The sequence below is a fragment of the Cotesia typhae genome, unplaced genomic scaffold, assembly GCF_013202065.1.
Source record: "Cotesia typhae breed Kobodo isofemale line unplaced genomic scaffold, CoteBio_Ctyphae contig_4, whole genome shotgun sequence".
NCBI lineage: Eukaryota > Metazoa > Arthropoda > Insecta > Hymenoptera > Braconidae > Cotesia > Cotesia typhae.
This window is the reverse complement of record NW_027423748.1, coordinates 9,126,277-9,252,256: the sequence shown is the minus strand read 5'-3', so window position 1 is coordinate 9,252,256 and position 125,980 is coordinate 9,126,277. Positions and strand designations below refer to the sequence as shown.

Here is a 125,980-nt window from a genome sequence, read left to right as displayed (position 1 = left end):
ATACGATTAAGAATTATGGTAAATTTATTCGGGTATGAATTTAGTAGTAGTAAGGGGTTATTATTTGATTGAGACATTTGCTAGGGTAAAAAAATTAAAAGGTGGATTTAAATGAAGAAGAAGACAAGGCAAAAAACGAAGAAGAAGAAGAAGAAGAAGAAGAAGAAGAAGAAAAAGCACAAGGCAGCTTGTACGAGAGATTTAGTTGAGTTTAAAGGTGTGTATATTATTGGTTAGGATGAATAATAATAAAAGCCAAGAGCTGGATGAGAAGTAAAGAGGAGTTTGGCTCAGTTGGCCCCCCGGTGGGCTGAATCCCGCGTACTTGGTGTGGTTACTCACCCCATTCGCGTGACAACAGTTGTGGTTAAATGGCTAGTAGTGTTTTAACCGCTTGGACCCTCGGTTACATTATATTACATTGTATTACTGTTATATCTATGTATTTTCTGTTGTGCGTTGCTCTGTTAAGTTAGAAACGCCAATACCGACAAATTTAACTATCTAAACAGTATATATTCTATATCTAGTCGGTCTTTGTCTTGCACAGAAGTTGACACGCGTAATTTAGGACGTGGTTTGATAGTATTAATATTAGTATTATATGCATGAAGAAAGAGAAAGAGCACTAAGTTGAGGGGAGAACCCGTTGCACTTGGTTATTTAATTAAAACCGGATTAAGTTTCAAGTTCCTTCATACCGTGCAGTGCGTTTACATTTTTTTTTTTTTTTTTTTGTTATTTATTTCCTGTCTCTTTTATACTTATACTTATCTCCGGGTCTAACTTTATCGCCGTCGATATCGGATACTAATTGCTCTATCGAGATTAAAACGGACGTAAACACTCATTAGCGGGGTTATTTTTTAACATTTTTATAGGTAGGTTATTGATTGTTATTTACTGTTGTATTGACTAATTCATGTTTTGGTTTTTTTTTGTTTAAGTGATAAAGACATTTTTTTTTTAATTGAAATGAAGAAATTGCCAATTTTTTAATTTTGGTAAAAAAAAAAAAAATTAATTTGAAATTTTTTTTTTTCATTTTTACTTGCAATATTTATAAGAAAATTTTATTTATTGATTTGTCAAATTTTTTAATAATTAAAAAAAATTAAAAGTTAGTTTTTTTCGGAAAATAATAATTTTTAAATTATTAATTAAATTTACTAATTATTAAATACTTTTTATCAATTTTAGCTATAAAATTGATTAAAAAATTTTTTTAAAGAAATAAGCAAGCTTTAAAAAATTTTTTAGTCCTTCAAATAAATAAATCAATAATTAAAAAAAGAATATTTTTTTTTGTAATAATTTATCCATTGAAAAAATTCTAAAAATGATTTTTTTAATATAAAAATAAAATTTCAAAAATAAGTAAGACTTAAATTATAATTATTAATTAAAAATATAATCCTCCAGGAGTAACCACAATAAAATAGAGAAAAATATGAGTCAACTGGTTTTATTTACAATTTCACTGGACTGTCTCAGTTTCTAAGATGGTGTCGCGATACTAAGAGATTTAACACCGTGGATGCATCTCATACGTCGGAGGATCTTCCTATCCTACAAGATAATAAGTAGAGTGTATATATGGCGTACTGCGTGGAGCGTGTACCAGTAAAGTAACAAGAACAAGTAAGAGAGTATAAGTAGCAAGGCACTCGGTATGCATGAAAGGACTCGCGTTTAAAGGGATTGCAAACCACCCGGTGTCTCGGGCTCCTCTTCTCATCTTCAGATCCTCTTGCCCCTTCTTACATCTTATATCTATAGATAAATATCCTTAACTGCCGAACTTATGCCTTTCACCCCAGTCCAGACCAGCCGAGCCCTTCTCAAGTAATTTACTCTCAAGATCTTCCAAATGAAAGAGAGCTACTACTCTCCGATATATATATATATATATATATAATCTTAAAAAACTCCAAACGGACCGTTATCATTTAATTACTCAATCTAATTTTTATACGCCTTTAAGAAAATTACAATAAAGATTATAAAAAAAATTTTTATTTGAGATAAAAAGTATTTTATTAATTATTAATATATTAATAAAATAGTTTATTTAGAAAAAATTAATTTATTTATATCTAGACACATAATTAAGAAATTACCTTGTATCTTGTGAACTGTTGACATTTTTAAAGATATAAGCTCACCCTGATATTACACTCATCAAGAGCTTTCATTTGAGTACCCACATCAATTTTTTATATATTTTATATATTTATATATATTATATATATTTATATATGAAAAATATATAAAAAATGCCATGTGGGTACTCAAATGAAAGGTCTCGATGTATGTAACATAGGGATGAGCTTATATTTAAAAAAAAAAAAACCATTAGCTGACAAGATAGCAATGTGAGTTCTTAATTATTGATATTTTCATAAATTTTTTTTTATAATAATTCATTTATTAAAAAAATTTTTTAAATTAGAATTAATTAAACTTTGATTCAAAGATTCACCTCGAGCATGTAGTAATTTCAAATAAATCCTTAAGGGCTTTGGCTTGACATATAAATACGTCGGCAGAGTGTCAGACTAGAATTTTTTCTCAGCGGGGTCTAAAGTAGTATAGTATAGATCTATACTACTTGCCGACTGATAAGTGATACCGCTGGCATGGGGGTTGACGGGTAGAGGGTGTGGTAGTAAAGAAGCGAATTGAGGATGGAATGGAATGTCTATATGAGAGCTTACAGCCATGCATCCGCGAAACGAACAGAAGTGAACGCGGTGACGCGTAAGTCGCCTGCACATCGGCAAAGGAAAATAACGTCGACTATCTTTTGGTCTTGCTTTCCCTCAAAAATAAAGAATTAAATCAGGTCCTCTGATACACATCTGATATCCTGAGAAGAAGAAATAAATTTAACTACTTTCATGTAAGCTTTTTATCTTTTGATACTATCCAGCTTTTTTGGCATACTTTGAATTAATAAAATCCTTCGAATTATTTAAAGTTTCAATTAAAAAATTTTTTTTAATATTAATTTCAATAAAAAAAATTTTTCAAATGATTTTTAATTCGAGTTTAAATAGCAAGAAGAAATTTTCTTGGATTAAAAAAATGTTCAATATAGATTATTATTATTAAATAAAAAATGAATAATAATAAATACTTGAAGTCCTATGAAGAATTATATTTTATTTGTTATTATTATTATTATTATTATTATTATTATTATGATAATAATAATAATAATAATAATGCAATTAAATATTAAATTAAAAATGAGTTAATTCTTTGAGCGTGGTATCTTGGAATAATTTTGTATCAAGAATTTATTATCGTCGAGCGTTAATACGCAGTAGCAACGTATTTATTAGCAGAGATAGGACCGGGACGTCCCTTTCTTTTTACTCGGTTCCAATTACCCGATCGCGGGGAGGTTTTAGTTTAGTATCGTTCCCACTGGCCTGTTACATCTACACATTACACATTTGCAGATTAAAAAATTTATTAAACAACAACACATGCGTCCCACGGAGTTTGGAGTTTGGAGTTGTCGGATCGCGAAGGGAGCTCCATGAGTTTACGGGAGAGGTGAGAGACGAGATGAGATAGTCCCAGGACCCGGAGTAAAAGTCCGAGTCGAAGGCGGTGCGTGTTCCCTGATAATGTAATAACGTATCCCCATCTGTGTCCACTTCATAAACCAGCCAACCTCGTTCATTATATGTTATATTATTCATATCGTTATTTTGTCTCTCTCGTACCTTCTGCTCGTGTTTTAAGTATTACATCAGTTAATAAGAACTATACTTATGCTTTAACTTAAATCTTAACTTATTTTCATCTCTACTTACACTTTATTCTTTATTTTAATATTTTCTCTCACTGGGACTTTTATTTACGGAACAACAATTTTAATTAAAATTATTTTTATTTTATTTTTCAGAATTTAATCAGCTCAGAATTATTTTTTATTCAAATTTACTTTGAAATTAAATAATTACAAACTTAAAAAAAATTATTAGCAATCTTGCAGTCACTATTTGACAGCTGTGAATTGTGAACTATAGAAAATAAAAATTTTGCTTTATTAAATAATAGCTTTAGTTAAATTGCACTGTAATTTCTTAAATATTGACGTTTTTGAAGGTATAAGCTCATCCTGATGTTACACTCATCAAGAGCTTTCATTTGAATACCCACATGCATTTTTGATATATTTTTCATATATACATATATATATATATATATATATATATATAAATATATAAAATATATGAAAAATTGATGTGGGTACTTAAATGAAAGGTCTCAATGAGCGTAACATCAGGGTGAGCTTATATCTTTAAAAATATCAATAATTCACAAGATATCTGTTAAATTGTACTGTACTTTCTTATTTACAATAAAATTTTTTTACTAGTTTAAAAAAATTTTTCTTAGCAAACACAAAAAAGCTCGTCGATGAAGGGACTCGGTAAAAGCTCGCGTAAACTATAAAGCATAAAGTACGGGTGATATATAAGGGATTTGTCTCCGCGGCAACGTCGTGCGTCATGTCGCAAATATTAACTCTGATACAAGCCATCCATTCTCTTAATTACAAACAGGGTTGATTTAAGGCAGGTAAGACGGTAGGGGGTCACCGGAGAACCAGAGTCCGACCAAGACAGCAACAGCCGAGGTGTCCGACAGCCAACACGAGGAGGAGAGACGGATCCTCTTCCCCTCCTGCAATGTACTTTCCAGTGTAGTGTCTATGTCAAGAAGCTAACTTCATAACTTCGGTTGTATTGGTGTAGTTGTACCTTTCTTTACGGCCCCTCATTTACACAACGGGAGTCCGGACAGCGAAACCCCAAAACACTTCTCCATTTTTATTTATTTAATTACATATATTACTCTGACAGCGCAGTACTTACTGGAATACCCACTTGTTTCAGGTTAAAGTTCATTATAATCAATATTATTGAGAATTTTTTGTCTTGATTCAAGTTAATTTTTTTTTCAGTGCAGATACTAGTTCTTTAATAAATAAAAATTTTTGTTACAACAAAAGAGACTTTTTTGATTTTAAACTTTCATCATAATTCATAACCCATCACACCGCCGATAATAATTTTTATTGGCCAATAATCTAATAAAATAAACGTCTTTATAATTAAAAAGCCCTTCAATAAAATGTGTTTTATTGTCGTGAGTAATGTATAATAATAATAATAATAATAATAATAATAAACGCCATAAAATTTAAAAGTATCTTAATCTCTAATCGAGTTTAATTAAATTAACACGTATAAAACGATAACATGACAATAATAATAATAATAATAATAATAATAATAATAAGCCGTGTATCGAGATGCAGCATTAATTCAGAATAGATGTTATTTTAGTTGGACTCTTAGGTTACTTTACGTGTCTACAATCGTCGTCCCCTTGTACATTTGTTCGGCATTCACCCATAACGGTGAGTTTAATTAATATTCGCACAGCGGGTTGGCCCGTTTGATTAGCTCGCTCACAGAGAGAGTACAGAGTAGAGTAGTGTAGTACGGACTTTGAGAGTGTGAGTAGTGAATTCCCGATGCATCCGCTAGGCGCATAACAGATATGTATATATATATATATATGTTTTGATGTTTGTGGCATAACGCTACGTAGATTGTATGGCAGTAATGGTAAATGGTAAATGGTAGATGGTAGATGGTGCAGGTTACGGAGGTTCATGCATACGTACGTGCGAATAGTAGTCTAAACACAGAAGGAGATAGCGCGGATGAGAATGGTAACAGTGGACGGCGAAACGTCAGAGAAACGCGGGGAAACCAGATAAAGCCACATTCCGTGAGCCTACTGTAAACTATATACTGTATGGCTATACACAGTAGGTATGGTACGAAGGAGCAACATTGTAACATCACAATCATAACTAGACCCACGGTTGTCCATCCGTAAGCTCGTCCGTCTGCCAAAACGTCCTCACGCTTCAGCGATATCAAAGAACTGCCCGTCGGTTGTTGACGTTATGTTTCTCCAAAGTACACATCTCCATTCACTGTGTATATAAACTAATAATATATTATATGAATTAATATATGTTGTTGTTATTGTTGGTATTATGCTTCGCATAACTATGCTCGTTTGTACAAGCCCTCATTTATTCATTTTAATTCATATTGAATTTTTTTATTAAAAAAAAAAAAAAAAAAAAAAAAAAAATGTATTCATGATCATTTTTGGAATCCGATAAGAAATATAAATATTTTTTTTTAATTTGCATTTGTACATCTTTTAAATTTTTAAGAAAAGAATTTTTTTGATGATAAAAAAAAATCATCTTCCAAAATTTGACCCTTCATGGAAAAAACAAGATGACACTGGTTATATCATCCCAGATTATACTGAGTGAAAAATTTTTTCAGAAAGTAGCTAGTATAATCCAGATTACACTGAGCATAATCCAGATATTACTTAGTATAATCTGGATTATACTAGCTACTATCTGAAAATTTTTTTCACCACAGATATCACTGAGAAAATATTAAGGAAAATTGAAAATTTCTAGAGCCAAAAAAATTTTTTCTTGCTCCAAAATAATTTTTGTCTTCCTTAAAAATTTCCTAGTTAATCAATGACCTAAAAATATTTTTAAAAAACCTCATAAATATCTAAACATTCTCAGTTTTTTCAAAATTTATTAAAATAAAAAAAATTTAATTGATTAAAAATTGAAGAACATAAATTGAATGAATTATTGAAGAAAAAAATTATAAAATTTTTCATTAATTTGCTGATAAGCATATTAAAAAATAAATGATCAATTTTATAAAATTTTTCCGGTAATATATGTTACTTATAAATCAAAATCACACATTATTGTTAAAAGTGTGAAAATAAAATTTATCTAAATTATTTTTCGATAAAAAAAAAACGTCAATAGATAATAAATATAATAAAATACCCCTCATTGAAATAAAAATTAAAGTAAATTAGTAACGAGTGGGCATGAACGTCTTTATTATACAAAATTTATACTTAGCACAAGTACAAGATATTGTTGGGGGTAATAAAAGTATCAATACGATAATATAGCGGGTATATTTATCTTTTGTTAGGAGAAAATACAGATTTTAGCACTCGGGGAAATGTTAATAAATGCTATTGGGCTAGAAACTATTACCAATATTAGCAGTAACAATCTATAAGGTGTGATATCCCGCTCCTTCTCCGGATAATTGTTATTATCGAGATAATAAGTACAAAGAAAATAACGCGTGCTTAAAAGACTCTTGACTGCGGGTGAAACCGATACACTTGGCTATAACTATATGGCTATATACGCCGGTAAGAGGTAACAACAACTAAGGAGTCAAGCTAAAGTATGAAATAAAAAAGGATTTCAATAAATATCAAGGACGTACTTGCGTATAACAGGAGCAGTATATACGTATATATTAGCATACCGCAAACGCAAAAGTACTCGATGATACTATCTCTTTTATTCTAGTACACTTAAACTTGCAAACGTCCATCCATGCAGATAAGGGATTTCTTTATTTTTGTTATAACATTACTAACCTTCTTGCGAATGGATATCACCGCTATTGAGAAAATTTATAAAATTTATCTGAAATTTTTTTTATGGAAAGAACAAGCGGATCCAATAATTTAAGATCGAATCAAAGAGAATAAAATTAAACAAATAATAAAATTCTTTCTACAATATACTACGCAAATAATAATTCTATGTGAGGAGGTAAGTTATTATATTGTTTTATATGGAGCTTACACGCTTTGGATTTTATATTGAATTGAACCGAGTGAGTTCAATGCATGCTGGAACTATTTCCATAGTCTGCTTCCATGCTACTACTGAAAAAATCAATATCGTAAATTTATTTTCTTCAAAGAAATTTTCTAAATAAATTATTAATTAATATTTGAAATATTTTAGATAATGTTTTATTTTTTTAATGAGTTTTGATGAAAAAAAAATTTTTAAAATCAAATTTCAATTATTTAAAATTTTAAATTTAATTTTTTGGCGGCTTATTACAAAAATGAATTCAAAAAATTAAAAATTTTAATTAATTAATATTTAGTAATTAATTGTTATTAAAGTAAAAAAATTTTGATGAAAAAAAAAATTGAAATTATCTTTAAAAAAAATTTTTTTTCTTCTTGGCCCAAAAGTCCTTCCTTCATCCAAGACACTTTTGATCATATTATTTATGAATAAAATGAAGATTCTATCACTATAAAGTACACAATAGACCTGCGATGTTCTAAACTCTTCTACAAATCACCTCTAATTTTGAAAGAACATCACGGAAGCGGTAAAAATCGGTAGTTCAACCCCCTAAACTTTATATTCGGTCACTCATTAAAATTCTAACATCTAACAGTTTTTAACTAACAGAAAAAAAAATCTATTCTCCGAGTGATGTCTCATTTTTTACCGGAGTATTATAATAGCCAGTCAGCATCTCAATTCACCCGTTCCCTCGTGATATCTTATACATATATACTATATTATAAACTATAAATATCAGTATTATACATAAAGTTTATAATGTTAAAATAATAAAAAAGTAAAAAAAGTTGCACTTATATCTTATTCTTATATAGATGTAAGATTTGAAATGCCGTAAAGAGTATATGGTGGGGCTGTAAACCTGCGGTCCCTTTGATAGATCCGGTACATCGTAACAGACTCTTACGCATAACTAAGGTCCGTTGTAAATACCTAAGAGACGAATGAAATGGAAGAAGGATAACCGTTCAGTTATTATTATCTTTTTATAAATTAGGTGCTGGATCTCCGTTGGCGTAGTGAGCTTTCTCAAGTTCACGTTCACCTTCTGTCTCTTGTCTCATCCTATCGTATCACCTTTTTTTTTTTTTTTTTTTTTTCATTTTTATTATTTTCATTCTTATTTTACTTGTTGCCAATAATACAATGACCACTATAATTTTTTCTCTCAATTTATTTAGCCCGTTATACCTACTCTTTAGCAAGTTTAATTGAGCCACTATAAAACTGGGAGGAAGTTACTTTTGTATTTTTACTGTATAATATCTAACCGGTCTTTCGACACTTAAAATGTCTTTGTTATCGTTTCTCACTAGCTTTTTTCTCCTTTTTTTTTTTTTTTTTTTTTTTTTTAATATACATTTTTTAAACTCTTATTTTTATAATAGATTGCACGCATGTTTATCTATAGCTTGTAAAAACATTTATAAATTTAACGATTCAGGGATAATTTAAATTGAATTCAATCCGGTTATTAATAAAATTATTCATATGTATTAAATTATTTATCAAGTTTTTTTTTTTGGCTTTGAAAGTAAAAACTTATGAATATTTTGATATTAAATTCAAGTCAAAATAAAGAACTTTTATTTTTATTTTTTTTTTGAAAGTTAATTTTAGACAATTTTTTTATTTATTATAAAAATATTTAATTAATAAAAAATAATCTATATTATTTATAGAGAATAAGAAAAATTTTGTGTCCAGAATAGTTATATGATAAAATTTATTTTTTTTAGTGAAATTTAGTGTCATTGCAAAGGTCTTGATTTGAACTTGTGACCTTGTATCTTGTGAACTATTGACATTTTTAAAGATATAAGCTCATCCCGATGTTACACTCATCGAGACCTTTCATTTGAGTACCCACATCAATTTTTCATATATTTTATATATTTATATATCAAAAATATATGAAAAATGCATGTGGGTACTCAAACGAAAGCTCTTGATGGGTGTAACGTCAGGATGAGCTTATATTTTTAAAAAACGTCAATATTTAAAAATATTTTTTAAAATTTCCATCAATAAAAAAAAAAATATTTTGAATACTAAATGTAAACAAATATCCCTCATTACATGACAACTTATTTTTCATCCGTAATAATATATTTTTCTTCTTATAAAAAGTGAACAGGTTTAACTAGTCTATCAACATAAACATTACAGCTCTTTTTTATTTACCAAACTAATTACTTACAGTGCAAATTCCAAAAGAGCGAAAGATTAACATTGTGATACATATCCATTGCAAGTGAAATTAGAAGACAAACATAACACTGAGAATTACAAGACTTAAAAATAAATAAATAAATTAATAACTATCACTTATCACGTAAACTTATAAAAGGAGTAAACAAATAAACGCATGCGTTAGACATTTATAATATATCAACATTAACAGAACGTAATGTAATGGTCCTTAGCATCCGCACTCGACTACTGATGTCAGAGCATTCGGGGTGACTCTTTGGACGCGAGAGTGTTATGTTGGGGGGATGGGACTCGCCCTAAGGAGCCAAACTGTCTAGTTATACCGACTAGGATATAGGATACAGGGTATAATAGCTACTATGAGCATTCAGCATTCACCATTCACCGTATATCTATAATACAGTAGCTAAGAGAGAGACCGAGAGATGTTTAGAGGAGTCGGGAGTATGCAGCTCAGTCCCTTAATCCACATAACACTGTACTAACTATAGTAAACTAACACGGCCTATTCAACTATTAATACTATATTGTGTCTTTAAGATTATTCTGACCTGTTCATATCCGCTTTGGTTTGATGCAAGGTGGGGGTGTAAAAAATTTTTTTAATTATTTTTGTAAAAAATTAATTTTTTGAGCTTGAAAATTTGACTAAAATTGAAAAAAGTTAATTTAATTCTAATTAATTTTTTAAATAAATTTTATTTAATTTTAAATATTTTCTTTTGAAATAAATAAATTATTAAAAAATAAAAAACAATTGTTAAATTAGGATAGTGAGATTATTATTGCAAATAAAGCCAAGTAATCAAAGTTTCTTTGGTAAGTAGAGTTGAAAAATAAAATTGGACTCTACTGGCTTAATGTACGTGAAAAAAAGAAGCAATTTTAGTTTAAAAATTATTTTTTTAACTTGAAATTAAAAAAAAAAAAAAACAATAACGAAACATACAATAGTTAAGTTTTTGTGAAATTGACTAAAAATTGAATTTTTTTTTTTTTTTTCTATTTATTCACGATCAAACATCGAATTGTCACCATCTAAATTCAATATTGATGTAAAAAATTTTTTTACCAAGTCGAAAAAATAATTTCCGCCAAAAATGAATTTAAACACCCGAAATATTTTTCCACAATAAATGATGTATATTTATACTAAAAATTTGTTTTTTGTCGAATGTGTCAGTGACTATGAAGTTAATGTGGTGTGACACGATGGCCTTTTGCACGGTAGGACGCATTGCGGGGTACCAAAGACGCTGTACCACGAGGTCGGGTAGATTTACATTGTATCGGGCATGAAAGTACCGAAAATACATGACTAAAGTAAGTAAGTTATGTATTGTGAGGACGATGGGTGGAAGTATGGATGTATGGATGTATTTCTGAGCATAATATCAAAGGGTGAGTCTGGCATTCTTGTTTCTTGTGTGTATAAGGGCTGGGTGTCGGAGCAGTGACATCTGTATTAGCGAGATTATGGGGTCGTTTTTAAGGGGTGCGAGATTATCCGAGTGCACACAATATACATACTTAAATATGTATGTGCGAGCAAGGAGAGAAAGGTAGACGGATATAGATACGTGACGTGCAGCCGGTTTTCGTGGATGGAGGACACGGAATAGGTGTGGACGTGAATGACGGGTAACTGAGGGTGTGATCTCGATTTCTGCTACTACAACTACTACTACTATTACTATATCCTCACGCATATTCACGACATACGAGTCCAAATCGTTGGACAACATCAGCCATACTCGACGGTACTTTGTAAGCTGAGCCCAGCAGTTCACTAATCTGCTCATCAGGACAATATGCCCTATTGTTGGTCAAACATCTATGAGTCGATTTGTCAATTCAATTTACGAACACGATTCCATGGCATTTAGCTTTTTACTAAATCTACAGATCTCTATTATTATTATTATTATTATTATTATTATTATTATTATTGTTATTGATGGGTGTGTGAAAGCACATGGAAGAAATCAATCGGAAAGTCAACATTCTCTTCTTTTGTATTATATTTTTTTAATAAAAAGGTGTTTAGGTGAAAAAAGACTTACAATACTAAATTTTAAGCTAGTATAATTTTTACCCAAATATTCGATTTTTTTTTTTTTTTTTTTTTTTTTTTGACAAAGAAAGTTTGTAAAATTACTGTATATTTTCTTCATTTTTCTAAATTATTATATTTAAAGACGGAAAAGGGATTTTAATCATAAAAATTTGTAAAATTAAATTTTTTTAAATTAATTTTGTAGAATTTAATATTGATAAAATTTTATGACGATTGAAGATTGTTAATAAAATTTGTCAAGATCAATTTTTTTCCCTGTTTTTAAGTATAAAAACAAAAAATTTAGAAAAAACTTCTAAGAAATGTCAATTTTTGAACTTTTATACCATTTTTCCACAAATTTACTTTAAAAATACTTTTGGAATTTTTAAAAAAATTATTTTGTTTTTAAGAAAATTTTTAAAATCATTTTTATCGTTTGAAAAAGTTTAAATGATCAAAAATTATACTTTAGGAAAAATTTTGACAAATTAAGAAAAATTAAAACCTTTCAAAAATAATTAAAAATTCCCCATTTTTCTTCATAAAATATTATTATTCGATTCACCAGCGTCCAAACCTCAAAAAAAAAAAAAAAAAAAAAAAAATAAAAAAAATAAAAAAAATAAAATGACCATTATTTTTTCCGTCAAACGGACAATAAACGATTAATCCAGCGATGAGATGAGAATCCTCCCCAGCTCATTGTAGGATTATTATTCATCCGCGATTCGCGTATGTGGAATGGCCGTAGGAAGGCAACCCATAGACCATAGACCATGTGCAGGGTGTGTGTGTGTGTGTGTGAGTGTTATAAGGGGATATCTTTTGCAAAAGCTTACTCTCGCAAATCCGCAAAATGACGTCTCATAAATCGCTCGGGCATTCCCGTTTACCCGGTACGGTACGGCGATATACACGTCCACCACCGGTATGGTTTGCACCGATTTTACATAAATAAATATGTACATCTACATGAACATGGTGTGCTCGAGCGCGAGAGTTGAGACGCGAATGGCGAATGGTATCTGCGTATGGTACTATTATGTACGCGACGGACCGTACAGCGCTCCGAGCAACTCACGCGAATCCTTTTAAACCGACCTAACCTAAAACGTTTGCGAGTCTTCTCTTATCCCTCACCCTCCTATCAGGCATCTACTTCCCTCTACTCTTGCCAGCCTCTATTCACTTCATCTCACATACATTATACTTCCTAATAATAATGATAACAATAACAATAACATACACTATTTACCGAGCACGCATAAAATACCGAGTTCACAACAATAACAGCATGGTGTTATATTATGTGTATTTTTAAAATCGCCAACCAACCATGTGCCTTTAATTCGCTACGTTTATTCCAAATAATGCTTGTTTGCTCGGATATTATAGCCCTACATCCAGAAAAAAAGGATTTTTTGAGCTGAATGAGATTTATTTGTGTTAAAGATGTTGTAAAATTGATATATTGGATCAACTGATTTTGATTTAACCATCAAAATTACTTTGTAAAAAAGTCTCTTCAGTTTTGTTAAACTCTCTTCAAAATTGTTAGTTTATGATCAAATATATTTTTAATATACTGTCAAATAATGATAATAAGTTGGAAATTGATCTAAAAGTATAAGTAAAAGCCAATTTTTTAAGCTCAAAAGATATAAAATAGAAATTTTTTCGTTCTTTCAAAAATGATTAATAGTGGCCATTTTGAAATTACTGAAGCGATTAATTTTAAATTCTGCCTCAATCATTGAAACAACCCAAAAAAAAAAGTCCCTTCAGTTTCATTGAGCCCTCTCCAAAACTGTGGGTATTACGACCATATCCAAATACATTCGTAATGAAGGCTCTACTAAGAATGAATAACAAAGGCGATATGAACAAAAGGAAATTTGCTCATCGCACTAATACTAACCAATAAATCGTAGAGTAATATAAGTAGTAGAGTAGAGTAGAGTAATTCGGAAGTGTAGCCTCGGAAAATTCGACGGCGTAACAGAGAAGGGCGGTAGCATCAAACAATTAGCCAAAATCCTCGTTACCCTTGCTAGCGGGTTAACTTCTGATTGGGGTAGGTTGTTACAACTAATATCTTTGGTCTTATCCTCGTTATTATCCATCCCGAGAAGCTGGGAAAACCGAAGAGCGAGTAGTCCTAGCCTCCTTGGATTTAACAGCAGTCCTCGAGACTCTTACTGCTCACTACTATCAAGTACCTTCATACTTAGAGAAGGAAGAGGAAGAATATTAAAGCGTCTTCCTCTACCCACCTTATTTTCACCAGACCAAGCATATTTCCATTCCACTCCCAGATTTTTTTACAAAGAGCCAAAATCGTACTTTTCAACACCATTTATGCTCCATCATCGCAGATTAATTGTAAGACGTAATATAATGTTAGTGTGATGTACAATATATGTATCACACAAAGTATAGGCTATAGGCTAGTAGTGAGTTTGGCTCCCGTGTTCAGTTTAGCTCTTTCGAATAGTATAATACAACATACCGGGGTGAAATCCAACCAGCGACAATCATCATATAAATAGGCAGGTGTTAGAAAACCGGAAGCCTTTTGAACGGACCGCATATTCAGCTCAATGGAGCATCTAATTCGAACTGTGACTTTTGACTGTATAATCTCAAAGCCTGATCCTTTTGGTCACTGGGAAACTGCCGTCTTTGTACGGCTCCCCACTTTGTACAACTCTCTTTTCATCAGCACTACAGTATGTTTTCTTTCTCCTTTTTCTCATTCAAATGATGGATACGTGGATGAGGGATATATTAACTAAACTGTGCCCGAGTGCTTCCTGCAGACACCATTAATGTAAAATCTAAGGCGTAAGCTATAAGATCCGATTGTTGTTCTTGGTGATCTGAAGGAAGAGATTAATTTGAAGGTATGTGAATGAGTTTTGATAAACTCGAGAATTTAGCGAATGTGGAATTCAATTGGTAAGCTGTTTGGTGGGAAATTTTGTGAGAGTTAAGGGGCAGAAGTCATGCTGAGCATGTAATAGTGGTCAAAGTTAAAAGAAATAAATAAATAGACAATTTCACGGTACCTGTCGTGGAAAAAGAAATTTTAAATTTATCTAATATTTTCCTTCGAGCTATTTAAAGTATTGTATTCGATTTTTTTTTTTTTTTTTGTACCACCTTAACTCCCACATAAACCCATCTAAAAAATTTTTATAAATCAATTATCCAGCAGTAACTCTTTAAAAGCTTGAAAAACAATAACTCCAACAACCCGTAAAACAAAAGGAACAAATCTTCCCACCGTAAAACCGTGAATTCGCTGGTTTTAATAATTACAATAAAATATTTAATATGCTCCTAATAAAAATGAATGCACCCACATTGAAAGTTGGACAAGGGCTTTACCCTTTTGCGCTCTCAGTACCGCCGTCAAACACTCGAGGGCGGCAGAGTACTTGGCATCAACCTATTAATTAGCGTTTTATTATCGACTAACCTTTTAGCGAAAGGGCTTTCAAAGAGATACTTGAGAGAGTACGCAAGTACAGTGTAAGACATCTCGGCGTCTTTAAACTCAAATCGTTCTCTCAATTTCACTTATGAGGAACGCCCCGGGCATGCAATATAGTGATGCTTTACTTATTTTTTATTCTCCATGGTTTGTATTTTTCAGACTAAGAATAAGAATACTGTCCAAGAAATCCGACTAAGAGCCTGCTAATCGACGCACTTTGCTTGGTTTGTTTCCATTCACGCCGACAACCACCATGTTATGTACTTTACTTACATCTACGTACTTGTAATGTATATTGCCGAGCATAACAGGCGTGAAACAGCCATTTGGCTTTTAAAACTACTGCTCGAGACAATTGTTCGACATAAAAATAAAATCATGGAGTTTGCCTTTAAAATTGTTTATTTTTATGTTCATTTATTTCAATATAATATTTTTTATTGCCCTGGGCTGTAAAATTTTTTCTATATTGTTGTTTTGTACAGCAATATTTATTTAAAGTTTAAAGTTTACTGTTTGATTCTTCAAAATTTTCAGATAAAAGTTTGTCGGTCGTCGGGGTCGTAAAATCGGGATTCAATATCCGAGGAGGGGGGGGGGGTGTCATGCGTGTCACATAATGTCAAGGGGCGCTGATGCTCCGTCTTACTCTGTCATGTATTTTTATATGTTTTTTCCACATATATATTCACCGGGTAGGCACTAAAACATCACTTACTTCATTGGTGACTCATGTGAATATACGAAATATTTTAGCGAACGTGTGTATGTATGTAACACGACATCTCCCGTCTTAAACACTCCGGACTTGGTTTATACATAGTAGTCAGACACGCTCGTAAAAGAAGGATAAAACAATTTACAGGAATAAAAAAATTTATATATGTATATGGATAAATATAAAAGGCACGGATACCATTTAATACCATATACATCCGATAAGATATGGGTATCTAAAAACTAATTTATTTATTTTTTGCACTGAGTAAATAATTCTTTACTCCACAGGCTCTGTTTTACTTTATTGGGACGACTTCTGCTCGGTAACAGGGTCATCGGGAGTATTAAATTCTCAAAACAGTATTTTAATGTCTTACTTTTATTCGATTTTATAATAAAATCCAATAAAAATAAAATTGAAAGAAAAATTGTGTTTTGACTTGATAATTTTAACTTAAGGTTAAATTTTTAATTGCTATGAACAATTATAACGATAAGCTATCATTGCTGTTTGAATATTAATTTTACATACGTTGTAGACGAAATTCTTAACAAAGTACGATTAGTTAACATTAACAATTTAGCGACTGAACACTAGAGTCTTTAAATTTTAAAATATAAAATGATTGTCATATTTAACTTTATCTTTGTATCATCATGTGTCTCACTGATATCAGCTGGTAAAAATAAGTTGTACTACTGAGCCCATAATAATTAATTAAAATAATTCATAATTTTTCTCCAGACTACAGTTACAAAAATGCTAAAGAATGGGCGAATGAAAAGCCACAATGTGGTGGTTCACTTCAATCGCCTATCGATGTTTCCGATGATCTCCTTGATGGATTTGATTTCAATTCCGATCGTGAACCATTAATGTTTGAAAATATTTATGAAACCGTGCCTAAGAGAATGATATTGAAGAACGATGGACACACGTGTAAAATTAAAATTTCTTTTTTATTAATTTTTCTATTTTTATTTTTGATTTTTATAATCATTTAAAATTTTATCTAGTAAAACTATTGTTCCAATGGCCTGACAACCCAACAAAGTTACCCTACATTCATGGCGGGCCTCTTAAAGGTGAATTTGTAAGACATTCCCACGAATTCCGTTGGGGATCTGACGTTACGAATGGAAGCGAACATCAGCTTAACGGGAAGAGGTATTGTTAAAAAAATTAATATCAGAATATAAAAATTACTTTTGATTAAAAATCTAACATAGTTATGCAATGGAGATGCAAGCAATTAATTATAATCGAGAATATGGTAGCTATGAAGAAGCTGAAGGCTCCGAAAATGGACTAATGATTTATTCTGTATTTTATGTAATGTATCTTCCGGAAATTTTTGAAGTATAATCTCAATTTGTATGGCACAGTTCAACTTTTACAAATTTTTAATCAATAGAGATTGAGAGAAAAGTCCGATTTCTTAGCAAACATCGTCGAAAAACTCCCCGAAGTTGCTCAACCCGGACTTTCAACAGATATCGAACCATTCGCAATGGGTGAATATTTTGATAAGGATACAGCCCTCACTCATATAATTTACTCTGGATCTTTGACACATCCACCATGCACTGAGGAAGTTACTTGGATCATATCTGAGAAAATACGTCCAGTTTCAGAAGAACAAGTAAGTTTTACAATTTAATTAACTTCTATGTTACAATTCTAACATTCTCATGATTTTATTCTTGCAGGTAGAAGCGTTCCAAAAGTTGCATCTTTTCAATGATGACGACCACAATAATCGACCTCTGCAACCTACCAATGGTCGCAAAGGTCAATATGCTGAAAATTAATAGTGTTGATGAATTAACCAATCCATGAGGACATAACGATAATATTTTAAATATTTTGTTTTTAAATCTCTAATAAATAAATCATCAAGCCTAGTTAGCTTGATATACTACATTTAAATCAGATGGAATTTTACTATATTTTTATATTTAATGAACTGATAAAAAATTTTTAAGAGAAAAAATCTTCAAAAAAAAAAAAAACTTTGAATAAACTAAAAAAATTTTTTGAACTAAAACTTTTTATTTTAAGTAAATTTTAATTCAATTAATAATTTTAATTTTTAAATCAAAATTATTTTATGTTTTAAATTGGTTCAAAATTAATTTAATTTTATTAAACGAAAAAATTCAAAATTTTTTGTTTAAATTTAAAATAAAATATCTTTGAAAAATAATTAACAACAAAATTTATTTATTTTATCAGAAATATTGATCAGTTAGACCTTTTATTACTCGCCAGTACCTAATTCAAAAATGGTAAAATAAATTTTTTTCCACTATCGAGTGATCGGATAATACAAAGATTGAAGATGATAATTGTTTGTTGCTTGACAGGGTGTTTTATTGGCGACAGGTGGTTACAAGTTATTTTTTATTGCAAGTAATCGGTGAAAAGTTGAGCCGGGTTGATATAAAAGGCACTGTCTATAGTACAGTGGAAAGAATAACCGGGGGAACATCACACGGTGCTCAGTGCTCTGCAGACTGGCAGCCAGTAATATTTCACCTTGTTTACGAGCCTCAGTCACCTCGAGACACCACTACACCGTTTTAGTGCTTATAAGACTACACCGAATGCGATTACAAATACAAAGCTGAGGCTGAAGCACAAGGAGAAGGAGAACAAGTTGAAGCAGATACCGGGAGGTAGTCAGCCATACTTTTGGCTAATTGTCGCTTATTAAAAACCGAGTGTCTCGTCGCGAACCCGCGACTCCTCAGATCTTCTTCTCTTCTGCAAGGACCCGGAGTCGCGATGCCTTTTACGAGCCTCCGACAGAAACTTACGAGAGTCTCGAGGACGTGTCACGGAGTCTAATAATTTTCGAGGATGACAACGCCAAAGTTTAAGATTAAGTAGCTAAGATTCGTCATTTATTTTTATTTCTTTACAATATTTTCAGCTCAGGCTCGAGAATAATTGCCATGGAAAATTTATTTTTTGTTTCATGATAAAAATTAATGGGAAAATAAAGAAGAGAATAAATATCTTGATAAGAAAATTTTTTTAAAGACTTCAAACATCAATTTGTCTCGAAAATAATTTTTTAGCCTGAAAAATTGATCAAAATAATTTTTTTTTAATTAAAATAATTATTTTTTCATTAAAATAAAGATATAAATATTGAAATTTTTAAAAAAAATTAACGAATTATTTTTTTTTGTTTCTCTAAAGCTCCAAAAGAATTCATTAAAGTAAAAAAACTCAAATTTTTTGATAATTTCCTAATTTTACAACCATTTGATTTTTTTTTGGTACAAAAATTTTTTAATTACCAAAAATAATAATTTGACATCTAAAAAAAAATATCAATTTTTTAATTTAAAAAAATTTTCTATTAATCTCAAAACATCTTTTTTAATCACTAAATTTTTTAACAAACCTAAAAAAAAAATCCAATCACTTCAAAAACTTCAAATTTAATTTTTACCGACTAAAATATTCCACCGTAAACCTAAATAATTACAACTCCCTCCTCATTGAAAGCTTGAGATCTCAGCAAAATAATTATTCCCCTCAATTAGTCCCCCCGGAAAAAAAAAACCTAACAATTATTCTTGTTGTCGTTTATTGAGATATCGCGGCTACTGTTTAAGCTTACACGATCGATAATGATAACTATCAACTCTTTTATCGGTGCCTTTGGAGGTTGCTGTTTTATTTTCCCTCTGGCAAAGCTATACCTATACCTATACCTATACACACTGAAGGCAGCAGCAGCAGTATGTGAGGCGGCGGAGCAGCGGCATGAGGTATGAGAGAATATCCCAGGGGCAACTGGCCAATAAATAAATCCTGCGTGTCCACCGGTCGTCGAGCAGCCACTACAGACTAAAGACTCCAGACTACAAACCACGAGCCTCAGTTGAGATCAGCAGCAGCAGCAGCAGCAGCCGCCAGCCACTAGCCGAGAAGAGAAACTTGATCTCCAGCGTGTTGCTCCTTTTGCTTTAATCTCCAGCTCCAGTTATGGGACATCCACAACGTCATAAGCCCAATAGAACAAAAAGTGACGATCCGGAGGAACAATTAATAATTCGTCGTACCTTGTCGCTTTGTTACGAGCAATTTGTCCCTTTAAGAACTCAAGATTCCAGATGTGGATTTTCAATATCCCATTTTATTTTATTTTATTTTATTTTATTTTATTTTATTAGGGGCCACTTACTTAGAGGAGGTATTGATTTTTTTTTTAACCCTGCCAGCGGAGAAAAGAGGAAAGATAATTGAGGAGTTTATTCGATTAATGACAAGACAAGAAATTTAACCTTTTTTGCGACGAAATAAATATATATGTTGCAGCAAATTTCAAAGGCTGGTTTATGAAGACGCACGTGCTGAGCCGAGCTAAAATTAATCAGCCGAGTGTAATAGTAAGTGGTTGCTAATCTGAAGCACGCGGTAGAATTATTGTATGAGTGTGAGGTTTATTGTGGAGAAGGACAGACAAGGAACCTACCCTTAATAGGGACAGAAGGTAGAGTCTGGTGAAATACTCGCGTTCCGCGTTCGCGGTAACGCATGTCGGGCTACAATATGTGTGTGCATTATGCCCGGATTGCTCGATAGTAAGAGAATACGGGAAAGGATGCTGCTGCAGCTGGTGGTGGTTGCTAGTGTTCTATGTGGGATGTGGGGTTGGTAAATCCCAGTCCGACGCTAGAACCTCGCCGTTCAATGGAATAGAAACAGTAGCCAGGAGTTTACCGCGCCCGATAATGGTGTCGTTGACATTAATTGCACCGGTATGCCGGATATCGAAACTCTCTGACAAGTAGTTTCCGTGGATGTATTGTTGGGAGTTAGGAGTGAACTACTCCTGACAAGGAGAGCTATTGTTTCACAGTGATTACTGATTGCTCGTGATGCTAATGTTTTTTATGGGATTTTAGGAGTCTAGATACGGAAAAGATGCTGGGTAATAATGTCTAATTAATTAGGAGGATTTGGATTATGTATTGGGATCAAAGCTAGATTGATGAAAAATTAAGTTAATGCAAAAGGAAAATTGTTTAAAAATTTTTTGATCAGCTGGAATTAAGAAAAATTTGAGAATTTTTTTTACTCAATTTAAAATAATGGATTTAATAAATTTAGTATATTTATCAATTTTGGCGTTAATAATTATATTTAAACACACTTTTGATTAAATTTGATCAAAAAATGGTTATTTTTGTTCATATTTTGAAGAAAATGTGATTAAATAATGATTAAAATGCCTTTTTTTTTAATAAAAATCAATATTTATCAATTTAAAAATAATTTCCTCGACTAAAAATGTATTTTCTTTCATCAAATTAATTTTCTATAAAAGTGTATAGTAAAAAATCTCGTCCAATAAATCATTAGCACTTAAAAAAAAAAAAATTCCCAACGTTTAAAAACTTTTCTCAAACCTTCAAAAATGTTTATACCTCGTACAAGACTTGATACTCCGGCGATAAATGAATAATCGTTTATCCGTAGGTGTTTAATGATAAATCTAAAGACACCACAGCCTTTGTACGTGATAGGTTGTAAACAATAATTTCCATGTATGTTTATACATGATTTAGCTTGTAGTATTTTTATCAGATAAAATTAACCTGAAAAAATAATTTATTACGACTAATAAAATAAAGCGGATTTTAATTTTAAAATCTTCGTCATACGTGAATAAAATAAAGACAATTAATTCCCGCTAGAAATTTTGAAGTTACTTAACCGGTAGCTCTTTTAGGAGCTTGACTAATCGAGGAATGAAAATGAAACACTAATGAAAGAACTGAGACGAGTTCTGGTGAAGTAAAGTTTAACTTGATTTCGATTAGTGCTCGGCATTAAGAAGGTAGGAGGAGGAATGGGGGAGGTACACCAACAGTCAAGTATGACTGGTGCTGTCGTATATAATAACCGCATAAAACAGATACGCGCGAAGCAAACACAGCTCACGAATATATTATGTTGCCGTGGCTAATTTACGATTATAACGTACGTGTATAACTATCATTGTTGATATACTGCCAAGGCCCAACTACGAGCCCAGAGAGGTAAGGCCCAGAGTCCAGAAAATAACATATATATAATGTATACACTGACATCGGCTAGTATATAATATAATACTTATTTCGCTAAAGAACCGATTTCTTCCACGCTTCCTCTTGTTGCTCGAGCATGTTTTGCATTTTTAATTCTCCGAGTGCATAAGCTACACCTCTATCACTTGTATCGCTGCAAAAGCTTCTCTGAGGTTAAATATTAAGTACATAAAACGCTGAAAAGGAAAAAAAGGCCAGTCAGCAGTCAAAATTACAAGATTGAAACTAAATTCAGACTTTTTTGTTCCAAAGTCTGTCAAAAATTCAATTTTCAAAATTTTTTTTCGATCGTAGGACACTCGGTGTATTTAAGTATACAGATTAAAACCCATTAATATCATGGAAGAAGTGAACGTCAATTTTTCTCGAGACGGGTGTCTTCAAACCACTGTAACTTTAATTCTACTGAATGTTTTTAGCTAAAAATTTAACTGTAGACTCTTGAAATATGTATAAAAATATGGTAAAACGTTAAGAGTTCTATCTCTTTATTGGTCTTTACAAAAAAATCCCAAAAGAATGGTCAAAAATCAGGACGTCAAACCAGAAGACCCCTTTTCATTAAAAATTGTCTAAATTGTTTTTACAGACCATTCCTAAAACTTTCCACTGTTTTTTAGATTAAAAAACTTGAAAATTTACCAATTAGGCTCAAAAATTTGAGAATTGTTTTACAACAATTTTTTTTTATATTTTTTAAACAAATGGTTCGATTTTGATTTTATTGACAGAATTTGGTACATTGCCAACATAATTAATTAAAAAAAAACAAATGCACTACATCAGACTTTTTGAGACGTGCAATAAGCTTTGAGACAGTAAAGCACAGAGAAGTTTAATTAAATTCATCCGACTGATCGATCGAGATGATCGAGATTCGGTTCAGAGAAATCCAGGCGTTGGATTTCGATGGTTTTAAATAAAATGAACGGAGCTGAATCAATGATCGTTTCACTGGCTCATATGTGTGGACTTGGCTACCAGACTTAGGCATCAAACAGCAGACGTTTGTGCAGCTTCTTATTGAATTAAATTGCAGTGGAAAAAAATAGGCAAGAAAGGAGTTAATAAAACGAAAAAATAAAGGTAAAATAATTTAATGAAATTGCCGTGGCGAGGCTCGCGTGTGTTGAGAAAGAAGAACCAAGAGATAAAGTGATCGGCGATCGGAAGGGCCAAGGGAGAAAGAAGTTAAGACGGCGGCACACCTTTTTTGCAGCAATGAACGCAATTGAAAAGGTCCGTCAGTCGATTCGACGATCCATCCCACTGTCTTGTGTCTTTTATCTTCTGTTGTTGTCTCAGGCTTGCTTGAGTATGAGACCGGTCCTATGACGACAAGAAGTCACACAGGACTACTCGATGTAGTAGTTCTTGTGTGATACTTCTTGGATACCTACCACCGATGACAGTGACATGTCAATACGTACCAATCAAAAGTCGTTATTCCCAGCCGACCATACTTATTCACTTTTCACCATTTTTATATGGTTATAATGATAATACCAATAACTTATTGCCATCAGAGGCATTACGATATATATAAGAATTTTTTAGGCCGGAAGTGTGTCTTTTTTGTCATCCATTCTATCGAAAAATATATTTATCAGACCATAGTATCGACAAAACAACAGTTTTAAACTTGTCGGAAATTTCTCTTGTCAATACGTATCAACAAATTTTTCTTTTATATATATTAGGATTTTTTTTGTCACTTTGAGAAAGTATGAACGTAAAAAAAAAAAAATGATTCTTGATCCTCTGACAAAATATTTTTAATTTTTTAATAAAACAATTACAAGCTTGTTACCGTGTTGTGCCCTTTTATCATGGATTTTGTGTGATATTTTTTTTTTTTAATATTTTGTCGGAGGATCAAAACGCCTGATACCTTCTTGAAAATTTTTACCAATCAAAAATTAAATACTGCCTAAAAATTACAAAAAATTTTCTCAATTTACATTTTTTCCCTATCTAAAAAAAAAAAAAAAAAAAAAAAAAAAAAAACGCTTTTTTCAATTTTTCAAAGTTTGTATAAATTTCAGCCTCGTTATCTCAAGCTAAAAAACACAGCAAACTTAGCTAGGAGACGGGGAAATTTAAACAAAAATCTGTTGGAAGAAAAGTTTTAAAAATAAATAACAAGGTGTTAAGCGCCGGTAAGCGAGATGAGGATGAGAATGGGGACGGGGAGCCCGACCCCAGTTTAAGCCGGAATGAGAAAGAGTTTGACAAGGAAAAAACAGTGAATAGAATAGAAAGGAAAGATGTATGGGGTATATAGTAAGCAGGGGGAGCAACTGCGGTTTGCTCGTTGGCTGTTTAACAGATTTTAAAAATCACCAATAATTTCAGCGGGCTGTTTGCTTTTTCGAGATAGGGCTGCCGTGTAACAACAGGGAACAAGCACTGCTTTTGCAGGGATGTCAGTAGGATTGTAATTTTTCATTTTAATGGTGCAAGCTACTCGTTCAGCTGAACGCGCTTTACATTTATCGTTCTTCATCTTTCTTTATCCACTCGCTGATTATCTTTTACCCTTACACACTTCGTTTATTTGTTCAGCGGAGCTTCTTCTGCTTCCTCGTCTTCCACGTTAATTCTTCTGGTTCTCTCGACAAAGATATAAAGATATAACAGACACCAACACAAGTCGTCTTAAAAACTCAACTATACATACTCTTGCTTCCTTTTATCTGAAACGCAAATGTCTTAATAGCCCGGGGCCGAGTTCACACCCAACTTACGGGATAATTAATGTTATTATGGATAATACAGAGGTACGCTCTGTATGTGGGTGGGTGTAATGAAATTAGCGTTTGCGTGGACGGAGATCAAGATGTTATGTATAGTAGATCGTCGTCTGGTTGTTTCAAGCCGAGAGTCAGCGTCAGAAGTGCTGATAGAGATATAGAGAATACGGAGGTGCATATTGAGAATTCAATGGCAGATCATGTGATACTCTACTCATCTGGCGAGGAGCTACAGTTAAGACTAAATACTAATATGCTAGTGTGAATATCCAGGGTAATGACCTCCGGGTATCAGTTGAAGGGGCCGTTGATGTCAGTAGCTGTCAACGCGTCCACACGTCACAGATGTATCTCATGATGTGTATGTCCCTCTACTCTCTTGTCTTACGCTCCGCTACCTTCACTTTATATTACTGTTATATGGATGAATGATGTCTAAGGAGCTGGGACAGGTTACACTTAAGACGTGTCACAAATCAACTAAATGAGATAAAAGCCACTTTTGTATTGTATTAATCTTGCCTTCTTTGTTGTGTTATATATTTATTATATTATATTACTTTACTACTTTTATTCAAGTAATTATCTCCATCTATTATCTTTTTATTAATTTCATTCGCCTTTAAGACTTTTTTCACTCCAATGGATTTATGTTTTGATTTTTTTAATTTTTTGTCACAGTTATATCTTTATGAATTTTTTTTTTTTCTAGGATTTGAATAATTTTTCAATTATCGTGTTAGATTTAAAATTAATTAATTAATTCAGAAAATTTTTATAATTTTTTGGATGATAAATTGCAATTAAAAGAGTCAAAAAATTCCAAGTTAAAAAAAAAAAAATTATAAATGACTAGAAGTAATAAATGATTCATATAATCCCAAAAAAAAATTTTTGACACATAAAACATCAGTAAAAAATCAAATAATAATTGACTGAAGGAATAAATCAGTCCCAAAATGTGTAATCCAGTCAATAAAACACACAGTAGCATATTGGTACAAAAATAGTGACCAATAAAATATAACATAACTAGCAAAGCTTTGAGAAAAAAAGACATCAATAATAAATCGAATTCTCAGTCAGACTTGTCCCTCTCGGATGTTCGGTGGTCTTGTTACCTATTAAAATTTCTACAATAGACCCCTGCGATCTATTGCAGCCTATTATGTCACATTTCGTTCCGAACTGCAGTACAAATATCCCTCTCTAGATTTATACACACCCGGGTTCCCAAAATGATAAATCAAACTCGGCGAACATACCTATGATACGCCATACGCTTTTGTTCGTGCCCCATCGTCAATCCTGTTACATTGATTTTATACTTTTTTACGTTAAGCACACTCATCCTCTCCTCGCCTTTTAATATTTTTTATTGCATATTTCATTACTCAGCAGTAACTACATATCAGACTTTTTTTTTTTAAGAAAATATTCTGCCCCTTATCGATTTATTTTTCCTAAAAAATTTTTATTAAATTTAAAAACTCCAAAATTAATAAAATTTTTTTCATTAAATTTAGTAATTTTAATAATTTATTTTCGACTTTTTAAGAATTTTATATACTCCGAGTACTGGAAGTAAATATTCACTCCCGATTTTTGACAATGTAACGGAGCATATAAGCTAGTATTTCATCCCATACAATATGAACATATATTGATGCTTCCCTTGTACTTCTCCATGATGGCGGTTATTAATTCTCGTAATCCACAAATTGATAGATAGAAAGTTAGAATTATAATACCCAATACAATTGAAACCGAAAACCCTGCTGATCAAACTAAAATTCAGCTTAATAACGATATCTCGATGTTCAATATAAATGAGTAGAGGGAAAATACACCTCGTAGCCAAGTTTAATCCAGTTATCAAAATATCGACAGATATTATGTACACGAAAAAGTTAATGAAACATTTTTCGAGCTAAATGTGTATCAACAGATAAATAGACATGAAACTTTATCTGGCATATTCCGTCAATCTATCCACCTATCTCCGTGTTTACTTTTTCAATTTAATTCAAATTCAATATGATACTGACTATATAATATATTTATATATATGTATACTCGACCTGGAGTTTCCAAACAATACGCAACACACAATACACAATGCGATTATTCAATAAAATGAAATAAAATAAATCGCGATTACTTTCTGCGACAATTCCCGAAAAGAGTTATCGCTCAATAAATCCCGTTAGTTATTGTGTTATTCTATTATTTAATTGATTTTTCTAATGCCCACGAGGGTCACGTTAACGATCCATTAACGCGTAATTGCATTAGGATTTATTTAACATCTCTCTTTCTTTTTATTTATTGCATTAGGGTGTTAGGAATTATTTTTTTCTTTAATTACTGAGAAATTATTGTCGAGAAAAGTGTAATTTTTTCATATAGCTTATAAGTCTTGAGCGCCGTCTTGAGCGCCGATTGAAGCGCCGCTTCAAATTAGGTGGATAATACCAATAGATTGATTTTTACTGTCAAGTTCCGTTGATTTTTTATTAAAAAAAATTTAATAAATTCTCAATAAATCTACCTCATTGGAAGTAAATAGTGTTTTAAGAAAATATGAGAAAACGTTACCGAGCCAGGAATCGAATCTGGATCTTTCGATTGCATGTCAGGTGCTCTATAAAATTTTTTCCCATAACTAAATAAGAAAAAAGACGATAAAAAAATTTTTAAGACAATAAAAGTATCAAATAAATAAACTTTTATCAAAAAAAAAAAAAAAAAAAACCATAATTATTGAAATTACCAATCTTGAGGCAGTATTCTAACCATTAATAAAGAAGTTAATATTAATATTAATACATGTTGATATTGATTAATAACCAGGAGAAATTGATATTGTCTAGATAAAGAGGAATAATAAATTTGGCGATGAAAGCCGACGATTTAAAGACGCGGTAAATCTCGGAGATTCAGTTTGGTGTATCGGAGCTGACAATAGGAGATGGGAGATATTACGGTGCAGAAGAGAAGGAACATAGTCAGTGGTTTGAACCCGTGGCCGGCACGCCGGACTGAGACACCATCAAGGCATCAGTCAAGGGATTAGCGGGATTAGTGTGCAGGGGGACTTGTTAATTGCTCGGTAGGCACCGGTATTCTGAGGTATGAGATCCTCCTAATTGGCTACTGTGCTGCACTAGTTGTGTTCTCTTGTGTGTGTGTGTGTGTGTGTGTGTGTGTGTGTGTGTGTGTGTGTGTGTGTGTGTGTGTGTGTGTGTGTGTGTGTGTGTGTGTGTGTGTGTGTGTGTGTGTGTGTGTGTGTGTGTGTGTGTGTGTGTGTGTGTGTGTGTGTGTGTGTGTGTGTGTGTGTGTGTGTGTGTGTGTGTGTGTGTGTGTGTGTGAGGGACGTTCAATTCGCTGGACTAGTTGTTTGTATATATTCCATACACTGTACTATACTGTATGGTACATACGGGACAGTATAGTAAGTGAGACTGAATCAAGACCGGAGCTCGAGTAGTCTATAGTCTGAGAGGACACAAATCACCAAAGAGTTACGGACTTAAGGAGGCTTACTACCGATATATCCGATTCCATCTGTGTTGTGCTTTTGTTGTTAATTGCCGTCAACTTTCTCCATTTTTTACTCCGATAATTTTGCGATTTAATTATTCCATTGCTTAGTGATTTATTCAGAGATTATTTTTTTATCTTTACTCTCTACTTTTTTGATAATAAGCGGGAAAGAATTTTTTTTTCCGTTTATTTTTTATTTAAATCACGATAAATGGTATGGATTGTGGAGAATGCAATGCAAAAAATATAAAAATTAGTTTTAGTGGCCTTTTGACAAAAATAAACCGCTTTTGGCGATGTAGAGGCTAATTAAAAAGAAGTATTCATTTTTTAATTTGCCGTCGAACTAATTGAGTGACTTGGTCATGATCCGCTTTCAACTTGATCAGGATTTCCGCGATATTGTTGAGAAAAAAAATAAATTCTGAAAAATTTGAGAATTGCTTCAGAATGTCCAATTTTTGTTAACTTCAAAACAAAAAGTGTATACACGGTTTGGAGTCGATTGGTCGACGATTTTGAAAGTTATCTCAAAAAAACTTCAATAAAATCCTATTTTAGAGAATAGTTAATTTTCATAGCGGAGAATTAAAGAGAAAAAAGTAATCTAAAAATCAAAATCAATAACTTGTTTGAACAAAAATTGTGAGCATAAATCCACTAATCAAAATCCTATAACCCGTTTTTCAAGCTGTAAAGTTAACTGTTAAAATATTTTATGCCCAAAAGAAATGGGTAATTATTTCCATAGAAGTAATTGAATAGCTGGGTATAGAACATATATAATAGTGCCCGTAATAATAGTCAGTCTCCTTGATCTCAGTAGGTTTAGAGCTGTCGTTCTCTAATTGCACTATTGATCAATCTATTCGAATCAGTATGGTATACAATAATATACCATACCGATCGTAGATCTTACACGGGAGATTTACTCAATTCGATTATATCCTGAATCCTCGATCTTCGACCTATCGATTAACTTGAGAAATCATCCTTTTTGCTAATTCACTACTGCACCCATAACTCTTCTTTTTATCTTTCCCGTCTTAAGCGTAACATTAACTAACTCCATAGCATGCCATAGAATATAATATAATCCAATTGAATCGAATGGACATTAGTTATGTGTAACTATAATACATCAAAGATCAAGGATCGCCCTTTTGAATCGCGGTTTAAGCGGCATATCTCTTAACCACACATCCATTTGGCAAAGACTAAGGTCTTTATTTTCTTACACTCTCACAATGTGTCCACTTGACGGTGATACTTCTGGCTGGTTAGCTTCGTACATCAACTATTACAAACAATACTCCAGTAGGTGCATCAACAGTTAACCTGTGTTCAGTATTCTCTGTTCAGTGTTACGTCCACATCTGAAGCGGTACCAGAACTACAAGAAAACCGGAGGCACGCAGTCAAGTTGTAAATTACGAGATCAGCCACTGATCTCGTGATTCCTTAAAGGAATCTTGCCATCCTCTTTTTATCTCCTTCTCTCTTAAAGTTCTGCTGTAAACTCGAGCAGCCACCAAAGAATGCCCAGGATAATTTATGCTCTCAATCGAGTACGACTTTACCAAGACTAAAGTCGCGGCTACACTCCAAACCGGCAGATCCTAAGCCACTTTCCTGGACAACTTTAACTCCGATAAGTTAACTCAGATCGTAAAAGAAACTATTGCATTCAATTCGTAATATTCTATTGAATAACTTAACAGCCTTAACTATTTCCTTTCCTGAGAACCCAACGTACTTTTGTCGACTCAACTTTAGCCTCTTCACTATTGATATATTTTGACTGTAAAATAATAAAATTATATGGTATTATATAGTTTACGTGACACCTGGTCCTGATGGAGAATCTTGCAGATTAAGTTCCGCAGGAGAAAAGCAAGAGCTGTCTCATTTCTGATGCAGTTTTAGTTTCTTGCGTTGCATTACACTATGCTGAGTTTGAGTTGGGACTCGTTGATTTACGCTTTGACCACAAGTCTATAACCGAGACCAGACACTCTTTTTTAGTGTTCACGGTTACACACTTGCGTACTACGAAATACCGCTACTAAATTATCGTAGGAAACATTTATATACGTCACTCGAAACGATATGAGGCATAAATAAATCAGCGGCAGACCTCAAAAACCATTTGTGTCTTCATCTTTAATATCTTTATCTTATACTCTTCTTTTTGAGTATCATCATCATCATCATCATTATTAGCTAAAAGGATACCAGCACCGGTACCAGTGATTTCATCACTTTCGCTCAAACTTTAAGCACATTTATAATTCACAAATCCAATTTGTTCAGCGCGGTACCTTATTACAAATTATGAATTACTAATTTCTGTGAGTTATTGATTTATTTAACACTCTTAACTGGTGGTCTATTAGTTTTCTGTTAATTTATCTTGGTTCAAAAATTTATGAAGATCATTTGCAAGCTAAGATGTAAGTAAAATTTTTCAAATTTAGTTTTTTTTTTTTTTTTGAATCAAATAAAAATTTACTAAATTTTTCTCATCATCAAAATCCAGTTCATTCTCGATGAATTTTCTCGAAAATTGACAATCCGGCTTCTAATGCTAATGATGAGGTCTATTAACCCGAGTATTGAATTTCTAACTAAACCAAACAGCAAATATCAGATGAGATCAACATCACCCTGAAAGTACTTTAATACTGTGCAGCCGGTATCATAATACACATAGCAGATAATGAAATCTTCAGCATGTGGCATATGCTGTGAGTCATCGCGCTATCACACGGTTTCTCGCGGAAGATTGTAAATTAATGTCACATGTCACGGGAGTTATCTCTCATATATTCTGGCCGTGTCTATACTAGCCTATCATACATACAGTGACATACACAGTGTAAGTGGACTAAACTACAGCAAAAACAAGTGTCCAAGTTTACCAATATGCGACTGGACGTGATTCTCCTCACAATAGCCGTAATCATATCCACGAAATGTTTGTGTCATTTAGTTGAGGTTTATACTTCCCAAAAGTTTTATTCAAACTTATTACACAACTAACACGTTTTCTCATCCCCAGACACTGGATCAGATTCTTGTTCACTTTTTCCGGTTTATCGATCACTTAACTTCTTGGTAACTACATTTCAAGATTATAAATATCCTAACATGACATTCGAGTCAAATTTGGCTTAACCCGTCCAAAAATGAATTCTCAATTAATTATTCAACTTATAGTTTAAGTTTTATCGGTAGAAATAGTCCGATAACTTTATTATTCATATTAATCCCAAAATATTTGGACATTTAATCACTTTTTGCTGTGGATAACTGGTCTAGGGGATGAATAAAAGATTTGCTTTAAAATAAATGGAAATATTAATACGATAGTTTAAATTGCATTTATATTTTATAATGCAGATGAATATGAATATGAAATAATTAATGAATGTGAAATGGGTTTGATATAAATAAGAAAAATTACAAGATTACTGTATGTTTTAATAGTTAATTTGATCATTTTAAAGGTACTTGTAAAAATAAAAATAATCGATCTGAATTCTGGACAGGTATCTCAGTACACCGGTTTCAGGCAATTTAATTAAAGTATTAATATCAGCTTAATTTTATAGAAGAATTATATTAGAAATTCAATAATAGATTGATATCGTCAATAAAGATAATTGTTACATAAATTGCAATTATCATTTGCTTTAAATAGGTCTTAATATTTATATTTGTTTGATGGAGTTTCTGGGGAAATTTGGGTTAAAATAAGAATTTGAGAGGGTGATTTGATTGATGGTATGTGGTTTGAGATATCTATTTTGAGTGACAAATGAGTGAAAATAGAAATTGGAATTGTTATATTTTTTACTTGAAATTATAATTAAAACAAGTTTGTTCTTTCAACCCAGAAGTTTTTGGATTTATTTAGAAAGAATCTTAAATCTGTCCGAGATTTTTGATGTTGGGATTTTATTTTACAAAAATCTTTTGTAATTTTTCAATTGCTTTTTATCCGTGAAAATTAATGTAGTGTTTTTGATAAAAAATTAAATTGAATCCCACAAAAATAATGAGAAAAAAAATTCTTCATCAAAAATTTGAATTTCTTAAGCTAAGAAAAGTTTCATGACAAAAATTCTTGAATGAAGAATATTTCTCCACACATTCAAACAAAAATTAGATAAACTCCTATTAATTAAACGGAACAAAATAAACTAAAAGTATCCTATAATAATTCAACAAAAGCTTGAATTATGGCGGTTGAGAAGAACAATTAAGCAATACATCGATAAGAGTGATGAGTGATTATGAATAGTAAATCTGACATTATAAAAATTTAGATGAAAATGAAACGATGCTGGATAAAAAGACACATATTGGAGAAATAATTTACCGCAGTAGGTGGACGGTGTGCTGTCCGGTATCTAGACAAGTCTATGGAGGATGAGGATGAGGAAGTTTGGTCCTATCTGGCAAATGGGAAATATATTAAGCGTGTAAGTGAAATAGAGATAGTGTTGTAATAATATATCGATTATGACAGCGTGAGCAGTGAACGAGTTCGACTGGTGAGGATAAAGAGTGTGGGGGTGATATGAGTGTGAGTGAGTTGCGGGTGTGAGTGAGTTGAGAGTAAAGAGATTAGTATAGAGGACGGACAAATAAATAGATCGAGAGGTTCCAGTCATATCGAGAAGCATGTCCAGTGAGAGAGTGTTCAACATACTGGCAGCATATGGTCTACGTTTGACCCACCCCTCATCTCTCATCTCTGTACTCCGACTATATACATACTCATCCTCATTCTACATATTGTCTATATCTATATCTAGTTTGCTTTACGCCTCCTCTTCGTCACTTCCCTACGCTACTACTACGGCTTGTCCGATACTGATAACCCCCGATAATGCTCACCGGCGGCATCGCCACGTACCGTGATTCCTCCAAACATGCTACATATTTACATTAAAGCATTGCTTTTTGCTTACTTCTGTTTCGGATATCTAATTCATAATTCGTAATTAGTGATCGTTCAATTAATTCTTCGTTTTTTATTTTTTTTATCCGACTATTACTTTTTGATGAAGTTGATTGACAAATCGGCAATAAAATTTAGAGATGAGATTTTATGGAATAATTGTTGATATTAAATTATTTAATAATATTTTCATCCATGATAAAAATTAATATTGTTAATATTTAAAAGAAAATATTGAACAATGATTATCATCAAAACTTGTTAATTAAAAATTTTAATAGTTCATAATTTTTCTCCCTCCAATCCTGACTTTAAAAATAGAAAAATATGTTAGCAATTAATCCCAATAAAAAAATATTTCACATACTACTTTAACCGGATTTTAAAAACTCCCAACATAAAATCCAATATTTACACTATTACGCAAGCGAGTACTTATAAAACATATGTAGTACATAAGCGATAAAATAGTGATTGATAATTTGACCGTAAGGACATTAATCATCCCAAGAAAAACATAAAAAAGGTTATTTAACCGAGGGTGCTAAAAACGTAACCACATTGATGACATGTATATTGTATTTTGTATAATACTGTACCAAGCCATATGTTCGCCAGTATTTCATCTACTGGTTCAAAATAGACACCCGTACTTTTTCACTCCCAAAAAATAAAAGTACTAGACCATTTGAATTTCGGGATCGAATCCTTGCACACGTAATTTAACCCTAAAAATTTTCTTTTTCTTCCTTTAAATTCAAAAGGTCTCGCGTCATCGCGAGCTCGGGCAATTGAGGACAAAGTAGAGGACACTTTACTGCAGCATATGTACAGTATAAGTATGTATTATCCTATAGGTGTATTTATTTAGTAGCTTTTGCCTCGGTTAGGCAGACTCAGGATAAAAAGATGAAACAAAAAGCCGATTACGCAACCGAGGGATGAAATACGAGGGTTGCCGTCGGAAAAGAGAACGGGGCTACAATAGGGTAATTTTCACGCGAGATTTGGGAGGCGATTTCGCGCGAGCTCTTCTGGCTATTCTTTTAGTATAGTCTAGTCTTTCTCTATTCGTTTTCTGTTTACGACTTTGGTCCTCTGGCCCCATGAAGAATAGTATAGTATAGTAGTCTTCTCGTTCTCGAGCTTATTTTATATTAGCCCCTTCTCACTCTGCCATATGTGTATGTGTATGTATATGTATATGTATATGTATATGTGCGGAAGGTGGAGGCAGAGTATGAGATACGGCTGGCGGGCCATTTCAATGTAGCCACGCGTTTGTTATTCTCTGGCACTTTGTTATTCGGAACCGGCTCTCGGGCTTCCGTTTCGGGACAAATGGTCCCGCTCTTTCACTCTCTTTTTAACTTTTAAAACTTACCATCCTCTACAGATATATGTATTTGTATACGCTTCTTTATTCTTGGGTGCTTTAGTTATATGACGCACAACACCCTTGCTACATACGGTTTAGATACACAAGCCCAAGTGCCTCTTGTTCCATCTCAAGCTAAATGATCCGATGTGATAAAAGAAATGAAATGTCTGGGTAACTTACCTGAAACAAAAATAGAAAATTTATGTTAGTTTTTATTTTTTAACATTTTTAGTTTTAGAGACAAATTTTTGATCTCTATTTTAAAACAAGAGTTACATAGTAAATTTTTTTAATTTATTACTAATTAATAATTAATTTAATTTTGTTCTAAATTATTAAGTTTTACTTATAAATTCAAATTCTGGCTCAAAAATGCGATTTAAGGAAAAATTAAAGTTTTCTTTTGTAAAGAATTAAATTTCCAATCAAAAAGGTCTCTTATCATTTTTTTATATCTCCAATATTTAGCCTAAAATTTGAAGATTAAACACACGAAATATTGAAAGAAAAAATTTTATTCGTAAATAAATAGCCAAGCTAAACGTCGTTAATTAGCTAACCGATTTGAAGGATCTAAACAGCGGAGGGCTGAAGATCGACATCATCGATATCCCAGATCCCAGGTCCGGTATAGCAAATAGCCGCGGGGGTTTGCTACTCTGCTCTGTACTTTGTTACATCACCTCGCGTTCTGTCGTCGGTTTGACAGAAGAGAAGAGAAGAGAAGTGATAGCGTTGGGTGCTGAGTTGTAGGAGATTTAGGCATGTAATTGGCTCAGCTGGTGTTGACGCGATCCTATCATCAATACCTCATCAGCCGCCCCCGGGAAACCTGTATCCTCTGAATCCGAACCCCTATACTACTACAGATACATACAGACGTATAGTTTAGAATATAGAGTATATGTGTACGTAGTCCTTACCCCTCAACCCTCTGACCCTACATATTCACTACAAACTACGTACTACATTCTACCGACTATATCCCTTGATCGTCGCCTCGGGTTCACCCAAGAATACTAACCAGATAGTCATATTTTTTTAACACTATACTTTTCTCTAGATTTTTTTTTTTTTTTCAATTTATTTTTACATGGAAACAATATTTGTTAAATTTACAGTTTTACTCTTGTGAAAATCCTTTACCATTTAATTTTGACACTAAAAATTAACAACAAGAGATGAAGATGTTTTGGAAGAAAGCTAAGATTAGTAAATTTAGTTTCTGGAAAAAAAGTCAAATTTTCGTGGAAAAAATTTAAACAGCATGTGAAAAAAATTTGTAATTTACTTGGAAAAAAAATGTAAATAGTCAATGAAAAATTTTCCATTGGAAAAATGGATTGTATAAAACTATACAAAAATATATTTTGGATCGAGTTATTCCTACAAATCCGACATGAATTAACAATATAATTTTCTTCCATCTATATTAACATACAACGTAATCTCGGAGACAAAATTTCGATTAGTCATTTCCCGCGAGGTTTTATCTCATAAGCGGATAAATCGAGCAGATTAGGGAGTAAGCAGGCGGCGATTCAGATGCCTAGAAGTGAGTCTACTTATTGCTGGAAATTAACATCTTTTAATTTTAAATGAAATGACACGTCGGCACTTTATTTCCAGTAGGATACTTCTTAATATATATGTATACATTTATTTGTGAAGAAAGAGACGTGGTAGGATGAATGAGGTTGGTTTGCCGAGTGGTGAGAGATCCTTCGAGAGAGCGTGTTAATCCTAAGACTTATGCCGCTGTAAGATGCCCAGATTTATACGGCTTAGTACAAACGTCTTGACGACGCGAGCTCTCTGCTCGGTATCCTGTATCCCGTGGGATCCTGAGGATATTTATATACATATATACATAGAGTGGCCCGGATGAATAGAAGACATGCTTTTCAACCGGGTCCTTGGCCTTCTTCCTCCATCTTCTTGTTCCTTGGCGTGTCCTTTTTTTAGGCAGGATAATGGCACGCTCTAATACTGATACACCTTGTCTCTTATCTACATAAATGAGATACGATAGATAAGTTCACTGAACTAGTGCGAGGTAAAGAGTGTAAGTGCTGGTGATGAGGGACACACCAAACTCAACGACCTTTAGTTGTCGATTCGGGTGGCCATGCGGGCGTGATAATATCCAATATCCTCGTTTGGTGTTCACTTATGTTAGTGCCCCAAGCGGCAACCCTCTGATAACCCTCTGATAATTTTCAGCCATTAATCGCTGATAAAGACGCACTTGTAGATTGGACGGTCAATCGACTTGTGCTAGTGATAAAAATGGGTTTGTATTTTTTTATAGAATCATTTTTTTCTCCAAAAAATTAATAAATTATTTTGTAAAAAATTTTTTTTATTTGTTGGGGCACAAAATTTTGTTTTAAAAAATTTCAAATTAAAATTTTGTACTTTTTTAAATTAATTTGAACAAAATATCTCAAACCAAAAATAAATTTTGGATAGATGACAATTAAGCCAATAGTAAAATAAAAAAAGTCGATAAATTTCATTTTTGTCATAATATCCATGCACTGTAAAACAAAATAAGATTTCCGAAGCCGAAGAAATATCAAAAAGGCAAGTAAAGATATAATATTGGTATTCATGAATAAAATTGTTGATCGGCATGTATCCCGAAGGGTTCAAAAAGATTGGAGCGATTTGAGTGGGTGTATGTGGTGACCAGTGCATGTGTTATTTATCCATTTACATATATACATCTATACAATCCATATTTTGGACAGAAGAAAGTCATGATGTAGTCTAGTCATGTAGGAGGTAGGATTTAGAGACTGACCATCTACCGGTGTTGAAGGGGATGAAAAAGTACCAAAGAAACAAATCCTACATCAGTGTATTTTCATCCTCTATTACTGCTATAGAACTATAACTGTTTCCTTCCCAAGAAACACCGAGGAATATTTCGGTTTCTCCTTTTTTCTCCTTTAACATCGCCGATGTCGACTGTCCTGACATCCACGAACAATAAACTAAAGTCTCATCATCCGCGGGGATTTACTATGATAACGCGAGTATCATTCCCCCGGGAAACGCCACTAGTCGCGTAAAGTCCGTTGTGTTTGTGCTGTTCTTCTGTTGTTCGCTTAACTGTATGACCACACCCGCCTTTTTTGTTGTTTCTTTTATTTGTTCCAGATACCATCCCCTAAATAAATATATGTTTTAATGTGTGTGTGTGTGTGTGTGTGTGTGTGTGTGTGTGTGTGTGTGTGTGTGTGTGTGTGTGTGTGTGTGTGTGTGTGTGTGTGTGTGTGTGTGTGTGTGTGTGTGTGTGTGTGTGTGTGTGTGTGTGTGTGTGTGTGTGTGTGTGTGTGTGTGTGTGTGTGTGTGTGTGAATACATGTGTGTAGAAGGTCAGGATGACAACGATAAGAGAAAAAGAGAAAAGCATTAAATAAATGGAGGTGGCGAAAGAGACACTCGGTAGGACAAGCGAAAATGGGAACCTGACCGCGGATCAACGACGAGCGCCTTTTAATTTAGACAAATCGTCTCGATTAGCATAACGGGATAAATTATACCCGGGCATCCGGGACGCGTGCAATGGGGTGACAAGTCCTCAGGATACTGGTATACACTAGAGTGGGATACACAAAACCGAACCACGACTTTTCTGACCGTCATCAACCGCAGATAGGGCTTCCTATGACGAAGATAGACCACCGTTTTCTGATGCTAGTCGGACTTTTTTTTTTTTTCTTTTTACAAAGATTTAATAACTTTAGATTGCCTTTGTCAACATGCAGACAAGACTTTTTTTTTCTGTTTTTTGTATTAGAGAATATTTTTGAAAAAAAATTTTTTTTTCGCTCAATCATATCGACTTAGGATAATTTTAAACAGTTTTTTAACAAATTGATAAATTTTATCAAATATTTTAATAAAATATCTTCAGTAGAAAAAAAATGTCCCATTAAAATAAAAATCTCATCACATCAACTTCGAAAACTTTTCCATTAAGAGCCGACTCTTATCTCAATTAATTAACAAAAAGATTAACATCAAAGCATTTAAATCCTAAACGTTAATTAACAAAATATTTATCTGGATTTATTAATATAATAACGAGTAAAAAAGAAGCTCCAAGCAGGCGTACATACAAATGAGATAAATCGAACCAGAAAGAGACATCAAGAAGTCGCAGAGTAGAAACTATAATAACAGCTTGTTGCACGCAATTCGCAAGTTATTAACCGTTCCTCGATATCTGCCTTCAATATAATAAGTATTATAGTTCCTCCTGCGTCCCAGGGATATTCCCATAAAAAATCCTTCCTTACACCGGTACACTCATTGAAATAAACACATCCTCTCTATTAAGAGCCCGGCAAAAGCGAGGACCCGAGAAAACAAGACGAGAAATAAAGGAGAAGTGGATCGATAAACGAAAACTCTGTCGATTGCATTCTCGCGAGGATAATGCTTCCTTCCATCCTCAATGCTCTTGTTTTTTATTTTTTATTTTTTATCGCTACACTCCACTCCACTCAATCGTTTTCGATCGCAATCCACACCCGTTGCAAGTATATACACACTGGCTTGTGTGAACATCTTCTGGCACAGATATGAAAGGCAAGGATACTATCCTCGAATCCTTAATTGAACGATGCACTCGAGTTATGAGGATGAGACCGCAATCGGGAGCGATTCGCGAACTCCGAGTTTATTATGTATTTCGGTCAGATCCGCCCGAAACCTTTATCTTTATCTTTATTATTGTAATCATTATCATCGTTGCCATTATCACTTTTTTGCGGTATTTTTTTCGGGCTAATCACTCGAAGCTGGGCAAATAAAATGGAAGTGGATAACGGCCAAAATGAAGCACAAGGCAGCGTGTAATGTAATGAAGATTCTTCTTCATTGTGTTGTAAAAAATCTTATCCTCGGATAAAATAAAAATAAAACAGAAGTGAGTTGGTATAAGTCCAACGACGTGGCCTTGCAAGATTTTATAGCTTTTTGACGGACCACATCTCACGCTGGTGCAGGACAAGTATGCTCGTATGTTGGCAACAAAGTTGCAAATTTGCATCCACGTCAATGTCGCCGGATGTGGATACAATACAACGGTTGACTTAACTAATAATATATAGCTAATAAGCCGGTATTTACGATACTATTAAATCGAGTTCATTTTAAATTTCATTACCACTTTTGCAAGAATGTTAAGATCATCACCAATTACACGATTTTAAACTATCTTCTTTCAATATTTTTTTTTTTTTTTTTTTTTTTTTACAATTTTAATACCTATTTAGATTGCTATTTAATCTTGAGGATTTTTATTATCTTCATTATAAATTTTTTTCCTATTGATAATTCAATTCATATTTCAACAATTAATATTTTAATGAAGTTCTCTTCATTGCTATAGAAAAAAATTTATGATTTTTTATTTTTTTAGAATCGAGGTTGCAAATAAAGGTTACTAAAAAAATAATCGAATGAATATAAGGATAAGAAATCACAATAATTTGAAACTAGCTTGTAAATGTATTGACTTGGTAAGATCTGAGGAGTCCATTAACCAGTTTAGTTCCTATCGATGGTCATAGTGATACACTCTGGGTAGCAGAATTTATATATGTGCTCATGTGCTCATAGGATGACTGCTGCAGGAGGCAAGGAAGAATACAAAGATATAATACCGAGAGTTGTGTGTTTGTTGGTTACTTTGAAGAGTTTAGCGGAGATAAATAAAATAAAATGATGAATAAAGAACTAAAAGAAGTTGAAGGAGTTACAAAAAGAAGATAACGATGGGCCACTCACCATTAGCTTTCTCAGCCGATCGTAAGTTTCATCGATCGTTAAACCACGCACTTAATCGTCATGTCGGCGCGGTGTTGTAAACTTATACTGCTGCTGTCTCTCTCTTTTTGCGTTTTATTTATTTTTGGGATTTAGTACTTGTAATTTTTGGTTATTATTATTTTTCAAGTATAGTATAAAATGACGGTGTAATTTCTTACATAACTATTTCTATAATATTTTTTTTTCGTCTGTTTTAATTTTTTGAAACAATATATTAGTTAAAATTTGAAAAATTTAATAAATAAAATTTGGATAAATTGACAATACAAGAATAAAAGTAAAGTGAAAATAAAAATGACAGTAATGAGGAATGACCAATGAGTTTGGATGAAAAGTTCACCCTAAGTTATCCCCTTAAAAAAGGACTTGGGGATCGAGCCGTTTTTTTATATCCCTGTGTATTCAAATGTCAGCTGGGATCAACCATTTGACACATTTTTACGTTTCAAAATATTATTTGCACTTCTTCATCCTCTCTACCCTCCAGCGCCCCACTACCACTCACCACGGAACGTGAATCTTTAGGAATACAAATAACCCATACTTTAAAGCCACGGGTTTACTGCCAACTTCCGACTATTTCTAAGGGAGCGAAACAACGAGTAATATCTATATATATATCTATATAACTTTATGTAGATCTTTTTATTCGAAGGTCTTGTAAGGCTTAACGATTCAATAACCGATTGGATTCGTTGCTGTCGTAGTTTGCATCCAAAGTGTCTCGCGTCGTCTGACATTATCAGGCAAAAAATGAAACAAAATAAAAAGCAATATCATAATATAATATCCAATTCTCAAACTCACACCCCAGTTTATATTTTTCTGGATCCAGTCAACATTTTCGATTTTATCACTGTATTATCCAATATTAAATTTTTTTTTCTATAATTTATTTTGTATCAACAATTTTTTAAAATGATTTTTATTTTAGAATAAAATACTTTATAGTTAACTTTCTAGTTATGAAAAGATTCAAGAACCATGCGCCACCTGTCGGAAATTTTTAATACTACCTTTAATTGAAAAATTATAAATGGGAGTAAATAAATAAATCAAAAAATTTTTTAAAGCAAAATCTACATAAAAAAATTTGGACCAATAAATCTCAAATTGCTGTGACACTCATACTTCCTTAATTCAATAAAATTTAACAGCAAATTATTTCCTAAAATTTGGCGAAGTATAAAAAGATGACAGAAAGCGGTTTCTTGTAGGAATAAAGAAAAATCGCGATCGGCGACGCGTGATAACATTTTTTAAAGAACTTTCTTGAGCTGTTGGTTCGCGGCAAAGAAAAATGATGAAACGTATAAAAAGCGTCTACATGAGGAGAAGGTAACTTCCAGATGGTGGTCGTTTCTGCGGTGAAATTAAATGATTATGGGCAAACGATATCAAAGGGGAAGAGCGGGAGTCAGTAGGTGGAACGCGTATTTCAATTCTTCAGCCTGACGGGTTTGCGAGATTGCGTATTTTTAAGCTTCTTCTTCTTCACTCGTATCTCTACCGCAAGCCACCGTTCTTGAAGCTCGGGGCGCTTCCGTTTCGTTTAACGTCGAAACGAATCCCCTGGAAAGAGCTCGTCTTCATACCGTCCTGGAACGGGAAGCGCGAAAACGACTTGTTGGTCTTTTCGAGCGTACCAGGGTACTTCCGTTTAAATTTCATGCCCTCGCCAATAATCCAAACTATGTGGAATTGAGGTTTACATGCTTCTTTTTCTGCTCTTGCTTACTTTTTTTTTTTTTTTTTTTTTTTTTTTTCCACTACATGGATAAATCACACTAGATGGTTTCCGTTTCAGACCGTCATACGGAAAAAGGTTAACTTTAACCAACAACTATTTGGTCTTCTGAAATTTATTTTTATTGGACTAAAAAAGCTCTCTTTTTCAACTCAAGAAATTTTTTAAACTTGAATTGAGAAAATAACTGCATTGAAAAACAATTTATTCTTCAATTAATATAAATCGACTTGAAAATATAATAAATTTCTCCACAAAACGCAATGGATCAATGTAATTTCTACCAAAATTGCTCTAATTTATATCAAATTGAGCATCATTAAATAATGAGACCCCAAATGAGGCAAAAGCTTCTAAATGAGTCGAACAGACACCAAATGAGAGGGCGTTAGCGTCACTAGTGAGTTTGTGTAATCCCCTTCTATTTCTGCTCTCGGGTAGCTCGTAGCTGATAGACGCTTATGATCCACAAAACTTGTGTCGATTTGTCGCATCTGTGCAGCCCTACGAACTTCTGCTTAAATCACTCTCGGTTCCTTACCACGACGTGGCTCTCCATCTCCATCTTCAACTCCAGGAGCAGCATACACTATCAACCATCAACCATGATGTATACATCTTGAAAGCGGTCTTTATTGCGATAGCAGGGCAAGTTTGAGCGTGAGTTTGCGTTAACCAACTTTGCCAATCACCGGGCCGTTGAATTAAGGTCGGAGTTATGAATGACGTAGCAAAAACCTTAAAGTCCTGGCTGGTTCATCCGGTTGACCGAGTGGGTGATTACCGGATAAAATCCACAGCTGCCCGCTGTCAAATCTTTTCTCGATTATTCCGAGCCCGAATGCAGATTACATCAAAGTGGTCCCTCAGATCTCGTGCTCGAATTAATCCCACACCCACATACTGATGCTGTTTCACCCTAGAACCCTATGTAGTCGAGTTTTGACTTCTTTCCTCTCCAGAACTGGACAATTTGTTGCTTTTATCAATTTTTTTTGAGCCGATCATATTTTCTGTTCTTTTCTTTCGATCAAAATTTAATTAATTAAAAATTTTCTGTTGATTAATTAATTATATTGACGAGTTACTAAGCAAATCACAAATTTTTCCAGGGTAAATTTAAGCTCGGAAACTGAAGCAGCCACGAGAAATCCGGTGAAGCCTTTTAATCATTCATATACTCAAACGTACCCTTCAACAGTTGAAAATATCTTTAGATACTAACAATTTGGGCAAGATATTAATTTACGCAACTAAAACATCGGCGAGCAGCATACACTGATGGTTTTCGGGTTTGGAACAAAATTGCTTTACATATTCTCGGTCCAGAATATACATCTAGGTATATCTGAGTGTCGTACGGAAATATTATCCGTACGAACGGACGTGTGCCATAAACGAATTAATATCGACGTGTAATAAAATTGAATAACGCGGTTTGACTGAACGTTATCCCGTAAGCGGTCGCACGGCGGATGCGTTCAAAGCTCGCGAGGCTAATGTAGGGTGAAAAGGGGTTGGTAGGGTAGTATGTTGCTGCAGTAGTTGCTAACACCAGTGTGGCTGGAAAAGCAAATTCAATCCGAGCAAACCAACAGAGAGAGAGAGAGAGAGAGAGAGAGAGAGAGAGAGAGAGAGAGAGAGAGAGAAGCTTGCGGAACAAAGAGGGTGAAGGACGAAGAACAGAAAGAGGAATAAAGCTGGAGGTGGAGGACGAGACGCGCCATACGGACGAGCCATTTAAACTTCTCATCCCCCATTACCACGCGTCTGTCCGCATTCTGACTTATACTAGCCATCCTTCACCCCGTTTTCGCGATGATATATAGATATATAGTTGTTTATATGGCACACCCTCTAAATGAAACGGCCTTACGAGTACTTGCGATGCCGTTTTTGTCTAGTAGTATTCAATCGCTAAAAAGAATTGGTCTCTTTCGTCATATTTATATCAAAATAAAAAAATTACAAAAATAATTAAACCTTTGATCAAAAATTTCGAATTTTCCTCCACTAAAAAAATTAATTTCAAAATAAGAAATTCTTTGATAAAAACGTTTTTAAAAGTTTTTTGAATCAAGAATTTTTTTCTGTCAGTATATATTTAGACCGGTAAAAAAATTTGGTGCAAATATTTTCAGACTTTACTCTAGTTTGAAAGACATACATATATTTATGAATGATGTATGTATATAAAAGTGTGAACATGTAGGGAAGAAAGTTGAAGAGCCGCACGTCATTTTAAAATTTCTGTTGGACCTGATAATTTTATTCATTTTTCTCGGCTAAGCCAGACAGGATCCTCAGTCGCTGAGTTTGCCTATGGTAATGCGATACTGCCACCGGTTTGTCTTTTACTTCTATCTCTTTTGGTATCTCCGTACTTCTCCTGGATTTTTCACCCTCTCGAGAAATGCTAGGCTCACCAGCTGTGAATTTTATATATGTATGTCTTTTATCCATGTATAAATCTGTAAATGTATAAATGTCCGCATGCCAGTGTGTATAGGCAGGAAGAGACCGGCTGGAATATTATTAGTAATTAACGAAAAAGAATATCACATTGACTGTGAACTGTAGCTTGGGCCTTTTTGAATTGGTAATCGCTCGCTCCGGCAAAATTATTCCGGAGTGATGAACAATTCCCCGAGTTTCTGATTACTTTTTCACTTAACTAAAAGACGGGAAAAATTCACTATTTATTCATTGTCGGTGAGCCAAATTTATATAATTTTGGTTTGTACTCTGATAAAAAAATTGATCAACTGTTAATTAATCAATTCATTTATTTCGAAAAATTTTATTAATTTATTAAGTAAAACTGTTTAAAATTATGAGAAATATTTATTAAATATCAGAAAATTTTTCTGTTAGTTTATTCTTATTTTTTATCACCAAATTAAAAGTGGTAGATATTTTATTAAAAAATTTTAAATGTCTAAATAATTAAAAAAAAAAAAAAAAAAAAAAAAAACTTCATTAATTTTTGATTCAATTAAAATACCAGGTTTGAATTTTTGATAATTTCCACATGAATGATCAATATTTAATATTAAAAACTAATGTTTACCAACAAGACCTTCCAAAAATAAAAAAAAATTTTTTCAATATCACATATTGAACTTCAAAACCAAAAATTAATATCTCTCAGCGTTAATAAAAGCAGGCATAGTTCCGTTATCCCAGTTAAATAGTTACCATATATATATTTCCTCGCAAAGTAAACAGAAAAATTGAAAAATCGGGATTTAAGGGATTTTTGAAATATGACAAACTATCGACACATATCAATGAGAGTTCCAAGGGATGAGAGAGGTTACTGCTATGTAGGATAATATTTGACGAGGATAAAAATAAACTTCAAACTGAATATGAACAAAAAAGCAAAACACAGAAACAGGAGGGCAATAAAAAATATAACAAAAAAAAAACAAGTATAAATATCTATGCCTCTTCCTACATCTGGATTGAGACGCACAAATATTATATCGCACACAATGTATAAATGTACTATATCTACAGTATAGCAAAGTGAAATGTCATTGCAGATGATGCTTTATTTTATATTTGTATTTATATTTATATTTTGGTTGCTGTTTTGATATCGCGCTGGTGTTTGATGATGACACGTATGTATACGAAGAGTAAACCAGGGATTTTCTGATCACTAAAACCTATATTATACAGTATTTTGACCCCACAGGCTGCAATATGACATTACAGATAGATTCGCGATTTGCGAAGCTGATGACTTGGCGAATGTTCGGTATAAAACAGATATAGCTTTTCCAAATGCACCAACTCTGCACTAGACTCTAGATTCACTAGACTACATATATGTGGACATATGTGTGTTGCTGTCCATGAAAAGGAGGACCGAATTAATGAATACACAGAAGTGTAACGTGTAATGTGTAACGTATTTGACAAACTTGGGTAAGTATTACCGCGTCCCGCGTCAATATCCCTATATGTTTATGTATCAATATATATACGATGCATGTATATGTATATGAATAACAACACAAGAGTGATATGATGTGATGTGGATTCACTGTTCGCGGTAGGTGCCTTTTATTAATTAATAACAAATGTATTCGCCAATGAGTTTAATGGTAAATAAAATAATATCCCTGTCGGTTGAAAGCGCACTACATACTACTCAGTGCACTACACCGGATATCCAATAGCCCCACGGAGCGAAATTAAATCTGCCGCAAACGTGAGCACGCCAGAAAGAGAGAGTGAGGTGCTGAAAATATATCACTGTGAGAGTAATATCTACATATATATATATATATATATACAGGGTGTCTCTGAAGTGGCGGGAGTAATTGTTGGGGTCGATAGAGAAAAAAATACTGAATCGAAAGTTCCTGAGCCAAAAATTTTTTTGGGCCATAGAATTTGAGTTATGAATTAAAAACGATAGCCAATCAGAAGCGCGCTATTCGAGAAATGAAAATGAGCGGGGAAGTAGAGGAGACGCGAGAGTGAGATGCTGCAATAGCAGCTTACTCGCTCACACAAAGCCGAGCATGAGAGGGGATTGTGACGCTATGAGCCGAGTACGTAAGTGTGAATGAGTGGATGTATGAGGTCGCAAGCGGACGGCTTAATGTATGAGTGTGTGTCCGTGTATCGCAGCATTATTGGAGGCGTTGTAACGCTGAATTAAAGCTAACCGGGTACTCTAAGACAGAGGAAAAATTTTAATTTTTATTTTTATTCGAAAAAATTTAATAAAAAAAAAAAAAGGCCCAAGATTTAACCAGACCCACAGAAACGGAGAGTAAATTTTTAATTCTCATTTATTTTGCTGGGGATTATTTTCAAATACAAAAAAAAAAAGGCTAAGATTCAACTGGAATCCAAAAAGAGATGGATGAAAAATTTTATTTTTTATTTTTAATCAGCAAAATTATTTTTCTTTAAAAAAGAGCCCAATCTCGACTGGAGCAAGAAAAAATGATTGAAAAATTTTATTATTAATTTTCAATCAACAAAATTATTATAAAAAAATAAATGGGCCCAAGTCTCAACCGGACCCAAACAAACGGATAAAAATTTTTATTACTTACTTAATTTGCTGGAAATTATCTTTAAAAACGAAAAAATGCCCAAGACTCGATCGGATCCAAAAAAATAACAGTACAAAAATTTTTTCCTTATTTTCAATCAGCAAAATTGTTTCTTTTAAAAAAGGCCCAATCTCGACTGGAGCAAAAAAATGATTAAAAATTTTATTATTAATTTTCAATCAACAAAATTATTTAAAAAAAAATAGTCCGCAGACTCAACCGGACCCAAACAAACAGATAGATAGTTTTAATTACTTATTTATTTTGATGGGAATTATTTTAAAAACGAAGAAAATCGCCCAAGACTCGACCGGACCCAAAAAAAAAAATAAATTGAAAAATTTTGTTTTCATTTTCAATCAGCCAAATTAATTTCTTTTCGAAACAAGGCCCAATCTCAAACAGACTAAGAGAAACTAATTAAAAAATTTTATTTTTTATTATTAATCAAATATTATTTAAAAAAGAAAATAAGCCACAGACTTAACCGGACTTAAACAAACGGATAGAAAATTTTTATTACTTACTTAATTTGCTGGAAATTATCTTTAAAAACGAAAAAAATGCCCAAGACTCCATCAGACCGAAAGGGAGATGAATAAAAAAATTTTACTATTCATTTTTAATCATCATAATTAACTTTTTTATAATAAAAGGCTCAATTTCGACCGGACCCAGAAAAAATGATCCAAAAATTTTATTTTTATTGTTGATCATCAAAACTAATTAAAAAAACAAAATGAGGCCCTAGACTCAACTGGACCCAAACAAACGGATAAATAATTTTTATTACTTATTTATTTTGCAGGAAATTATTTTTGAAAACGATAAAAATGCCCTAGACTCGACCAGACCCGAAATAAAATAAATTGAAAATCTTTGTTTTTCTATTTTTAATCAGCAAAATTATTTTCCTTTGAAAAAGGGCCTGATCTCGACTGGAGCAAGAAAAATAATTGAAAAGTTTTATAATGAATTTTTAATCAACAAAATTTTTTAAAAAGAAAATAGGCCCCAGACTTAACTGGACCCAAACAAACGGAAAGAAAACTTTTATTCCTGTTTTTTTGTTGGGAATTATTTTTCGAAACAAAAAAATTGCCCAAGACTCGACCGGACCCGAAAAAGATAAATCGAAAAATTTTATTTCTAAATATTAATTAACTAAATTATTAAGAAAAAAAAAAAAATAGACCCAAGACGCAGCAGGACCCAAATAAACGGATAGAAATTTTTTTATTACTTGATCACCAAGATTAATTTTCCTTGAAAAGAAAGGCCCAATCTCAAACAGACTTCGAATAACTGATTGAAAAATTTTATTATCAATTATTAATTAACAACATTATTCTTAAAAAAAAATTAATAGGCCCCAGACTCAATCGGACCCAAACAAACGGATCGAAAACTTTTATTTCCCATTCATTTTGCTAGGAATTATTTTTAAAAACGAAAAAATGCCCAAGACTCGACCAGAGCCAAGAATAGAAGAATGCAAAAAAATTTATTTTCTCTTTTCAATAACAAACAAAAATTTATTGAACAAAAATCAGCCTAATCTTGACAAGACGATAAAAACTGATTGAAAAAATTTATTATCAATTATTAATTGACAAAATTATTTCAAAAAAGAAAATAGGCCCCAGACTCAACCGGACCAAAACGAACAGATAGAAAATTTTTATTACTTATTTCTTATGCTCGGAATAATTTTTGAAAACAGAAGGAATTGCCCAAGACTCAACCGGACCCAACCAAACGGATGGAAAACTTTCATTTCTCATTTATTTTGCTGGGAATTATTCTGTAAAATAATTTTTCAATTAATCGTCAGGTAAAATGTCAAAAATAAATTAAAACAAACATTGAACTCAAGTACCAATAATTTTGATATTTTAATTAAAATTATTTTTAATTAATTGACAGGTAAAATGTCAAATAAGGAATTGAAAAAAAAATCGCTCTCGAGTCCTGATAATTTTGATATTTTTATTAAAATTATTTATCAGTTAATTAACAGGTAAAATGTCAACTAATAAATTAAAAAAAAAAATTGAACTCAAGTCCGAATAATTTTGATATTTTAATTGAAATTATTTATCAGTTAATTGACAGGTAAAATGTAAAAAAATATACTAAAAAAAAATCGCTCTCGAGTCCTGATAATTTTGATATTATTATTAAAATTATTAATCACTTAATCAACAAGCGAAATGTCAAATGATAAATTAAAAAAAAATTGAACTCAAGTCCGAATAATTTTGATATTTTTAATAGAATTATCTATCAGTGAATTAACAGGTAGAATGTCAAATTATAAATTAAGAAAAAAATTGAACTCAAGTCCGAATAATTTTGATATTTTTATTAGAATTATCTATCGGTGAATTAACAGGTAGAATGTCAAATTATAAATTAAGAAAAAAATTGAACTCAAGTCCGAACAATTTTGATATTTTTATAAAAATTATTTTTAATTAATTGACAGGTAAATAAATAATAAATTAAAAAAAAAAATTGAACTCAGGTCCTGATAATTTTGATATTTTAATTAAAGTTGTTTATCAATCAATTGACTGTTAAAATCCTGAATAATAAATTAAAAATAAATCGCACTCATGTTCTCATAATTTTGATCTTATAATTGAAATAAATTTCTAATGAATTGACGGGTAAAATCCCAAGTATCAAATTAAGTAGTAATCGCACCCAAGCCCTGATAATTTTGATATTTTAATTTAAATTATTTATCACTTAATTGATAGGTAAAATGTCAAATGATAAATTAACAAAACATTGAATTCAAGTCCTTATAATTTTGATATTTCAATTTAAATATTCTTTTTATTCACTGACAGGTAAAATGTCGAAGAAAATATGAAAAAGAAATGGCATTCACGTTTTAGTAATTTTGATATTTTAGTTTCCCTTTTTCTTAGCAAAGAAATCATTTCAAAAAAATCTACAGGTGTTTCGGCAGTTCAAGGATAACTTTACTTTAATGTTATTAGTTTGCATTCACATCATTACACTTTACTCCTTTTATTAAGCAATTAAGATTCCAGTTGAATCTTAGCCTTTTTTTTTTTTTTTTGTATTTGAAAATAATCCCCAGCAAAATAAATGAGAATTAAAAATTTACTCTCCGTTTCTGTGGGTCTGGTTAAATCTTGGGCCTTTTTATTTTTTTTTATTAAATTTTTTCGAATAAAAATAAAAATTAAAATTTTTTCCTCTGTCTTAGAGTACCCGGTTAGCTTTAATTCAGCGTTACAACGCCTCCAATAATGCTGCGATACACGGACACACACTCATACATTAAGCCGTCCGCTTGCGACCTCATACATCCACTCATTCACACTTACGTACTCGGCTCATAGCGTCACAATCCCCTCTCATGCTCGGCTTTGTGTGAGCGAGTAAGCTGCTATTGCAGCATCTCACTCTCGCGTCTCCTCTACTTCCCCGCTCATTTTCATTTCTCGAATAGCGCGCTTCTGATTGGCTATCGTTTTTAATTCATAACTCAAATTCTATGGCCCAAAAAAATTTTTGGCTCAGGAACTTTCGATTCAGTATTTTTTTCTCTATCGACCCCAACAATTACTCCCGCCACTTCAGAGACACCCTGTATATATATATATATATATATATATATATATATATATATATATATATATATATATATATATATATATATAGCAACAGCTACACAGATAAATACATTTATAACGGTGATGTCTATCTCGTTTGGGATGGCTTGAGCTTTGATTATCGGTTGTTACTCGTCGATGGACGTCCATGACGCGTGCACTCGTCCGTTATCAGCACATATATTTATATCACCTCATGTCCGGAGACTCGTTAACACAAACAATATTGTTATTTTTTTTTTTTTTTTTTCGTTTGCTTCACTCGGGGAGAGTGTCTTTTTTTCTGCCAATTAATATTGATTTTTGGGTATTATTGTTGGTAATTGGTAATTGATAATTAGGTAAGAGATGATAGACATTTTTTAATTTTTTTTTAAAGTTAATATTGATTTTAGATTTTTAGTAGATTAATTTGCATATTTATATATTTTTTTTTAAATTAAATAGTTTAGAAATGATAAAAATTTGAATTCTTCAAAATCCTCAAAAATTGTCAATTTTATGATTTCTTTGCGAAATAACTAGTGAATGCGATAACTTGGAAAATTTTTGTAATTTGCATCTGAAAGCTTAATAAATAAACTTTAATTTACATACCTCACCATCAGTCTAGGCCAATAATTACCTACTTTTTTAGACATTAAATTTAAATTTAATTAAATTTTATGAAATAATTAATAAAAAATTATTTCTTTTAAAGTTAAAAAAATCAAACAATTATTCAATAAAGACTAAAATAATTACATTCACCATAAAATATAGAAAAAAAAATAAATCCAGCGGTTCTAGATAAACAGATAAAATTCAAAGTGGTGAAAAAAATACATACACATAACACAGAAGTGAAGAGGAGTAGGGAAAATATATGTAATATGCAAAAGAAGTTTAAAATACGTCGAGATGCCCGGCTTAACACCCTCGTAACTCGACGATCCGAGGAAGAGAGAAGGAGGATGAAAGACAGATTGAGGAATGGGTTTACTCAATGTCTGACTCAAGCACCAGAAGAACGGAAGAACGTGGAAACAGACGTACGCAACCAGCTGAGAATAAGGAGAACGCGTAACCAACTAAACACGAAAATTCTAATTCATCACTTCAAGCCATATCATTTTCTGCATCGTTTTGACATATCAACTATTTTTTCGTCGCCGAGGGCTATCAATTTTTCACTGAGTTTTTAATATTTTTCCAAGCATGCCGTTCTTCATTTAATTTAGATAACTCTCATAATTTCAAAGTGATTTTTATTTTATTCATGCAATTAAATACACTCGACATTTTAAAGTCATTTTATCTTTAAAATAATTTAATTTTAATTGACGTGCAGTTCGGCGTGTGTGACAGTTTATTAAAGTTACGATTTATGAATTAAATTTAAAAAGTATTAATATTACATAATTTAATATAACTCAACGGTTGTTCAATTAATAATTTTATTACTGAGTAAATTTTCAATTTGTGCAAAAAAAAAAAGTATTGAATTATTGAATAACTAAAAATTAAATTATATGAACATGTGATAATTGAATTGGGAAAGTGGAACAAAAATCTGAATGTGATAGAAGGATAAATGATTTAAATTTCATTGAAATGATATGATATAATTTAGTAAATTTGAAATTATATCTCGTGAAATCCGATAAGTTGAATTGTAATGGTTATATATTTATAATATGTATGTATGGATGTATAACATGGAAAAATGGCTTCGAGGTATTTTATTTATACTTGATGCTTTATGAGGATAGTTATCGTAACCCTTGCTCTTTTTCATATCATCGCGTATATATTTTTAAATTAATCGGCAAATGGTTAGTGGTTGTAAATAAACTCAATAAAATAACACCGTTTATTTACGGGAATTCAACAGATTTTGTTATCATTGGTCACTTCTTTATGTCCGTTAGTACCGTTTGTAAAATTATTTTTCAATAATTATTATTGTAACAAAATATCAATCAATTAATTATTAAATTTTTTCAATCGGGAAAAAAAAATGTCAAAGCTTTAAATTTTTTTGTTTAATAAAAAATTTTTCTAATGATTAACAATACGAGAAAAAAATTAACAATTACAATCATAAATCTTGGAAAGAATGAAGCAAATGATAGCAAGGAAAAAATTTGATTAAAACATTCCAATCTAATAATACAACCCTAAAAATTTAGTAATTGATCATATGACAGTGCATGTGCCGAAAAAAAGAAGTAAGCTGACTGCAAGAATGACTAGTGACTGTGATAGGGCGGAAATACATGACACAATTAAGTATATAGATAGAACCATAATGGATAAATTGAATTCTGTGATCTTTTGAACACTTAACCGTTCTCGTTGGATTGTTGAATTGAACATTGATTTCAGTCGTCAATGACAATTGAAATGAATAACATCGAAAATTAAGCAGCTCTACACTAGACAGCACAGATTGCGAAAGATATATTTCCTGTGCTAGCATTATTCACAACGATTTTCCTCAATAAAGTATCATCGATACTTTTGGATGGTCCACCGCAGATTGACAACCGAACATGGAATGTATTTTAGTTAGATAATTCCGGCTCGTGTTTATAATACATTTTAATGACTGGCAATGAGAAATCACCAAAAGCTACTGACTAAATATCACAAAATCAATTCTATTTAAATTAAATCATCTATCCACTCATTCTCTGGTCAAATGTACTGCAGTTGCTGTGATAGCAATCTAATCGAGAATTTACGAACCCAATTTAAACGTCAACGTTATTAAAAATAATAATAAAAAAATAAAAAAATAATAATAAAAAAATAAAAAAATAAAATACCGGAATCAAAGTGTCGATAAAAGGTAAAAGGCCAAAAATGCCAGAAATAGAGATTAAAGTGATTTAGCTGGTTATAAATAGCCAGTGGGTCTTGTAGCGACCCGGCTGGGGGTTGTTGGGTGGAGAAGCTCGATGTCGATGTGGAGGAGTACCTACTACACGAAGAAGGGTGAAACAAACCCGAGCTGAGCTGAGGGGGCTGCTCTCGCTAGTGTAGAAAACATGATCGTAGAAAGATGCAATATCACCGTGGTATATGACAAGCCTCGTATTTTAAGGGCAACCGAGAACGAGATAGAGAGGGGAAATATTACCGAGGGAAGTTAAGAGAGAAATGCTCGTATTGCCGGACTATGATGACAGTAACGTGCGCATAACAGTGCACGGTATACGCATCAATCACTGGTATTTTAATATCGGGCAGCGATATACAATACCAGCGAATTCCTTCTAACTTATTACTTGTAACTCATAACGATAAAATACCTAAACTATTCACTTTTTTATTTTTATAGACATGTGGATTTTCGTATTTTCTCCTGATTCATTTTTTTTTTTTTTTTTTTTTTTTTTTAAATATGTTATTAGGGCGATAAATTTTCCGTAACATTTTTGTGGGATTCTTAAAATTTACCGTGACTTTTTCTGATATGTAAGTTTTTTTTTTTTTCTTAACAATGAAAAATTTTGATCTTATTTTTATTAGCGAAAATTAGCAATAAATTAGCTTCTGTGATTTGTAATTTACCGCAGTAAAAATGACCGGTAATAATTCTCAGCAGAGTAGAAGTATTAAAAAGTTACAAGAAATGTATCACAACATTCTTCATGGAAGTCATGAAAAGGTGAGTATGAAGCATACTGTCGTGTGTGTCGTGTGGGCGCTCGCTTTATCGACTGATTAACAAGCCGCATAACAAGGTTTACAATTTCTCTAACTCTCTACGTAACACTTAACAACTCTTTAGATTTCTAAATTGCATGTAAACTCTTGCGAGAATTAAAAAAATTATCAGTTATATGATCAAATTTATAAATAAGTTATAATTTATAATCAAGTTATATTTTTATCAGTCTAAAGAACATTGAAATCCAAAACTTCAAGAAATAATTTAATTTAGTCATCAATCTTGAAAGAAACAATTTTATAAAAGTAATAAGTAATAATCTTGAAACCTCAAACTAAACATAGGAGAGAATATTTGTTGGGTGCGTGACCCAAGGTTTAACCGTGAGATATTATGTAGCCGTGCAAGCCCGATAACAAACGTTCGCGGGTACGCGAGTAGCACAAGTAAAGGTAGAGAGGCGAGTGTCGTGAGCAAGCGAGACAAACTACTCACAACACTTCAATATACAAATGTCCTTCTATAACTATATGCCTATACAAATACACGGGAACTAAACATGTATGAATATAGTATGATGACAAGTGTTTGTAAGTTCACTGGTGGATTCGCACTACAAGCATGAAACAGAATCAGAATCGGACTAGACCAAGTGGAGAGACTGAGAGAGTGAGTATGCCTGTAGATGGTATAGGTACTGGCAATATAGAAGATCATATGTCATGCAAGGGTCTCCGCAAAACCGGCGCGCCACCCCTTGCCGACTCACGTATAACACACGCTTCGCATAAACATTTGCCCGTGCCTACCTTTTACTCATATATATATAAATAAATATCTTTCATCTCATTCTCGTGAGATTCAATTCGTGGTAAGGCTCTACAGTACTAACTGTGCAACAAAATGAATAAGCCAAATAAAATAAATAGTATCATAAGGGGCCGCTTCCATCCTTGAGGTAAATAGTATAATTGTTTGCTTATATACACAGGAAAAAATACTTCTTGCAATCAAACTTTTCTTAAAATCAAAAAAAAATTTTTTTATAAAAATTTCAAAATAATTTGCTTGGCTCAAAATTTAGTACGGATGTTTAAAAAAATTAAACGGCCTGTAAATTCATAATTATTTTTATCACTCGTTAAAAATCCTTCTATACTAAAAATTTTCTCTGTGAACCCTCTTTAAAAATGTTGATAAATTAGTAAGTGCCAAAAATAAAAAAAAAACGATTCAGTCTAAGCGTAACTCAAACAACAAAACACCCAGATAGTGTTAATAAACGGCGTTACCTAATCCAAGAACATAAAAGACGCGTGTAGTACATATGTAGAGTAACATACATATGTGCCACGCACGCATTTGTAAACTAAATCAGTGGAAATCTCCGGAAATGGTTGTCAGAGAGAGTTTGTTGGTGTACGCAAACGTTTGCGGTTTAAACTCTCTCTATCGGCGTGAAAATCTCTAAACAGCCGGCACCACCCGGACAATTCGTCAACGCTATCTCTATCTCTCGGCACCGTTTAGTTTTCGTTCCTATAAACCAGCTAAAAGTAGTATTAGTACTAGTTCCAGTTATACCACTATAGTCCCGCGACTCACACGCTCACATCAAGTCCTTTCCCTCGGTCTTTCTCAAAAAGAAAAGCCCCATACTCTCAGATCCCGCCCTCAGTTTCTATTCCGTCCTTAAGCTTCTTCTCTTTTTGGAGTTCCAGTCTGGCCAGCAGGATTTTAAAGAAAGTGGAAAATTCCGTGGCATGCAATCGCAACACTAGATGGGCTAGGAAAGTTTCAAGCTCACTGTTATCGGCGAGCTTATCAGTAAGGGCTTTAGCGGGATTGCAACGACCCGGAGTAGAGCGACATGTTACGCCCACACCCCCTATTATATCCCACATACGCTTTGCTCGGCTTCGGTTGCTGTGATACTATACCGATATATGTACACACTTACACACAGGTTAACGTTACGAGCTGTCGACAAATTGCTCGACTCTCAGCTCACCACGTCAGTCCGCGATACGACGAATATGTCTATATTTATGTCGGTGTACCCTGATTGTCATTTTGTCATGGGTTTATTGCTATTTAACTTAACTTTAACATGTAATTCTGGGGATATCATGCTCGGGATCGCTTATACTGTCATATTACTTTTCATAAGAGAGTATGATTGCATTGGCTTGTTGTTATGTATACGAAAAAATATTGTATGTGCACTAATAAAAAATTTAACTTAATTCAATAAAAAAAATCTCAAACCAAGAGTTCCATTTTGATAAAAATCATTTTCTTGAGTCAAGAGAAAAAATTCTTAAGTCAAGAAATTATTCTCAATTCAAGAATTTTTTTCTCTGTACTCAAGAAAATTATTTTCTTTAAAATGGTATTCATGATTAAAGATTTTTATAAATTTTATTGACTCGAATGGAGACGAAAAATTTTTTGAGGCAAGCAAAATTTATTTGAAGTAAAAAAAAATTTTATTGCTGTGTCGAATTTAAAGTAGTTTATTTTTTTTTTTTTTTTGGATGATTGATAAGAAAAATTAATTAAAGAGAAAATCAATTTTTTTTTTTTTTTTAATTTCAAAATTAATAATCTAAAATACAATGAAAAAATTAAATTTCATTGAAAAATAGGTGTGAATAATCAAAACTTTTTTATTAAAAATTAAAAAATAAACGACACCGCGTTAGTATTCTTAACCTCCTTAACTTCAGTGATAAGGGCAATTTTTCGGGGATATTATCTATGAAAAGTCCAAACAATGTCGCATTTCCATTGACGCAATGAAACATACTAAGATCAGGAGGAAATTGCGAAACGCCTCGGGACACCAGTGCCAGAAAGAACGGAATTTAATTAAGTAAAATTACTGTCGCTAAAGGCGACAAGGACCCGGAGTATTTCTTTCGCTTCCACCAAGAACGGAGCAAGGCAGCCGTACGTCCGCCAGGGTGTCGGCCGAAAGGTAACGATGCAAGCCAGCAGACTCCCACACCCACACTTGCCCGACCAGAAAAGAAGGGCAGAAGATACGGGGCAGGGTAATGATCTCATTCCTTGATAAAACAAAGTAATAGAAAGTAAACGAATTCGCTTCTCCCTCGTCAGTCTTGAACCCTTACTCTTGCCTTCAAGATCCTTATGTCTTACCCTCACTCTTAACTCAAGTTTACTCTTGTGTCTTGTATAAGAGTGCGAGGAAGTAGTTTTCGTTTTTATTTTTTTTTTTGCATCAGTTTATGCTGCGAAACCGATGTTTTGTCCTATAAACAGTCACTAGTCTTTGTGGGACAAGACGAAGAGTGGAGAACGATTTTCTAGAGAATATTGGCCTGTATTAGGTAAAGTAGAGTGCAATCATCTGTAACGACCTAGTTATGGGCTTATCAAAAGTGATATGACACTTTGTTAGTGCTAAGTTGAATTGGTGAAGAGACTAAACGTCAAAATTTGAGATTGTCTAATAACACTGAAAAAAATTGACGGTCACAATTTGGAAGTATTGCTATTATTTTTATATATGTTTAATTTAATATTTCGTAAAATTTTTTTGATTCAATTTATTTTATAAGATTATTTCATTTGAAACAAACTATAAGTCTTCCCTTATTGTAATTCTCGGTGTCATTTCTAAACACAGAAGGTTGGGTGAACCTTGCTTGCTTGCGATGTGGATCACTCTCTTATTACCACTTCATCTGCAATTAACATTTATCGCCGGTGGAAAAAGTAATTAAATATTCCCGAGGAGGAATAAACGGGGAGTTGAGATATTATGAGTCAAGTATGAGAATGAGAGGACCTTTTTTCAAGGTTCTTAACTTTGAATTAAAAGGTAAAAAGTACTTATAACGTTTAAAATAAATTACGAGATATAAAAAAAGTTTTAGTTTCACAAGCTCAAGATAAATATTATTCTGCGTACGGCGATATTTGTTCTTTGTTATGATGTTCAATGACGAGCAAAGCTGTTTGTACGGTAATTTTACTTAGTAATGTGTACGTGAGACCCCCCTGGTTGAGAATTTTTAATGGGGAATAATATGGGTACTTTTTAATACCCTTGCACTGACCAGTTTTGGTATTAAGTTAGTGTCTTTCCTAGTAGCCATCTCCAGACGGTCATTTTAAGGTTAGTATATATATAATCAATATGAGAAAAGGAAATAAAGTATTATATGGAATAAATAACTGAAAAAAAAAAAGCTTGAACAAAAAACAATAAAATATAAAATATAAAAGAGGAAATTAAGAGTCGTGGTTAAGCTTTAAATTTATTCTTAGCGGCTTGTAATCAAATTTTTGTTACTTTTTCACGTTCCTCAATTTAATGGTCTCTGTTTTCACTTACTCGTAATACAATTCATTTAAAAAAAAAATTTTTTACAATTTCGCGATAAAAAACTAAATGATTATATAATATTTTGAAAATGACCTTGTATCTTGTGAACTAGTGATATTTTTAAAAATATAAGCTCACCCTGGCATTACACTCATCGAGACCTTTCATTTGAGTACCCACATCAATTTTTCATATATTTTATATATTATATATATTTATATATATGTATATATAAAAAATATATCAAAATGCATGTGGATACTCAAATGAAAGCTCTTGGTGAATGTAACATCGGGATGAGCTTATATATTTAGAAATGTCAAAATTTTTAATAATAATAATAATAATAATAAATTTTGAGTTTTTCTGTTATTATTAATGAAATTTTTAAATAGCTAAATGAAAATAATAAAACTCAAAATTTTTGTTATTATGATCATTTTTGAACATTTAGAGATTTAATAAAAGTAATATAAGATATGAAATCAATTTAGAAGGGTAAATGTAAATCGATAGACATGAAAGCAAATTTCAAATAAAACGCATGGCGAGTGAGCAATATACGCTGCGTGAATGTTATTATTTCATAGTCATATTATATACATATGTGTGTTTATATGTTTGCATATACCTATAGATGTTTGTGTTTGGAATATAGACAAATGAAAACAAAAGTCCACAAAATGAAATATAAAACGGTGTTCGGAAATGAATAGTGATATGCGCGTGTTTTTAACGGAAAGAGAGTAAAGTATTACAGGATATTGCCGACACGTATTTCGTTGCTGTTGACTGTAACTGGGAAAAGCTGGAGAACGATATGCCGTTTTGGTTATCCGTATAAATATATAAATATGAATATACCTGTGTATGTTAGTCCTATCCTGTATAGGTATCAATGTTTTGCGACTTTCAACGGATTGCCTATCAATTTTAACGGTTACATTGCTGCGAATCAAATTCTCTGATCACTTGGAATTCAATTGGAAAAATTTACAGGCTATTAGATATCAATTAGCGCAATTAATTAAAAAAAAATTTTTTTATTCAAAAATTTATTGCAATACTCGAGAAAAAAATTAAGAAAATCTTAGCTTGATAATTTAATTTATTTATTTTCTAAATAAATAATAATTATTATTCAATAGAAAATAAAAAAAAATTTTTTCTGCAGACTATTGTTAAATATAAGCCGCAATTAAACGGCATCAAAAACAAATCCCGTTAACTACTCGTTCAATTAGCCGTCAACATAGTAACAAGATTATTACTCCGTAAATTTGTTGGAACATTTGAGCTTGTTCACGTGAGATCGTTAAATTTATTTATTTACTTTTTTACGCAATACGTTTTATTTGATTATTCTCTTTCCGATCAAACGCATCAATCTGTTTGATAATATTTAAATGAGCTTATTTCACCGTTTATTAGTACCGAATAATAAGTAATAACCAACTGCATAATATTACTAATAATAATAATAATAAATGTTAAATAAAATGTATACGGGTGTTATGGTGTTATAATGATAATGAAGATGGCTGCAGCCTACCTTGGTCTTGTACAAGACAACGGGTGGTCTTGGCAGCGAGTCCCGGGGGCAGAGCGAACCTGTAGGCTGGGCCCAGTGACAGTCCTAGACCCAAACCAAGCGCCTCTACGCCGCATCGACCCCCGAATACTGGCCCCACTAGAATCACCCACAAGATTTCATCGTCAGTCATCTGCATTATCATTCTAACATAACAGTTTTATTTTTATTATTATTGTACATTTATTATTTATTAATAAATTTAAAAAAATTTATTTGGGGCGAGAAATCTTAAAAAAAAAAAAAAATTTTTTTGTTTTTAATTAATGTTAAGACAATTAAATTCATAAAAATAATTTTTTTGCTCCAAGATAATTTTTTTTTCTTATCAAATAAATTTTAACTAGCAACCTTGCAGTCACTGTATGATCGCCATGACTTGTGATAATATGAATAAATAAAAATTTGCTCTATTAAGTAATGACTTTTGTTAAATTGCAGTTGAGTGAAAAATTAATACTTTTATAAAAAATAAATTAATTAAAAATGTCAAAAAATCAGTACTGCTATCTACCCCAAAATCAAAAATTCTTGAGCAGAAAAAAACCATAAAGTCTATAATTATGAGTAAATTTTTAGGTCTTTATTATCTACTCTAGATTGATCATCAATGAGTGTATTGCTTTTTTGCAGAGACACGTGCCAATTCGCCCCGATCGCGTGTTCTTTGAAGCTGACTCTTGCTCTACCGAACTGTTTGTATGATATTATATATAATAATATATAGATAGACAGATATAGAGAGTAGACATTTGAATTCCCCTTTTCACTTAGCAGCAAATCGATATTTATTAACATGATATTCTAACATTAAGGTCCTGGCCTGGCTAAAAATTCCGGGAGAAGCTGTGATGTTTATTATTATCATCATCCACGGTTTAGTTTAACAATATATAGATAATATGCTACCGGCGGCTTAACATACTCTTCTTAAATAGCGTCTTTGAAATGCAGAAGAGAATAAAAACGGTAAAAGTCGAGATGTGTGTGTATAAAAGTTTAAATCCACGTGAAGAAGTAGTAGTAGCGAGCAGAGAGGAGCGATAGGACTGGAGATGGAGACGGAGGTGAAGCTGGAGCTGTAGTTTAAGACGAAGCGCGTTGCCTTTGACTCGGTAGCTTACACGCTGATTAAGACACCCGATACAATTAGGCGGCGAAAAGAGTCTCAAAAGATGCGAGAGATCTTGGTCATCTGTAGGCTGGAGGCTGGTTTACATTAGGCGCTCACCGGCACAACGACGATGTAGATGAGACGGAACCTGCTAGAGTAAGAGGTGAGTTTTATTTAAACGCAACGAGTGTCTGAATTCAGACAAGACATATAGACTTTTTATTCCTTTGGTCTTAATGTTTAAGATGTACTTTTAGTTAATGTTATTATATATTATATATGTGCCCGGTGTAACTATAAATTAGACTTCAAGTATCGAAAAATTGTTTCTTTAAATATGTTTCAGGTAAGAATATTTATGAAACATTTTTTTTTTTTTAATATTTAAGAGAATTTAGGTGATTTTTTATTTTTATCAACTTTTTTATTGATATTTCTTAGAGAAAAATATTTTTCATTATTTTTCACGATATAAAAAATGAGAATAATTATTTCGAAAAATAACTTGTTGAAAGTTAGATGTGAAATAAAAAAAAAATTAGAAAAATAAAGAAATTAAAAAAAAATTTTATTTAAAAAAAAATGTTTAAAGAATTGACTCACAAAACTAAAAATAAAAAACCCGTATTAAAAATGTATGATTGGTTTATATATATATATATATATATATATATATATATATATATATATATATATATATATATATATATATATATATATATGTGATTGTGATGTATAAATTGATAATGATAAAAATAATAAAAAAGCCCTGACGGATGGTCTTATCGAAGGGGTGTGTCTAAGTAAAAAAATGAGTGAGCGTGCGCTGGAAGGCTTAAACTCAAAGACATATAAAATAGAGGAGCGAAGTAAAGAGTCGACGAGTCCGCGGCTCGATGAATTATTCAAAGTCTCGATATATATACGGTCGTCTTTGGTTTACCAAGTCGCGAATCTCGGGCTGCCAACGGGCGACGGATTCCCGTCTCTCGTCCTCTCTCAATCCTCAATCCTCAATCCTCGGATTGCACTCGCATTTTTTCCCATTATTTTTTATTTTTTCAACATACTCCTTAAATATTTTTTCATTTTGTTTCTCAACTCCGATACCGGAGCACCCGACTCCTGTTTATTTTATTTCATTTATCTCCGCTCAATCCACTTCTGCTCTCAGCTCTTGTAAGCTTTTCTCCACTGGTCTCTGCTTTTTTGTCCCCTCCGTCTCCCCCGGGTCCCTTTTTTGTGCATCCAGCACACACGAGACGAATCTTCTCTCCTTCCGCGAAGAAACTGCCGAGATTAAGATCGCAAGGATCTGCAACGGACTGTCAGCTGCCAGTCCCGTGTCTCTTACTCGCACGCGGCTACTGCGTTTCGCGTGCCTTCTATGGCCAATTCCACCATGTATTTTCATGATTTCAACTCTCCTCTGTGTTCTACCGAGCCTTTTTTTATTATTTTTTTTTTTTTTTTTTACATATAATACGAATATATATATATACGACTTTATATCGACAGACTAAAGGCCTTTTAAATAGATAAATACTCAACTCGACACTCTGTTAATTGGAACTAATCGTTGATTGTCAATATGTAATTGATCGCAGACAAGATATTCATTTGCAATTTTTCTAATTAACACTTTAATTTTGATTTTATTCATTGGTTTTGTTTCTATAATTTTTTTTTCTTTAAGAATATTGATATTAAATTAAAAAAATTTTTTTTAAGAAAAAAAATAAAATTAGAAAATTTGTCACATTATTAAAGTTCAAATAATAATAATTATTATTTTGTAAAAATTTCAGGCATTGTTTCCAGAATTATTTTTATATCTTCAAAGTTTTTGTAAATCTCAAGAAATTAATATTAAAAAAAAACTATCTAATTTTTTTAAGCAAAGATAAAAAAAATGTACATACATGTAATAATATACATATATTAAAGAATTTAACCCAAGGAAGAAAGTGACCATACATGACACTACTATACGGCTATTACGGAAATTGAGGTATTTGAGCTGTACTCATACTCATGAGTGAATGAGTGGGTAGGGTTGCATCCAGTTAGACGGTTCAGTACTTGCCGTGAGAGATCTTGCTATTCAATCCTCTACTCTGTACACATACAACACTGTATATGTATATTTATACGTAGCTACTTCGCTAAGTACCTGTTTGTGTATAATGTGTATCGTATATAAGCGTTATACACTGATCCTTATTCATGGACCGACACACACAGCTAAACCGGCGGAGGTATAAAGAGTAAAGTATATAAACAATACACTCATATGTCATGAACATTTAATCTATCCAGCATCACAACACTGTAAACTGCAAACAAGATTGAAAAGAGCAAATGGAAATAGTAGTTTTGCTCAAATTACCCCCGCGAGCGAATGGAATCAAATCATTCAAGCTTGCGGTGATACATTTCAAAAACAAATAGTAAACCCAGTATAAATAGTAAACCCAAATAGTATCCCCAGTCAATATTAGTTGTCATATTATTGTTGTAATGTTAATGGTAAATTATCATTATTGTTATTATCGTCATCATTACAAATTTACAAACATCAAGAAGCTAAATTTTCAATCGATTCGCTAAGTATACAATGCTACTGAATAAAACAAATAATTTATCTAGATTACGATGATTTATTTAATTATTATTATTAATAATAATTTACGATCTGTAATATTAAATGTTGTGGTTTAATTTTGACATTCAAATAAACTCTTTGATATTAAATTAATAATTATTAATTACTTCATGATAAATTTATGTTTCAAAATATTTAATATTGTCGATTATCTTTTATTTAATATTATAATAATAATGATAATTATTGTCAAATTTTTTCCTTAAATCGCGATCTCAGAAATGTCTCAATATTAATAAAAATTTTATAGTATTAATTTTTTCAATCATACGAGATTTCACCTCAAAATTGGAGGATGTAGCCAAATCAGGACGATCAAGTGCCAAAGTATTCTCAGGCCGTTCGAGTTTCACGGTTGATATTTCATACAGACGCGTGTAACCTGCGATGGGTATACACACCTAGGTCTCTCTGCATTGTCATATTATATAGTATACGGTATAGTTACCTATAGATCACCAACAAACTTAACCGACATATTATATGTACTCCCCGTAGAAGGATAGTACTATACCGAGGAGTATATATCCTTACATTACCCTTGAACGTCGAGTGTGGTTTCGCGTCCTGTCCGAACGATACTCCCGATCATCAGGGCTTCTCTTCACATTTACCTCACACGTATAAATGTATAATCAAATATAAATTAATAATAATACTCAAATTACTTATAATTTGAAAAAATGATAAGAAATCTTTTTTATAAAAAATTTAATTCTTTACAAAAAAAGCTCTTTATCAATTTTTTTCAACCTTTAGAATGACACTAAATTTCACTAAAAAAAACCGATTTTATCATGTGACTATCCTGAAGATAAAATTTTTTTTTATTCCCTTTATAATATAGATAATAAGACATATTTATTTAAAAAAACCAAAAATTCTACCGACGTACAAGAGAGAGTGCATTGTATATCGTGATTGGAATGCAGAAGTAATGCGGAGATTGTTGTTAATATAAGGTCCATGATGAACTATAAAGGCAGGATAAATATATTATGATAATAACAATAATGATAATAAAAAAAATGTCTATTCTTGTTGTCTGTTTGATTTTATTTAAAAATTCATTCCCTCTATCGAACATTCCGTGGCAAACGATTAAGACTTTAACTGCACGATAGAATGCGACGGTTCTTGCCGTCCAATGAATGTTCTCATTGTCTAAGGACCGTGAGAAAAGTCGACACATATAAGACGTTACGTGTTCAATACAACACGTAAATTCGATGTAATTAAAGCAATATTTTACGAGAAACAGCACTTGTAACTGTGACTTGTATTATATTAGTATGTACAGAGATACTGGAATACTGGAATACTCGATACTCGATACTCGATACTCAAACACTACATATTTATAGGTAATTATTATATATAAATACGGAGAGAAATGGAGGAGAAAAGAGGAAAGAGGAAAGAGAAATGTGGATGGGTATGGGTGTGGGACAGATAGACACAAGTGCCCGCACAATTGTAGGATGTAGGAAAACAAATCGAACGAGTAGGGCGCGGATGCAGTGGTTGGAAGCTTACCAGTGATATCCAACCAGTCATCGAGACTTACTACGTTTATACGTGGGGATTACATCGGTATTACCAGAGGACAAACCCGCTTTCGTTATGTGGGATTCACGATAAGCTGGGTGAACAAGTTTGCCCTTAAAAAAATATAATAAAAAATAAATAAATATTATGTTTTAAATCGCATTGCTCCATCAATCTTATTATTTTTACTAGTGTTTTCGGCTAATTCCTCGGTCTAAATATTTTTTTCGGGTTTTAGTTTCGAAATTAAAAATAAATTATTTTAAACTGCGAAAAAAAATTCAAGAAAATTTTTTAGCAGTCTTAACTTACTAAATTTTGTATTTTGAGCTAAATATTAAAGATACGAAAAAATGATAAAAGAGCTTTTTTGTCGGAAATTTAATTCTCTACAAAAAAGATCTCCGTCAATTTTATCGTATCTTGCATTCGTTGGGCATAATTTTCAAATTTACGTAAAAGTTTAAAATGTTCAAAATTTTGGGAAGTTTTTATAATTTTTATTATTAAAAATATATTTTAAATTATTTATTAAAATAACCATTTAAATATTTAATCAGACTAAAGTATTATTAAAGAAGCAGATAATTTTGAAACACTATAAATACTCTTTGATTCGAGTCATGAAAGAAAAATCCCGTGAATCCAAGCCCGAGTATAGAATGAATATAAATTCAATATAAAGACTAAATGTTACTGTAAAACATATATCGAGAAACGTGTGGACGTCTTTTTGGGGTCGAACGAGGAGCTAAGCACCCTGGCTTCGCAGACTACTTAAATCTCCTTCATCCCCTTGAACCTATAGCCTACAGAACCAGAACTAGTACGCCTCGGAATTTTTACGTTGAGATTTTTTTCGGTTCTCTTTTCCTTTGCTGTCTTTGCTGTCTTTCTTACTCAACTAACGAGCCTTTCGTGAATACTTTAGTGCAAGGGTGCCCTCATCCCTCACGAATCGCCCCTCACTCACTCTACTACCAACTGAGTCTGGAGCACAGAGCTCTGTAATTAATTTTAGAAACCGCTTTCAATCCAGCTAGTTACGATCTTGGAGCTTTCTTACTCCGCAAATGACCCCTTTATCTTTCTTACATGTTTATTTTTATGTCTATGAACTTGACTATTACAGTAATTTTAATTTTCATAAATGAATACAAAATTTAAAAAAAAAAAAAATGGAATTTTTCAATTCGATAAATTATTTTTTAATAATAAAAAAATATTCTTTAAACTTTAATTTTAAATTTTACTTTTTATTTGTAAAAAATTGTTTGAAAAATTAAAAAAATAAATTCTTTAGATTTTTTAATTTTAATCAGGATTTCTCGTTTGTCCAATAGAGGGCGAAAAATCACTTGACATATTGAACAAAAATTTTTCAACTAAACAACATAAAAAAAAAATATATTTACACTTTATATATCTGTAGCCATACCTCATATCATCCCCCTGACAGAGGGCTATTTTTTACGACAATTGTAAGACAAAAGAAAGAATAAAAGTATCATGAAAATACCTAAGACAAGGGAGCAGGGTGTAGGTAATCCAAGATTTATTTGGCAATTTCACTTGAAGGTTAATATACGCAATCCAACAAATATTTTAACAAGAATTTTTACAATCGATCTTTGAAAAAAAATTTATCGATGTAAATATAAATTTTATTTTTTCCTCACATTTTTATTTATTTTCTTGGCCCGTCTTATTTATGGCCACAATTAAACGCGGTAATTGATAATCATTTAATAGCCCGATAAAATATTCCGAAGAACGCAGACGTAGACGGTGGACGGGAAAGCTACCTACTGAGTACAAAGTAAAGTATTATATCCCGTACCGGCTTGAGAAAAATATAATCGTGAGTTTAAAATTTGAAATAGTAAAATGTAAACGAAAGAGAATAAAGTAACGAGAGGGTAAGAGGTGGAGAATTCGAATGCATTATTCATGGGCTGTGAGAAGATACGATATGATCCAATATGTGGCCCAAGTGTGCTCGACCCCTGCAAGAAGCTATACTATGCTCTACGTTCTACGTCCTACATCCTACGTTTTCTTGCTCACTTCCCACTGTACTGCTCTGCGCCCTAAGCTGCTGAAAATTGACGCTAGAATTTTATCGTAATTTAGGACATCTAGGCCTGTAGATATGTACATACGTTAACTTTATAAGGGGAAACCGATTTACCGAGGTTTATAGTTAATACTTAACCGTTTTAAAAAAATTTATTTTTTATCTGATTCAAGAATATCATAAATATTAAATTATCAATTTTTAAATTCAAAATTTTTATGGATTTTTAATATTCGGCACCTTTATTGAAATTTTTAAAGATATAAGCTCATCCTGATGTTACACTCATCAAGAGCTTTCGTTTGAGTACCCACATGTATTTTTATATATTTTTGATATATATAAATATATATAATATATAAAATATATGAAAAATTGATGTGGGTACTCAAATAAAAGGTCTCGACGAGTGTAACATCGAGATGAGCTTATATCTTTAAAAATGTCAGTAGTTCACAAGATATAGTCATTTCTTAATTATGTATCTAAAGAGTATTTTCGAATGCAGCCTAAATACTTATCACAATAATTCTTCATAATTTTTCGTATTTTCTCAATTTATTTATAAATTTTTATAAAATAATGATAATAATAATAATAATAATAATAATAAAATACATTATAAAGAAAGTAAAGTAAAAAAGGCATTATATGTCTTTTGTAATGGTGTGAGTGGCAAAGAGGCAAGCGAGGTGGATAGGACTAACAGAGAACCGAGTGAACAGAGTGAACAGAGTGAACAGAGCAAAAGCAACGCACCGTATTAACACACAATGAGATACTTTTGTTTTTAGATTTCACCCTTACCTCCTCCTTCCAAGCTTATATTCGGTTTTACTTCTTACTTCTTGTATATATATACACAAGATTCGAACGTGAACTTGTTCTCCATCTCGAATCTTTTTCTTACCTACCGGGTGATCTATTAATTTTCTACCATTTCGTTACACCTCCCCAATCATAATATTCCTCCAAAGTATCATTTGCAATATTTTATTCCTACAAACTTTAAGACCTCCGATTTTTTCAGCTTATTTTTGTCTAAAATTGAGGGCAAATTTTTTTCAGTGGAGATAAATTTTAATCCTAAATATAAGTAAATTTTTCAAACACTCTGTTTGTGAGCTCGAAATTCTTGGCGCGAATAAAGAGACTCTAACAAGTCACGTGCGTATTTCTTATTCGTAATGCTGCAGTTTAACATTCGCCCATTGTTCAAGGATTTCGTTGATAAATTACCGAATAATTGTCAAATGTGTAGTGAGAAATAAAAAATTTATATATAAAATAAAAATAATATTGTTTTTTTTTTTTATTAATATATTCGTTGGATTAAAATAAATTTTATTTATAATTAATTTACGATACACATTTTAGCCATGTAATTTATCTAGAAATTTTAAAATACCAAACAGCGGTTTAAATAAATTATAAGCGAAGGAATAAATTAAAATTAGATTTAAAAACATCGTGGGTTTTTAATTGAAGACAGTGACGAGAAGAGTTTGGTGAAAAATAATTTATCGACCTATTTAAGTATACACATACAGTAGAAAATTAATTAAAATAGAGTAGAGGTAGAGACTAAGACTGAGATAAAAAAAAATAAAAAAAAAAAATGAATAGATAGTAAAATAAAAATAAAGTGTAATCAGCGATTTAATCCCGTCCAACGTTTGAGTAAATTTATTTTTCCGGTGGCTCGTGACCAGTGAACAGTGAGGATGACGACGTCGGGTGGCAAGTCGTTCGAGCGAAACACTACCAACGAGATTAAAAATGCCCTAATTGGTTAATTGTGTTAGCGCGATCGTGTCAAAGAGCTCTTACATTAGTAGTCAGGAGGCGAGAAAAGAAGCGGGACGAAAATAAATAAATTAAAAGAGGTGGATAAACGTGGAAAGAAATTTTTGATTTTTTACAACCTAATTCTTGGACACTTTGAGAATTATAAATCAACCGATTTCGCCTCCGCGCCTCGTAAATATAAAAAAAAAAAAAAAACTAGACAAATTATAGATGTAAATTTATTTATAAAATAAATGAATGAGATTTTCTAAAACTATCGACTACAAATAGACATAGATAAAAGTTAGTAAATACGAGCTTACAGAAGACAGTGACAAACGCTTTTAGTTCCAGTGATTTCGGTTAATTGTCGGTCGGGCCATTTTTCACTCAACTATAGTTATAAAGAGGATAAAAGAAAGACAGTTGAAACTAAAATGCGTTGGCGTTTATACAAGACATTGGTAGGATTGGTGTGCGGGTCTTTACCACTCGTAAATATCTTGTAGGGTGTCGTACAACGTACAAGCGAAAGGGCTAAAGGTTGAAATGTCTTACTTGAAGGCTTAAGACACAACGACTTTCTAAAGGGAGAAAAAGGGTCTTCACTTATACTACTACTATTACCACTTTACTTCTTGTTCTTTTCTTTTGTAACTAGCCCCAAGTGTAATGACATCCGGGATGAGAGTAGAGAAAGATTTTGAGCTTCTCACTTCACATTTTATTTATACTTTTATGTTTCTATAGTTCTATACTACGCTACTGAAGCCTGAGATGGATTACTGAGGAGTTATCACCTAAGTGAGAAGCTATCCATTATTATTTATGAGCTTTATATATTACTACAACATTACTACGATCACATCCAATGTAACAATAAGCTTCCGGAATTTCATGTTTGATATGTGTATTTTCACGACATATTAATAATTTTTATAAACATTTTGTTGACCTTTGGAGAAAAGACCAAAGTGTCATTTTCATTGCATTGTATTGAGGTGACTGTTGAAAAAACGTGGAATTTAATCCGTAAAACAGACGGATAATAAAATAATAATAATAACGTAAATAATGGAAAGAATTTCGAAGCGGGCAGATTAACCGAGGTGTGAAAATGCCATCGCGAAATCCAAACAGGCGTTTAGAGAATTTCCTGACTAGCAACCGCAGTTATTATGAACGAACATTTCGCGCGTTAACCTGCGCGTGGTCACGCTCGACATCAGCTGATGGTGACAGTTCAATTCGAACTTTAGTGTTCGGCGGTCAGAAATGTTGCCCGCAAAACCACACGCGTGATTTCTGTCTATCGCTTTCTCCTCTTCATCGCGCGAGAGTTTCATCACCACTTATAATAATTTTGCAGCGCCATCGCTCAACAACCCCTTCTTTAATTTTTACCTGAACTCAAAATCATAATCTTTCATTTTTAATGCAATTTTAAGAGAAAAAATCTTGCCAAGAAAATTTTTAGTTTGCTCCAAAACAACTTGAGTCTTCAAACAAACTTAAAAAATTTGTTTTGGTATTAGTAAATCCTTTTTTATGTGTAAAATAAAATTATTTTTTTTAATTATTAAAACTAAAATTTTTCCCGAAGAATTTTCTGTTTTTTTATCCAAAATTTTTAATTTAATTTTAATTAAAAGAAATAAATATCTTGAATTAAGACTGAAAAATTTCAAAGAAAATATTTTTCTCAAACAAAGTAATTTTCTATTACAGCCCAAAAATTAGATGACACCTATCAAAGCTCAACACAATAATGACAACTTTATTCTCCTCACGCATTTATAGGACCCGAGAAGACCTAAAGAACAATCATAACATCCATACGTCGATTTTAGTTGCTTCAGCACGTTTCCCGACAATTGCGACACATTGCTACAAGCTACAAGCTACAAGCTACACATTTGGCATGAGGCCGCGGACTTCCTCTCTCCAGATTTCGGAATTTACCGCAAGCGTAACTGGACGTTAGTTATCGCCGAAACAATGCGATGCAGAACGAGTCAAAGTGAAACAGCAAGTGCGTAGAGCGTAGGGAGGAGAGACGAAACTCCTCGCCCTCTACTCTTGCACTGCTCCTACCCGAGGGGGTCGGAGTTCAGAGTTGAGATGGATGGAGTAGTACTCCGGCTCTGCTGGGCACTACTAGGCTTTAGGTTGTAGCTGCTGATGTGCGGTTGAAGAGATTAATATGCGCGTGAGGCACACACCGCCACTTCCTCTCGACGCGGAGCTCCAACACCTAACTCACTGATTCTGTCTCTGTCTTTGCCCTCAACCCCTTTTCATCGCTCACCCTCGCAGGGTACATACAACTCACTTCAACGCTCTACTCTCTGTACTCTGTACCCTCGACTGCTCCCTTTGCTTCGCGACTGCCCATTCCACATATGTATTTGGTTTAACTGGCCCGCCAGGACTCCCGATTCTCCCTTGCCCGCGTGACCATTTAGTAATTTCTGTCACGAGTCAACCCGTACGTTTACTATAAAACCAAATACATATATATGCGTGTATTATGTAAACGTACAGAGACAGCCAGCGGCTAAGGGAGAGGGTGGGACAGCAAAAAATCAATTTAAAAAAAAAATAAAAAATAATAGAATGGAAACTTATTTTTTTGTTTTTTAAACTTGTACTTTTCGAATAGAAAATAAATTGTCCGGCTTGTGAAAGTTTTTATTTTTTTAGAATTTTTAAAAGAGTCAAAATTTGAAGTGAAATTTTTTGCCAATTTATTTTGCTAAAATTTATATAAATCTTTTTTAAAATATCTCATTTTATTCCAAGGTTTTAAAATTTAATTTACATCATAAGTTGATACAAAAAGGCATTGAAAAAAAATCTAAGGTACTCGCGGGTAATAAAGCTTGAGGTAATAAGACCTACTTAAAAAATATTTGCAATAAAGAGAAAGTTATCCATAAATTTCAATTTTAAATATCATTTCATCCAAGTTAATTTTTTTTTTCTGTGCATAATTGTTTATTTCATTATTTTAGGACTAATAATTAATTAACTTGCAATCATTTGAGCTTCAAAAAAATAAAAATAATTAATATACAAAATCTTAAAATAAAATTTCCCTAAAATTGATAATAAATTTCCGGTGACCAAAAATCTTTAAAAAATTCATGAAAATAATCCCTCTGAACTGAGAAAATAAAGCAATAACCCGACCCTACCCCCAAGTACCGTAAATAAATAAAAATGATGGTCGTACAAGTTTATAAATTTTTCTACTGCGCAAGAATAAACCCAAGTCTGCGTCGGTTCTCCTCCTCTGTGTATATTACTCCGGTATGAAGAAGATTCCTGGGCGGAGCAGGCGTTTCGCGCAAGTACGAGCATTGTCTTAAGACACTAACCCTTTTATTCCTAGACAAGCTCCTATCACTCATCCCAAATCCCTCATCTCTTTAAAAAGAGAGCGCAAATCAAAGGAAAATTTTTCCTGAAGCTATCCATCGACAGCGAGACATGTAATCAAAGCTTGATACTCAATTCTCGCGCAGTAGACAACAAAACCTAACTCGAGGAGTTGACTTGAGTAGAGAGTACCTACGTATGACTCTAGAAATAGAAGCTCCGCCTCCTAGAAACAGGCATTTAACTTGGCCACCCACTCATCCAGCTCGCACCGGGGGTAGTTATTTCTCCGTCCCGCTTAATGCTGCACTTTCACGGTGTTTTATCCTCCAAAGCTTGAACCCCTCTGCGAAACCGCGAAAACTCTCATGACTGTAGCAGTCTACTGTGTTATGTCGGGGCGTGGTGATGAGGACTAGGGAGGAGTCCTCCTCATTCCTCTTCCCTCTTTTTTCCTCAAAGTCATTTATGTGTAACACCGTTAGACAGCAACTGTTCCGACACTTTGCCAATATTACGAGCAAGTGAACTAGCCAAAGAGCAAAAGATAAAATACCGGTATGCAATCCACAAAAAAACATTTTATAGTTTTTATCAAAAGCTCTCTACAAAGAATAGTTAAATTTTTTTTTTTTATCAATAATAGCCTTGTAGTTGCTTGCCAAAATAATAAGAAATACTTTGAACTATTTTTTTTTTTACTCTAAACTCAGAAAAAAAATAAGAAAATTTTCTTAACGCAATTTAGATTTTTGATAATTATTGAGAGTATATTTTCTTGGCTGGAGAATTGGTCGAATTGATTAAAATAATTTTTATTCAATTCAAATAAAATTTTCAACTATGCAAAAAAATAATTTTTTGCTTTAAAAATAATTTTTTGACTGAATAAAATATTTTAAAAAATGAAAATTGTTTTTTTTTTTTAAGAAACATTCTTTTGCTCCAAAATGATTTAAGTTTTCCGAAAAATTTTTTAGCTTAAAATGAAGATTTCTTTGAATTTATATTTATATTATATCAAAAGAATATTTTCGCACTAAATTTTTAGACTGTTGGTGCATAATTACGTAAAAATTATAGAAAAAGTCTAAAATTTAATTAATAATATTCAAATAAAAATTTTTATAAATACTATCTGTATAATTCATAATGATAATTATTATCAGTATAATTATAAATATAATATAAGTAAGGATGAATAAACATGAGATAAAAACTGATAAAAAAAAATATTAAAAAGATGAAAGAAGATGGGAATATTTGATGTGTGTAATTCAATAATTTCATTCCGTTTGTGATGGCGGTAATTTGAACGGTAGCTCGTTACTGCCTGAGCATATAATGAGTCTCGCGTTACCTGTCCTTTTTAAATTTAAATCTAATGCAGGAGTGAGAATAGCAGAAGTAAAAAACAGAGCAAATACACCTCTAGTTATACGAAAAATAATGAGTAATCTGAAAAAATTATACGCGAAAGCATAATTTATTTTTTTTTTTTTTTTTGTACTGAGAAAAAATAAAATGACAAATGATCCATTGATCGATTTTACTCGAGGAGAAGAAATAAAATGAAAGGCAAAATGAAGCAGGAATAGAATAGAACTAGACGAGTGAGAACAAGAGGGTGAGAAATTGATGCCCGAATGCACGTACGTACATCTGAATCGGAAACGTGTAACAACGACCCTATGTACAGACATACACCAGTAGTAGTACCTACCATTCGTACCTACAACCTACAACTCCCAGTACGTATCTGTCATGCTTTCGAAAAGCACTTAGCCTCATTTGTATTCTTAGAGCGAAAATATTCCGTCCAGCGTCCTCCTCGATTTACCATAACCATAACGCACCACGAAATTATTCAATAATCAAATAAAAAAAATTTTTTTATTATTAGTTACTGATATTATTATTGCTACTGGCTGTCATTAATTTACGCTGCGACTAAAACATTTTATTTAATTATGTAATTAATTTTTTATTACCAGTAAGAGATTTTTAATGATAAAAATTTTATAATTTATGTATTAAATAATTATGAATTAAATTAAAAACCGCAAAATGTCAGATTTTTTCTTGAATTTTTTAGACCGCATAAAAAAATCTTTGAAAATTGTAATTATATTTGTTAGTTACATCAGTTGAAAGTTGAAAGTGTATAGAAGAAGGTGACAGATAACAAGCTCGTTGGCATCGGAAGAACGCCAATTAACAGACAAAAGTGTTGGCATCCCTATTTTTTCGTTCATTTTCAACTCGGGCTTCAGACTACGACTAATTATTGTTGGTCAAGCAATTATTTCATACATAAATAAAAGAGTAATATTATTTATTTTTTAACACCCAAAAGTAACAATCGCGAAAATTTTTTTACTCTTTAAAATCATTTTATTAATTATTTTTTCCGACAAAGTTTTTATTACTACATCAAAATGTTAAAAAATCATTCTCTAATAATTAGACCGTCGTTTTGCTCAAGAAGGATTTACACTTTTTTTCTCTCGCCCTCTATTGGACAAACAAATGTATCTCTGTCATATTTGTACAACAAATGTAATATTAAGGGCAATTTTATGCATAAATAAATAGAAATTTTTGAAAAAAGCGCTTCGCTCTTCAATAGATAATTTGAAAGTTAACTATCAATTGCTCTTAAGTAAAAAACTACTAAATAAAAAAATAGATAATATAAATAAAATATACAAAATGATAAATTGACAATTAAATATCCAATCCGGTATTTTGTCAGATTAAAACCGATACTCATAATAATACATAAACAGAAAAGATACGTATAAAAGAGAGAAAGAGAATAATATATAGAGTGTGGGTTTATTCGCGTTATCAATTTCCTGACAAATATCTGTGTTTCCACGAGTACACACGTTACGTTCAATCACGGCGTGTGTTTGTCGCGAGTAACAGCAAGGGGAAGAGGCTTGATGCGTGTAGTGCATATATTTATCCACATCCACACATATAAATATGTAGTACAGATACGGGGGGGTGGACCTAGTGGTGCGTTTACCTTCTCCCCGATTTGTTAGCCGCAGAGGTATCGACTAGTTCGCTCGACACGTTTCATTTCGACATCATATTACGTCCGTTATGCCGCGGACGCTTGAAATATTGCGGACTATGTCGTTATACACGAGCCAAAACTCACTGTATGTACACACTATAATACACTTAAACTAACACATTACCTATACTCCTCCAGCTATCACACTATTACGAATACAACCATAACTACGCATCAACAAAACGATCCGTTCTGCTAACTGTTCCCCGTGATACTAATGTATATTTATAATTTACTCGCTAATAATAATCATTACTTCTATTACTATTTTCATCCCAAATAAGTATCATTTATTTAATTATTTTTTACTCTACTCAGCTTACCGGCTGCTGTGAATAAAAATACGACCACTGGTTGGTGGTTAAGAAAATTTTGCAATCAATAGAAATTAGTCCGCTCTTTTATTTTATTTTTTTTAAAGAAAAAAAAAATAAAAGAGCGGTAAAATAAAATTTTTTTAAATAAAATTAATAATATAGATTATTTTAAACACATAAATAAATTTTATATATTTTTTAACTATTAAAAACCAACAATTTTTTGCAAAAAAAAAAAAATCCAGATGACCGTGAAAGTAAATAATTACCTGAGCGACAAAAAGACCCCCGGGTTTTTAAAAAAATAAAAATAAGAATTATTTAATATTAAAAATAAAATAAAATATGACCGGTCGGGTAAAACCGCGGACAAAGCGAGAATGAAAAAATGAATAAGAATTAAAAAACTAAAAGTATCCCACAAAGGTGAGGGCGAAATGAATGGCTCCATCATCTGGCAATTAAGGTACACAAATTCACCCGAACAGAAGCCACAAGAATATCATTTTTTCGCTACGGTTTTTTGTGTATAAATATTTCCCGGTTTTTATATATATATATATATATATATATATATATATATATATATATATATATATATATATATATATATATATATATATTTTTTTTTTTTTTTTCATCAACACATATCTCGTAAACATTTACGAATGTAAATATTATTATTATTATTTATAAAATATAAATTAATCAACTTACGTCTGTAGGGTCGTCCTTCCTCGGGCGTAGACCGTTCGGTGTTCTCAGAACCAGGCGTAGCATTTGTATCGCGATCATCATCATCAGGACTGGGTCCGCGATTAGAGGCATTAGTCGAGCCGGGGCCAGTGCCCAGGGGTGAACGACTCGCAGAGCCAGCTGGACTTTGCGGAGCTACTTCTTGATTACTCGGGCCACCAGGTAATCCACCGGCGACTCCCGAAGACGGCAATGACGGCGAAAACATATTCGACATGTTTGACAGCGAGCCGATGCTCGCCAATCCTGAAGACACACTCGAGCCTCCGGTTTCAACTTTTAGGCACTTGCTTGGAGGCGCAAATGCCGACGGTCCCAGAGAACGAAACGGTCCAAAGGGTATTCGTGGGTCCAAAGGAGGCAAAAATTGATGTTGCAAGTGTAACATATGGTGAAGTCCGTAGCCCAGTTGCGCGGCGGTACTGAACGGGACTTGCAGCTCCTTCGAATCAGTTACCTTTAGTTTCAATAAAAATTACAATTTATTATTTATTTATATATTTATATTAATTAGTTATAATCATTAGGCTTTTTGTAATACCAGTCTGCATTTTTTACATGCAATAAGCAGTGAGGTTAATATTGTTTGTTGTAAAATCTACCGTTAAAATAATAACTTGATAAATTTTAACTACTCTATAATTAAAGTTATTAACGTTCATTTGATATTTTTATTGCGTTTAATTAATGTACTATTCGGAATTCTAAATCGTTTATTGCTAATTATCTCTCCGGTATTAATAATTTTATTTCTTGTTTCTGTCATTCGAGGAAATTATTAACAATCATTATTTTATTATTTTTTTTTTATGCCGTTCGGCAATTTTATATTATTGATTTTTATTTATTTATTTAATTGTTTCATAAGAACTATCTTTGATACACTCTCTTTGGTTTACTAGGCTTAAAGAGTAATGGCGCAATTTATAAAATTAAAATATACTATTAGAATCATAATTTATTAGATGTGAAGAGTTGACGAGTTGTATCACAGCGTAAGACAAATAATATATTCGTAAAAAATATAATAAATTTAGTGAAATAAAACTGGAATTTTATATTTTAAATTTAAACATTAAATGGATAAATTAAACTATATTATTAGATTTATTTATTAAATATTATAAATTTAATAAATTTTAGTCTGTAAAAAAATTTTGCATAATAAAAAATGGCAATTAAAATTTTTTTAAACATAAGCTGAAAAAAATGAGATAAAAATTTATAGCATTTAATCAAATGAACGTAAATATTGTAATAAATTAGTAATGTTATAAAATTTATGACTTGTAAGGGGAATTGAAACATTCTTACAAATATATAAACCATAAACTGTAAGAAATAAATCGGGTGACATGCGATAAGAAAGTGGTATTAATCTCTGTTTCTAAATCTGCATAACTTTTCATGCAATTACGAAAGCACGACTGGGAGGAAAGGGCACTAACTTGTGGATTGAAGGGTCTCTGCATTCGCAAGCCATCGGGGAGTCCCCCGGCCTGTGAAAACACGACCAAGGACGGTGGCGGGAGATGATTCGGCAAATATGAAGAATTGTCCATCTATAACAGACACCGATTTTTCTTCTATTACTCTTCAATTAATTTTAAATTAAATTAAGCATTAACAGGTAAGTTATTAACTCCGACGCGTCGCGATTGGTGCCCGTTTATTATATCAGACGTAAAAAAATCCTCTATGAAAATAAAAACGATAAAAGATAAAACAGTGGAGCTAAAACGGAGCATTAAAGAGATAAATTCGCGTGTTAATCAGCAGGTAGGCGAATTAAAAGCATAAAAGCCGAAATCTAAATCAGTAAACAATCGATATCGCATCCGGCATTAACCAGCCACGCAAAACCAAATTGCGTGGACAAATGCTTCACCGCAATGGTCACACACAGTACCACCCGCATTCATCGTGGTCGTTCGCCGATCACCCAATGCCAATGTATTAATGCCGGAATCAAAATCAAATTGGTTTTATATTACGTCCGCCGTCGCGGAGCAGTCACCATGTCACCAGTGTGTGTCCACAGCGGTTGAGCATATAATTGTCGTCATCACGAGCCATCGCCGCGGACAAATCGTTTCGGTTCTTGCCTATGCTCATCAATCATCCCTCTTTTAATCGATCATTTAACTCTCGATAAACTACTCTCCTGTACCTTTTTTTTATATTTATATTTATTATTATTCTTCAGTCATTACTATTATTATCGACACATTTTAACAACCGCAATTAAGTTGTAACCGTCAACTGAAAATACTAAACAATTTTTATTCATTTTTATTTAAAAAAAAACTAAAAATTGATACAAATATAATTTATTAAAATTAATTTAGCAGAAGTTTTATAATTTTAATAATTTTTTTTAACAAATAAATTATATTAAAGAAAATATGTAGAAAAAATTGACATTTATAAAATTAAAAATGCAATTTTTTAGAAATAATTTTTCGGAGCAAATTTATTTATAAAAAAAAAATTAAAAAATTGTCATAATTAATTTTTTTTTTTTTTTTAATTATTAGTACAAAAATAATTGAATTTCTATTATTTGAAATTATTAAAAGCTTAAAAATTATTTTTTAAAAATTCTACTGAAAAGAAAAATTTAACAATTTTTAAAGAAATAAATTATTATCAAGAAATTTTCAATTTGTAAATTTTATAAAACTTTTTTTTAATAATTTTTTTATGAACTAAATTATTTGTTAAAAAAAATCAAAAAATAGTTTGTCAGCATTTAAAAAAAATTTTTTAATAAAAAAATAATAAAATTATCGTAGATTTTTTCACTGTCATAATTCAATATAAAAAAAAATATTTTTCATATCGGAATAAAACGACCACTCGATTGAAGATGCATTTCACAAATAATAATAAATAGAATAGTTACAGTTGGACCGCTGTCTTTCCACATAATTGCTGAGGTGCGATGATAATCTTCTTGTCAAAGATTTAACAAATTCAGCTATTGATTAAAATAATAAAAATTTACAACCATTTATAATTGACAAGTCGAAAATTCATTCTGATGAATTTTACAGTGTCATTTATCCGTCACGAACAAATAAATAAAAATAAAAAATTACAATAAAAATAATTAGCGAAGAAATAAATAAATATTTAAAATCACTAAAAAAAAAAAAAAATAAAGTTTAAAACCCGCGCGCTGAGCAAAAGAGACCTAACCTCTTCCAGCTGTCACGCGAGCACTACACGCACGTATTTGAAAACCGCACAGTTGACACAGTAAATAAATTGCAATAAAAGCAATGACACCGGTTAAAACGGAAGCGCTGAAAAATAACAACAATCAGTAAATGTTTTTTGTTGGATAAAAACAAGTGACAGTTTGAGTAAATATTGTTGAAAAAATTTAATTCAAACGGCAGCATGAGCCCGCGCTTTCGGTGGACTCGACCTAACCTAAACCCCGGCAAGTACTGTTGGTACCCTAGCAAAAGAGAGTTATCAGCTGTCACCCCGTCACGGTAAAACGTGAGAGACAAACTGAGAAGCTAGGTAAGCGGGGTATATTGAATGCTAGAGGAAGCCGCCAGCCCGGTGAGCTACCTCGTGGACATGCGAGTGCAGACTGATTGGAGCGTGGAGTGAGGGTACTTACCCACGTCCCTCGAACGCAGAGGAGCGCGACCGCGGTTGCGGTGCCGGAGGTGGTGGTGCGGAGGCGGAGGTACCGATATGCCAGATACGGAGGCAGGAGGCTGCAATTTCCAGCTCCTACGTCCAGCTCACACGCGTGTTTCCAGAGACTGACGCCACGCCATCTACAATTTACGGTCTTCATGCGCCGGCGTCGATGCGCAGTAGACAGCCAATCTCAAGGGTCTGAAATTTTTGAATTTTTTATTCGTTATTTTTTTTTTTAAGGCTGTTTACAATTATTAAATTAATTAATTATATTTAATTAAATTTTTAGCTGTCACTTCACAATTGTTTTAATTTTCTTTAACAAATAAATTATAGCGAAAAAAAATTTTTAAATAAAATCATCAAGCTTAAACAAGAAATTTATAATTAATTTTTATACAAAAATTTTAAATTTTGTTGAGTTGGTTAAGAAGAAATCAGTGCTAGTGTCTATTGGTTATGGGTACGCTTGCAGTTCCACTTAACAACAGCTAATAAATATTATTGTTATTATTTTACAAACAATCTATAGTTTATACCAAGCAACTGATTTTGCCATTTTGCTTTTAAGTAAAGTGAATTTAATTTGACAATAAAATAATGTCTGAAGAACCAAAATCTGAATTGGAAAAAATTTTCAATATTGCTAAAAATGATGAGAGTTTAATAACAATTGTTGCTACGGTAGATACTGGTAATTATAATTTATTCTTATGAAAATTAAGTTAGTAAATTAAATTATTACAAAAAAATTTTCAATCAAAAATTATCATGTTTAAAATCTACACATAATAAATATGTTTTAATTTTTATATTTTACAGGTTTTGAATGGCAAGCAATCGATGAGTGCAGAGAAAAAATATCACCAAATTTACGAGTATTCAAAGACCGTGGAAAAATAAGTTTCAACATCGCAATGGATCAATACGACCAAGTATGACACAAACTATTAAAAAACATTCCAAATGAAATAATAAATTATTTAATATTTAATTAAATAATTTTATTATTAAATTAAATTAAATTGAATAATAAATAATAAATAATAAAATAATAATAAATTTATTTATTTAATAGGTAGAACAATTGAAGTCAGTAGACAATGTTTACATTTTAGCTGACGTCAATTATTACTCATACAACAAAGACGACAAGGAATCCTGCTTCCAGCTTCTCAGAGACTCTTTATCATCAAATAAGTCTCAATTAGACAAGAGTATAAATGCGTGGAAAAAGTTCACCAAGTTTCTCGGTAAAGTGTTTCTTTCTATTAAAGAGTACGAACGAGTTATCGACGACTACAAGGCGGTCAAAGAAGAAAAGAAGCAAGGTCCAGAGGAAAAAACTGTGAGAGGCAGAAAAAAGCGAGGCAAGGATCCTTCTTCGTCCAAAGAGACTGATATTTTATCCTACCGTGTCACTTGTGAAAGAACTGGCGTCCACGCGTTTGAGTCTCAAGAAGTCGCGGTGAAATTAGGCGGAGAATTTAATGATTTATATCACTGGATAGTTGATTTAACTGATTACCAGCTGGAGATTCTTTACAAAATTTGTTTCGGGGAGACTTTATTATTGCTACGCGTGACTACTGAGTCGATGCATCGGAGGAACATCGCTTTTTTTGGACCTACAACTCTGAAAGCGACTGTTTGTTACAATTTGTTGCAGCTGGCTAAACCTAAACCTGGGGAAGTTATTGTTGATCCAATGTGTGGTGGTGGATCCATTCCTATTGAAGTAAATCTTGATACTTTAAAGCTCGATTAAAATTTAATACTTAAAAACTTCATTTTTAATTCATTTTTATTTACTCAGGCCGCTAAAGAGTTTCCACTGTCTTACATAATTGGAGGAGACGTTCATAAAAAAGCTATGAAAATATCCAGGATGAATTTTGTAATGCTTCCGACAGCGTACAAGTCAGACTTAATCCAATGGAATTTGGAGCATTTGCCGTTTAAAGACTCTTCCATAGATGCTTTTGTGACAGACATGGTAATCAATTTTTTATTAATAATCAAGTATTTTTTTTTTTTTTATGAAAATTAATTTAGCAGATATTTGATTGTTTTAAAAAATTTTAACAGCTAAATTTAATATCATTTCTTTTTTAATAACAATAGAAAAAAATTTATTTCAGCCGTTTGGTAAAAGAATGGGATCAATGTCAAATAATAGAGTTCAGTACAAAAAATATTTGCTAGAATTAGGCCGTGTCGTCAGGATGAAGTGTGGGCGACTAGTTTTACTGACTAACGATCGACGAAGTATTACAATTGTAAGTTTTTTTTTTTTTTTTTTTTTTTATCTTAAGTATCTATAATTATTGTATAATTTATTTATTTTCTGTAACTAGGCTTTACAAGCAGCTACCGATTTATTTAAAGTAACAAAAACTCTATCAATCAGCATGGGAGGACTAAATGCAGCAGCCTACGTTCTGAAACGTACAAATTTAACTTACGATAGTTTTTTAACAAGAGTGACAACTCTGGTGAAACCGAATTCTATATCATCATCATCATCATCTTCATCTTCATCTTCATCTTCATCTTCTTCTGAGAATTGAGAACAATAAATTTTTTCATTTTTTTCCTTGTATATAAACTTGTTTTTTTATTTATAATTTAATACAAATTTTGACCTCTGAATCATGATACGAATTGCAAAGTTTAGAAATTAAAAAATTAAAAACTAAACATCAAAGCAAATTCGACTTTTGTTTTCATATCATGATCAATAAATCAATTAACCTATGTTTTATTGTAAGCAAATAAAACTACAAGAAGAATTTCCTTCTGCTTGTTTCCATCGCATGACGACGGCCTTGGATGATCCATTCATACTCTCCGTATTTACTGTCAAAAGTTCCGTGCTGGAGCGAACGCAATTTCAAAGTAAATCTTGGACCTAACTCACGTAATTTGGCTTTGCCTTTTTCTAAATCAAATTCATACCTGCAAACAAAATAAAATAAATTTGGTAATTATTGACAAAAAATGTTTATTGAAGATCAAAATAAGTACCTGTGATGTCTGAAAAATATGTAATCACGTTGGTTGTGGAAGGTGACAGCTCTGCAACCCTTGAATTCAGGTTGATAGTGAAATAAAGCACCCAACATGCGTCCAATAGTGTGACCTAGTCGCGTGGAAAAATTATTTAATATAACTTCTGGTCGGTGATCTGTTATTTCTTTATGGCTGCGTTTTAATTCAGGCGTTATTTTAACGTTGCTGAGCTTGAACAAAGCCGTTGGACCATCCGGTAAGTGTATGACCAGCATGCCATCTAAAGACAGAAAAAAAATTTTTTTTTAATTATTTAATTGAAATTTTTTCAATAAAAAATTTTGAAATGTCGGCTAACTTCATTTTTACAAAAAAAAAAATAAAATAATTATTTTAAAAAAATAATTCAAAGAATTAAAAATAAATAATGATGATTATAATTACTTGGTTTGCATTGATTCTCATTAATAACAACAATATCAGTGAATCCTCTAGCAGTAGCAGACTTAACCATTTTTTTAACACCAGAGCGATTTCGATAAAGCGAAATTGAGTTTGGAATAATCCGTGTAAGTTCCCTGCCGAAGATCCTCGTCTTCCTGGTGGGATTGTCGCAGTAAGTTATCAGAACTTTTGGCTCGTAGTCTTTTTTATAATAAGCAGCGAACTCATCGTTCATCAGCTCGGCTTTGAGCTCAGCGTTTTCCTCATCATCTAGGTCTCCACTGATCATAGTCTCATCTTTTTCCCTTAAACTTTCAATAGTATGAGTGACACCTTTTGGAGCTCCCTCCTGAATCCGTTTTTTCTTCGCGGCTTTTTTTTCCTTGGCCTTCTCCTTCAGCATCTTCTGGACCTTCATCTGCCTCACGGCTTTGCATTTTATGTGATTAAAATTAGTGTCTGATGGAAATCTAACCTTCTTTTTTTTGCCCACAATTTCACCAGATTCTTCTTTAACTTCAACGTCTTCGTCATCCTGTGGTGGCTTTTTACGGCTCAATGGATTTTTACGCAAATCTTTCAACTTCATTTTTGTTTTTTATATTTATTTTATTAAATTTATACAACGCAACAATTATCAACGACTCACGTGTGTTTACATGTGTTTCACTGTTCACATTCACCAGCACTGAGGTTTAAACTTTGAACATAACCTTAAATATTATTTAAAGACTCATACTATACCGTGATTACACTACACACACTGTATGAAATTTTTTTAAAAAGTAAATTATGGCAAAAAAAATAAGAAAAAAAATTGACATGTAGAAATTAAAAAAAATTAATAATGCAATTGTTTTTAAATAATTTTTTTAAGTTAATTTAATTGTTAAATAAAATAAAAAATTTATTAAATGACAGCTAACTTTAATGTCATTAATTTAGCAGATATTTGATAATTTTTTTTAACAAATAAATTATAGGAAAACAAAATAAGAAAAAAATTTTTTTAATAAATAAATAAAATTTTAAATTCTGAATTTTTATTCTATATTAAATAATTAATATATTACATTTTATTTACAGAAAAAATATAATAATAATGAAAAACGTTCGATTATCAAAATACGTGTTACATAAAATATTAAAAATAATTATCATTATCAAATTAATGTCAATAATTATAGTCATATATATTATCCTTGATTCAATCCAGGACCATGCAGTTCAATGAAACTTTCCAGAGAACGAGGAACGTACCCAGTGTAAGAAAGTCCGTACGTTTTAACAGCCTTTGCCGCCATACATTTCAGCGACAATTTTGTTTGGGTTCTTAATACTATTTCCGCTACTCCTATTCAACAGTTTAATTTATTATTCACTCTATATCAAAAAAATATTAAAAAAAAAAAAAAACATATTTAACTACCTGTAGTTGCTGCATCATAAGGCGTCTTTCCTTCGCTATTTACCGTGTCAACATGAGCTCCAGCGTTGACAAGTTCCACGATAATCCCATGCAGGGTCAAAAAATCGCTAAAAAAATTTTTTAAATTTATTTATTTGTACAATTTAAACTATAATTATTTTTATAAGATTTAAGTACCTGATAGGCTTTTCGTAAGCGACTATCACATGCAATGGAGTGTTTCTTTCGTTATCCATCGCATTAACATCTGCGCCGCATTGAATTAATAATTTTGCTGTAGCACAACACGGGAATCTATTGCAATAATTTGTTAAAAAAATTATAAAATGTCTCTTAATTTAATTATCATAAATTACATACTTGCAAACGTCATTGGTATGAAAATCATCAACTGGCGTTTTAGCATTAATTGCAAGATGCAGCAGAGTCTGGCCATCACGCAGAGTCATTTTTAATGCGCATAATTTGTAAACAAGATAATGCGCTTTTTTAATATCTTCTTCGTCATATGATTTTTTGTTTAAAGCCATTAATTTAACAAGAATTGTCAAGATGTACAACGCTGACGTTATGTTAGATTCTGTTTCATCCTATAAATAAAAAATAGTATAAAATACAATTTAAAATTTTTATTATTTATTTTCATTAATTAAAAAAAAAAAAATTCAACTTACAAGATACTGGTCAATATCTTCAGCATCAGGATTACTTATCTTCAATTGATTCCGACTCAATTCAATAACACTTGATTCAAGTACATTCATTACTTGTGGAAATTGCAAGTCGACTCCTACGTGGATTATTTGTGAGAAAACCTGAACAAATAATTTTAAATAAAAATATTTTTACATTTAAAAATTTTTTTATTTTTAAATTAAAAAATTTAGGTGAAAAAATAATTACTTGTGCAAACCGTAAAAGATCTTTGACGACAGATGTATTATTTTGCTGCCTCAAATGTAAAGCGTGAAGCCATAAATCAATACACCTATCAAATCTGGCATTATCAGCTAGTACAGCTCCTCTATAAATAATCGGCTGTGGTACTTCAGGATTATGAGTGCCTAATATTCTCTCTCTAATAGCCAGCGATTCCATGTGAATAGCGTTGGCGTCATTCTTAATACTCTCCAGTCTTTGTAAAGTCTCGCTCTCTCTCCAGTTGTCGTAAGCCGACACGGGTTCATTTAATTTTTTACGTATTATATTAGACGGATCCTCGTATCTGAAAAAATCCGATAATTCAAATTAATTTAGCAGATACTTTACAATTTAAAAAAAATTTTATAACAAATAAATTATCGCAAAATAAAATGAGAATTCATTTTAAACATAAAAAATTTGATAAAATATTTTTTTCTATGAAAAAAAAAAAGTTACCGTAATTCCATGGCTTTGTGAAGATATTTATAAGCACTAGATAAACAATAATTGTCTTTATCATTAGCAAAGGATGCTCCGAGCAACTCGAAGGCCTCTATTTTATCCTCCCGACTGACATCCATCTCCTCAATAAAACATTCAACAATATGAGCACGCGTACGCTCGGCAGCAGCGATCAGGGGTGTCATTCCATTTTCATTCTTGGTAGCCTTAGCTCCAAACTTCAGTAATTCAGTTACTACGCTAACGTGACCCCACTCTGCTGCAAAATGCAAAGCTGTAGCTCCACAGAGAGCTTTTACATTAGGATCTGCTCCATGTTCGAGTAAAAATGTCACCTGTGATTGCAAAATTAATTTATTAGCTAAAAAAATTTTTTTAAAAGATGTAATGATGAAAAAAACAAAACTTACGACATCTAGATGTCCCTTGTGAGCTGCAATCATCAGACAAGTATTATTGTACTTATTAGCGATGTGAATATCCGCGTTATGGTCAATTAAATAATTGACAATGTCAAGTCTTCCATCGAAACAAGCTGCTCTCAAAGGTGTGGAGTTGGTATGTGTCGGATGGTTCACATCTGCTCCAGCTTTCACGAGAAGCTTCACGATATTCAAATGCCCCGCACCTGAAAGAAGCTTTTGCTTAAAAATTCACAATTTAAGCAACAGCCATTTTTGGTTTTAGTCTTGATAAATTTTTTAATTATATAATTAATTAATTTTTTAAAAAATAATTAGGAAAATAAATACCTGCTGCACACCAAAGAGCACTAGCTCCTTCAATAACATATCCGTCGAACTTTACAGTTCCTTCTTCTTCAATATCCATTTTAAACTTCTCGATAAACATTTTGACAACTCTGTTGTGACCATAGCGGGCTGCTATTATTAGTGGAGTACTTTTTTGTCCATCTTCATCGAGAACTTTCTGTAAAATAAAAAACAAATTTCATAAGTTTATAAATAAATTTATTTTTACTGATGTAATATTACAATTTTATAAGAAATATCAAACAATAGAATTTTAAATTTAATAAATTTAAAATAAAGTATTGTTTTATAAATTTAGCAAAAAAAAAAAAAAAAAAAAACTAAAATAAATTTTTCTTTGTTAAAAGATAATCAGATAAGTAAAGGTCGCCTGAATAATTGCCAACACCAAAACATTTTTATATACACACGTGTCAATTAAATTAACATTGAGCTCATATAATAGATTTAATGCCAAATCTATTTATATTATTACAATTAAATGTACAATAAATTAAAAATTACAAAAAAAAATTAAACAGTCAAGAGAGTTAAAAAAAAAAATTATTTACCATTAAAATTAAGTTAGCCGATATCTGAAAATTTTTATATTTTTTTTTTTTGTTGAAAAAATTATTACAAAAAAAATTATATTTTTAAAAAACTATAAGTGCAATTTTTAAAAAATATTTTTTAGCTCTTAATTCAATAAATAAAAAATTTTAAAACGTCGGCTAACTTTATTATTATATATTCACCTGATTAATAATCGAATCAACTAGCTGTTTACCTAGATCACTGAGGAACGCGTATAATGCCATTGACATACCCTCTCTGGCCATGTAATAAATCCGATTGATCAATGGCATCACATCATCCGTTTCGTCATCCATTGTGACTGGATAAACACCGTACAAACTTGTCAGTTTTGATTATTTAATAACTCTTTAAAAATAAAAAACCACAGCACCAATTTTTTCACTGAAAGCCGAAGAATAATTAAATGAACAACAGAAATTAGCAATTACTAGATTTAATTGAACTGACAATGATAACAACAGTGAAAATGACAAAAGAAGCATTCAAGTTCTTTGCCCAACGACTCGTTAACCTCAATAGCCACTTTCATCGCTCTATTTACGTTATAAATACGCAGCAGAGAAGACTGAGGATCTTGGGGTCTATTTCAAGTTAATTTACACTTAACAAAAATTTATCGATCCTGGTCTCTGTTGTAAAAATAGACAGTGACTTGTTGGGTGAGAGAACTTGCCAACGATAATTTTTTTTATTTTTCCACTCACTGACAGTCAACGTCAATCAAAGAAAACTCCAAGCTCGGGAGTTTAGCTAGCTTCCGATGGGAACAAAGACTTGGTGAATTGAAGCTCCATTTGATCTTGATCAGCTGTGATGAAATTCTCTTGAGTACTTGGACACTACTTGCCGATGGCTCAAATGGAATTGATCCAAAGTTCCGACTAGAGTCTAGGTCTCGTGTTTAGAGATGTAGATATTTAAGTCACAAGACACTGAAATTTTATTATTAATAAATATTTGATTTAGCATATGGTAGGTTAATGAACGCACATATTGGAGACAAAGAACGACCTCCACCTTTTGGGTTGTCTTGCACTAAACACAGAGGCTGCGGCTACTGATGCTGAATCTCCTGCTGATGGTTGTACTGGTGATAAATGATGTTTAACACAGACTGAGAACAAAAAGGTAGTTCTAAATAGACGTGTTGCAATTTTTATTTTTGCATGTGTTTGCACGACCTTCAAAATTTAAGCTTGTGGGTGCTACGGGTGCTATGATTTATTTATATTTGTGACCATGAAGAGAGAAGAAAAACGTATGGTATGGAAAAATAAATACTGTTGTATTTTTATTTTACAATTTGTCGGTAATGGTGGAAACTACCTTTAAGCCCGCCATTTTTGTTATATACTTACTGCAATAACAATGAAGTTGACAGTTTTAAAAATTTTTTTTAGAATTTTTTAACTATTAAATTATTATAAAAAAAATTTAATTAAAAAGCTTTACATGTGAAAATTAATAAAAATTAAAAGTGAAAATTTTTAGAAATTAACAGCTGACCGCTAACTTCAGTATTATTTACTGTAGTATTGAAATTAACGGACATCTGTCAAAATTTTTTTTGTGAAAAGTAAATTTGTTTATTTATTTAATTTAATTTATTAAATTGCTTAATATTTAATTAAGTTTGTTAAAAAAAAAAAATATTTAAGTAATTTATTTGTGAAAAAATTTTTTTTATAATTAATTTACAATAAAATTCAAAATATTAAAATGTCAGCAAAAATATTAAAAACTTTAATGACTACCGAAAGCAAGACTAATGAAAGTCCAAGTAAAATTTGTAACCTTCAGGAAGAAATAAAATTATTTAGCGGATTAAAATTAATATCTTCTACAAAATTATTTGAAAAATTTTTAGACATCTGTTTTTGCAATGACAGTAGAGTAAGTTATCTCTTATTATCAATAATAATAATACCCCAGTAAATATCAAAATAAATAAACTATAATTTTTTTAGGAATTTCTGCTGCTGGACGACGGATTAAAAGTCCACAGATACTCATTGAACGGTCAAAAAATCCACCCTTCGTTCACATTAAATCCCAGCATGTTATTCACTGAAATAATTTGGTGCTCAAGTATTAAATCATTCGCTTGCTACGCCCGTCATGATGACACTTTTTGGTTACTAGACCAGGAGTTTAAATTAATCCAGACGGTCAAAACTAAATTTAAAATCCAAAATTTAATTTTTTCATCACCAGAATTAATTGTCATTAGTTCTACAAGTGTCACGGTAATTATTCTTCTATATGTTCGATTTTTAATAATGATAACCATCCAAATTAATTATCAATAATAATAATAAATTGAATAATCTTCAGAGATACCTGCAAAACAAATCGAAATTAGCCTACGAGTCTTACCAGACGATAAATACAATGGATACTAATTATGGACCTATCTGGTCAATGCAGTGTTCTTCTTTGGTTGCAACGACCACTGAGTCATTGAAATTAGCTGTATCTTATTTAACAACAATGTACATTGTGCCATTGTCCACCGAAGAAGATGAATATGCAGGTCTTTATGTTAAATTTCTTACCACAAAACTAAATGCGACAGCTTCAGCAATCACAGCTCTTTACTTTCATCCCGCTAGTAATTGGATTATCACCGGTGATTTATCAGGCAACGGCAAGTGAATTATTCTATATTATTATAGATTTTTCATATATTTTACTCCAATGAAAATTACTATTTTTTCTTTTAGTTTATGCCTGGACAACGAACCTAGACCGAGTGTTCAATCATGTCGGGCATAAAGGAGCTGTAAAGTCCATCATTTCCCATCCTTCTATATGCGGATTCCTCACTACGTCTTCAGATAACATTCTTCAAGTCTGGAGCTGCAATTTTAAAGACAAAATAGAATCTTTTGCAAATCTGGGATCCATAAATGCAATTGCAATTAATGAATCGTCTTCAGTAGTGACTTTGGGCACGAAATTGACTTTTTTCTTCATGCATCAGCTCTATTTATTTTACTCTTCACTTTTGTAAAAATAGCTTCTTTAATTTTTATTTCTTCTTTTAAATTTTATTACTAAAATTATTCAAATAAAAAATTACATGCTTCTTTTAGTACAAAAGCAAGTATTCTGCAGTCTACACAAAGTCTCAGATATCCGATTCGTATTATTATCGTGAGTAGTTCCGATCATTCTATCAGTGTCTTATCTTCTGCTTCTGGAAAACAAATCAATGCTATTATTCTTTCTACAAATGTAGAGCCAGTTTCTATTTCTTCTAGTTCTATCACCGGTATAATTTTTTTTGCTTTCTAAAAATTATCAATTATAAATTATATAATATATATTTAATGAAAATATTTTTTTTTCTTCCAGGAAATATTTATGTTGTCCCATTAATAACACAAAATATATTAATCTTCAATTCTAATATATTTCCCATGAAAATCAAGTAAAATATTTTTTTAATTTAAAAATTTTAATCTTATTTTATAATTTTTCATTGTAGAAATTCTTGGACCAGTGAAAAACACATTACTACCGTCGCAGTTTACGATCATTACAGCGAAATTATAATTAATGGTATAATATTAATAATTAATAATCACTACACTTAAAATTATTAAAAAAATAATTTTATTTAATTTATAAATTATTCAATTAATTTTTAGAGACCCGAATAATAAATCCCATTAGTGTGCGCATTTTTGCTGGGACAAATAAAGGCGAGCTGATGTCTATCGACGAATCTACCGGAAAATTCCAACAAATTATTCAAGTAATTAATTTACAAAATAAATTTTGATTAAAAATAATCAAAAATTAAAATTTTAAAACTTAGGCACACAATAAACCAATTAAAAACTTATGTATCTCCCATAAGTCTCACCACATATTTTCGATTGCTGAAGATTGGTGTATAAAATTTTGGAAAATATTTCCTTGCATCACAAATCCTCTTGCATTATCATATTGTATTTATTTAACTACTCCAATAATTAATATCGCATCTGTAGGGTAAGTTTTGATTAATAATAATAATAATAATTAAATTATTTTAATTATTCTAAAAGATTTTCTGTTTGTGTAATCAACGCAAATGACTCAAGAGATCAACTTTTTATGTATGATGTCAAGAAGAAAAGTATTTATAAAATTTTTCTTTCATTATTAAAGAAGAAATTTATTTTATAATTGATCATTATTAATTTTTTTAGTTAAATATGAACATAATTTATCAAATGATCATAAAAAACGAATTTTAGACATATCAACTCTGGAATCTTTAAAAATTTGCGCAACTTCTTCAGAAGATTTCACGATAAGAATTTGGAACGAACAAAATATTCTTCTAAGAGTAAAAAAATATTTTTTTTATTTTTAATCTATATGTGACTGCAAGGTTGCTAGTAATTAATTAAAATAATAAAATTTATCATTTATTTTTTAGATAATTGAAGTAAACTTAATTGCAAGGCGACTAACATTTTCTTCACTGCAAGGAGACATTATTTTTAGCGTTGCAAAACATCTATATATTCTTCCTCATGAAAATTGTAATTAATCTTCATTTTATTTTTTTTATTTAAGTATTTGAATAATAATTGTGCGTGTGTAGACTTGCCGAGGGAGTATAAAGAGCAGATAAAAATAAAGAACATCAGCGAGGAGAAAGAAGAAGATCTTGTAGTCAAAGATGAGGATGAATACCTAAATTATGAAGAGGATAAGATTAAAAGCCGAGTTTTACATTCGGTCAGCAGTGTACCTCTGTGTTCTCTGGCTCTTTCTTCAGAAGTTCCGTGTCTCAATGCCTTGTTGCAAGAGCAAAAGCGCATGCATTTAAGATTGCGTGAGCGAGACATTAGAGCGATTGAGCTGGGCATCGCCGAGCTCTCTGAGAGGCGCAAGAAGATGAAGAAAAAAAAGGCTGTGATGAATTACGAAGATTGGGAAAAGTATGTTGATGGCCTGGCTAAAGAGATTGAGAAGCAAAAGAGGGTCGAGGATAAATTTGATCAACAAAAACGAGGAATTTTGCATAATTCTCAAGATTGTAAACTGGAAATTTTTGAGTGGATTAGTAAAATGATTCCTAATTCTTTAGTGAGAGAGTCAAAAAAGGAAGAAGAAGAACCTAAAGCTCCAATAGAGAAGAAAATTTATAAATATGAGTACCCTGAGGTTTGTATAATTAACATTAAAATTAATTTAGCTGAGATTTGATCATTTTAAAAATTTTTTTTACCCAAATTTAAAAAAAAAAAATTAAAAAATAGTCAAGTGATTGCTAACTTTAGTGTCGTAAAATAAATAAAAATTTAAGAAAAAAAAATTTTTAATAAATTTTTTTTTCTTAGAATTTGGATGAAAATTCAGATGAAGATTTATTAAGATTGCCCTTACTCGAAAACTTAAATGAAAGATTAAATAATCCAAATGAATAAACACAGATTAATTTATGAGGTAAAAGACTTTATTGACATGAGTAAATGGCTTGAATGATTATAATTAATCAATATGATAGTATGATAAAAAATGCGTACCATTCGTTCATAAAATTACAACTAAATTATTTCTAACAAATAAGTAAATAATAATATTAATAATTATTACAATGCATTACTATTATTTTTTCATGTATGAAAATATAAAAAAGTACGTTATAATTTGATATATATTTTAAAAATATATAATCGCAATTATAATCAATGATTCTCTGAACAATAATTTTTATTAAATACTTTTCAGTATGACATTAATTTTCTATTTAATTATACATTTATTATTCTCAATATTTCATCTAGTAATTGGTTTAATCGCAATTAGTACACGTCTAACTTGTATATTTTTTCTCTAAAATACATATATATAAAAATAAAATTATGCTTCGAGAAAAAGTAGGAAGATATTTTGCTACGTAGCTACTTTAAATTTTAAAACGTTTACAAATAATAGTTAAAATTTATATTATATTTATAATTTATAATTAGTCATTCAATTAAATAGTCAGCCGATTAATCAATAGATAAATCGTTGGTTAAAAAAAATATTCAATAGGCAGGAAGAATATTTTAAAAACAAATACATCTAAAATTTTAATAAAAATGCGTTGAATGTGACACTATTTTACAAAGCCTTAACTGCAGTATGTGTCTCTTCACGGAAGCTCAGTGATCAAAGCTAACATCAGGTTTACAGACTTTTTAATCACCTGAAGCTTCAACGTCCATTCAAAATAGTATATAATTTTTTTTTTTTTTCCAAGTTTTAATTTAAATAAGTTATTATAATTTATTATCTTCCTGGTGAATTGATTAAATTTAATTAAACAGAGCTTAAAATCAAAACTCCGTACGCCGAGGTACTGGATATCGCAGTACCAAAGCGCTGTCTGCCGAAATAATTGGCAGGGCATTGTCACAATGATGATTAACTAAATGACTAACGCTGTCGAATATACGATCCTTGGTTCGGACCTAGAATTTTTTTTTAATTATTTTCAATCGGTATTTTTAAACAGGAAAATAAAGTAAAAGGCCCAGTTGTCAACACTTGAAATTTTTTTTTTTTTAATAAAAAAAAAACAAATCCACTTTTTTAATTAGAATAAAATTGCAAGTGTCAATAACTGGGTCTTTTACCTTATAATATAATAATAAAAAGTGATATAAATGAAAATAAAAATTACCACTCCCTCTGGATCAATTAGAAGCAAATGTTTAGGCGTTCCATTGTTCATACCCGTGAGAACATATTGTCCAGGAGAACCTTGGGACTCTCGTACAAGGAAATCTCCGTCTTTCGTCAGCATTGACTCAGCCTCAGACCTGCTAACACTCCCGTGATACCAGACCTCTTGTCTTAATTGTTGTTTTTGTGACCTGGGGCTCAGCTTATTCATTTCAGATATAGCTGTACTAAATGGTTCTAAGAAAAAAAAATAATAATAATTAATTTTGAGCTTCTTTGTTAATATTAATAAAATTTTTAAACAGCTACATAATAATAATAGTCAAAATTTTTATTATTATTATTATTATTATTATTTTTTTTAATGAATATGAACATTTAGAGATTTAATAAAAATAATTTTAAATAATTAAAAATTAATCCTTACGCATATCGAAGGCATCAAATAAAGATGGTTCTTTTCTAGTGTCTCTATTAGCAGCAATTACTGTATCATTAACATAATTATGCTCAGGTGGAGTTAAAGGCATCACAGTTGCACCATCGGAATTTAAATCAATAAGATTTCCGGATTCTGTTAAAAAATAAAATTTATAATTGAAATTTTTCTAATTAATTTGATCAATAATACAATAAATCATAAATTAAAATACCAGTCCATTGAACAGAAGAATTTCTTCCTCTTCCATTAGGATAGGAATCTGACGAAGACGCACACTGTGTATTATTTGAGCTCATTGAATTTGAACTTGAATGATGCTTCAAATTAGGAAGTGTTGAAGCCGTAATAGGAAGTGGCGGTACCGGAGGTGGTCCTATATCCGGCGGGACTTTACCAGGAAGATCATTATAATAATCACGATCTGGCTCTCGAATGCCATTCAATTCAGGGCTATAAATATTGATAATCATCGGTCATAGGAATTAAATTAAAAATAAAAATATAATAATAAATGGTAAAATAATTACTGCAAGCTCGATGGCTTCGTCAGAAATTCTTTGAATCTTAGCTCGAATGCCTGACCAATGGTCGAAATAACATCCTGAGCCAGTCCTCCACCGCATTCAAGTACATAGCAAGCTCGCCATTCCTGGACATCCTTCGCTACGTAAGCGACAAAGTCTAGAATTTCAGTGTCACCTCCTGAGGCAAATGAAATCCGAGGCATCGCATGCTTGGCAATCACTTGACCAGTGTCCAAGCTCGTCAGCGTTAAGCTGGTACTGCTTATGGTTAAATTTATATTATCGCCTGCATGTTCCATGTATGGTTTATTGGCAATCGCATTTAATACTCTGCGAGAAACCTATTGAGCATTAAAATAAATAATTAATTAATCACTCAATCATTGTTTGTAATTATTAAACTTACTCTACGTTGTTTATCAGCAGTTTTCAAACCTGCTGCTTCACAAACTCGGTTTATACATTTTCTGAAAATTAAATTCAATCAGTAAAAAATAATTAATTAATTGTTGTAAATTATTTTTAATAAATTACTTGGCAACACATGATCTTGTCTCAAAATCCAGGCTTTTCATAGACTTATAAACTTCCAGACATCCAATGTACTAAAAATAAAAAAATATTTTATTATTAATTAATGAATAATTTAATTATTATTTAAAAAAAAAAGTTAACTGACGACTGTCAATTTTAAAAATTTTAATAACAAATAAATTACAATAAAAAAATGCTTCTAAAAATTTTTACTTGTAATTTTTATTAAATTTCACACGTGGAATTTTTTAATTAATAATTTAATTGCTATAAAATTCTAAAAAAATTTTTAGTGTTATAAAAAAAAATACTTACTTTGACAGCATAAGTGATTCCTTCTTTGCTGACTAAGTGATCAGGGTGTAGCCATCCTCGTGCAGGTTTGCTTATGAAACTTCCGCCGCCTCCAGCAGCCATGACTACATTCCAAATTCTCTGTTAAAAAACAAGCAATTTAATATCAACCAACTCACAACACAAGTTTTTACAACTAATTACATTCTACACATACTTCCATGATAAGGAAAAATATTACTCGTACTAACTCAAGCGAGAAAGTAGATCAAATGATAGTACGAAATGAGTAATCTAATTGGAATTTCAATGTCTTTTGAAAAGATTTAACATTTGGAATGATTTTAGAGGAAATCAATAAAACAAAAATTTTTATAACTCTTTCTTACCTCAAGCTTTTATCACTTTTATATCAGTTACTACAAATAACTTTATTAAGCGACATTATTGTTAATAAACAATTTTATTGGGTCAATGCGTTGCTTATGATGCTTAAGATATTTTGCCGTGTATATATATATATATATATATATATATATATATATATATATATATATATATATATATATATATATATGTATATTGTATATATATATACACAAAAACGCAATAAATAATGGTAATTTTTAGGGTTAAAAATTAACTAGTCATCAGTGTGACAATACTACTATCAAGTGTAAAAAATTTAAATATGGTAATAGCATAAATATATGCTACATGTAAGTGTATTAATTTATGTACATATAAGTACTCTTATATATGTGTACAAATGTCTGTATAAACCGATTAAATAGATAAAATCCGTAGAACAATGTCTCATAAAATTTGACAGCTGATGAGGAAAACTTGTGCGCATGACCATATTTTTTTGCTACAGTTCTATTTTACCTGCAATTAGTAACAAATATGTTATTGTAATAATAATAATAATTTAAGCAAATTTTAATAAAAAAATTTTACATGTAGAAATTTAATGAAAATTAATTCAGCAGATATTCAATTATACTAGGAGTTTATTTTTAACGAAGAAATTGTCGCAAAAAAAAATTGACAATAAATTTTTCTTACCTTAACACTGATCGTAATTAATAAATTTGTTTTTTTAGAAAACAAGTCATTTTATATAAGAATTTTTATGACAAAATATTTTTATAAAGAAAAAAAAAAACACTGAATTATTAAAAAAAAAATTTAATTAAAAAGTTTCACATGTGAAAATTCATAAAAATTACAAGTGAAAATTTTTAGAAGCATTTTTTTATTGTTAATTAATTTGTTAAACAAATTTTTAAAATTAACAGCTGACCGCTAACTTTAGTATTATTACAAAAACCGTAAACGCCGACAAAAGTTAGGTTATTAATTTAAATTATAAACAAAGAATTGTTGCAGTGTGGAATAAATATGGCGGGGATTTATACAGAAATGCTATATAGTTCATTTACCGACATGACATATTTCTAACTTACCTGCAATTAGTAAGAAAAGATTATTTAAAAAAAAAAAAACATGTTTTTATTTTTTTGTGTGGATAGATTGTACTTGATTAAATAACTCACAATAACAAGTAAAATAAAAAAATTATAAACAATAATTTACTTATGAAAATAAATTGTTGAGTAATTAAGGTTGTGAAAAAATAATCAATTTTTGTAAGCATGACTAAATTACAACAGCGAGGGAATATCACGAGGAATAATTGAATAAAGTTAACCTCAAATAACAGAAACTAACCAAGGTGAATACAAAACAAATGTTTGAATTATTTATTTATTTTATTTATTTATTTATTTATTTATTTATTTATTTATTTATTAGAATTAAAAACTAACAATGACGCAGATGGAAAAAAACGAGAAACAAGTAGAAAAAGATTCTCAGGAAGCCATGGAAGCGGTCGTAGCTGAAGATCCACCAGCCGGAGATATTGATGCTGGAAATTCGGCTGCCGGTGATAATACTACGGAGGAAGAACGACAATTGGTATTAGATTATGTAAAGGACGTGGAGATGCGACTGGCTGCTAAAGAAGAAATCAGAAATTCAAATCTCAACATCTCGAGACCTCCCGATTCTTACTTCAGTAAGCTTGACTCAAATTTAAAAAAAAATACGACCCTGGTGAAAAAGTTGAAGAGTTTCAACGCGGCTCAAGTCGACCAATTTTTAAAAGACATGGCGAATTTAAATTTAACGAAGTATGTGAGTGAAATAGCGACCGCATTGGTGGACGCAAAGTTAAAAATGACCGACGTGCAGGCAGCTATCAAAATCTGTACATTTTTACATCAGACCTACGCGGAATTCTCCGCGCATTTTTTCGAAAACTGGCAGCGCGTGTTGAATTTCAAGGTAGGAGAAAAAATAAATAATCCGTCAAAATTGCGAGTTGATTTGCGTTTCTACGCGGAGCTGGTCAACGCTGGTATTTTCACGCACAAGCAAGGCCTGCCGCTGCTGGGGTCAGTCCTGACAGTCCTGATAAACATGGACAAAGAAGAGCACAACAATGCCAATATTATCCTGAGTTTTTGCAGACATTGCGGTGAAGACTACGCCGGACTAGTTCCGAAAAAAATCCGGGAGTTGTCCGACAAGTTGGAGATAGAGATACCAAAGAGCAAGGTGCTGACCCAAGACAAGCAGCAGAATGTCCGTTCCCTGCTGAGAGATTACTACAACTCACTGTGCAAGCACTTGTTGAAGGATCACAAGGAGCTGCAGGCTTTCGAGAAGCAGAACCGAAAAATTCTTCAGACCAGAGGCGAGCTAAGTTCTGAGCGCAAGGAAAAAATGGAAGCGCTTCAGGTGTCTTACGACCGACTGATGGCGAATGTCCAAAATTTTGCAGAGACCTTGGATGAGCCCATACCACAGCTGCCAGTGGCCAGCGAAGTTAAGAATGAGTCTGATGATACCTTGAAGCTGATTACCGAAAGCGAAGAAAACAGTTTGATGGAAGACATGTGGGGTGACGACGAAACGAGGAGATTTTACGAAGTTCTTCCTGACTTGACGGTCTTTCTGCCGGGTTCTTACTTGAAAGAAGTTCCGAAGACTGAAGTTCCGATTACTGAAGAAGCGTTGGACGAAGAAATAACTCTAGAAGAGCTGGAAGACATCGAGAAAGTCGAAGAGCCTGAACCAGAGATTGAAGAGCCTCAGGTAGCCAATATCAGCAACAAAATTCTACTGGACGCGTTTCTGACTCATTTACCCAACTGCGTGAACAGAGAGATGATCGACAACGCCGCAGTGGACTTCCTGATGAATCTCAACACCAAACACAACAAGAAAAAATTAATAAAAGCTTTGTTTGGAGTTTCTAGGATCCGCTTGGATCTGCTGCCTTTTTACTCTCGTCTGGCGGCTATTCTGTACCCGGTGATGTCAGACGTCGCTAACGAGCTCTGTACCATGCTGAAGCACGACTTCAGGTACCACGTGCGCAAGAAGGACCAGATAAACATTGAATCTAAGGTGAAAGTAGTGAGATACATCGGCGAGCTGGTTAAATTCAAACTGTACTCCAAGATCGAAGCTCTCTACTGTCTCAAAGTTCTGCTCCATGATTTCACTCACCACCACATCGAGATGGCCTGTAATCTTCTGGAGACTTGCGGGAGGTTCCTGTTCTGCTCAGTGGACTCGCACCAGCGGACCAAAGTCTACTTGGAGCAGATGATGAGAAAGAAAGCGGTGACTGCTTTGGATTCTAGATACGTGACCATAATAGAGAACGCTTATTACTTTGTCAATCCACCGGAGTCTTCAGGAGGAGTCTCTAAAAAAGATCGACCGCCGATGCACGAGTTCATCCGAAAGCTCCTGTACCAAGATCTGTCTAAGACCAACACCGACAAGGTGTTGAAGCTGATGAGGAAGCTCGACTGGGACGACGAGAATGTCGCTTCTTATGCCATAAAGTGCCTGACTGCCGCTTATAATGTCAAATATTTAAATATCCGGTGCGTCGGGAGTCTTTTAGCCGGCCTGGTGGCTCACTACGAGGCGGTTGGGCCCCACGTGGTCGACGGTGTCCTAGAAGATATCCGTCTCTGCATGGAGATAAATTTACCCAAGTATAATCAGCGGAGAATCGCGATGGTTAAGTATCTAGGCGAGCTGTACAATTACCGGATGGTGGAGAGCGGAGATATTTTTAGAACGCTCTATCTTCTGATCACCTTCGGCGTGAGCATGGACCACGCAGTTCCCAGTCCACTGGACCCTCCTGATCATCTATTTCGCATCCGGCTGGTCTGTACGCTTCTGGAGACTTGCGGTCAGTACTTCAGTGGTGGGTCTAGCAAGAAGAAATTGGATTACTTTCTTATCTTCTTTCAGAATTATTATTGGTTCAAGTACACAGATCCTGTTTGGACTCCGGACAATGTTTTTCCAATTGGAATTGATTATATGTACCGCGACACCCTGGTGATGTTGAGACCAAAGATGCAGCTGTTTGCCAGCTACAAGGAGTCACAGTGTGCGATTGAAGAGCTGAGGAATACTTTGTACCCGTCGTTGCAGGTCAAGGACGATAATATAGGCGATGATACGGAGATGGGGGTGATTCCCGAAGGGGATGAAGAAGCTGGAGGAGGCAATGGTGGCAGTGGAGACGCCAAAGGAATGGCTGAGTTACATTTTGAAGAAGCTGAGGACTTTTCTGAAGCTCAGTCGGAAGAAGACTGGGTCATGAGAGACCGAGATGAAAACACTGGAACTGCTGAGAACACTCAGGAGCAGAGCTTGTCTCAAGGAATCAACGAAGGAGTCATTCTGGACTCTGCTGAGCTAGATGCTGCGCTACCCGCTGGGCCCAAAAGAGTCAGCTGTCCGGAGGATGACGACTTTCTCTCGGCTTTGGATAAAATTGTCTCGGATAATATTCAAGATAGAATGCGAGACAATGTCAAGCCTCCTCAGGTTGATATCTCCGTTCCCATTCATGTTAAAAATTCTAAGAAGACTTATGAACAGCTTCAAGAGGGACCTTCTGATAAATCCACGGTTGACTTTATTTTGATGGTCAGGAAGGGCAATAAGCAGCAGTACAAGAACCTCGCGGTTTCTTCGTCCTCGGAACTCGCGATGAACTTGAGAAATCGCGAACAGGAACAGAAGGAAGAAAAGGAACGTGTTAAAAGGCTGACGCTTAATATTACGGAGCGGCAGGAGGAAGAAGACTACCAGGAGACCATTAATCAGGGTGCTAGGCCTGTTACTGTTAATTTAAATAGGGAAAGACGCCAGAAGTATAATCATCCTAAAGGCGCGCCGGACGCTGATCTTATTTTTGGGCCCAAAAAAATTAGATAGACTATGGAAGGTAATGATTATTGTTTTGTATAATTAATTAGTAATTATTATTAAATATTCTTGAAACTTCCAACGTCCAAGTATTTATATAAATAAGTGAAAAAATTTCTATAATAAATTGTATATTTTTTGATATTCGGTCGAGCTCAAAAAAAAAAAAAAAAAAAAAAGAAGTAGTTACTTTTGGTTGCGATTTTATATATTTCGTATAAAAAATTAAAATAAATGTTAATTTGACTAATTAATAAAATATTTAAGTGTATAATTTTTTGTATTTTTTACGAATAGTACCCAAAGATGTACTTATTTTTTATCACCAATATAATTCTGATGTAATTTAGTCTTAGAGTAAAAATTTGAATAAATAAGTAAAAAGTAAATTAAAGTAAAAATTACTCTGTGATTACTAATTACTAATGAATACTAATTGTTGACATACTATAAGATAAAATAATAATAACAATAATAGTAAACTAAAACAAAGTTATGCTATGCCATTCAGTTACTCTGTCAGTGTTATCATGTTAATGATTTTATTGTTCTCAATTCATGAGACTCTATTGCCATGTATAAAATGAATATAAATAAAGTTTAGTGCTTCAAAAAAAAAAAAAAAAGAGGAAAAAAAATGCAGTATGTTTAATTGTACAATAGCTAATGTTATTTATGTTTTTAAGTGATATTCTATGGCGGAATACTTAATTTTGTGTTTTTTTTTTAATCTTATTTCTTCGCTATTATATTTATGAATTACTGCGGTGAGTAGTATTGGTCTAAACTATCAAGTGCAGTATTTAGTATTTATTATAGCCAAATCGATAAGGGATTAACCATTAATGCTTAATAATTCTGTTCTTTAATTATGCTGGTCTGGGACGTCGTCGAACCGTCCATCATCGACATCCATATCTTCAAAGTTGTTTCCGTTGCCATTTCCGTTGTGATTATTTGCTAGAGACTCTAAAAATTTAGCAATAATTTCTATTAATTAACATAATATTCTTCAGTAAAAGTAAAAGTAAAATAAAAATTAAATAAATAAATTACCTAGAGGTAAAATATGAGGTGCGTCGCCTGCTCCAATTTCATATGCATCTCTATATTCTTCTTCTTCTCCGTCGTCTTCTTTTGCTCCGTGATGGGGTTCAGCATCTTCAAACTTGTCTTCATCATCTTCTTCATCTAAAAAATATAATTTTTAATAAATCATTTAAAATAATATATATGATGATAATAATGATATTAAAGCCATTAAAATATCAATTATTTTAAGCGTTAAAATTTGTAGTAATAATAATAATAATAATAATAATAATAAACAAATTACCATCCGAATGAGAGTCATTAGGATCAGGATGAAGAATCTGACATTGACTCATCGCCTGATACATAGCATCCAAGCTTTGAGTATTATCAGGTGCAAACCTCATGTGAGTATTCGCATGTTCCGAATTATCATCTTCATCTGAATTTTCTTCATTTTGCTGTACTTCCTCAAAACCTAAAAAATAATTAATTAATTAATTAAGTTCACTGACTTATTAAATAAATTATTATTGTTTTATTAAAATAAATTTAATACTAAAGTTAGCGGTCAGCTGTCAATTTAAAAAATTTTTTTAACAAATTAATTACATCGAAAAAATGCTTCTAAAAATTTTTATTAATTTTCACATGTGAAACTTTTTAATTAAATTTTTTTTTAATTTTAAATTAAAAAAAAATTTTTTAATATCTGTCAACTTCAGTGTTATTGATCCTATTGTTTACCTGGAAGGTCAACTTTAGAATCAACCACCACATATAGATGATGTCGAGGATGATTTACTTCATTTCGTGAGATTGCGTGGATAGATATGTGAGGATACTCTAGAGAAAAGCCTTGTTGCGTAGTGCTATTTACCCATGACAGTACGCTGAAAAAAAATGAGCAAAATACCAGTTAGAGTGAACATGAAACCGACTTGAAGAATTTTTATAGCAAATTCCAAGCTTACTTTTAAGGACTTACCTTTCTGTTATGTAAAGTGTACCTTTTCCTACCTCTCTATCATCTAAGTAAAGAGTTGTGTTTGGTTCTTCATGTCTGATGCCTTCTTGGGGCGCCAAAAAATTGCTTAATACAACCATTATTTTATCTGGAAATAAAACAAAAAAATAAAATTAGTATTTTGACAAAATAAAAAAATTTTTAAGAATTTTGTACTTACACTTTTATTAATTTTATGTCAACTTTTCAGTCTTTAATACAACGTGTTAGTCAATTAAATAATTTATAATTGATAAATAGTCTTTGCAATTGGTAAATTATGTGTAATATTTTTGGATTACAGTTACTTGAAAAATCACTTAAAATCTTTAGGTTATTTTAAACCAAATTGGCTTTAGTAACATACCGCTGCTCTGTTGATTTTTTAGTCTGTACTGTGGCGCCGTGTATCGGTTAATTTCGCAAACATTAAACAACATTTATTTTTTTTTATTTAATTTTAGTCAAACAAGTTTATTACGCGTGCTCCGGAACGCAAATGGCTTGAGTATAACCTAAAAAACATATAATTTTATAAATACCTTTAAAAATTACAATGACATTATTAAAACATTTAATATTTGGTTGTATATATAAAAATGATCCTTTATTATTTAGAAACTTATTAAAAACTAGTCCCCGATGTTTTCAGACTACAAGTCGTAAGTATTTATTTTTTTTTTTTTACAAACACTCTCCTTATTTTTATGGCGGGAAATTAATGAAAATTAATGTAGCACATATTTGATAACTTCAAAAATTTTAAACAAATAAATTATAGCAAAAAAAAAATTGACATCTAGAAATTTAAAAAAATAAAATATGCAATTTTTTAAAAATAATTTTTTGGAACAAAACTTTTTGTTAAATAAAATTAAAAAATTGTCAAGTGACAGCTAACTATGGCATTAAAGTTAGCTGTCACTATTATAATTGTTTTATTTTATAATTAAATAAATTTGTTCCGCAAAATTAATTCTGAAAAATTATAATATTGAAGTTAGCAGTCAGCTGTTTATTTTAAAAATTTTTTTAATTAATTAATTATAATAAAAAAATGCTTCTAAAAATTTTTATCAATTTTTACATGTGTCAGCTGATTTTAGTATAATTAATTTAAGAGACATCTGTCAATTTAAAAAAAATTTTTTATGGAAAAATTTATCACAATTGAAAAAAAAAAAAAAAAATATTTTTTAGATCTAATTTAATTAATAAAAAAATAAAAAATAATTATTAAAAGTTTGCTAATTTAATTTATCGATTCTAGATCTTGATAATGGAGAGTACGAATGGGAGGACCCAAAGTCCCCCGATGAAATGTAAGTATTAATTAATTAACTCAATTTTATCATTTAAAATAATTCTTTGATAAGAAAAAAAAAAGAAATCTTAATTAAGTAATAAATTATCTGTTTCAGAGTAAATGTTGTTTATGTAGATAGAGAAGGAAAAGAAAACAAAATAAAAGGAAAAGTTGGTGATAACGTTTTATATTTAGCACACAGACATAACATTGAAATGGAAGGAGCTTGTGAAGCTTCTCTAGCATGCTCTACATGTCATGTTTACGTTGACCATAATTTCACGGATAAATTGCCGGAAGCTACTGAAAAAGAAGAAGATTTACTGGATCTTGCTCCTTTTTTAAAAGAAAACTCGCGACTAGGTAAATCACAACTTAAAAGTACAAAATTATTTTTCTAAAAAAAATAACTAATAACTAATACATTACCTGTAATGTATTTGCGTCCCGGAAATTATCGGGTAAACTAATGTGTTTACAGGTTGTCAAATAGTATTAACAAAAGACCTTGAAGGAATTAAGTTAGAGCTGCCGAAAGCTACCAGGAATTTCTACGTTGATGGTCACACACCAACACCTCATTAATGGTCTTGAAAATAAACGTTAATTATTTTATTAAACAAAATATTCTGAAAAATTTTTTAGACAAAGATCAAAAAAATGTTTTTAAATATTTTATTTATCCAAAAATAAAATCATCACTCTCCTTAGTATTAATATTAATTGATAATTATTTATTACCAATTATTATTATAAAAAAAAATGTAAATAAGATAATTATTGCTTACAATTGTAGTTGCTGATAGTCAAACTATCAATTTAATCAAATTAGATATCTACTATTCTATTTAAAAGGATATTTTAATAAATATATTTGCTAAATATTCCATCATGATACAATATATTTATTTTTCATGGGAGATTATGGTACATAATTTCATTCATTTTTTTTTTTTTTTTTTTTTTTTTTAATTACAATGATACAAGATTTAAACATTTATGATATTATGAATTTATCAATTAAAATCTTATTCGATGGGTTTGCAGTAGCATTAAATTAATATTATAATTATAATATATATATTTATTTATTAATATTATTTTGGGACGCCCTTGAGGGTTAATTAAGAGAGAGAAAAAGGTCATGACACATATGTAACTACCACATTTACAAATTACATTATTATTATTTTAAATATTTAATCCCTCGTACTCGTGGTAGATATTAAGTCCGATAGCTCTGATAATCTCAAATAAAATTTCTCAATTAGAAATTTATTAAATACACCTATGTCGCTTTGTTCCATTAACTTCTTCATAAAATATTAATTTATTTTTTTTTTTACACATCAACATTTATCCGTAAGATTATTTAAATGTCTTTAATAATCAAACGAATAATAATTAATAATAATTAATTACTTTTATTTATTAATTAATAATAAATATGCGTTATATATTCAATACAATAGACACGTTTATTTTTGTATTTGTTCGATTTATAATTTAATTTTTTTCATAAAATATCTTAAATACGCTTTTATTACACTCATACATTACAATAAGCATTTGTTAATAAACAAAAGTTAACAATCATTCGCAAATACACATACATTTTTACCCGGTGCTTCCATTAAATCATCGCGTGTTATCGTCTTTTTTTTTTTTTTTATTATCGTTAATTTTTTTTTTCCCTTCAATTAGTTAATTTTTTTTTTTTTACAAATATCATTTTATTATTAATTAATTATTTAATTAACACGGACAAAAAAATTACAAGACGATTACACACGTATCATTTGGTAGTCATCACAACGGACTTATTGAGAAAATAGCTTTTTGTACTTATTCATAAATTAAAAGAATAAGATATTTAATTAAATATATTTTTAACTTATATATATATATATATATATATATATATATATATATATATATATATATATATATATATAATATAATTGTTCAACGCCACTGTCTTTTTTATTAAATTTGTAAGACAAAAAATTATATATCCGTTTTTACGTTCAACAATCAAATACTTAATTTCAATATTGTTTATTAATTTTTTTATCTTTTTTAATATTACTTATAAATTTTTAACAAATTTAATAAACAAGATTTGAAATTACTCTATAAAAATTGAAACAATTTTAATTATGGCAGTAAACAATACATTATTTATTTACATGATCGACAAAAATTTTTAATTTATCTAAATATTTTTTTCAATTAATTTTTTTAAGTTTTTAAAAATTTAATTTTTACAAATAAAATAAATTATTCAATTATTGAGATTAATTTAAAAAGTTATTATTTTTAAATTATAAAAATTAATTCGACCAATGATTGAATAATTTACAATAATATTTAACAAATTTTAATTTTTTCTATGACACAAAACGACAAGCGTATGTTTTCATCATTTGAAATAAGGTAAAAGACCCAATTATTGACACTTGCAATTTTATTCTAATTAAAAAAATTAAATATTCTCAAAAAACCAATTTTCTTATAATTTATAATCCAAAAAGTTATATTTATTAATTTTATTAGCGTTGATTTCTTTTTTTTTTATTAAAATAACATTGCAAGTGTCAATAACTGGGTCTTAAACCAAATTATCGTCGCAATAAATTTAAATTCACCCTTTAGTTTCGAAAGCGCTTAGCTACCAAACTACCTCGGTACGTGCATTATATAATTACACGAAAAAATAAAAATATATATATATATTTTTTTTCAAATTACTTTTTTTTTTATATCAAATATAATTCCAACAAGATCCAGTGTTAAATATTTTTTTTCTACTTCCTCAGATCCTCAGCGCGTTGCTTTTAAATATTTATACATTCAATCCAATCGAATTGTTTATTAATCAATTACTCTCTCAATAATTATTAAAATTCAATTGAAAATTTTTTTTATCCAACAAACTAATAAAAATTTGAATGGATGTGCATAGGAGTGCTCAAACGAGTGTACAAAATAACGTTTACAATTCTACGACGTGCTATTCTAAAGCAAAAAATGACAAGTGTACTTAAGTGAGCTTTCAAAAGTACACTTTTAAATTTTTAACATACAAAACTGTAAAAAAGTTAATATAAAATCGAATACACTAACGTTTGTTTCTTTTTATTTTCTTTTATTCATTTTTATAATTTTTTTTTTCTTTTAAATCTAAAGAAGCATCTGTACTTACAATCACAATTAATTACTTTTAAATAAATAAATGTAAGTATTTTGCTCCCTCATACAACCAATGAAAAAAACTAACATTACACGATTTCAATTATATATTATTATTATTTTATTTCATTGGTAGTACGTTTGTTTTTGTTGGTATTAATTTTAAAAAAGTTTTTAATTACAATTCACTTATTTACTTTTTAAATTAATGTGATAAAGTTTGCAGAGGATCAATGACAGCTAATCAATTAATATTAAATTAATTTTTTTCAGTTTATGAATACCACATACAGTACGCGAATTAATTATATATAATTTAATTTTTAATTAAATAAAAATTAACGACAGACGTGTTAATTGTAATAAAACTTCGGAGTTAAGCGACATTAAAGCTTCATTGTGTTCCCAGGTGAGATGTTTTAGGGAAACAAATCGATATTATAAGAAATACTCAATGGTTCTTAGCAATACTACTTAATTAAATCATTTACACACTATCTCCATTTTCACATAAAATTATTTCAATTTTTTTTTTTAAATTATTTATCACTCACACAATCATACTTTTACAATTATTTACGCGTACATATAATTGAGGAAGGAGAAAAAATTTTTTTTTCCACCTTTAATTTTAAATTGTGTCTTAAATTATTTTATCCATTTATTTATTTTTTAATATTATTATTATTTATTAATAACTATTTGTATTTATAACTACGTACGTTTTCTTCTAATTTTTTTTTTTTTTTTCGTACCAATAAATTGTACACTGAAAGCTCGGGGGTTCACTAGAATACTAGAAACATAGAGCATAAAATCGTTTTATTTATTTACTTTTATCCGGAGATTCACTGGCTTTGAGTCGGAATTTTAAATTAGGTCCATGACATTTTAAAATAAAAAGTAAATATATTTTTTAAATAGTTTTTCACTTTGAGCGAAACGGTAAAAAAAATTTTAGAATTAAATAAAAATAAATATATAATATTTAAATATTTATCTGTCGATAAATACATAAATAAAAAAAAAAAAAATAACAAATAGTTACTATTAATAATGTGATAAATTTAAAGATGTTTTATCTTATCATAAATGAAGCAGTTGTACCATAAAATTCACTAGATCAAGATTGAGTGTTTCTCAGTATCTGGGAAATTCTATTACACCTACGCGACATTAAATTACATTCATGAATGTATCTAGCTTTCCATTAATTCTCTTTGGAGTTGCTTAACATTGTTAAAACACACGAAGAAATTCATCACAAGCTAATTCATATACTTTTATAAATTACTCATGACACATATATGTAAATCAACATAAATATTAATAATATAAATTAAAAATAATAATTATAGTAGTAATAATAATAAACATAATATCAAATATTTTAAAAAGTGTCTTATAAAAAAAAAACGTTATTAAATAAAATAAAAAAATTATAAAAAAAATGTCCTGAAGACAGTTTACAGTATAAAGCTTTTTAAAAACTAAAATTGCAATGAAAAGCATAAATAAATTTCAGTTTAAGCTTATTAAAAAATAAATCAAAGTCATGGCCAATTAAAAAATCGTCAACGATCAGGGGGTGTTGATTTTTTTATAAATAATTACAGGCGTTGAGAGTTTGCTCTATTAAATCAATAGCAAACTACAAGAGAGCTTATCGTTGTCGTACTCATCAGTCCAAACTCAATAGACGTATGTAATCGTTATTACTTCTATTAAATCCGCCTCCGCAAGAGTTGATCTTAACTTCTGGCTTCAACTTCAATATCTCCAACAAAAATTTCCCATTGCTGCTGTCTAGTCTCTTGGTTTCTTGCTTCGTACCCGGCTCTGTACCTTGTGCTCAACACTATATATATATATATATATATATATATATATATATATATATATATATATATATATATATATATATATATATATATATATATATATATATATATATGTATATATATAAATGTACATGTACACATATAAAACTCAACACTGACTATAATGTTAAAGGTCACGTTATCTAAAGACAATGTGTCGACATTGAATTCTTCTGTTGGAAGTACTCACAAATGACGCTGATGTATGAGCGCGTGAACCGGTAGCTGTCTGCCCCTTTGGTATCTCTGGCACCGTCCCATATTCAAGTCATGGCATTCATATACATTTGCCACGGCTCCGCGTGTCGATTGATATTGCGGCTCGATTATTGTAAACGCTGCAGAGATATCAAAGGGTCCCTCACGTTATTCTGATGGATGGTGACGGCCTCCACAAATGCCGCAGCTCATGCCACACCAGTGGATTGCTCGTAGAGGTGGATACAGCCATAGACACGGGACTATTAGCGACAGTAAAGCTAGTCCGAACCATCGTCGGCAGCATCCGTCGTCTGTACTACAACTGCAATTAATCGATTCACTAATTTAATTACTTAATTAAAAAATAAATACATCAATAAATCCAATACCAATATTCTACAAGATAACTATATAATATAATATAATATAATAAAATATGTAATATAAAGTACCATTAAGCAGCTACTATTATCATTACCAAGTCACTTAAAGTTACATTTAAAAAATAAATAGTATTTTATTTATGCTCGAATTTTTTTTTTTTTTTTTATCACTACACACTTTAAAAAGACTAATAAAAAATCTAAATCAATGGAAAAAAAAAAAAAAAAAAATTACCTGCAAGGATTTTGTGAGTAGTCTGCTTCCTCAGCATCGCTCATGCAGTGATAGAGCATACAGCGCGCACACAGGAGACAAGACACCGTGGAAATTCCATCCTTAACCTTATCAGGCGCGTACTCACAGGAGCCTCTTGGATTCTGGTGCTCCGTGTACATTTCCTGACAATGCCTACACTTGAGCCTGGCATTGTTGCGCTCCTTACTCGCGCTCTTGGTCGGCTGGGTGATGATGATATCAGGTTTCTTGAGGGAACCGGTGGAGTGCCGTCTCTCGACGGGACTGCGATCGCTCTTCTGCTCGTCGATCACAGGGTACAGGTAATCGTGGTTGAGAGTCGTCAGCTGGATGTAGGGGTAATTATCGGAGACAGTGTCGCCACTGGACTCGAGGGGATGATGGCTGGGTGCGACCTTGACCGATGGACCGCTTATGTAGTGAATTGAACTGGATTTGTGTGGGTCCGGCAGCTCTGGACACTGGGAATGATAATTTGGTACGCGAACTATCCCACGAGGTGGATCCGAGGACTGTCGTGGGTCAGCTGGCTCGGCTGGCAGGTTCACTGTCTAAAATTCATCACCAGCAAAAATTTTTATACAGCATTAGCATTTAATTTATTAATTTTTTCTGTTATTAATTTAATGGTAATTATTTACAAATGAATACATACCATGAAAACACCGTCGTCACAGGCGTCTGGAGTCGCAGGTGAAGATGAATCGGTGAGCCCTGTTAAATATTATTTATGTATTTAATCAGCAAAGGAAGGACAAGCGAGTTAGATTAGTGAAAAAAAAAAAAAAAATGTAACATTTAATTGTTAAAAAAAAAAAAAAAAAAAAAAATTAAATAAAAGCTTCTACTGTAGATCTTACCAAGTAAGTAGGTAATCCAAAGAATAGCAGATAGACAAGACAATAAAGCGTTAAATAGGTGAAAATGAAACAATCGGCGTTGAAATGTCAAGTGAGTAGTAGATGATTAATCGAAGATTATCAATCACCTTCCAACAGTTCTTCTACTGCTCGGCGAACTCCCTTGTCGAAGGCACGGGCATCCGCGGCTGTCTGGAATGTCAGGCCGAACCTCTTCTCCCCGGTGCACCAGTGGTGGAACGTCGGCATCACCTTATTGTATTGGAAGTCCTTCTTGATTGTGCAGCTTAAAACAACCTGTTGTCAGCAGCCATGGGCAGAAAAATTAAAATTTTCAGCACTGTCTCTCCATTGCTTTTTAATTTGGTAATTATTTACAAGTGGGTTTGAACTGATATTTTTTTTTTAAGTATATAAAAAAATGAACAATTAAAAAAAAAAATTAAATGTCACAATTTTTTAAATTGGTCATTTTTTAATGGATTTTTCACAAAAAAATATATCAATAAAATACAATTTAAAAAAAATTAAAATAGTTGACCCCACTTGTAAATATTTACCTTTAATTTTTATTTATTTATTTAATGAAACTTACAGACTGGTCCTTGATTCTTCTACCATAAATAAAATACTCGTGATTTCTCTTAGCGCTGGGTGGCGAAGTGCTGGCTCCATGACTCGCGGAGGAGGCAACTGTCCCAGGCGTAGAGTTTTGAGTGTTTGATGATGACGGAGAGGTGACAGGAGTGCTACCAGGTCCGCTGGTGCCATTGGTACTGCCAGGTGGATGAGGTACACTGCTCGCGGAGGAGGTCACTCTCCGTCTTACCGAGACGTTGGCTAAACCTCCGCCACTTAGTATCACCCATCCCCCGGAGCTGTCATCCCTCGTCATCACCTGGGCTTGAACTCTCACCAGATAGTTACCACTGAAACATAAATAAAAATTCCCGTAATTAGAACAATTCTACTTGTACATAAGAAAAAAAAATGTTAATTAAATTAAATTGAATTTGATAATAAAAAAAAAAAAAAAATGTAACGCCCTACCCCGGATCACTTTCCATAGAATCATCTTCAGTACTCATGTCACTTCAAAGCTCACTAAAATTTTCAATAATGAAAATCTCCGTCGATGCATACTCAATTAACAATTAATTATAAATAATCCTTTATTTAGAAACACCATGACTGTGATATGATAATAAAGTTAAATAATAAAAAATTGAATAAAAATCTAGGAAATATGTGGAAAATAGGCGTACGCATTGACATCGATTCGATGAATGAACGAGCAGCAACGTGCACACACGCACTCACACCCGCGCATGACTTGTCTTCATGAATGCTCCAAGTCCTACATATACATCGATATTTATTTTCTGTCTTCATACAGAGTTTAGTGTGTCTGTCTGTGTTAAGTTGATCAAGTGGAGGGTGTGTGTGGGTGTTTTGTCGGTGTCGGTGGTCGCGAACGATCGGTATTTTCCCTCGACGACGACGTCGCCGTCAAGGTTAGGCCGATGAACTAATTTCAATCACACCAAAACCACTTGCAAATCTCCAATTTATAAAATAATAATAAAACACATTTATTCCAACCCGTCACCAGAGCACCAAGACAATCCTGCTTCCAAGTTTGATCACCAAGTCAAACACTTCAGGATTTATTTATTAGTGATTAAAAAATATTACAAACAAATATTTTTCAATAGATCACTCAACAGTAATTATCTAAAATAAAAATAATAAATTAATTAGTGATAATAAATAAATAAATAAATAAATATGAAAATTAAAAATGGCAAGTCGATAGTAAACACGTTCACAATGAAGTAGACGAGATATGGGTACAACACCCTTGAAAGTAGAATGTCGTCGTCGATTGAGAAGACGATTAATATATTAAATATATGGGATTTGTATGAATTATTAAGTTTTACTTACTCGTCCGAGGCTTCTGTCATGGTTTGAAATTTCCAAGGCCTTACTCAATGCCCACTTCTTGCCACACTTCACCATTTTCGTCGCATTGAGAAAACATTCGGTCTTCAGTAAGACAAGATCTAGCTATTGCATTAGTACGGCTGTATAACCAACCTTTTTTTTAGGCTAACGCCAACAACGACAGGAAGCAGCGCTGCTCCTCCCTCTCGTCGTGCTCTCGGCGTTCACGCTTCTCTCCCTACTCTCTACTGTCCGCTTCCAATGCTTCCAAATGCTTCCACACATACAGTGATACAGTAAAGTCTAGTGTATGTGTGTGTTTCATACGTATATTATGCACACCAGCATCACACACCACCGAGCAGTACTCACCACGTCCACCATCATCACCATCTACATCACCAATATCAACCATCACCGCTACAGTTTCATCAGCCTGTTATGTTACTGTTACTGGTACTGTTGCTGGTTTTCTAAGGCTAAGTTGCTTTCCTCTGACCAAAGACCAATACGCCTGCTCCACTCCTAGCCTCCAACCTGCCACTGGTTACTGCTTCTGTCGAGTACATACTTTTTAGATATTGTTTATTTTTATTTATTTATTTATTTACTTATTTACTTACTCAGTTGATATACTCATGTTACGTCTTGATTATTTCTTCTTGGAATTTATTTACGCAGACAATTATCATGTTATTTTGAAAAATAATATCAATAACTAAAACTGTCAGCAACATTTTTTATGACATTTAAGTCAACAATCACTTGATTAATTTTTTTAACAAATCAATTTGTTCTAGAAAATTATTTTTAAAAAATTGCATTTGTAATTTTTTTAAATTTCTACATGTCAATTTTTTTTTTGCTATAATTTGTTACAAAAACTATTAAATTTATTGAATATCTGACATTAAATAATTTTTTGATTTTTCTTCAGAAATAAATTAACCTTAAAAAATTTTTCTTGCTATAATTGATTTATTAAAAAAATTATCAAATGTCAAAATAATAATTAAAAAAAAAAAGGACTTACAACTTTTTTAATTATCTAAATATGAATTTAATTATTTTGTAATTAATATTATGCTTTTTGTTGTTTTAAATATTAATAAAATTTATTTTTGTTTAGATTTTGTAAATTTTTCAATAAATCTATTTTATTGCTGTCAAGATAATTTGAAGAAACTGACATTATAATTAAATTTACATATAAATGTAAGTTTAAGTACATAGAAAATGAATGGCCAGTCGGCTTGAATGGAACCTAACCAAGGAATCTTGTTTTTAAAAAATAACACCCGTTCAATGACTCAGGAAACGAGATTTGTAATTTAAGACTTTTATTAGATCATTATTTCTTTCCTAAAAATTTCCACCGATATAAAATAAAAATTAGTAATTACACGACAATTAATAAAACTATTTTAATCGTCATTTTTTACCGCTTAATTTTTCGACCGGATTTAATTTATCTAATTTTTTCAATTAACTTTGATATTTATAAATATAAACATATAGAAGCGTATTTATAAAACGGGTATGTAACAATGCAGATAAAAAAATGTAAAAAAAAAAAATAAATTACAGTATACGGGTTTAGTTATTTATTATGGATCAATTGTTTATTGATTATTTATAATTCTAATTATTTATTATCATACCTTGTGTTTAATCTATTTATGGTTTGCGCAAACTAAATAGTTAATCGAGCGTATTAAAATCTCTCGACTTTTCTCTGGCGGTCATTTTTTTATCATGTATTTTTTATTTTATAATAATTATAACGATAATGATAATGACAATGTCGAAATTTATAATTCAATTGTCCGGAATTTGTGCAAAGCCTTGAGAGCATTCCAATTTATACTAATTAACTGAAGGATCGTGTGACGGATTAAATGCCCGGATGTTTGTCAATAAAAATTCGTCATCATCTAAATCGTTAATTTATTTTATTTTTTTTTATTTAATATTTAATAAAAAAAAAACAATTTATACAATTATTTAATTAACTCTTTAACTTTTTTTATTAATTAAAAAACCCTTAATAAAGATTAATCAAAAGATAAATGATTTAATAATTAATTTGCCGCCTGTTCAAAATTTTGCGCATTTAAATTTCCCGCAAAAAGTTTCTGCGCAAGCGCGTCACCAACCGGCGGCAAAAAAGATAACTATAAATAAACTCAGCTGATTTTTGCGGTGAAAAAGTGAGAGAGAAAAATTTTTATAAACAAAAATTAGTAATTACAATTTATGAACTATAAACAAGTATATATAGTCAATTATTGTGATAGTAATAAATGATAAAAAACATTTTTAGTAATATTGAATTTTTTTTAAAGCTGTGATAAGTATTAAAAATTTACAAATGCCAATTGTTTGTGAATTTTCTGGAAAACTTGAAATTTTCTGGAGATAACTAAATTCTTTTGATTGTGTTTAATAATGGCTGGGAATTTTTGGCAAAGTTCACATCAGTAAGTACAATTTTTTATTTATTATTGTAACTTGAAATAGTTGCCAAATTTTTTTTTTTTTTTTTTAAAGCCAACAATGGTTACTGGATAAACAAGATTTAATCAGAGAAAGGCAAATTGACATGCAACAGGGATTGAACGAAGAGGAATATCAGAAATTATTTATATTTTTTGCTAATTGTAAGTATTTAAATAATCAGCTGATTATTTAAAAATTTTAAATGAAAATAAATTTAGCAAATATTTAATAATTTTTGTTTTAAAAAAATTACATAAATTTATTTTAGTAATTCAAGTATTGGGAGAGCAATTAAAATTAAGACAACAAGTGATAGCAACAGCAACTGTTTACTTCAAGCGCTTTTACGCACGAAATAGTTTAAAATGTATTGACCCGTTATTATTGGCTCCAACATCTGTATTTTTAGCATCCAAAGTCGAGGAATTTGGTGTGATATCAAACAGTCGTTTAATAACTACATGTCAAACAGTTGGTGAGTAATTAAAAACATTATTTCTATATTACCAAAACGTCGGGTCGGCTAACTTAATTTTAATTTGTATATATTTAATAATTTTACGAATTTTATAACAAATAAATTATGGCAAAAAAAATTGACATGTAGAAATTTAAAAAAAATTGAAAATGCAATTTTTTAAAAATAATTTTTTGGAATAAATTTTTTTGTTAAATAAAATTAAAAAATTCTTAATTGACTGTTAATTTTAATAATATAAACTTGAACAATGTCGCAAACTTTTAATCCAGTAAATTATCTTGCAGTAAAAAACAAATTCAATTATGCCTACGCCCAGGAGTTTCCTTACCGGACAAATAACATTCTGGAGTGCGAATTTTATCTCTTGGAACATCTCGACTGTTGTCTGATAGTATACCAACCGTACAGACCGCTGCTGACTCTGATTCAAGACGTTGGGCCTGACGATCAGCTGCTGACTTTGGCATGGAGAATCATAAACGACAGCTTAAGAACTGACGTTTGTCTTCTCTACCCTCCTTATCAAATAGCCATTGGATGCTTGCAAATTGCATGTGTAATTCTGCAGAAAGACTTGAAGTCGTGGTTCGCTGAGCTTAATGCAGACATGGAGAAAATCCAGGAGATAGCTCGTTATATTATTAATTTATATGAGCTTTGGAAGACTTATGATGAGAAAAAAGAGATTCAAGGGCTTCTTGGGAAAATGCCGAAACCAAAACCTGCGCCATCACGCTGACATGAGGACGAATTTGGGATTTATGAATCTTCTTAAATGCATTCATCACTCATGTTGTATAAGAATTTGACGACCATAATCAATCTCATTATTTATAAAACAAACTAACTGTGAATAAGTATGTAAATCAATTTTGTTAGAAACAAAAATATTTTTCAATTAATTATGCATATTTTCAATTGTAAAAATATTTAAAAAATTTTTTTAATTTATAAAGGGTAAGAAATTGAAATAAATTAAATTTTATAGTAATTTTTTTATCTATTTAATTAGATTTAACATTAGTTTTAGTCCAAATTCTTTCTAAATTTTCTTTAATTAAAAAAAAATATTAATATTAATTTATTGATACTTTTATTTACTTTTCAAGATGCCTGTAGCACATTTTTATAAAAAAAATTTTTTTAGTTTATAAAATCTAAATTATTATTATTATGATTATTACATTGTAATAATTTATATTTACACATAAAAACTTAATTAGAAGCTTTTGAAAAACGCTTCCAAAATCTTTTAACATCATCATGACCAGCTTTAGCGACAACCATCGTTCGTTTTCTGCAACAAATATTTTTAACCAATTAAAATAACACATTTTATATAATACTTGATGGATTTAATGATAATAATAATTGTTGTAAAAAATTAAAATACCTGTCATTGTGCCAAATAAGTACACCGGTTGATGAGGCATGGTCTCGTAATGTTTCAAAATCAGTTTGTGATAAAAATTGGCTATATAAAACGCCTTCGCTGAAAGTAAACCTGTTTCTCTCGTTTTCCCATAGTTTTATTTGGTCGACAACTGTTGGAGGTAGCGTCGGTGGACCTGCTTCAATCATTTTACCGTGGGCATGTTGACGCAAAAATCTATAATAAAATACTTTAATATTTTTTATTTATAAAAAAAATTTTATTTACATACCCTATTATTTGGAGTGCGGTTATACCACTTTTTAGAGCTTGTCGTACTGAATCACGAGTTAATATTGCTACAACTAAGTTTGGAAACCTATTAAAAATAATTTGTTCAATATTAATCAGTTTATTCATTATGAAAAAATTAATTAGTAAATTACCTGTACAGCATTTCACAGAAAAGACCTAACAGCGCGACTTGTAATTGTGAAGAAGTATAAGCATATACCCTGTAGTTTGTTTCAACAACAATGTATCCTTCTTTTTCAATATCTCGAGCCATTGGTTTATTTTTTCCCGTAGCAATATTTAATGCTAATCGCGTAGGATAAAATCTAAAATAAAATTTATTTGATTAATTGAGAAAATAATAAAAAAATTGTTTTTCATTTTAAATTACCTTCCTGATTTTCTATTACGTTGAAAAACAAGTCCAAACTCTCGTAAGTGTTGCAAAAATGTCAGCAAATTTGCAGACATACCTTCTGTACTATAATATTTACCAAGTATAGAAAAATTTAATTGAAATAAAAATGTCAGACATTCTACGAGATCAAGACCTCGTGCCTCAATGGTATCCAAGTATTGTAAAATAAAATACCAGACCTAGAATTTTAATTAAAAATTTTAGAATTTAATTATAACACTACAATTAATAGACATTTTGATTTAATAAAAATTATAAGTAAAAAAATATTTTTTAAAAATGATTTTTAATTTTTTTAATCTTGTTAAATTTATACTAAAATAAATATTAAAAAATCCTCACTTGTGAAGCTGTATCAAGTAGCAAAAATTGAAAACCAGCTTTAGTAATAACAGGACTCCCGTCACTCTCTTGGTTCATAAGCCCTGCGTGTAACAGAATCCTCACAGCATCAGCAGATATTCCTTGCTGGTCTGACGACCCTACCATGTAATGCAAAAGACATTCCCATCTCTGTATAGCATACGAGTCTAGAAAAGCCTCGTCTCTCGGCTTATTGTCAGTCTCCATTTGGTTGGACATAGTCCAAGGCTTGCCGCCTCCTATTAGAACAATTTTAAGATTTTTCTTGAACGTCGAGTTCAACGTCCAACCCGGCATGCCTCCAGGGATCGAAGCCTCTTTCCAGACATTTAATTCATTGAGAACCTGGACGACTTTCCGGTGATCGTCGGAGTGGAGCTTGGAGCACCAGGATGCTATTACAGCCTGAGGAACTGGTTGCTCGACGAACATCAGCCTCATCACGTAGTGCCTCGCTATCGTCGGCAGTTCACGGAAGACCGCCAGACAAATCGGCGGGTTGTGGTAGAGTCTGTTCAGGATCTCTGGAGGTCTGCTTTTTAAATACTCGTGTAAATCCTTGCATTCTAATGCCGAAGAACGCAATAAATTCGGTCCGGTTGGTGCTGACATTTTTTTTTATTTGGTATTTTAATTTTATTAAATAAATTAATTGTAATACATCATTTGTGTTTACAAATTTACAAGGTATAACCTGAAAAATATTTAGTTTTTTGTTTGAATTTTTCGAAAAAAGAAATCTTTATTTTAATATAAATAGTAAGTTAATTATTATTTAATTTAATTGTAAATATTTTGTTTTTTTTTACCTTTTTTATTGTTGATTTTTGGTAAACTCAAAACTACTGACAAGTTATCGCACTTAAAATTTAGCGATATTATATATAAAATCAAAATAAACAACCAGAGCGACAGCACACGATTTTAAGATACTGAAGTTAACTGACAATATAAATTAAAGTAGCAGATATTTAATAATTTTTAGAATGTTTTTAATAAAAAAATTAGTACAAAAAAAAATTAGAAAAAAAATTGACATGCAGAAAATTAAAAAATGCAATTTTTTTAAAATAATTTTTTGGAACAAATTTATTTTCAAAGAAAATTAAAAACTGATGAAGTGACTGCTACCTTTAATATCATCTTTGTCAATAACTCATATTATAAATTTATTTATAATTTTATAGCAATTAAATTGCTATGAAAAAATTTTAATAAAAAATTCCACGTGTGAAAATAAAACAAAATTAATATTAAAATCATTCTGAAGCACTTTTTTTGGAGTTAATTTATTTATAAAAATTTTTAAAATTGACAGCTGTCAGCACGGAGGCTAGATATAAGGAGGACGATCGACATAGGTAAATGTACAGTTAGTGCGTCCGGAAAACTGAGGATAGATCATTTTCAAAAAGAAGCCGCTAGGGCGTCACTACGTTCGCTAATGTCCGGATCATGGCGTCCGTTTGTTATTGTTTATTAATAACACCAAATTGACATTCAGTTAGTTAATTAGTTTTTAATTAATAATCAAAGTGATAATAGTTTAAAATGGTAAATAAATGTATAGTTGATGGGTGTTTGAGTGGCCGGATAAAAGATCGTAATAAAAATTAAAATTAAATAGTCGAAACACGTCTTTATTTATTGTGCCACAGGTAATATAACCTAACTTAGTATTTTTGTAAGAAATAATTTTTATACTAATTAAATTTATATTAATTAAATGATTATAAAAAAATTTTACCTATAGAAATTAAAGGAAATTATAAGTGCTCTTTTTCAAAATATTTTTTTAAATAATTTATGTTACAAGAGTCCCAAAAATTTTTATATCAGTAGATTTTAGTATCATTTTTGATCAAATTAAAAAAGAAATTGTAAAAAGGTATAACGTAATTTTTTTCTTCTTAGAATTAGTTTTAAAAAAATTGCATCGTTACCATTTTTTTTGGAGCTAACGTTTTACTCAAAGTAACTTATTAAAATTATTTCCAAATATAACTTCATGTCAATTTTTTGTTTGTTTATTCAAGTGTCCAGACTTGTTAAAATTGTGGTACTGTGGATTAAAGCAAGATCTCACCCCAAAAAAAGATTATGTCTGTGAATTACATTTTAATGATCAAGATATTATTAAAACTGATAAAATATTATTGACTACTGGAATTTATGAAGAATTACCTCGAAAAAGATACTCGCTAAAGCCTGATGCTATTCCGACGTTGAATCCGAACCGTGTAAACAAAGCTTGCAACAATGAAAATAACGAAGCTCAGTATATGCAATGCCATTTATTAATTACAAATGACCATAAAACTAACTCACCACAAAACCAAGAACCAATAATTAGTAATGATCTCATAAACATAATTAATTGTGAGTCACCAAAACGCATTGACGTATTTGAAAATTTTGAAGAAAATGATAATTGTGAGAACGAAATGCAGGTAAGAAAAATTAAAATTTCGAATTATTACTCTGCAACTTAAGATAAAAGCACAAACAATTAGGAGGCCTAATTACTCTTGTTTGTTAGAATATTTATTTAAGTACTTGAGATATTGAGAAAGTGAAGCTCCCTGCCTTCGTGGAGCAAAAAAATAGTATACACTCTACGGGAAGTAAATAAAAAAGCCTCAGATCACATATTTGTCAACCTCGGCTTCGCCTCGGCCGACAATTACATGTGATCTGAGACATTTCTTACTTTTCTTCCGTAGGTGTGTAATATACTATTATAAATAATAAGAAACATTCACTATAAAAATTATCAAGTTTACTCGAATTTATTATAGCAGTGTATGAGAGTTAAATTTGAAAAATATTGTTATAAAACAAATAGTCTTTCGAAAAGAAATTATTAATTATTTTTTTCATATTCACGTTCTTTTCTCTATTCAATTCTTTAAAACAAAAGTAAATGAAATAATTAAAGAATCATGTTATAAGATATTTCAATAAGTCAAACAATCTGAATTATGAATATGTTAAAAAAGTTAAGTCTTTAGACATGTCTCTTATATCGTCTCCTATAAATTTAGAACTATTATTACAAAAAAATAATCATTAATTTTTGTTTATTTAATCATTTCAAGCCACGTGAGTTATCTACTCCTGAATTACGTCTTGAGAAATGTTCTTTATTAACAATTATCAACGTGTTGAAATTCAATGCTTTGCCACAAAATTGGAGTTGGACAACAGATTTAGTTAATCCAAAAATATAGTTTTATGTCATTTAGATAAAGTATCCATGAATTTAAAATTTCGTATAAAAATAAGTGAAGACTTCAATATATCAGTAAGAATTTTTAGATCTTGTAATTTATTTTTTCACAGTATAAACATAAAGTTCCGAACGTTGGTTGCTAACGAATGTTCAAATTTCTTCGAAGCGAACATTACACAGAAATATATCAGTTCTCAAAGTTATTTTCTCGATTTTTTTCGCGTATTTTTGAAGATTTTGATAGAATAGCTTTCAAGAATTTTGAAAATTCATAAGAATCTAATGTTCGAACGTCAGTTTTTTTTTTTTGTGGTAATGTTAACATTATACTTTTGATTAGTTACTTAACTTGAAAACGCAAGAGTCGGTAGAATTCAATACCAATTTTTCCCAAATATCTGATTTTTGGGAGTTTTTGAAGGAATTGGAAAACTGTGAGTTATGTGAAGGGACTGGATTACTTTTCCATTTTTTGGCTACGGACATTAATTTTTTGTTATTAATAAATTTAAAAAATTTGCTATCGATTTTCCATGTTTAAAAAATCGATTACCAAACTTAATAATTATTGTGTATCTTAAGTACGGAGCACATTAGTATACTCTACAATTGCCTAAAAATGATAATTCTAAGGTTTTTATTACTTGTTAAATGAACTTTACTAGTATCATTTCTCATTAATAATAGATGTTCATCGGCGTGTTCTGGTGTGTCATTGCCTGACGAACAATATAAGAAACAAATGAATCTTTTTCGATGCTTTGCTTGTCGGCAATTGAGACGGAAATTGCAAAATCGATCGTACAAAGTCAAACCCGACATTAAAAGTTCGTACACTGACTTGAAGTACCAGGAGAGCCTGAAAACTAAACAAATTCAGCGCCTCAAACGTAAAGTAGGTATTTACTTATTTATCGTTTCTTCATGTATACTTGATTATTTACAGGTTGTGAGTGTTTAAGATCAATATTCTTTTATTTTTTTCAATAAACTTAAAAGTTTGATACAATGCTCGTTACATTACATTATCATTTCGTCAATACGGTTTAGTTTGTGAATACAAATTTAATCAACTACAATCTGAGAACTTAAATTAAATCACCTGTAAATGCCTATTTAACTATTTAACCCTTTACAGAATGAATCACTCATCAAAATTATAGAAACGCAACGACTTAATTGTATGGCAATTAAAGATGAAGCTCTAAGAGCGGAAATTTCTATTTTGCCTCCCGTGCAACAACTAGCAATTCGTGCTTGTTTTAATGCAGTAAAAGCTAAAAATGCCAAACAACGAAGATATACGGTTGAGTGGGTTTATGAATGTTTGCTACTTGGTATAAAAAATGCTGCGGTATATGAACGACTCAGAGAACGTCAAATCCTCCCTCTTCCCTGCAAAGACACCCTTAACAAATATATCCAGAAGTTGGATAGCGCTTTTGGTTTCCCTAAAGCCATATTCGACACTCTTCGTATTAAAAGTTCACGTATGGAACCACATGAAAAACGGGGTATCCATGCACCATTCCTGTCACACTTTACTACTAACTGCAAATCTTAAAAATGCAAATCTTAAAAACGCAACCATTTTAACTATATCTAACAACTCTACTTAGCTATCGAGTATGATTATATTAACAAATCCGAGCGCATAAGTTTTTAGCTGAAAAAGTAATTCGTATTTGATATTTTTAAATAACTCTTTAAAAGCTTCATTAACTTTTAACAGTAGCTGGCTATTATTGTTAGACTACATCTGATTCACATTTATTTCATTCTAACAATTTTTTATTTTTTCTCCTAGGTACCCTTTTAATAGATGAAGTAGCTTTAAGTGAAGCCGTGAAGCTAAATCGGAGAACTATGCAGCTTGATGGTTTTGTAGACTTGGGGGCACATACTCCGGAAAATTTAATCAACAGTCGGGCTGATCATGCCTTAGTCTTCATGTACCAACCTTTTCAGGGTAACTGGGTGCAAGTAGTTGGTAGCTTCCTGAGCAGAAATTCTGTCACGAGTGCCATTCTTCACAAATTACTCATTGAATGCATCGTATTACTGGAGAATGCTGGGTTTTATGTTGATGTCGTTACTTCTGATGCAGCTCAATGGAACAGAGGAGCATGGACACTTTTCGGTGTCAAAGATGGACAATGTAGCTGTGATCATCCATGCAATTTTGACCGCAGACTTTGGTTTATTTCGGATTTTCCACACTTAATAAAATGTTTCAGGAACAAAATTATGAAACGATTGTTTTTTTGGGTAAGCTTCTCTTATAATATGATTTTTAACACCAGTGTACTGTTATTCACGATTGAATTTTCAATTTAGTTAGCATTGGAATGAATATATTCATAAGTGACCTATTTAATTTTACAACTATCAAATTTTTCAATGATTGTATTTAATTATTTATGAAAATGTTATTTATTTTTAGACTCCAGATGGTTTTGTAAGAAAAAGTCATTAGGAA

General features: G+C 31.4%; 13 protein-coding genes and 1 long non-coding RNA gene across 22 annotated transcripts; 6 read left to right on the top strand and 8 right to left on the bottom strand.

Annotated features, from left to right (window-relative positions):
* Positions 1-16,892: 16,892 nt before the first annotated feature.
* Positions 16,893-18,407, top strand: LOC141527446 (carbonic anhydrase 1-like). Its single transcript, XM_074242934.1, has 6 exons — positions 16,893-16,961; positions 17,027-17,221; positions 17,299-17,449; positions 17,512-17,614; positions 17,697-17,924; positions 17,992-18,407. Exons 1-6 carry the CDS (start codon positions 16,904-16,906, stop codon positions 18,091-18,093), a joined length of 837 nt encoding a protein of 278 aa, XP_074099035.1. The 5' UTR covers positions 16,893-16,903; the 3' UTR covers positions 18,094-18,407.
* A 16,633-nt stretch (positions 18,408-35,040) lies between these two features.
* Positions 35,041-45,034, bottom strand: LOC141527154 (uncharacterized). Its single transcript, XR_012479152.1, has 3 exons — positions 44,894-45,034; positions 35,725-35,904; positions 35,041-35,221 (listed from the first exon to the last, which is right to left on the bottom strand). It is a non-coding gene; the product is annotated as an uncharacterized LOC141527154 (long non-coding RNA).
* Positions 45,035-60,903: 15,869 nt separating this feature from the next.
* On the bottom strand, positions 60,904-81,316 carry LOC141527641 (uncharacterized). Its single transcript, XM_074243211.1, has 4 exons — positions 80,614-81,316; positions 79,157-79,270; positions 77,670-78,165; positions 60,904-61,073 (listed from the first exon to the last, which is right to left on the bottom strand). The coding sequence occupies exons 1-4, from the start codon at positions 80,635-80,637 to the stop codon at positions 60,904-60,906; spliced, it is 804 nt and encodes a 267-aa protein (XP_074099312.1). The 5' UTR covers positions 80,638-81,316.
* A 593-nt stretch (positions 81,317-81,909) lies between these two features.
* Positions 81,910-83,973, top strand: LOC141527418 (tRNA (guanine(6)-N(2))-methyltransferase THUMP3). Its single transcript, XM_074242898.1, has 6 exons — positions 81,910-82,065; positions 82,194-82,306; positions 82,450-83,109; positions 83,188-83,367; positions 83,513-83,650; positions 83,729-83,973. The coding sequence occupies exons 1-6, from the start codon at positions 81,972-81,974 to the stop codon at positions 83,939-83,941; spliced, it is 1,398 nt and encodes a 465-aa protein (XP_074098999.1). The 5' UTR covers positions 81,910-81,971; the 3' UTR covers positions 83,942-83,973.
* An 8-nt stretch (positions 83,974-83,981) lies between these two features.
* LOC141527419 (putative ribosome production factor 1) lies at positions 83,982-85,520 on the bottom strand. The gene is made up of 3 exons (XM_074242900.1): positions 84,828-85,520; positions 84,399-84,663; positions 83,982-84,329 (listed from the first exon to the last, which is right to left on the bottom strand). The coding sequence occupies exons 1-3, from the start codon at positions 85,414-85,416 to the stop codon at positions 84,152-84,154; spliced, it is 1,032 nt and encodes a 343-aa protein (XP_074099001.1). The 5' UTR covers positions 85,417-85,520; the 3' UTR covers positions 83,982-84,151.
* A 333-nt stretch (positions 85,521-85,853) lies between these two features.
* Positions 85,854-89,987, bottom strand: LOC141527698 (protein fem-1 homolog B). 3 transcript variants are annotated; one of them, XM_074243302.1, is made up of 10 exons: positions 89,153-89,987; positions 88,395-88,572; positions 88,053-88,270; positions 87,637-87,977; positions 87,160-87,481; positions 86,931-87,071; positions 86,617-86,846; positions 86,434-86,550; positions 86,257-86,363; positions 85,854-86,181 (listed from the first exon to the last, which is right to left on the bottom strand). In XM_074243302.1, the coding sequence occupies exons 1-10, from the start codon at positions 89,285-89,287 to the stop codon at positions 86,024-86,026; spliced, it is 1,947 nt and encodes a 648-aa protein (XP_074099403.1). In that variant the 5' UTR covers positions 89,288-89,987; the 3' UTR covers positions 85,854-86,023. The 3 variants fall into 3 exon arrangements, with proteins under 3 accessions (XP_074099403.1, XP_074099405.1, XP_074099404.1); XM_074243304.1 differs by having other exon boundaries at positions 88,053-88,286; positions 89,185-89,320; XM_074243303.1 differs by having other exon boundaries at positions 89,185-89,320.
* Positions 89,988-90,380: 393 nt separating this feature from the next.
* LOC141527697 (uncharacterized) lies at positions 90,381-95,075 on the top strand. Of its 4 annotated transcripts, XM_074243300.1 has the most exons (15): positions 90,381-90,570; positions 90,721-90,887; positions 90,962-91,240; positions 91,329-91,641; positions 91,718-92,003; positions 92,090-92,268; positions 92,352-92,427; positions 92,485-92,558; positions 92,648-92,754; positions 92,818-92,993; positions 93,050-93,120; positions 93,194-93,333; positions 93,427-93,532; positions 93,595-94,160; positions 94,337-95,075. In XM_074243300.1, exons 2-15 carry the CDS (start codon positions 90,741-90,743, stop codon positions 94,421-94,423), a joined length of 2,607 nt encoding a protein of 868 aa, XP_074099401.1. In that variant the 5' UTR covers positions 90,381-90,570; positions 90,721-90,740; the 3' UTR covers positions 94,424-95,075. The 4 variants fall into 4 exon arrangements, with proteins under 4 accessions (XP_074099401.1, XP_074099400.1, XP_074099402.1 ...); XM_074243299.1 differs by lacking the exon at positions 90,381-90,570 and having other exon boundaries at positions 90,601-90,887; positions 92,500-92,558; XM_074243301.1 differs by lacking the exon at positions 90,381-90,570 and having other exon boundaries at positions 90,601-90,887; positions 93,086-93,120.
* A 150-nt stretch (positions 95,076-95,225) lies between these two features.
* On the bottom strand, positions 95,226-98,002 carry Shc (SHC-adaptor protein). Of its 2 annotated transcripts, none has more exons than XM_074243307.1 (9): positions 97,853-98,002; positions 97,485-97,604; positions 97,170-97,240; positions 97,042-97,102; positions 96,639-96,976; positions 96,323-96,561; positions 96,097-96,243; positions 95,668-95,906; positions 95,226-95,455 (listed from the first exon to the last, which is right to left on the bottom strand). In XM_074243307.1, exons 2-9 carry the CDS (start codon positions 97,584-97,586, stop codon positions 95,321-95,323), a joined length of 1,332 nt encoding a protein of 443 aa, XP_074099408.1. In that variant the 5' UTR covers positions 97,587-97,604; positions 97,853-98,002; the 3' UTR covers positions 95,226-95,320. The 2 variants fall into 2 exon arrangements, with proteins under 2 accessions (XP_074099408.1, XP_074099406.1); XM_074243305.1 differs by lacking the exon at positions 97,853-98,002 and adding an exon at positions 97,681-97,722.
* Positions 98,003-98,995: 993 nt separating this feature from the next.
* Positions 98,996-103,405, top strand: Upf2 (UPF2 regulator of nonsense mediated mRNA decay). The gene is made up of 2 exons (XM_074243297.1): positions 98,996-99,201; positions 99,282-103,405. Exon 2 carries the CDS (start codon positions 99,297-99,299, stop codon positions 102,786-102,788), a length of 3,492 nt encoding a protein of 1,163 aa, XP_074099398.1. The 5' UTR covers positions 98,996-99,201; positions 99,282-99,296; the 3' UTR covers positions 102,789-103,405.
* Positions 103,406-103,426: 21 nt separating this feature from the next.
* Icln (chloride nucleotide-sensitive channel icln) lies at positions 103,427-105,151 on the bottom strand. The gene is made up of 6 exons (XM_074243308.1): positions 104,999-105,151; positions 104,800-104,926; positions 104,559-104,704; positions 104,116-104,289; positions 103,836-103,970; positions 103,427-103,748 (listed from the first exon to the last, which is right to left on the bottom strand). Exons 2-6 carry the CDS (start codon positions 104,916-104,918, stop codon positions 103,645-103,647), a joined length of 678 nt encoding a protein of 225 aa, XP_074099409.1. The 5' UTR covers positions 104,919-104,926; positions 104,999-105,151; the 3' UTR covers positions 103,427-103,644.
* A 79-nt stretch (positions 105,152-105,230) lies between these two features.
* Fdx1 (Adrenodoxin-like protein 1, mitochondrial Ferredoxin 1) lies at positions 105,231-107,466 on the top strand. Its single transcript, XM_074243309.1, has 4 exons — positions 105,231-105,479; positions 106,088-106,139; positions 106,239-106,486; positions 106,605-107,466. Exons 1-4 carry the CDS (start codon positions 105,374-105,376, stop codon positions 106,706-106,708), a joined length of 510 nt encoding a protein of 169 aa, XP_074099410.1. The 5' UTR covers positions 105,231-105,373; the 3' UTR covers positions 106,709-107,466.
* Positions 107,467-108,685: 1,219 nt separating this feature from the next.
* Spred (Sprouty-related protein with EVH-1 domain) lies at positions 108,686-115,701 on the bottom strand. Of its 3 annotated transcripts, none has more exons than XM_074242549.1 (7): positions 114,843-115,701; positions 113,946-114,629; positions 113,491-113,824; positions 113,024-113,192; positions 112,691-112,716; positions 112,015-112,586; positions 108,686-111,718 (listed from the first exon to the last, which is right to left on the bottom strand). In XM_074242549.1, exons 2-7 carry the CDS (start codon positions 113,981-113,983, stop codon positions 111,562-111,564), a joined length of 1,296 nt encoding a protein of 431 aa, XP_074098650.1. In that variant the 5' UTR covers positions 113,984-114,629; positions 114,843-115,701; the 3' UTR covers positions 108,686-111,561. The 3 variants fall into 3 exon arrangements, with proteins under 3 accessions (XP_074098650.1, XP_074098648.1, XP_074098649.1); XM_074242547.1 differs by having other exon boundaries at positions 112,691-112,749; positions 114,843-115,699; XM_074242548.1 differs by lacking the exon at positions 113,946-114,629 and having other exon boundaries at positions 112,691-112,749; positions 114,843-115,697.
* Positions 115,702-117,031: 1,330 nt separating this feature from the next.
* On the top strand, positions 117,032-118,773 carry Cycc (cyclin C). Its single transcript, XM_074242551.1, has 4 exons — positions 117,032-117,322; positions 117,393-117,502; positions 117,610-117,816; positions 118,107-118,773. The coding sequence occupies exons 1-4, from the start codon at positions 117,291-117,293 to the stop codon at positions 118,559-118,561; spliced, it is 804 nt and encodes a 267-aa protein (XP_074098652.1). The 5' UTR covers positions 117,032-117,290; the 3' UTR covers positions 118,562-118,773.
* Positions 118,774-118,902: 129 nt separating this feature from the next.
* Positions 118,903-121,235, bottom strand: Mrn (general transcription factor IIH subunit 4 marionette). Its single transcript, XM_074242546.1, has 7 exons — positions 121,079-121,235; positions 120,249-120,963; positions 119,880-120,085; positions 119,641-119,814; positions 119,487-119,573; positions 119,216-119,431; positions 118,903-119,119 (listed from the first exon to the last, which is right to left on the bottom strand). Exons 2-7 carry the CDS (start codon positions 120,879-120,881, stop codon positions 119,038-119,040), a joined length of 1,398 nt encoding a protein of 465 aa, XP_074098647.1. The 5' UTR covers positions 120,882-120,963; positions 121,079-121,235; the 3' UTR covers positions 118,903-119,037.
* Between the last annotated feature and the right edge of the window lie 4,745 nt (positions 121,236-125,980).

Excerpts from the sequence above, each read along its gene's own strand:
- LOC141527446 (XM_074242934.1), top strand. The coding sequence starts at position 16,904 with ATGATTGTCATATTTAACTTTATCTTTGTATCATCATGTGTCTCACTG. Across the intron at positions 17,450-17,511 it reads CATCAGCTTAACGGGAAGAG|TTATGCAATGGAGATGCAAG; the intron begins GTATTGTTAAAA and ends AATCTAACATAG. Across the intron at positions 17,615-17,696 it reads TGATTTATTCTGTATTTTAT|AGATTGAGAGAAAAGTCCGA; the intron begins GTAATGTATCTT and ends TTTAATCAATAG.
- LOC141527641 (XM_074243211.1), bottom strand. The coding sequence starts at position 80,637 with ATGTGGAAAGACAGCGGTCCAACT. Across the intron at positions 79,271-80,613 it reads GGAAAGACAGCGGTCCAACT|ATGGACAATTCTTCATATTT; the intron begins GTAACTATTCTA and ends TGTCTGTTATAG. Across the intron at positions 78,166-79,156 it reads AGAGACCCTTCAATCCACAA|GTAACTGATTCGAAGGAGCT; the intron begins GTTAGTGCCCTT and ends TTGAAACTAAAG.
- LOC141527418 (XM_074242898.1), top strand. The coding sequence starts at position 81,972 with ATGTCTGAAGAACCAAAATCTGAATTGGAAAAAATTTTCAATATTGCT. Across the intron at positions 83,110-83,187 it reads GTGGATCCATTCCTATTGAA|GCCGCTAAAGAGTTTCCACT; the intron begins GTAAATCTTGAT and ends TTATTTACTCAG. Across the intron at positions 83,651-83,728 it reads ATCGACGAAGTATTACAATT|GCTTTACAAGCAGCTACCGA; the intron begins GTAAGTTTTTTT and ends TTCTGTAACTAG.
- LOC141527419 (XM_074242900.1), bottom strand. The coding sequence starts at position 85,416 with ATGAAGTTGAAAGATTTGCGTAAAAATCCATTGAGCCGTAAAAAGCCA. Across the intron at positions 84,664-84,827 it reads TGAGAATCAATGCAAACCAA|ATGGCATGCTGGTCATACAC; the intron begins GTAATTATAATC and ends TTCTGTCTTTAG. Across the intron at positions 84,330-84,398 it reads ATATTTTTCAGACATCACAG|GTATGAATTTGATTTAGAAA; the intron begins GTACTTATTTTG and ends TTTTGTTTGCAG.
- LOC141527698 (XM_074243302.1), bottom strand. The coding sequence starts at position 89,287 with ATGGATGACGAAACGGATGATGTGATGCCATTGATCAATCGGATTTAT. Across the intron at positions 87,072-87,159 it reads ATCTTTTACGGTTTGCACAA|GTTTTCTCACAAATAATCCA; the intron begins GTAATTATTTTT and ends TTATTTGTTCAG. Across the intron at positions 86,364-86,433 it reads GCTTACGAAAAGCCTATCAG|CGATTTTTTGACCCTGCATG; the intron begins GTACTTAAATCT and ends AAATTTTTTTAG.
- LOC141527697 (XM_074243298.1), top strand. The coding sequence starts at position 90,714 with ATGTCAGCAAAAATATTAAAAACTTTAATGACTACCGAAAGCAAGACT. Across the intron at positions 92,269-92,351 it reads TTCTTCTAGTTCTATCACCG|GAAATATTTATGTTGTCCCA; the intron begins GTATAATTTTTT and ends TTTTTCTTCCAG. Across the intron at positions 92,559-92,647 it reads CAGCGAAATTATAATTAATG|AGACCCGAATAATAAATCCC; the intron begins GTATAATATTAA and ends ATTAATTTTTAG.
- Shc (XM_074243305.1), bottom strand. Across the intron at positions 96,244-96,322 it reads TTCTTCTGTTCAATGGACTG|AATCCGGAAATCTTATTGAT; the intron begins GTATTTTAATTT and ends ATTTTTTAACAG. Across the intron at positions 95,907-96,096 it reads ATTTGATGCCTTCGATATGC|AACCATTTAGTACAGCTATA; the intron begins GTAAGGATTAAT and ends TTTTTTTCTTAG.
- Upf2 (XM_074243297.1), top strand. The coding sequence starts at position 99,297 with ATGACGCAGATGGAAAAAAACGAGAAACAAGTAGAAAAAGATTCTCAG.
- Icln (XM_074243308.1), bottom strand. The coding sequence starts at position 104,918 with ATGGTTGTATTAAGCAATTTTTTGGCGCCCCAAGAAGGCATCAGACAT. Across the intron at positions 104,290-104,558 it reads TTCTAAAGTTGACCTTCCAG|GTTTTGAGGAAGTACAGCAA; the intron begins GTAAACAATAGG and ends ATTATTTTTTAG. Across the intron at positions 103,749-103,835 it reads ACCTCATATTTTACCTCTAG|AGTCTCTAGCAAATAATCAC; the intron begins GTAATTTATTTA and ends CTAAATTTTTAG.
- Fdx1 (XM_074243309.1), top strand. The coding sequence starts at position 105,374 with ATGACATTATTAAAACATTTAATATTTGGTTGTATATATAAAAATGAT. Across the intron at positions 105,480-106,087 it reads ATGTTTTCAGACTACAAGTC|ATCTTGATAATGGAGAGTAC; the intron begins GTAAGTATTTAT and ends TATCGATTCTAG. Across the intron at positions 106,487-106,604 it reads AAAAGAAAACTCGCGACTAG|GTTGTCAAATAGTATTAACA; the intron begins GTAAATCACAAC and ends ATGTGTTTACAG.
- Spred (XM_074242547.1), bottom strand. The coding sequence starts at position 113,983 with ATGAGTACTGAAGATGATTCTATGGAAAGTGATCCGGG. Across the intron at positions 113,825-113,945 it reads TCTATGGAAAGTGATCCGGG|TGGTAACTATCTGGTGAGAG; the intron begins GTAGGGCGTTAC and ends TTTATGTTTCAG. Across the intron at positions 112,587-112,690 it reads GTGACGACGGTGTTTTCATG|ACAGTGAACCTGCCAGCCGA; the intron begins GTATGTATTCAT and ends GATGAATTTTAG.
- Cycc (XM_074242551.1), top strand. The coding sequence starts at position 117,291 with ATGGCTGGGAATTTTTGGCAAAGTTCACATCA. Across the intron at positions 117,323-117,392 it reads TTTTGGCAAAGTTCACATCA|CCAACAATGGTTACTGGATA; the intron begins GTAAGTACAATT and ends TTTTTTTTAAAG. Across the intron at positions 117,817-118,106 it reads AACTACATGTCAAACAGTTG|TAAAAAACAAATTCAATTAT; the intron begins GTGAGTAATTAA and ends ATTATCTTGCAG.
- Mrn (XM_074242546.1), bottom strand. The coding sequence starts at position 120,881 with ATGTCAGCACCAACCGGACCGAATTTATTGCGTTCTTCGGCATTAGAA. Across the intron at positions 119,574-119,640 it reads TTCTGTGAAATGCTGTACAG|GTTTCCAAACTTAGTTGTAG; the intron begins GTAATTTACTAA and ends TATTTTTAATAG. Across the intron at positions 119,432-119,486 it reads ACCGCACTCCAAATAATAGG|ATTTTTGCGTCAACATGCCC; the intron begins GTATGTAAATAA and ends ATTTTATTATAG.